At 45.0% G+C, this 113,278-nt stretch overlaps 3 protein-coding genes across 8 annotated transcripts in view; 2 read left to right on the plus strand and 1 right to left on the minus strand.

Moving 5' to 3' along the window:
- PTK2B (protein tyrosine kinase 2 beta) overlaps window positions 1–19,560 on the plus strand; it is a 150,845-nt gene extending 131,285 nt beyond the window's left edge. For 2 of the 3 annotated variants that reach the window (XM_060184852.1, XM_060184857.1), the window contains exons 19-31: window positions 333–433; window positions 620–709; window positions 2,160–2,364; window positions 5,245–5,353; window positions 6,836–6,901; window positions 8,247–8,372; window positions 12,061–12,207; window positions 14,430–14,465; window positions 15,019–15,043; window positions 16,247–16,293; window positions 16,904–17,041; window positions 18,322–18,402; window positions 18,526–19,560. In XM_060184852.1, coding sequence (XP_060040835.1) covers window positions 333–433; window positions 620–709; window positions 2,160–2,364; window positions 5,245–5,353; window positions 6,836–6,901; window positions 8,247–8,372; window positions 12,061–12,207; window positions 14,430–14,465; window positions 15,019–15,043; window positions 16,247–16,293; window positions 16,904–17,041; window positions 18,322–18,402; window positions 18,526–18,741 — 1,387 coding nt within the window. In that variant the 3' untranslated portion in view covers window positions 18,742–19,560. The remainder of the gene's footprint in view (window positions 1–332; window positions 434–619; window positions 710–2,159; window positions 2,365–5,244; window positions 5,354–6,835; window positions 6,902–8,246; window positions 8,373–12,060; window positions 12,208–14,429; window positions 14,466–15,018; window positions 15,044–16,246; window positions 16,294–16,903; window positions 17,042–18,321; window positions 18,403–18,525) is intronic. The other variant, XM_060184858.1, reaches the window with a different exon arrangement.
- A 1,188-nt stretch (window positions 19,561–20,748) lies between these two features.
- On the minus strand, window positions 20,749–25,380 carry CHRNA2 (cholinergic receptor nicotinic alpha 2 subunit). The gene is made up of 3 exons (XM_007517295.3): window positions 25,215–25,380; window positions 22,095–23,115; window positions 20,749–21,569 (listed from the first exon to the last, which is right to left on the minus strand). The coding sequence occupies exons 1-3, from the start codon at window positions 25,247–25,249 to the stop codon at window positions 21,444–21,446; spliced, it is 1,182 nt and encodes a 393-aa protein (XP_007517357.2). The 5' UTR covers window positions 25,250–25,380; the 3' UTR covers window positions 20,749–21,443.
- A 12,410-nt stretch (window positions 25,381–37,790) lies between these two features.
- Window positions 37,791–109,710, plus strand: EPHX2 (epoxide hydrolase 2). 4 transcript variants are annotated; one of them, XR_009548210.1, is made up of 19 exons: window positions 37,791–37,992; window positions 45,803–45,887; window positions 49,710–49,869; window positions 59,516–59,706; window positions 62,118–62,240; window positions 64,699–64,773; window positions 66,034–66,129; window positions 66,579–66,657; window positions 67,180–67,214; window positions 73,437–73,463; window positions 78,782–78,867; window positions 84,543–84,654; window positions 97,725–97,796; window positions 101,292–101,325; window positions 102,890–103,062; window positions 103,876–103,945; window positions 106,887–106,967; window positions 108,709–108,767; window positions 108,893–108,972. XR_009548210.1 is itself a non-coding variant. In XM_007517256.3 (19 exons), exons 1-19 carry the CDS (start codon window positions 37,892–37,894, stop codon window positions 108,969–108,971), a joined length of 1,668 nt encoding a protein of 555 aa, XP_007517318.1. In that variant the 5' UTR covers window positions 37,791–37,891; the 3' UTR covers window positions 108,972–109,710. The 4 variants fall into 4 exon arrangements, 2 of the variants coding, with proteins under 2 accessions (XP_007517318.1, XP_016041120.1); XM_007517256.3 differs by having other exon boundaries at window positions 102,960–103,062; window positions 108,893–109,710; XM_016185634.2 differs by lacking the exon at window positions 45,803–45,887 and having other exon boundaries at window positions 37,864–37,992; window positions 102,960–103,062; window positions 108,893–109,710.
- Window positions 109,711–113,278: the final 3,568 nt, after the last annotated feature.

Consider the following 113,278-nt stretch of genomic DNA (forward strand, 5'->3'; position numbering starts at 1 on the left):
TGACCCAGGGTTGGGGAGGTATGAGAAACAGCAACTCCTGAGACCCCCCCCCCAACCAGCTTGAAAGGTGAACAGGGATGATGGGAGCTATAGCTCTGCAGAGGGTTGGAAGATCAAGTGACCACATGGGTGGTGGGACAGGAGAGTCAGCCCTGGCTTCCACTTGTATTAGATAATAGTAAAGTACTGAGTGGGGCCTGGCTCACAGAAGGTCCCCAGCTCTGCTCTAAGGGCCCAGTTTACAGCCAGAGCTCTCCTAACTCTTTGTTCATCCATCTGTCCCTCTGATACACTCTAAACTGTCTCACCTTTGCCTTTCCTCCTCCATCCAGGGATATCGCTGTCCGCAACATCCTGGTGGCCTCCACTGAGTGTGTGAAACTGGGGGATTTTGGCCTCTCTCGGTACATTGAGGATGAGGAGTATTACAAAGGTGAGAAGGCAAGGTGTCCCCTGTGCTTTTTGTCCCCCTTAAGGGAATCACTGGAGCCAAAATTCCAGGGAGGAATAGTGGAAATACAGGGCCCATTGAGTCTTGGGTTCCCAGAAAAAAAAAAAAGGGCTGTATTTCTGGATCATTCTTCCCTGATTTTCAACTCTAAAACCTCCTCACTCCCAGCCTCTGTGACTCGCCTTCCCATCAAATGGATGTCCCCGGAATCTATTAACTTCCGCCGTTTTACAACAGCCAGTGATGTCTGGATGTTTGGTGAGTGGTGTCCCTGGGATGCATAGGATCTAGTTGTCATCTCTCAGATAACTGGAGTCAGAGACTGGAGAGTCAGTCTGCAGGGTACAAAGGGTTCTGGTTTGTTTCACAAAGAAGTCCAGGAAGTGCTTTGACAGTGGTGGCTAAGGGGTGGTGAGTGACCTTAGCCCTGAGCCAAGGGCCTGCCTGACCAGTGTTAGATATTCCTGGAAAAGGTTCTTGAAATGAGCCTTCCACCTGCCAGCCCCAAGGACAATGTGGGGACCCTCAAAAGTCAGGCACCAAGACTAATTCTGAGAAGCTATCCCCACTCTAATGGAGGCTGAGCAAAACAGGGTGAGACACAGACAGAGCCTCACATGGCCATAGTGGTGATGCCTCTCAGTGCCCCAGCAGCTAGCCCGACGAAATTTCATTATTGGTATAGTAATTCCTGTTTTCCAGAGAAGGAAACTGAAGCACAAGTGAGTCAGAAACTTGCCTGTGAACACATAAGGCAGCAAGTATACAAAGTCGGAGCCAAACAACCGCCTCCTGCTTTCCCTTTTTCTCTCTTTTTAAAGACTTATTTATTTTATACGAGAGAATTTAACATGAGAGAAAAAGAGAGAAGCCAGAGCATCACTCTAGGACATGCACTGCCAGGATCCTCAGGCATGCCAGTCTAATACCCTGCCAGTCGAGCTACTCCCTGGCCACTCCTTTTTTCTTTTTTCTTTTTTTTTTTTAATTAATTTATTTTCCCTTTTGTTGCCCTTACTGTCTTTTTATTGTTGTTGTAGTTATTATTGTTGTTGTTATTGATATTGTTGTGGTTATTATTGTTGTTGTCGTTGTTGGATAGGACAGAGAGAAATGGAGAGAGGAGGGGAAGACAGAGAGGGGGAGAGAAAGATAGACACCTGCAGACCTGCTTCACCGCCTGTGAAGCGACTCCCCTGCAGGTGGGGAGCCGGAGGCTGGAACCGGAATCCTTACGCCGGTCCCTGCACTTTGTGCCACATGCGCTTAACCTGCTGCACTACCGCCCGACTCCCCTCCTGTTTTCTTTTAAAGATGTATTTTGTTTATCTATAGAGAGAGCCAAAGCATCACTCTGACATATGCAGTGCTGGAAATTAAACTCAGGATCTCATGCATGCAGGTCCTGCACTCTACCACTGTGCTATCTCCCTAACCCCCCAGCTACCCTGCCTCCTAGGAGGTCACCAGTGGTCCCATCATCTAGTTCTCATCAATGCATAGAAGCTAGCTAGTTCCATGTGAGAGACATCCATGGGTAAATGGGCCACAAGAGTATAAGGCTCCAGTGATGCCAGATTTAGGAGGCTCCCCCACCCCAGTGGAGACCAAGTGCTGATTATCCTTGAGTGGGTGGCTTCTCTAGATGGGAACTCCCAGTGCATCGTGACTGTCCCCCCCCATGCCCGCCACCCCGCCTTGCCCTCAGCTGTGTGCATGTGGGAGATCCTGAGCTTCGGGAAGCAGCCCTTCTTCTGGCTGGAGAACAAAGATGTCATCGGGGTGCTGGAGAAGGGGGACCGGCTGCCCAAGCCCGACCTCTGCCCGCCTGTGCTCTACACCCTCATGACCCGTTGCTGGGACTACGACCCCAGCGAGCGGCCCCGCTTCACAGAGCTCGTTTGCAGCCTCAGGTGAGAGGGGGCTGTGGGCACAGATCCCGGCTCAGCAGGGAGGGCTTTGGGCATAGAGTCCCCCAAGACCAAGGCACCAGCTTAGCAGGAGGTTTAGGGGGACTGCTAGCACAGAACACCCAGAGAGCCAGGCTCCATCTCTGCAGGTTTATAATGAACTTCATAAACAAGATACAGCAGTGACCTTGTTCTCACTCTGTGGTTGAGAAGATTTGGCTTCAGAACTGGGGATTCCCCCAAGGTGTCGCTGTGACACTGTGAGGACACATGGCCACCCAGAATCATGTATTCAAGTGAATTCTGCTCTCAGCAGAAGCAGCCCCCACACTAAACTGCGCTGACAGTCTCCACAGGAGCTTGACACCAAGTTCACTATCACAATGGACCTCAAAGACCAGGATGAGCCTCGCCAACTCAGCCACTGAACACAACACCATCTGGACCACATCCCTCCCATGTGCCCCAGTGGGTCCTCCCTGATAGCAGGGAAGGGAATGACTTCTGACTGCTGAAACCCAGGGCTACCCACTTGTCCTTTCTCAGTAGAATACTGGGGACCTGAAAGTCTCATCTTTCTGTGGTGCTCAGAGCTATTCTTCCCTAGGTACCAGGTAGTCCCCAGAAAAGTATGTTGTCACAGCATGTTCTAGAGGCTCGCCATCTTGGTCACCTGTGTCCTTTCAGATACGAGTCAGCAGGTGGTGAATATTTGCCACTCTGCCCGCATCTGCTGGGATACCTCTGTGCTCACTCAGAAGTAGCTGCATAAACAACAAGGGCAACAAAAGGGGGAAAAATAGCCTCCAGGAGCTGTGGATTCATAGTGCGGGCACTGAGCCCCAGAAATAACCCTGGAGGCAAAAAAAGAAGTAGCTGCAGACAAAGCAGAAATGAACAGTATGAAACTGGGTTTCATAACACTCTGCTTGTGGGCACAGATTTGATTTTTACATACTTTTCAAATGTCAGGACAATTTTTTTCCTATCACTTTTTTTCTCACTTCTTAAGAAAATGCAGAAAACGAGGTTGGGTAGTGGTACACCCAGTAGAGTGCATATATTACCATGCTCCAGGACCCAGGTTCAAGTCCCTACTCCTCATCTTCAGGGAGAGGAGGCTTCATGAGTGATGAAGCATTAATGGAGGTCTCTCTCTCTTCTCTTTCTTCCTTTCTCCCTCTCTCCTTCTCTCCCTCTCTCCTCCTCATTCCCTCTCAGTTTCTGTCTGTCAACAAACAAAAAAGAAAAAAATGCCCACCAGGAACAGTGGATTCACCACACAGGCACTGAGCCAGCGATAACCTTGGTAGCAATAAAAATAGTTTTAAGATGAAAAAAAATGGAAACCATTCTGAGATTTTAGGGGGTATACAAAAGTTGGAGGACAGTTGGATTTGATTTGGAGGCCATATTTTATAGACCCCCTGCTTCTGGGAATCTCAAGACACTGACATTTTTTAAAAGATTTATTTATATTATGAGATACAGAGAACAAAGCACTACTCTGCCATGGCACATGTATTTGGTATGTGTAGGATCAAACCCAGGGCCATGTGCATATTAATCTTATGCTCCACCCCGGAGCAAGAAAAGAGCTCCCCAGAAATTGCTTTGGTGGGTAGCCCCCAGGTGTTTCTGTGAGTGCGTAGGCCCAATGGGAATGAATCAAACTCAGTTGTTGGGGCCACGAACTCCAACTCCACCTGCTAGTCCTTCAGCTGAAAAAAAAAAAAACTCTCTGCTTCTTGAAGATTCTAGTTCATTCTAGACCCACATGGTGGTCGCCATCAGAGAGATTTGAGAAGCCACAGGGTTCCTGGAGAAAGTATTTAGAGGACATAACTTGAGAGGGCAGGAGTTAGGGGGAGTATCTTTAGTTCAACCTGGGGGCTTGACAGCCAGTGGGGAGTCATGATAGAACACTTAGCTCCAGGCTGAGTCTATGCCTCCATCCAAGGCTTGAAGCCAGTCTCTATACACACAGACCTAGATGACCCCTAGGGTGCATCTCTCAGACCACACCCAGGTCCTCATACTTGGTAAAATATGCACTTTACCTGAGGAACTGTCTCCAAGCCCAGAGAGGTCCTCTTAGTGTCCAATTTTGAGAATTTTTCCATATGACAATAGTGATACTTGATTTATTTTTTTTAAGATTTTATTCTTTTTTATTATTAATGAGAAAGGAGGAGAGAGAGAGAGGGAGAGAAAGAGAGGAAGAACCAGATATCACTCTGGTACATGTGCTGCCAGGAATTGAACTCAGGACCTCATGCTTGAGAGTTCAATGCTTTATCCACTGCACCACCTCCTGGACCACAATAGTGATACTTCATAATCCACTGATTGATAAAAGTGATAACCCATGTAAAGAATTTTTATTACACACAGCGTAATGCATATACATTTGAAGGCACAATACATAGTACATTAAATCCTCACTTAGCATTATCAATAGATTGTGGAAATTGCTACTACCTTTCAAACCACTTATAACAAAACTGGGTCTTCATCCTAGATATATGTTTCATTCAACATTAATGGGGTTTATTATTTTTTTCCCTTGTCAGTGTTAAAGGTGAAACATTGATCTGATTGGACTGGGACTGACTTTCCAAGGATTTTTCTTTCCTTGAATCCATTCCTGTAACCCCTCCAAGCTCAATAAGAGGGCAGCCTCTAGGTTCTTATCCCAGCCTGTCTCAGAGGGGTCTCTGCAGACCACTTCCAGACCACTCTGCAGAGGAAATGGAAATGGGACTGGGGGGGGGTAGTCCTCCTCCAGTTCCTTCTGAGATTCCATGGAATGCAGAGAAGAGGACTCCCTGGAGATTTTCATTGACCTTGTTTCTCTCACTATCTGACCTGACTCCCCGGCAGTGACATTTACCAGATGGAGAAAGACATCACCATAGAGCAGGAAAGGAACATACGCTACCGACCTCCCAAAATCCTGGAACCTACCGCCTTCCAGGAACCACCACCCAAGGTAAGCTCTTATCCAGTCATACCCATAGATCACAGCACATCAGAGCTGGATCCTATCTGTCCCCCTCATGTCCTTCTTGATGATGTAACTACCCATCACTACATAGACACCTTGTGCTCCCTAAACCCTCTCAGACCTTCAACCCAGTGGTACCCCAGCACAGAACTCAGTTTCATCACACTACACACCCTGGCAGGTGGAAACTGTCAACAAGCTAATAGAAGCCTTGTGAGATGGCCCCTGCCTTGAGGTTCACCCTGGAAACATATGCCTTAAGAGGCTGGAAGAGCACTTGTATGGGGGGGTGTCGTGACCCCAACAGGAGTTTGGGACTACTAGCACACAAATGACCTCACCCTGAGGTGGGACACACAGAGAAGGGAAGGTATAAAGCAAGGGACTTAGAGCAGGTCGGGCTCTTTGGCTGTTGCTGCTTCTCCTGATCAGGAGCATCTTGGAGGAGGTGCGCTAGGTATCCGCCAGGGCTACTTCTCCTGGGAACTGAACATGTGTGACTCTGCTAGCTGGTAAACTTTTAGATCCCCCCTACAGCCATGAGCAACCTTTACCAGAGCTGATAATTGTTTATCTTATGGACTGAACTTTTGATAACTATACTCAGATTTTATGGAACTAGTGCACTCTTAACCCTTGATGATAAGTGCTTATTTTGCCTTTTACCTGCTTCATCCTAATAAACCTTGTATTCTTTAAACCAGTTCCCAGCTCCCAGCTGTGAATCCTTTTATTTGCAGCAGCCCCCAACCAACCCCTTTTTAAATGACAACAGGGGGGTATATGTGTGTGAGAGAGAGGGAGAAAGAGAGGGTAGCAGGTTTATTCATGTGCTAGCAGTCTGAAATGGGGCAGAGTCACATCTGCTTTTTAAATTTTTAATTTTCTAGGAGAGAATAGAAGAGACCAAGGCATCACTCCACCATCCATAGATTTTCACTGGTTTTCTTTGAGTCATTCCCTTGTGGGACCAGGGACCCATCCCAGGACATCACACATGTAGGGTAGGGGCCAGGCCTAGACCTGGGTTGTGCACATGACAGTGCAGACATGCTCCCAGGTGAACTAGCCTGCCAGCCTTTTGATACCAAGCCCCACTATGGGCTCACTACCCTTACGATCTCATCAAATCCTAATCACCTCTCAAGGGCCCACCCTATGTCATCACATGGGAGTCAGGGCTTCAACATGCAATTTAAGGGAGGGGGCCAAAGACATTTTCTTAGTCATCTTTTCCTGGTGTTCATTGCCTCTGACCTCAGTCAGAGTCCAGATCAATTTTCATCTTTTCCATGAAGCTCCCATGAGTGCCTGAGCCCTCCGTGACCTCCTGCCTCTGAATATCTGTGGCTTTCAACTGCTGATGTGTCTGCAGTTTGTTCCTCCTGAACAAACCTAACCTATCTTCCTCCTGACATTCCCCAGGGGCAGAGCCAGGACTAACTCCCCTCTGTGTTCTCTCCTCAGCCCAGCCGGCCCAAGTACAGACCCCCTCCACAAACCAACCTTCTGGCTCCCAAACTGCAGTTCCAGGTAGGTGTGTGATTGAGAGACTTGGAAAGTTCAGGGCCTCTCCCCCTCCTTTCCATCCACCCATTCTCATGCCTTTGAGGAACGGCCATCACCTGCTGTAGTGGTAGAGATGCTCTGCTGGCTCTTTGGTACCCAGAAAAGAATCTGAACTCAAAGTGCCAAGAGAGCAAAAGACTCAGGGTGCAATTCTGTCAGACTGTCTGCACAAACATGCCTCCGACCAGCCAGCCCGCCTGTCCTTGTGTGTGTGTATGTGTGTCTGTCTCCGCCTGTCCAGGTGTGTGTGTCTGTGTGTGTGTCCGTCCCCACCCTTCCAGGTGTGTGTGTGTGTGTGTGTGTGTGTGTGTGTGTGTGTCCACGGGTGTGTGCGGTGTGTGTGTGTGTCTACAATTGCCTGTCCATGCTTAGGGCCTCCCTAATCTCCTGCCCTGAACAGAGAAGGAGTCTCAGGAGATTGGTGACCATTAATGCTTCCAAGGAAAAGGACCCCTCCCTAGGCCTCCCCACAGCCATCCTGGCAGAAGCTGGGTGAACAGGGAAGAAGGATCAGAGTTTTATCTGAGGCTTCCACTCTCCTCCATCCTCCCTGAACACAAGGGCTTCCCTGGATGAGGGTTCCTGTCTCTCTCTTGTATCTTAGTCATACAGGGCCCTCCATGCAGAGTTACTGCCCAATAAAGAGACATCTCAACCATTAGATATTATGTCTGGTGATTTTGGTGTTCCCTACAGAAAAATACTATCCTATGATCACACACTTTTCCTCCAGGCAAAGCCTCAATGTCAGAATAAGTATAACCCAGAATTGACAGACAGATCATCTTTATGTGAAGGGGATGATGGGAATCTTGATGGGGTTGGTGGGGATCTTGATGCAGAAGATAGACTCTCTCAGAAGAAGCAACCCAATTTGTGACGTTTAAAATAGTTAACAGATTTATGAAGGCAGATGGAGACATAGATATAGCTGAGGACTAATCACAGCTGTCTGTTTATAATATGACAGTGAAATATAGCTCTTCTCTGAAGAGAGCTGAGGGGGGATGTGTCCTCAGTAGCCAGGAGCACTGTGGGGACCCCCATGTGTGGAGTGTCACATTGGGTGAGGGGGGCCCATGAGAGCTGTGCTTCTAGCCCAGAGTTGTGTGTGTTTGTCCTCCATGTTCCCAAGAAGGGCCAATATATGGCCCACTCTGTGTTCTCCATTAGCTCCTGGACAGCCAATCCTGTGCCTCCCGTGGTGTTCACCTGTCGTTTCTCTATACTTGTTTGTTTTTTGCAGCAGCTGACTGTTCATTGTCTCGTCTTGTCCCCGTGCCTTGTGCTTCCTTGCTTCCCTGAATAGGTTCCTGAGGGTCTGTGTGCCAGCTCCCCGACGCTTACCAGTCCCATGGAGTATCCATCTCCTGTAAACTCGCTGCACACCCCACCTCTCCAGCGGCACAATGTGTTCAAGCGACACAGCATGCGGGTAAGAGGGTTCTGCATGCTGGCTCCCGCTCGCCTGAAATGAGGCAGCTGCTGGAGGGAGGTGGCCTGAAATGTCAGGAACCCCACCATGTCCTCGAGGCAAGGAGGTGTGCTCTGTCTGTGCATCTCTGCACACTGGTCAGGTGACTTCAGGGGTTCATTGACTCCCTTTCCTGGACAAAGACACCAGAAACTGGAGACCACATTAGGCACTGCCTCTGAAGACTCTGGCTGGACTTGGGACTGCCCTTTGGCCCATACTCTGCTGCAGTGGCTAATGATGTAACCCCCCCAACCTGAGTCCCCTGCAGACAGAGGGCATTCATGCCTGATGATGCCAAGATGTCCACCTTGCCCTGCCCTCCAGTCTCATTGCTTTAGTCTCTAAATCTCTCCTTTGTCCAATGGAAGGCTTTCTGAAGCTGCTGCTTTTGCTGCTTTTGTCAAAACTGCTGCAATATTGAAGAGATCTTGGGGTCCAGTGGGGGTACAGAGCCACCCTCCCTTAGTCACCTGTTCTTTGCGGTCAGCTACCAGTGAGACCTTGACCACTTGGTGAACTAGCTTCCAGTTTGTGAAGTCCTGTTTGTAACCAGATTTCACTCACCCCCAACCATCATCTCTTTCAATGCAAAACAAAACAAAACAAAACACAAAACCCTGTTCTCAGTTGCCATGAACACTTGATATTTTTATTGAACTGCCTTTTCTTCTTTATAAAAATACCTGTTTGTTTACTTTAAAAAAAACTTATTACTGATTTAATATTGATTTACAAAATTACATGTCAACAGGGGTATAATTCCACACCATTCCCAACCTGAACTAAGTCTTTTTTTTTTTTTTTTGCCACCAGGATTATCACTAGGGCTCAGTGCCTACACTACGAATCCACTGCTACTGCGGCCATTTTTTTTTTTTGATAGGACGAAGAGAAATTGAGAGAGGAGGGGGAGATAGAGAAGGAGAAAGACAGAGAGACACCTACAGGACTGCAGACACTTGTGAAGTAACCCTCCTGTAGGTAGGAAGCCAGCAACTCAAACCGGGATGCTTGATGCAGGTCCTTGTGCTTCATACTATATGTGCTTAACCCAGTGCACCACCGCCCAGCCCCCCTGAACTAAGTCTTTATGTAAGACAAAACAGAACTAACACCCTTGTTGTTTTACCACTACATTGATACATGCATTAGACTTAAAACCCACCCAGTATATAGGGCTCAACATATTTTGGAAAAATAAATGTATGATTATTACAATAGATTCAGAGAATGTAGGAATGGATAGAACTATAGTCTGTGCCATAAGATTTGAAAATGAGTATGATAACTTTGAATTCTCAGCAGCAAGATGTTTTGTAGGGGGTAAGTTTCCCCCTGATCTCACTTATTTTTTGCATTTACATTAATTTAACCAATTTATGTCTTAGTATGTGCTGAACAACAGTGAAACAAGACATTTATGCAGGCACTATAATTTAGGCAAGCCAAAGTCCTCTAGCCTCCTACCCTTGGCTTTTTGTTCAAAATTAATTGGGTTTTGGTGAGTTTTCCTTTAATGGTGTCCTTTTATAAAGAAGCTATTTTTCACAATTGGGGGGTGGCATTGCCTTTGTCTGAGCCCTGCTTCTCCTGAAGGGCTTTGTTCTGTTCCATAAAGAGAAACTATGCAGAAAGGAAGGAAAGCTTTTTGTGTCCAGAATTTTGTAAAAGTATTTTCTATGAGAAAGGCCTGCCTAAAAGAATCTAATGAACATTTCTTTAACAAAACAAAACAAACAGGCTAAAAATATAAACTCTGTTTTATGGGATGCATCAGAAACATGCAGAAAGCCTCTTCCGGGTATAATGCTGAAAAGGTATAATAGGCTCCCTGTCATGCATTTGAAAGCCTTTTTAACAAAACTGAGAGATGGTTTTCCCACTAGAATAGTTTTTCTACTGACTAACTCCATTGCCTAGCTCACCTGGGAATGTGTGGGAGGCCATCCCAGAGGCAGGATGAGTGCAGTCCCCCTGTTACAGTCTGCACAACTGAGATTTAAAAGTAAACCGATAATGCAATCAACAGCAGTTGTCTGTAGGGATGCTTGGTGGGCACTGTCCAAGGTGCTGAAGGCAGAACAGGCAGTTCTGCTGTGAGTAAAGCTTCTGGTCTGACAGAGGGGAAACACCAAGAACACACTTACCTGTATGGCAAACCACAAAGCATGAGTGGGACATAGAGATACTTATTAATAATGTAGTGGGGGTTAATAATTGCTAAATTAATGGAACTCCCGGCCATTAATGTTTATGGTTTATGCAAGTGACTTGCAGGTAAAGCGGCCACTTACATTATTGCTAATAATTGATAATATAGCGAGAAGTAAGAGAAGAAAACAGCACTTTGCAGCCTTTTCTTTCTCCCTTCCTTCCTTCCTTTCTTTTTTAAATCTGTGCATTAAGGGTTGAAGAAGTTTTGGACAGGAAGAAACTGAGTTTCCAGGGGGAGGGTGGGTGAGAAAGGCAGAAACATCAGTAAGAGCCAGATGGAGTGATGAACAAGTGCTGAAGCTGTCTGACTGGAACAAGTAAGGGAACATGAGGAGCACACTCGGTTTATGAAGTGATTGCAACCATGGGAAATGCCAGCTCAGAAATTAGTGCCAGGGCAATAGCCTGATATTAAAATGGGACTAACAGATGATGTAGTCATCTGAATACAGTACCTCATAAGCAGTTTATTCTCATGTTCGGTATCTTAATACAACAGAGGCAGATGCTTGGGTCAAATGGAGCAATTAGAACCCTTTGCCTATAGGGCTACAAATTTATTTTATTGCCACCAGGGTTATCAGTGAAGCTCAGTGCCTACACCATGAAACCACCACTCCCAGTGGCCATTTCTTTCCCTTTTTGCAAGGGTGGGGAGGTAGAGAAAGAGAGAAATCTAGAGAGAAGGGAGAAAGAGGGAGAAAAAGGAGACACATGCAGCACTGCTTCACTATTTGTGACGCTTCCCTCCTACAGATGGGAAGCAAGAGACTTGAACCTAGGCCCTTGTGCATGGTAACATGCACTCTACCAGGTGTGTCACTGCTCAGCACCCCCCCCCAAGGCTACAGTTAAGGACAAATTGACAAGTGCCAGGACATAGTTCACCTGGTAGGGAGCATGCCTTACCATGCATGGAACCACGGGCTCAAGGCTCCATACCTCATGGGAACACCATAGCACAGAAGGAAGGTCCTTGGATAGTGGAGCAGTGCTGTGGTATCTCTCCCTCTCTCCTCTCATCTATTTAGATTAGAAAGAATAAAAATGTTGGCCCAGGAGCAGTGACATTATGCATGCCAAGTCCCAGATCCCCCTCCCCTGCCCCACCCTCCACACACCCAATGAAAAGAACAAATTTATGGGATCAGGGAGGGAGTTGTGTGGCAAAACATAAGACTTGCATATGTGTGTGGGCCCCTAGTTTGCCCCCCCAGCACTACATATGATATAGTAATGTCCTGGCATCTCTCTCTCCCCTTCCTAACCTCCCCCATTGAAATAAACACATCTATTGATCTTAGAAAACAAATATATTTACAAGAACAAAGCATCCAGCATTCCCAAGGCTCTGAAAGACTGCCCCTCTTCAGAGCCTCAGGGCTTGGAGAGAGGGCTCACTGGGTTCTCCCTTTGTCGCACTGTCCATCAGGAGGAGGATTTCGTTCGACCCAGCAGCCGAGAGGAGGCCCAGCAGCTGTGGGAGGCTGAGAGGGTGAAGATGCGACAGATCCTGGATAGACAGCAGAAGCAGATGGTGGAGGACTACCAGTGGCTAAGGCAGGAGGAGAAATCCTTGGTGAGCAGTCATGGAGCTGTGGGAGGAAGGGGAACACGGCAAGGGTCAGTGTTTGCCGCTGGAAAGCACCAACATTTGGGCCAGTGACATCACTCATTTGGATAGTGTGCTGCCTTACCATGTACATGAGTCAGGAGTCAGGTTTGAGCCCAACCCCCATAGCACTGAAGAAAGCTTTGGAACTGTGAGGGGTCTCATTCTCCCTCTCTCTCTTCACCTGTCTACCTCTGTCTCCTCCCCTCCTTTTCCCTCTCCCTTCTCCCCCTTCCCTCTTACTTTCTATGCCTCTCTATTTTAAAAATAGAAATAGCCAGGCGGTAGCGCAGCGGGTTAAGCGCAGGTGGTGCAAAGCACAAGGATTGGTGGAAAGATCCCAGTTCAAGTTCCCGGCTACCTACATGCAGGGGAGTCGCGTCACAGGCGGTGAAGCAGGTCTGCAGGTGTCCATCTTTCTCTCCCCCTCTCTGTCTTCCCTCCTCTCTCCATTTCTCTCTGTCCTATCCAACAACGACAATAATAACTACAACAATAAAAAAACAACAAAGGCAACAAAAGGGAATAAATAAATAAATAAATATTTTTTAAAAATTGAAATAGAAAGCACCAAAATTCAAGAAGATTTGGATTAGTAAGAGGGTGATTTGGGTGCTAGAAACCTTGAGAGGATGAAAAACTCATTGCTTCCACACACCATATCAACATCTCAGGCAGTGAACAAGACTTTTAAAGCTAAAGAGTTAGGAAGTTGGGGTTGGAGAAGGGTTGCATATTGGCAGAAGCACATGTCAGGCCATATAGTGGTCTGAATGGCACTGAGAAGCCTGAGAATTCTAAACCTTCAGGGGCCAGGTGATGATGCATATGGTTAAGAGCACAAATTGGAGGTTAAGCACACATGGGTTAAGCACGGTGCAAGGACTGGCATAAGGATACTGGTTCAAGCCCCTGGCTCCCCACCTGCAGGGGGGGTCACCTCACGAGCAGTGAAGCAGGTCTGCAGGTGTCTGTCTTTCTCTCCCCCTCTCTGTCTTCCCCTCCTCTCTCCGTTTCTCTCTGTCCTATCCAACAACAACAAGGGCAATGAAATGGGAACAATGGCCTCCAGGAGCAGTGGATTCATAGTGCAGGCACCGATTCCCAGTGATAACCTTGGAGGCAAAAAAAAAAAAAAAAAGTGCAAATTACCGTGTGCAAAGACCCGAGTTTGAGTCCCCACTCCCCATTTGCAGAGGGGTGCTTCACAAGCAGTAAAGCAGGTCTGCAGGTGTCTCTCTCTCTCCCTCTCTATCTCATCCTCCTCTCTCACTTTCTCTCTGTCCTATTAAATAAAGGGGGGGAGGAAAAAATGGCTGCTGGGAGTGTTGGATTTGCCATTCAGACACCAAGCCACATCTATAACCTTGGTGGCAGTAAAAATAAATAAATAAATAAACAAACAAACAAGTAAAATCTTTTTCTTCCCTTTATTGGGGGAATTAATGTTTTACAGTCGACAGTAAATACAATAGTTTGTACATGCATAACATTTCTCAGTTTTCCACATAACAATACAACCCCACTAGGTTCTCTGTCATCCTTTTCCAGGACCTGTACTCTCCCCCCACCCCCACCGCCACCCCCACCCCCACCCAAAATCTTTTACTTTGGTGCAATACACCAACTCCAGTTTAGGTTCTACTTGTGTTTTCTCTTCTGATCTTGTTTTCCAACTTCTGCCTGTGAGTGAGATCATCCCATATTCATCCTTCTGTTTCTGACTTATTTCACTTAGCATGATTTCTTCAGGGGAGCCTAAGAAGGAGTTGCCTCTAACATGTGGGAGATCTATGTTGCTCTAGTTCACATAGCTGCAGGGATTGCTTAGCCTTTAAGAAACCGGCCAGTTCCTGGAATTCTTGATTAGTTTTCCTTGTAAGTTAAACATTATCTAGTCCTAGATTGCCAGCAGTATAGGCAGCCTTAAGTGACAAAGTTTTAAGTGTTTGCTACACAGAATGGAATCTCCTCTTCAGTTATATCTCTGATGCCAGCTGACCACATTTGGATAAGAATGTTGGTTGCCACAGGTGGGATGATGGGAAGATGGTATGCCATCATGCCAGTGTGTGCCCCTCTCTCCCCACTGACTTCTGCAGATGCTTCCCCCTGCATTCTGGAGTGGGGGTGGGGTGGGGGTTCAGTCTAGAATCCTAAGTCCTCTGCTTTGGCTTCTTCCTCTGTAGGACCCCATGGTTTACTTGAATGATAAGTCGCCTTTGGTAAGTCATGGCAAAGGGGGTGCCTCTGCCTTGGAGTCAGACCCTGGACAGACCTTGCAGATGGGAACCCCAGCTCCACTCCTGGACCTGCCCATCTAAACACTCCTTCCTGCCTCTATTCCAGGGACTGACACTCTCCTATTTACTTGAATCTCAGGCCATTCCTTTCCTGAGGTCTCATGTCATCCCCTTACCCCCTTTTGCCTGCTTAGGGACCTTCAACATCTTAGAAGGGTCATTCCAACCCCCACCCCCACCCCCTTGCTCTGATCACTTTTATTTATGTTTTTGCAAGTCATTTTATTGGGAGGAATAATGGGTTATGATACAGTTGTTGGCACATGGGTACAATTTCTCCTTTCCTCATGATGTGTGTCTGCAAAACTCTCACCCCCAACTTAGGTCCTTTCCTACTTGTCACATTTTGACAGGGACCCACTTCAGTGGCCATGGCCTCAGAATACATAGCTGAGGGTCGAGGAGTAGGTCAGCAGGGAGTTGGATTATTCCCAGAGCCATACCAGTAACCCTTTCTTCCCTTCCTTCCTTCCAGACCCCAGAGAAAGAGGCTGGCTACAGTAAGTGTTCCATCAGTTCCAGGTGTCCTTGAGTGCTGTCCACTGCAGAAAGCAGTAGCTGTCTATCAGCCCTGTTCTGTTTAGAGTGCACAGAGGCACGCCTTGAGAGCTGATAGACACCTCAGTTCACCCATCTCCCATTCTCCCTCCCTGGTGCTCCCTCCTCTCTCTGCCCTAAGGGAAGGGCCTCAGTCCCTTCTCAGCTTGTTTCCTCCTCGGGTTTGCTGGAAGGAGAAGGTCGTGGTGCCTTCGTGCTTCCCACATGTATTGGTAGAGGCTCTTTCTGGTGAATAGTTCAGTAGCTCCGTTTTCCAGAGGACGGGCAGGGGTCTCTCCAGAAGCTTCAGGTGCCAGCAGGTGGGGAGGGAGGAACCAGGGTCCCACCAAAACCCTGCAGAGGCAGGAGGGACTGGCAAGTGAAGGCCACTAACTGATGATGACAGTCACACAGAACTTACTCCAAGCTGAGCATGGACCCATGTTACACATTAACTCCATTAAGCCACAGCAACTCTGTGAGAGATGCACATTTTCTTATCAGGACCCATTGTTGTGCACATTTTCTTATCAGAGGATCCAGTGAGTGGAGCTCAGGCTAGAGTCCAGGCACTTCAGCTCTGAGGTCCCCTTCTGAGCTTACCCTCCTGTTTGACAGATGAAAGTTAAGCTCAGAGAAGTCTAGGAATCTGCCCCAGCTCTTTGCTGAGGATAGGAGTATGCCTTGGCAATCCACACTGCCAGGAGTCCCAGAGCACATGACAGGACTTAGCTCCTTCACTTCCTACCCCTAGATGCTCAGAGCAGGCACCCAGGGAGGCCTTCTGCTCCCCAAGCCTTTATTGCCTTCACAGAGTCACTTTCTTCCACCTGGCTGCTAGGACTTTCTGTCTCTCAGGGCAAGCACACCCCAGGAGGGGACGGAGGGGACTGGGACCTCTGAGGTCACTCCCTTTCTCCCTGATGTAACTTTTTCTATCAAATAGATCCCAGTGCTGGTACCTGAGTTGAGGTGGGAGAATGGGGGAGGAAGGAACAGGGAGCCAGAAGTGACTTGTTTCCTGTCACCTTCCTGCAATTTGGGGGCACAGGCAATCTGGGAGCAGAGGAGAGGGGGGTTGGCTTGGTTAGTAGTAGCAGCAGGTGGGAAGGGGAAGGGTGGGCTGGGGCTGCTGAGCACCCCCTCACTCTGCCTCCCCTTTGCAGCGGAGTTTACAGGGCCCCCCCAGAAGCCACCTCGACTGGGCGCACAGGTATGTGTTGGCTTTACCAAAGCTGGTGGTGATTAATGTGATCTACTCCAGCGTCATAGAGCTAAGGCCCAGAGAGGGCAAGCGCTTTGTCTGAGGGCACATAGATAATCCAGCTGAGCACAGCAAAGACCAGTCTTCTCTCTCCAGTGCTCCCACTCACCCAGGAAGAACATTCATAGATACAGCCTGTCGGATGGATAGGGATATGGAGGACCTTCTTTCTGTCTCACATCTGCCCCTGTTGACTTCCTGTGCCGACTGTCCTTAGAATAGCTTGGAACAGGAAGTGCTGATTCTCAGTTCCCAAGGCCTATTAGAATCACCTCAGAGGGCTTAATCATACCCAGGCCCCATCCCCAGGTGATGACTGGGATCTGGTGTGTGACTGGCCACCTGAATTGTCTAAGACTCCCTGGTAGATTGTGATGTGAAAACCAACACCCTGGAAACAGGAGAGAGAGATGCAGCCCCCGACAGGATGCTGTCATTCCCAGGGAGGGCCCCTACGTTGGGCTGGAACCTGAGTTGGCGCTGGAGGAGTCTGCCCAAGATCATGCCTCTGACTCCCCTGTGCCCCTGGACACCTACTCCTCTTTTGCTCCCTCCCCAGTCCATCCAGCCCACAGCCCACCTGGACCGGACAGACGACCAGGTGTACCTCAACGTTATGGAGCTGGTGCGAGCAGTGCTGGAACTCAAGAACAAGCTCACACAGCTGCCACCCGAGGGCTACGTGGTAGTGGTAAAGGTGAGTACTGGCCAGGGTGAAGCAGAGACCTAGGAGCTCAGGCTTCCCCTGGGAAATGCCCTTTGCCCACAGTGCAGAGTGAGCAAAGGGGATTCAGTCCTAAGTCACCACTATCCCATGCAGCTACTTTCTAGGAAGACACCTTCTGAGGGAAACATGATGTCTGCTTTTTATTATTATTATTATTACTTAATTTAGATAGACCTTATGTTTTTATCTATTTATTTTGGAAAGGAACAGAGAAGCTTAGGAGGAGGGAAGAAATGAGAGAGAGAGAAAGAGAGAGAGAGAGAAAGAGACCCACAATACCTCTTCACCACTCATGAAGATTCCCCCTTGCAAGTGGGGCCTGGGGCCTTAAGCCTGGGGCCTTGCGCATTGTAATATGTGTGCTTGACCAGGTGTGCCACCACTCAGCCCAACTTGTTTATTCAAAAAAAATTTTTTTTAAGATTTACTTTGGGACTGGGATGTAGTTCAGGTGTTAGAATACAAACTTGCTGTGCAGGGAGTCCTGTGTTCTACTCCTGCACCACATAGAAACATCATGGAGGGGGTAGATAGCATAATGGTTATTCAAAGAGACTCTCATGCCCGAGGTTCCAACGCCCTAGGTTCAGTCCCCTGAACCACCATAAATCAGAGCTGAACAGTGCTCTGGTAATGAATAAAGAAATAATAAATTTAAAAAAAAAAACATCATGGACTCCCCCCGGGACAGCTCCTGTGGTGTGATGGTATCTTCCCTTTCTTCTATCTCTAAGGATAGAGAGTGATAAAAACGGGTTGGGGAGGTTGCTCAGTGGTGTCATGTATGTTTAAGGCCTTAAGTTCACTTCCCAGACCATAATTTAAAACAAATATTTATGACAGAGACTGAGAGAAGGATAGAGAACCAAAGCGTCACTCTGGCACATGCAGGGCTGGGGATAGAACTCGGGGACCTCATATCTAAGAATCCAATGTTTCATGCAGTATAACAAGGGCTATAGTTAAAAAAAAAAAAAAAAAGATTTTTTTTTTTGTTTGACTGATGGAGAGAGATCTAGCTGAGCATTGCTACCCAGCTTCTGCAAGTGGTGCTGGGATTGTTCCTAGGTCCCCAACCGTGTAAGTCCAGTGCTCTACTGCTGAGAGAGAGAAGCAATAGGATGGAACAGTTTTGTCATTTAACTCCTGCCCAGGATTGGACCAGGGGTCTCATGCATACAAACCCCAAGTTCCACTGCTGGGCCAGAAGTGATGGTCACTCGAGCATACCCCCTCTTCCTTCTCCCCAGAACGTGGGTCTGACCCTCCGGAAGCTCATCGGGAGTGTGGATGACATCCTGCCCTCCTTGCCGTCATCCTCACGGACAGAGGTGAGTGTCCCAGTCCCAGATGTGCCACCGCTGTCCCCTCCAAGCAGTCCCCTTTCCACCCCGAGCTTGGACTGTGCCAACTCCAGCCTCGGGTGGGGTGGGGGGGGGGTGCTCTCCCTACAGATTGAGGGGACCCAGAAGCTGCTTAACAAGGACCTGGCAGAGCTTATCAACAAGATGAGACTGGCCCAGCAGAATGCCATTACCTCCCTGAGCGAGGAATGCAAGCGGCAGATGCTGGCCGCCTCCCACACCCTGGCTGTGGATGCCAAGAACCTGCTGGACGCAGTGGACCAGGCCAGGGTTCTGGCTGACCTTGCACGCCCACCTCCTGAGTGAAAGGGTGGGAGCTCCCACTGCGTCCTCCACCCCACCTGTCACCTGTCGTGTCCTGCCCACACCCCCTAGCCCCTGGCTTGCCTTTGGTCATTTGGGTCTCTTGGGGGGGGATGGCAGAGGGGATTCCTTCCCTTGTCACTTTGCACGACCCCTTGTCCCTACCCTGACCCCAGATTGTACTGCTCAGGCTGCAGCTGGACAGAGGGGACTCAGGGCTGACAGAGGGCTCTGAGGTGGCCTCCCCACCAGGCAATCCTGCCTTCATTGTGCCTGATCCCTTGGGGGGGAGGGGTGTCCTTAGGAGCCCAGAATGGCTTCATGCATGGACATAGCCAGCCAGTTAGGGGATTATGCTATTCCTCCTCCTTTGTCTTCTTGGGTCCTCAGAGCCCCCCCTCCGCACCCAGAGGACTTTATTGGGGGAAGGTAAGCTGGGGGATGGGACTGGCTTTCTTGTACAGTGTACATTGGGGTTTATTTAATGTGAGTTTGGTCTGGGCTGACAGCCATGTGCCCCTAAAGTAGAGGGGACCAAGGAACAGTTCCAGAACAAATGACCGGAGCCCAGGCCCCGGACACCGGACACCACCGTGGTCAGCTCACCAAGTGTTCAAGGAGGGGAGAGGGGAGGGGAGGCCAAAGCAGCAGGGAAGGCAACCTGTACCTCCTTGACCTGCCTTCTTTCTCTTTTCTTACTCCCCTTATTCTCCCTCCAGCCCCTTGGCTCATCCACTTTGTCTCTCTGTGTTTGTGGAGAACTCTTTTATCTTCTTTCTATCAGACTTGTGGATGAATTAAAACTGGACTATTTGCTTTGTGGTTTGCTTTGTCTGACCTCCTCTTTTAGAGGGTGAGGGAAGGGGCAGAGACCTAGATCTGTTGCCCTGGGAGACAGCAGTTGTGCTCATGTTGGTGCACAAAGCCAGGGTACACTCCCCTCTTGTAGAGTCTACCTGAAGGTGGGATCCATTTGTCCCTGAGCCTGACTTAAGGCAACTTTCCAGAAAGGACCCAGAACATGGTCCCAGCTGGTATCAAATCAGCCAGGGTTCTTGAGGGACTTGGCGTGCAGAGAAAGGGTGTGTGCCAGCTGAGTGAACAGTAGTTTCTGCTTTACTTATTCTCTTGATTTACATGCAAGATGGGTGGGAGATCAGAATAACATGAGCAAACATCACTACACCAGAAGTCAAGGGTAGGGGGGCAGCAGAGGGAGGAGGCAGGAGGCTGGGCTATGTTCAGAGCAGCTGAAAGGGTGGGGGGGGGGGTTCTTGCTGATTGAGAAGGGAGAGGGTGTCAGTAGCAGATGAGTGAGGATTTGGAAAGAGGAAACCCCAGAGTCCAAAGGGGAGCCCAACTCAGCTACCTGTGGGGTCTCTACATTGCATGAGAGCCCCAGATGTCCAGGGTCCCCACCATTTACACCTGTAAGCTATTGAGGGGCTGAGTGAGCCTGGGGCAAATCCAGATACCCAGGAGCAGCTCCTCCTGGCTGCCAGGATTGCTGGATCCAAGGTGCAGGGACAGGCTGCATAGAAGGGTTTGAGGCAGGTGGATGGGGAGGGCTGAGGCCTTGCAGCTTTTGCATTTCCACCAGGGTCTTAGGCCCAAAGCCCAAGCTTGCTACTGCAGACACTCAATGTCCTCAAATGCACCCACCACTGGCCATCACCAGTTGGTGCCCAGGGGGAGGGTAGAAAGATACAAGGCATGTGTAGATGCATGGTAAAGCTCTAGCAAAGATCCTTAAGACCCAGGGGAGGCTGGCTTTGGAGACACTCTAGGACCAGGCCCTAGAGACAAGAACTGTAAACCATGATCCGGGAGGTGGCACAGTGGCTAATGCACTAGACTCTCAGGCATGAAGTCCTGAGTTCAATCCCTGGCAGCACATCCACCAGAGTGATGTCTGGTTCTTTCGTTGTCTCCTATGTTTCTCATAAATAAATAAATAAATAAATAAATAAATAAATAAAATATTTTTTTTAAAAAAACCTCTTTAAAAAATCTGTAAGCCAGAGCTGGGGCCAAGGGCTCAGCCTGTCCTGTTTGCCCCTGGGTATTCAAGGATTGATAGTGTCCCCATGTCAATACTTCCTGGGTGCTGGACCAATTCACAGCCAGGAAGAGCTAAGTGGAAGAGGAAGATATCTTGAGGTGTGTGTGTGGGGGGAGTGTGTCCCAAGTATTTCCCCTGTGGAGGCAAAGTAGCTCAGCACCCTTACTCAGCCAGCCAGACCCGCCCCATCCACCTTTCCAATTGCCTTTGCCACCTGTGACTCAGACCCTGAATTTCTGTCCAAACCCGGGTAAGAGATAGTCCGACCTACCTTCTCAACTTCCTCCCACAGGCCTACATCCTGGCTATTTCCAACCAGCACCTCGGAATTATTCATGAAGCCCAAACCTTGTTCGCACCTTTCTGGCCCCAATTCTCTTGACACCCCCTCCCTTCCTCTTCAACTGGCCTCAACCCTTCTTCCCCAGTCTAAGCCTCCTCTCACTCAATGTCTATATCCCTCCTCCTGGGGAATCTTAGGTGACAGCAGATTCACAGCACGAAACACAGTCAGGCCAAGGGAATGGCCCCAGGAAGTCTTCGTTGGTGAGGGACACTGGTGAGGGATGCTGCGGTCAGAGGACCTTGACCCAGAGGCTTGCTCTGGAGATGCAGCAAGGAAAGGCAGCAATGGGATATAGGATCAGATCATTCCAGCCAGGAAGGGAGGAAGGAAGAGCCCAATGGTCCCCAGGAAGCAGACAACGACAAACAGCCAGAGGAAGATCCTGTCGATGACCATGGCGACATACTTCCAGTCTTCTTTCACCTGCACATGGAAAAGGGCTCTCAGTGACAGAGGCCAGGCCTGGCAAAGACCATGCTTCCCGTCATGCCAGCCCCTTTAAGGATGGCCCTGGAAGCAGCAGTGGTCCTGCTGAGAACTAGGAAGCGACAGTCGAGGTCAAAGCTGGTGGGGAGCAGAGGGACAGGCCTGATAGTTCAGCATTAGAGCATAGGGGTTGCATGCCTTGAGCCTCCAGAGGCCCCAGCTTCATTCCTCAGTACCAGTAGGGTAAAGCTGAGCTGATTCCCACCCTTTTTCCCAGGAATGGCCCTAACTTCATTGCCTAATGTCTTCTTTAAATAATATAAATAACTGCCACCAATTAGATGTTCCCTGTGTCAACTTATTTCTGAGTCCCAAGGGCCATGACTGAGGTAGATGAGCTCATTTCCTCCTCCTCCTTGGAGGAGGCTGGTTTGGCTGGAGCTAAACCCCTGGGGTAAGATGGTTGCCTCTGGATTGCTGTAACCACCCTGGTGGGGAGGCCCTCACCCTGCCACAACTCACAGAAGAGTCTGCATCCTCTGCCCGCAGGTGGTCAGCTATGTAATGCACTCCTTTCAGAGCCTTCTGTATGTGAGGTGACAGCAGGAACCCACTGTCCTGCATCCGGGTCTCTTCCAGCTCGGAACCTGAGGTCCCTGGGCACAGACCCCCATGGCTATAGTGGCCACCCACGCAAGGGGGCAAGTGTCCCGCACACTCCCATCTTTCCCGCTCTTCCTCCTCTTCCCTCCCCTCCCCTGCATCCTCATGGGCCTCCAGCCAGTGATAGGATGGGCTGAGCTTCAGGTCCAGGGGTGACAGCGGCGGTGGCGGTGGTGGCAGCGGCCGGCTCATCAGAAGCCAGCGGGGCACCCAAGCCAGAAAGACCACCCGCACCCAGCGGGGCAGATTATGGGTGCTGGGTGAGCGGTGGTGGACGTTGAGGACAAAGACAGTGATGATGATGGAGAGGGTGACGAAGATCATGGTGAAGAGCAGATACTCGCCGATGAGCGGGATGACCAGGGAGGTGGACGGGATGATCTCGGTGATGAGCAGCAGGAAGACGGTGAGCGAGAGGAGCACGGAGATGCAGAGCGTGATCTTCTCTCCACAGTCGGAGGGCAGGTAGAAGACCAGCACGGTGAGGCAGGAGATGAGCAGGCAGGGGATGATGAGGTTGATGGTGTAGAAGAGCGGCAGGCGGCGGATGACGAAGTAGTAGGTGACGTCGGGGTAGATCTCGGCGCAGCAGTCGTACTTCTTGGAGTTGTAGGTGCCCGTGGCGTCGATGATGGCCCACTCGCCGCTCTCCCAGTAGTCCTTCAGGTCCACTGTCCGCTCCATCTGCTCCAGGTCAATCTTGGCTTTGTCGTAGGTCCAGGAGCCGAACTTCATCTTGCAGTTCTGCTGGTCGAAGGGGAAGAAGGTGACGTCGATGCTGCAGGAGCTCTTGTAGATGGCGGGGGGCGTCCAGTGCACAGTGCCCGAGGAAAAGAGATGGGCCTTGGTCATGTGGGTCACAGCAAACTCCCCGTCCGCACTGCAGGAGGGAGAGGAGTCGGGGTGTCAGGGCCTGTGCCCCCCACCCCACCCCACCCCTCGGCCTGTCCATGTTGATGCTGGGGATGGCGGGGAGGCGATGTCTCAATTGCAAAGGCAAAGGATTTCTGATTCTTCTGTCAACAAAACCTCCAACTTTGGGGATGCCCACTGGGGGCTCTCTTTAAACTCCCCTGTCTTTTATCAGCTTCTTGTCAATGTGCTCAAAGGCTGGTCCTTTTTGGTCTTAATTACAGTGCAACATGTGACCAGGTTTAGGCACAATCACATGACTCTCCCAGCACACAAACGCTTATAATTACCCAAACTGTCAAGCACCATCTTCACAGGACATCACCTCTCATGCCTCAGCTCCGTAAAATGCCAAGTAAAATGCCGAGTGGAAGAGCAACGGATCAGGGCAAGTTGGTACATATTTTTTTCTCTTTAATCAAAAGGATATTTTTTGTTATCACAAATTACCACTAGATGGCGATGTGCACCCCCATTTGGAGGAAGGAGAAGCGCCATTTTCCTGATCTTTCCTAGTAACCCGGATTGGGGGTATCTAAGTGGAGAGCCGACTTAATAAAGATGATTTAGGGGGCAGGTGATGGCACACCTGGCTAAACGCTCACATGACAGTGAGCAAGGACACAGGCTCACACCCCTGGTCTCTGCCTACAGGGGGAAAGCTTTGTGAGTGGTGACGTAGGGCTGCAGGTGTCTCTCTGTCTCTCTCTGTCTCCCCCTCCCATCTCAATTTATCTGTCTTTATCCAATAATTAATAAAGAAAAAATATATCTTTTAAATATTATTTTTTAATTATTTGTGTTAATGAGAGATACCAGAGCACCATTCTGCTCTGCATGTGCAGAGCCAGGGGGCCTCATGCATGCAAGTCCTTTGCTCTACTGCTGAGTATCTTCCCAACCTTTTTTAAAAAAACATTTTTAGGATGGGGGAGATATCTTAGTGGTTATACTTTTGTGACTGAGGCTCTGAGGTCCCAGGTTCAGTCCCTTACACCACTATGTCAGAACGGAGCAGTACACTGATTAAAAAATATGCATATATTTTAATAATTTTTCTTGGAGCCTGGGAGCTCATAGAAAAATTATAAAACTCATATGCTCATATTAGGAAAAAACAGAATTATCCCATAAAAAAACATTTTTACATGTGGCTTGAGAAGGAACAGAGCAAGTAGCATAACAGATTTGCATGCCTGAGGTTCAGAAGATCTTAGGTTCAATCCTTGGCACTACCATAAGGCAGAGATAAACAGGGATCTTCTCTGGCTCTTATTTAAAATAAATAAATCATCTTTAAAAAAAAACATGGGCATAATATTAAACATTTTTATTTTAATTTTTGTTTTCTAAGTGAAGAATGACACGATACTAAACATATAAATGGAATTGTAGATTTCTGATCCTTCTGTCAACAAAACCTCCAGCTTTGGGGAGGCCCACTCGGGGCTCTCTTTAAACTCCCCTGCCTTCTATCAGCTTGTCATGTCCTCAAAGGCTGGTCCTTTTTGGTCTTAATTACAGTGCAACTATGAAAAATACGATTTTTGATTGCTCATATGCCCAGAACATATGCTCCTCAAAGACAGGACTACTGTATACTGCTCGCCTGTTCTAACAGCACACCGCATCCTGCAAAACTATCTCTACTTGGACATTATTTCCAGGGCCTGCCCCAACCACATTTCCAAATAACACTGAGCTTTGGAAAACCTGTGTCCCACGTGCATGCCACCAGGTACTGACACATTTTGACAAATGTGTGGGAGAACAGAATGAAAGAAATAAGGAAATAAGAGAAAAAGTGGTGGAGGTGGGGACACAAAACTTTGGTAGTGGATGTGGTATACAACTATGTCCTGTAATCTTACAATCCTGTAAAGCCACTATGAATCACAAATAAAATGAGCTTGCCTAAAATAAAAGGGAGGAAAGAGAAAGAGAGGAGGCCTTGGGGAGGATGAGCAAAATGAGAATTTTGAGGTAGGTGACTGACAAGTATGAACCACTAGGGGGCGCTTCTCCCCAGGCACACCCAGCCCTCCCAGGCTCCCAGCCACTGCCTACTTGTTGTAGAGGACAATGTCAGGGATCCAGATCATCTCTGAGGGGACCCGGAGGGATGTGATGTTGCCAAAATCGGCCGGATTCCAGCGCAGCTTGTAGTCATTCCACTCCTAAGTGGGTGTGGGCAGCAAAGTCATGTCATTGGTCCTGTCAGGGGAGGGGTCCTCCAAGCCCACCTGGCGCAGACTGGGATCACCCCAGCAACCAGATTGCAGAACACACACACACACACACACACACACACACACACACACACACACACACGAGACCCACTTCCTCTTCCAGCCATCTCCCCTCACAAAAAAATTTAAAAAGGCCTGTGATACAGGGACCCAGAAGCCATCAGCCAGTGTGACACAACCAGTCACTCTGGTACCCAAAGCATCTAGGCCAGAGGTCACCCCAGTTCTGTCTCTGACCTTAAGTCTACTGCCCCTCCCCAGGCTGAACAAACCCTAGCACCAACTTACTCCTTTGTAGTAACATTTTTTCAGGGCTTCACGGTTCCCAAAGGTGTTTTACACCCCCAAGGGGCAGCTGGGCACATAAACACATTTCCCCCTTGTGCAAATAGGCAAATCAAGGACTAGAGAGGTAAAACTCCAGAGTAATTCCCTGGGGATGGAATTACTTATTGACTGTGTTCCTCTGCTCAGGGGGTGTTAGAAGGGGACAGCTAAAAAGAGACTCTTACCTGCTTTAACCAGACATTGGTGGTCATCATTTGATTCTTCTCATCCTGCAGTAGAGACAGTAGTAAAAACCCCAGAAAACAGGGTGCAGTGGTATGAGATGGATCAGTGCCCCCTCCCCAAGTATAACTGCTTATGTTATACTTACGTAACCCCCAAGGGTAGCCCACCCACCACCACATCCTAACATGTTTCAGGACCGCACAGGCCCCTTGTGTGGAGGGGACAATTATCTAGAAAGCCACAGATGCCCACCAAAGCCTTCCCTCCCAGGAGAGGGCCCAGAGATGCAGCAGCCAGACTCTACAAGCCCATGGCATAATAGTCAGACTGCAGTGGACAGGGCAGGCTGGAGTTTGGAAAAGGCCTGGAAGCAGGCATGCATGGAAAATGCCTAGGAGAGGGGCCCTTGGTCTGAGAACTAAATCCCCAAGCACCCAGGAGGACTGGCCAGTCTTACCACATCAATGAGCTGGGCAATGGACAGACCGAAACGCACAATCACCACGTCTGAGGTGTTGGGCACCGGCCGTGCCCAGCGGTTATAGCCCCTGAACAAGTGTCTGAAGAGCCGATCCTCCGCCTGGGTATGGGGGACCCACGGTGCAGGTGCTGTGGAGCAGGAGGAAAAAATGCAGGGTCCCCAGTAGTCTGAGAGGTGCCCGAGGGCTCCCTCTGTCATCAGATGAACTTACTGAGCTTCAGTCTTCTCATCTATAAGATGAGACCACTTCAGGACACTACAGAGGATTCAAACTAATGTGGAGTTGAGAGCTTAACAAGCAACCAGCACAGAGTCAGAGCTCCAGAGACATCAGCAATTCTGTGACTACTGCAGGAGTGAAAATGAGCACTAGAGAAGGGGGCAGAGACAGAGGAGTAGGGACACCAGAAGGCCTAGGGACCAGCAAGCCACCAGGGGGACAACAATTTACAGGGAGACACCTAGTCCTTAGGGGTGCACTGGAGGGAGAAGAGCTTCATGCATTTCAGGGAACCTCATGGAGGAGAGCAGCAGATGACTCTCAACCAGTTGGTAATGAAGCTCTAAAGAAATCTGCCACTGGGGTGGGAGTAGATAGCATAATGGTTATACAAACAGACTCTCAAGCCTGAGGCTCCCAAGTCCCAGGTTCAATCCCCCACACCACCATAAGCCAGAGCTGAGAAGTTCTCTGATGAAAAACTGAAAGAGAGAAAGAAAGAAAGAAAGAAGGAAAAGAAGGAAGAAAGGGAGGGAAGAAGGAAGGAAGAAAGAGAAAGAAGAAATAGAAAGAAAAATTTAAAAAAAGAAAGAAGAAATAGAAGAAAGAGAAAGAAAGAAAAAGGAAGGAAGGGAGGGAGGAAGGAAGAGAAAGAAGAAATAGAAAGAAAGAAAATTTTAAAAAGATTAAAAAAGAAGAAACAGAAGAAAGAGAAAGAAAAAAAATAAAGAGAAAGAAAGAAAAGAAAGAAAGAAAGAAAGAAAGAAAGAAAGAAAGAAAGAAAGAAAGAAAGAAAGAAAGAGAAAGAAATCTGCCACTGTGGTCTGGGAGGTGGTGCAGTGGATAAAGCACTGGACTCTCAAACGTGAGGTCCTCTGTTTGATCGTCACCAGCACATGTACCAGAGTGATGTATGGTTCTTTCCCCCTCTCCTCCCATCTTTCTTGTTAATAAATAATAAAATATATTTAAAAAAATAAACAAAAAGAGGTCTGCTGCCACTCCCAGAATCTAGGGTTTTTTTTCCCCCCTCCAAATTATTGGTGTTTGTGCCTTCATATTTGCTAGGCAAAGTGTCCCAGTCTGATGGAGTCACTGGTATCTGTTTCACCTTGTCCAGCAAAGAGCTTCACTTTCTACAGGGCTTGGGAACTACTCATCTAAACAATCCCAAGATATGCATCCATAGTGAGAGTTGTCACATGCTGAGTGGCTGCTCTGTCCCTGGGGCGAGTCACAAACATTCCATCATGTGTCATACTCGCAGGAGCCATGGGAGTATTTCCAGTATTTGGTGGCATGTGGCAGATGAGGAATACTAAACCTGGGAAGGTTCAAGGTGACCCCAGAACTGTGAGTGTCACCAGCCAGCCACCTTCAATAGGGTGAGCTACTCAGAGATCCCCTATGGCTTTGGCAGTGACCATGAATCCACCTACAGGAGCTTCCTACATATGACCTGTGAGTTTATAGGTGTGACATGATATCCTAAAGTGACACTCACCTGCAGGAATTAGAAAGAGCCACCATAGGCCAAGCTTGATCACAGACATAAGTGCAGGGTGGGAGGGACTCATGACTTCAGAGGGAGGGTCTGGACATCAGAAGGGCAGGCTGGGGCTCTTCTGTGGGTTGAACCTCAAGAGCTGCCTCCCAGTAGAGTCTCCGGGGACTGGCAAACTGTTAGGTCTGAGTGACTCCCTCTCACCGCAGAACCTGAGCAAATCCAGGGTAGAGTCTGAGCATCCCAGGGTCTGCTTGGATGGGCCTTCATACCCACACTGCACAAAGGCATGAAAAGTGAGCAAAAGGCAACTCAAATTTGAAGGTTCTTCAGCACTCCCTAGCTTGATTCTTCTTCTAGTGTTTGCCCCCTAGCTTGATTAGGGAGCCAGAATCTTCCTATCTATTTCCATGGCTAACCAGCTACACCGCCCCAAAGTAAGAAGAGCAGGTAAAGTTCTTTTCTCTGCTTTCTACACTCATTCATAACCTGATGACCTGAGTCAGCATTCTCTGGTCCCTTTTCTCTCACTCATCCTCTCCCCTGGAGAACTTGGGATTCCTTAGTGCTTTATGCCCTCCTAAATTTATCCAAGCTTGGATCATATTTGAGCCTCCCATCACCCTCAAGATGATATGGCAATTTTTTTATAGATTAACAGTTAATTAATTTATTTATTCCTTTTTGTTGCCCTTGATGTAGTTATTATTTTTGTCATTGTTGGATAGGACAGAGAGAATGGAGAGAGGAGGAGGAGAAGACAGAGAGGGGGAGAGAAAGATAGATACCTGCAGACCTGCTTCATCGCCTGTGAAGCAACTACCCTACAGATGGGGAGCCGGGGGCTGGAACCAGGATCCTTATACAGGTCCTTGTGCTTTGTGCCACCTGCACTTAACCTGCTGTACTAATGCCCGACTCTCAGGATATGGCAAATTTTAAAAAATACTGATGTTCAGAAAAGTCAGTTGGTTTATCCAAGGAAAGTAGTTAGTGTAGTTAACTTAGAATTCAACCTCAGAATTTACAATTCTAAACTATGATGTGTGATTAAATGCTACCCAGTGACCCCCAACTAGGAGACCTCTAGCTTATGGTAGTGTAAGGGATTGAATCTGGGACCCTGGGATCTCAGACATGAAGATCTTTTTTCATAACCACTAGGCTATCTTCTCCATTCTAGGAGAGCAATATTGTCTGGGCAACTAGGCCAATATTTGTACATGCTCTTTAGAACTCTCTAGCACCGTGCTGTTATTGCTAAGTCACCATAAAAACTGAATTCTGTGGTGGATGGCAAGAAAGGAAAGATGACCCACCCTAAAACCAGGTTCCCCTGGATCAAAGGTCCTAGGAGTCTCTTCCATTTGCAGATTCGTTCACTACTTCCAATTGATAGCATGACTGCAAATCCTGAGACTATATGATCTATGTCACATTTCAACCACCTGCACTAAATAAACAGCAACAACAAGTTTCCCATTAGTAAGAGTAGGGGAAAAGAGGTAAGAGATTCAGGTATGCCAATATTGCATCAAATAAAGATACAATGAGACATAACTCTTTGGGAAGTTGCCAGTTAACTCTGAGGAACTTATCCCTTCAAAATGACTCAAATGTACTTCCCTTGTTATTAGACCACTATGATAAATCCACTTGTTTATAACTGGAAACCAAAGAAGAAACCATTCAAGCTAATCGACAGTAATTAGAGTAACCATCCACCACTTACTTATTGGAAAGACATTTAAAAAGGAGACATGCACCCTTTGATCCTAAGTGGCTGGATTAACAGGTTTGGGGGAAGAGGATGGCTATTGGGTGGTGTCTGGGTGAATGGAAAGCAAAAGGAAAACTATACCCCAAAAAAGCGTATTACAAAGGCAGTTAAGGCAATTTGGTCTTACCACTTTGTCTATTTTCTGAGTGCAGCTGGCTCTCTACTTCTCATGAATCATACCACATTCTATTTTGCTTCACAAGCATCACCTTCTCCAGGAAGCCTGCCCAGATGCCACCTCTCTACCATCTACCACCCCGAAACACAGGAGACCCAGCTTTCTCATAACTATCAATACCCCCAAGAAAGCCTACCCACTGGAGCTTCTTCCCAATAGTTACATTATAATTGATAAAAGGAGAAAGGGAGAGAGAGAGAGAGCAGATTTACAGATTTTATTTCTTCTCTGCTCAATAGATTGTAATTATAGGAGCTTAATAAATAGCTCAAGATTTGGTGGCATCTTAAAGGACATCTGGAATACCTGTCAACCCTCTTGGCAAACTCCAGCCTGGGGAAAAAACAGTAATGAGCAACTTGCTCCCTTCCAAGTCAGTAAAAACTATCATGCTGCTAATCTTTATTAAGGCATGTATTTTCTGAATAAATACATAAATACATAACAAAGAAGTTATTTTCTCTGCTGTAGTAATAAAAACACAGAAACAGACTTCATCTTATCAACTCCTGAGTCAACTATCAGCAGGAAGGAATGACTGTCACCTGTCTCTGAACAGCCCTATTAGGGACAATGTTTCTAGAAGCAGGCAGCTTCCTGCATCTGGACATACTCCCTCCTAAATACCCAGAAGTTACTGATCTACTGATGTGCCAGTATCTCTTTGACCCAGCCCCACAAGTCCCCATACCCACAGCATCCCTGAACAAGGTAGGAACAGGGTGCTTTTCTTACCTGCAGTCACGGATAAGACGAACCATTCAAAGGACTCAGAGGAGCAAGCAGCCTGGCTTGGAAATCCTGGACTGCTGACCAAAGACCCCTCACAACTGAGCAGCAGGAGCAGAATAGAACTCATTTACTTCTTTTCATGGTGCGAAGAGGCTGGGGCAGAGCACACCCTGGAGGATTTAAGGAAACCGGAACTCTGGAAGTCTGGCTGGCTTCTGGGAGAGGGCTGGAAAGTTCTGCAGACAGGGAGCTTGCCTGGAGCTGCTCAGCTTGAACAGCCAGAAAGGCTTCATGCAGGTGCCATAGAGGAAGGGGCAATGGGGAGTCTGGCGGCAAGGTCCTGCAGGTCAAAGCCAAGGCTATCCACTGCATGGACTGCTGGCTTACAAACAGATCACACTCTCATTCTCCACCCCACCCCCCTACACAGAGAGAGAGAGAGAGAGAGAGAGAGAGAGAGAGAATATGGAGGGGAGGAGGAGGAGTCTGGGACTCTCCAGTCGGCTGTGTCCAGTAGGGACAGATATCATCTGCGTCCCCTCTGTCCAGTTACTAAGATAGTTTCCTTTGTTCTGAAGGACCCCTTGCTCTAGGATCACAGCCTGGGCCCCTAAATTCATCCACAGAAAGGAAACCTTTGCATCCTGAGATCACATAAAATAGGACCAAGCACAGAGCTTCTCTTTCCCTCACGCTTCCTCCGTTCACCCCTCAAAGTAAAAACTCTTCTACCACCACCACCACCACCACCACCACCACCACCACCACCAGCAGCCAGCCAGCCAGCCAGCCAGCCAGCCAGCCTCCTGCAGGACCCATGGTTATAGCTATTCCTGCTGCTATCTGGTTTGGCTGCAGCTTGCCTGTCAGTCTCCATGCCCATGACCTTGCTTTTAATTTCCTTTAGTTTCTCAGAGAAGTAAGGTGGTTACCCACCAAACTAGAAACTGACTCCTTCTAGTCCCTAGTCAAAGGTCCCATTTTTCTCCCTCCTCTCACCAACTCCTTTCCTGATGGCCCCCCTAGTCTGGAGAAAGTCACCATCTACTGACAAACCAGTTTCCCATGTCTTGCACCAGCCCTTCCCCAGTCATAGAGATAGACTCATTATCCTCCCATAGAACCCCCCTCACACACACCCCTAAATATGGCTCTCTGGGGCTGCCTCCCCTTCAAGCTACTTGTCATCTCATCCCTGGTTTTGTTATAAAGCAAAAAGCCCACATTTGATTTCTGGCTCTGCTCCTTGAAAGCTGTGTGATTTTGTATACATGCTGCTGAAGCGAGCACAAAAGCTGTGTGATTTTGCCTTTAAGTTTGTTGCCGTAACTGGAGGGCCACTTCCTAGGCTGCACTAAAAGCTCTGTCATTTTGCACAGGTTTTTAGAGTTTCCTGTGCCTCAGTTCCCTCGCCTGGAAAAGGCTATAAAAAAGTTTGCTTTGATTAAAGTATTTAATATTTTGTGAAGTTCACTTGTGACCATTAAGAACAGGGAGAAAGGGGCCCTAGGTGGGGGCCAATTAACCTTATACATTACCATGCACAAGGACCTAGGTTCAAGGCCCCAGTCCCCACCTAAAGCAGGGAAGCTTCACAAGTAGTGAAGCTGTCCTGCAGGCATCTGTCTCTCTCTCTTCCTATCTCTCTCTTTCCTCTTAATTTCTCTCTGTCTCTATAATAAATGAATGAATGAATGTCTAAAAAGAAACTGGAAGGAAATATTGCTTATTTTAAGTGCATCATTTAAATTTTTTATTTTTAATATATATATTTAGTTTTTATTTATAAAAAGGAAACACTGAAAAAAAAACACTATAGGATAAGAGAGGTACACAATTCCCACCACCAGAACTCCAGATCCCTTCCCCTCCCCTGATAGCTTTCCTATTCTTTATCCCTCTGAGAGTATGGACCCAGGGTTATTATGGGGTACAGAAGGTGGAAGGTCTGGATTCTGTAATTGCTTCCCCATTGAACAAGGGCATTGACAGGTTGATCCATAATCCCAACCTGTCTCTCTCTTTCCCTAGTGGGGCGGGGTTCTGGGGAAGCAGGGCTCCAGGACACATTGGTGGGGTTGTCTGCCCAGGGAGGTCCAGTTGGCATCATGTTAGCATCTGGAACCTGGTGGAGTTGCATTTGGTGAGTCTTAGAGGAGTCCTCTCCTCCCTTCAGCAGTCTTTTTGTTGGTTAAACAGACTGGAGGTGGTGCCTCAACTGGTAAACTGCCAGACTGTTACCAGCCACTTAATCTCTCCCTAGGCTCCTCTCTGTTCATGAGCCACAGATATTTGCACTCACCAGTGATTTGGTGGGTTCCTGAAGTCCCAGTAATAAGCCTGGAGGCACAAAAAGAAAGAAAGAAAGAAATGAGAGAGAGAGGGAGAGAGAGAGAGAGAGAGAGAGAGAGAGAGAGAGAGAGAGAGAAGGAGAGGTTGGAGTTCAGGAGGAAGGAATGGAATAGAGTGAAAAAGAAAAGAAAGACAGAAGGGCGGGAGGAAGGAAAGAAAATAGAATGCATTAATCAAGGTTCTTGGATACAAGCAAGAAATGAAGCAGAAAACAATTTTATTAAAGGTCATCAAGAGTTCACAGCATTGCTAAGAAAAGTGGGGGATTTCTATGGGGTACAGGTGAGGACAATGGAAGACTGGAGCCAAGATATCACAGGCCATTACCTATAGGGAGCACTCTGCTGTTGTAGAACTGGATGCAAAACCTTGTCTGATCTGTCGCTGGTATTGCTATTCCTAGAAACAAAGCCATTTCAGCGGCTGTTGCTGCTGCTGTCAGTACTGCCAGGATTAATTCTTTATCCTTACATCTTTATATCCCTAGCTTCCAATACAAAGGTCAGGACACATGCATCTGATTACCATGTGTCAATATACTAGTGGCATGAAAGGCTGAGGAAGTAGGAATCTGGTGTCCTTAGCTTTGATGTGGAAGGTGGACTCTGCCATCTTCAAGGTAGAGACATTCCCAAAATATCTTAAATTTTAAATGTTGTTAAACTTTCCCAAATCCAGTAACTGTGGATCTTAGCATCAAAGCCCACCCAACTTTCCAAAATTGTAGTTTGAAGAGAAAAAAAAATTGCTTACATCTATGTATTCTTTTTTTAAAAATATTTTTATTTATTAATGAGAAAGATAGGAGAGAGAGAGAAAGAACCAGACATCACTCTGGCACATGTGCTGCCGGGGATCGAACTCAGGACCTCATGCCTGAGGGTCTAGTGCCTTGGCCACTGCGCCACCTCATGGACCACACATCTATGTATTCTAAATGTCAGAATGAGTTTTCAGTCTGATATGGAAAGACCCTCACACACAGGGATGATTGTTACCAAGAAAGAAGCTTATACTCAAAGATCCCTGGAAACAGGAGTTCTGGAATCCACAGGGGAGCTACCTGGGGAAGCAGCAGAGCCACCAGGAGGCAGAAAGGGCAAAGGAGTGTGCCTTGTTTTCTAGCCAATCACCTCCGAACTTTTTCCCATAAAAGCCCTTCTTCTTCTGCCCCTGCTCTCTTAGCCCCTTCACCTGGGGATGCGGAGGAGGGTTGCTGCGCAACTAGCATTTTTGCTAGTTCCACGTGGCCCTAACTACTCTCTCCACCCAACTATGAGGTGCCCGCAGGAATAAAGAATTGTGTTCCCTCTCTGCTCAGGATCTCCTCTCTCTCTCTCCTCAGGCATCGTAGCTGGACACCTGGTGGTGGTGAACCGAGTTGAGTGCACATGCTACAATGCACAAGGACTCAGGTTCTGGACTCCACCTGCAGGGGGAAAGCTTTGCTAGTGGCAAAGCAGCATTGCAGGTGTCTCTCTATATCTCTAGATTTCTGGCTTTCTCTATCCAATATACAAAGATAATTTTAAAAAACCAAGTTTGCTGAACTAGAGAAAAGCAAAAATTTGGGGACCAAGTGGTGATACATGTGGTAGAGCACACATATCAGTGTGCAAGGACCTGGGTTCAAGCCCTCAGTCCCTACCTGCAAGAGGAAAGCTTCATGAGTAGTGAAGCAGTGCTGCAGGTATCCTTCTCTCTCCCTATTTTCCCTTCCCTCTGAATTTCTCTTTCTCTTCAGCAAAATTTAAAAAATTGAAGAAGAAAGAAAGAAGGAAAGAAAAGGGAAAAAGAAGACTTTGGGTGGAATGAATGTGGGTTTAGAAAATTCTAGTGACAGTTCAACAACAGGAAAAGCCACTAGGCAAATGCCTCACTCAGCCATGAGGTGTTAATGGAAAATCAAGGTCTAGTAGGAGGATAGAAAGGGGTGATCATAGGTGGCAGGAAACTCAAAAGAAAACCTAATGAGTTCATTGTAAGTTCATTATAAATTCAGTGATTGACACCAGGTATAATTTGTGAATTTTCACTACCACATTAGTGATCTTTTATGATTTCATGCTATCATCAAAAACACATTTTATAAGTATTAAAATTAGCAGATACAAGGGTTAGGATTTACATTTCAAAAACACATCTCGTTTCCACATTCTAACTGTGTGAGAGCTGATTATTTTGGCTCCTCTGGTGACAGAAAACACAGAAGAATATAGTCACAATTGCTTGTCAATCAGAAAGTCAGCAAGCTAATCAGAAAGTTCTGCTACTCACAGTGTTAGAAAATTCTCCAATCCAGACAGGTCATTCTTCTAGTGTATGGCCCGAGTAAGCAAAAGCTCATGTGAAACCATCATTGTGTCTTCCTTTTCCTTTCTTTTTCTTCTCTCTCTCTCTCTCTCTCTCTCTTTTTCTCTCCCTTCCTCCCTCCCTCCTTCCAGTTTATGGTAGTGTGGAGGATTGAAGCTGGGTCTTTGGAGTTTTAGGCATGAGAGTCTCTTTACATATTCATTATGCTATCTACCTCCACAGCATCATTGTTTTTTTCTTATTTAATTTCTGTCCCCACCAGAACTTCACAGCTCTAAACTGATATTAATTAATTAATTAATTAATTAATTTAATTTTTAGAGACTGAGACAGAGAGGAAAAGACATCGCAACACTGAAACTGCTTCTATGTGAGAGGGGATAGGCTCCCAACTGGGTGGTGTATATGATAAAGCAGGTGTATAAGCCAAGTGAACTATCTTGCCAGCCTCATTGTTTTTTTCTTAACCAAAGATGATTCCTTTTACTGGGCTGCGTAGTGGCACACCTGGTTGAGTGCACACATTACAGTGCAAAAGGATCCAGGTTCGAGTCCCCAGTCACCACCTGCTGGGGGAAATATTCACGAGTAGTGAAACAGGGCTGGAGGTGTCTCTCTGTCTCTCCCCTTCTCTATCTCCCCCTTACCTCCTGATTTCTGTCTGTCTCTAACCAAAAATAAAGACAATTTTTAAAAAAACAAAGATGATTCCTTTTTTCAAGTGAACTCTCTTATTCTAAGTTTATTTTCCTACTCTAAACAGAGATTTATAAAATTGAATTCTGTAGGTGTATCTTTCACTAATATATATAATATTAAGGACGGTCCCATCCAGTTTTTTTTCTTTATTGGGGGAATTAATGTTTTACAGTCAATAGTAAAATACAGTAATTTGTACATGCATAACATTTCTCAGTTTTCCACATAATAAAACAACCCCCACTAGGTCCTCTGTCATCATGTTCCAGGACCTGAACCCTTCCTCTTCATACCTCAGAGTCTTTTACTTTGGTGCAGTACACCAAACCCAGTCCAAGATCTACCTTGTGTTTTCTTATTTTTCAACTTCTTCTTATTATTATTATTAGTGATTGAATAATGATTGACAAGATTGTGAGATAAGAGAGGGACAAGTCCCACCACCAGAGTGCCATATTCCATCTCCTCCATTGGAAGTTCCCCTATTTTTTATCCATCTGGAAGTTTGGACCAAAGATCCCTATGGGATATAGAAGGTAGAGGTATGACTTCTGTAATTGCTTCTCCAACAAAATTATTTATTTATATATGTATGTATATTTTTATATATTGATTATAATAAATAATATATTTTATTTATCAAATGATAAATTAAAATTATTGAACTATTTATATAATAACTATATTATTTAAACTATTGTAATAGTAATATATAACATTATTCATCTTAAGTTATATCAATAATATTTATTAATAAATAATTGTTAGATCAAATATTACTGCATTTGTTTACATATCTGTCACCATAAGCATATCAATAAATTGCTTTTTTGTTAGTTATAATATGCACAAGTCAGTCAAAAGAAACACCTCTAGTTGCTTTATAGAGAAAGATTTAATGTAGGAAATTAGGAGCCTAATATGTCTTTAAAAGGAATTGAAAAGCTTCCAGACTGGGCCTTTAGCTGTTACCTCTGTCCCAGTCAGCTAGTCACCACCGGGACAAAGATCAAGAACACACATTTTCTATGACTCAGGGATCTGGCAGAAGCTCCAAATTCTTTGAACTGGGCCATGGAGAGAATGGGATATCATTTAGTAAAACAGAATCAGGAGGTGGAATGCAGAGTTTTGTTTCAGTCTTGCCAAGTTCAGAACACCTGCTAGACATTCAGGAGATGTAAGAACATAAATGTATGAGATTGGGGACTAAAGGAAAATCTGAAAAGGAGATTTAAATGTTGGAGGCCTCACATTGCATAAGCCAAATTGTAATTAGCTTTTTAAAAAAAATTTTTTTTACTCAGTTTTTACTTTTGAGATCACTCACTTTTTGTTGTTGTTGTTTTCACTGGGGCTTCACCACCTCAAACTGACTTCAAAAATACTAAGAGAGACAGAAATAGAGATAGAGGTGCGGACTGACAGAAATCATGGTGGGCATTGGCTGGAGGTGGGAAGGTCGGGGGGGCGGCAGAGCTAGGGGCGGAGCGAATCTTGGGGTGGGGCGAAGACCTGGTAATGATTGGCTGGGGAGGGGTTGTGAGGAGATTGGGAGAGGGGCGTGGTTATAAAGGGGCGTGGTGGAGGGCGGAGAGTGGGCGGGACCAACACAGCTCGGGGGCGTGGCTAGCATAGGGGCTGACCGCGCTGCTACAGTCCCTCTCTCATGCAGACTCTGCATCTGTTTTGCTTCCCTGGTGGTCACTGAAGCACCGCCGCCATGGCACTGCGAGCGGCCATATTCGACCTGGATGGGGTCCTGGCACTGCCCTCGATCGCCGGCGCTCTTCGTCGCACCGAAGAGACGCTGGCGCTGCCCAGGTAGGCAACACAGTGGCCAGTACAGTGGGTTGGCGCCAAAAGGGGCAGGACGTTGCCTTTGCACTCCCAGCCTTAGTTTCAGTTTGCTGCAGGGCAACAGCCTTGAGAAAGGTTGAGATTAACAGGTCCCAAAATACCAGTGTGTGAGACTGGATTCATTGTCTTCATAAATACGAAGTAATTAAACCCCACTAAGGAGTCCAAATTCACCCTCTGTATTGAAAGTTTTTTTCCTAAAAGTGAGAGAAAAATGTGTGCTGAGCTAATTCTCTGCCACCTACTTAACGTTATTCTATAAAAGTGTTGTTAAAAAGACATGCCCTGAGATTTAGAAGAGAAGGAAGTTCTGTGAGTTGCAATTTTATTTATTAGATTCAACAGTAGAGGAACAACACCAAACACCAACAACAGTGGACATTGGGAACTAGGCAGCATCAGCACTAAAGGTGATGCTTAGGGTAAGATTTTTATATTATCAGAATATTGCTGTTACAATAAGTGGGGAAAAAAGAAAACATCCCATCCCATATGTACAACCTAGGTTCCAGTCTGGCCCTTGTGGCACTGAAGTAAGCTTAGATGCTGTGATCTCTCTCTACCTCTCTGTCTCTAAAATTACATAAATAAATCTTTTAAAAGAAAAGAAAACACCCACCAAAGTGTAAAGCTACACTCAGCTTGGCTTCTGTACACAACATGTGGAAAACTGCCTGGAAGAAGTATATCCAAATTTCCCTGGAACTATTATCTTTTCTAATTTCCTCTCTCTCTCTCTCCATATATATATATATATATATATATATATATATATATATATATATATATATATATTTCCACCAGGGTTATGACTGGGGCTCAATGCCTGCGCTATGAACCCACTGCTCCTGATGGCCATTTTTTCCCATTTTATTGGATAGGACAGAGAGAAGTTGAGAGAGGAGGGGAGATAAAGAAGGAGAGAGAAAGATAGACACCTGCAGACCTGCTTCACTGTTTGTGAAGCGACCCCCTGTAGGCGGAGAGCACCAGGGCTCAAACCCAGATCCTTGCACAGGTCCTTGTACTTCGTACTATGTGCCCATCCCAATTTTTCTGCTCATGAATTCCTTTAGTCATTCAGAAAGAAAGAGTATTTATTTTTGTTTCTTTTTAAATATTTATTATGTATTCCCTTTTGTTGCCCTTGTTTTATTGTTGTATTATGATTGATGTCGTTGTTGTTGGATAGGACAGACAGAAATGGAGAGAGGAGGGGAAGACAGAGGGGGAGAGAAAGACAGACACCTGCAGACCTGCTTCACGGCTTGTGAAGTGACGCCCCTGCAGGTGGGGAGCCGGGGGATCGAACGGGGATCCTTATGCTAGTCTTTGCGCTTTGAGCCACGTGCGCTTAACTGGCTGCGCTACCGCCCGACTCCCAGAACATTTATTTTTTCTTTAAGTTTGAAAAGGAAAAGCACTGGGGGTCGGGCAGTAAAGCAGCGGTTTAAGCACACGTGGCATGAAGCACAGGACCAGCTTAGGAATCCTGGTTCGAGCCCCTGGCTCCCCATCTGCGGGGGGGGGGGGGGGGGGGGGAGGGTCGCTTCAGAAGCGGTGAAGCAGGTCTGACGGTGTCTGTCTTTCTCTCTCCCTCTCTGTCAAGAAAGAAAGAAAGAGAGAGAGAGAGAGAGAGAGAGAGAGAGAGAGAGAGAGAAAGAAAGAAAGAAAGAAAGAAAGAAAGAAAGAAAGAAAAGAGGAAGGAAGGGAAGAGAGAAAGAAAGAAGGAAAAGGACCATTTTAACTCCTCAGGAAGAGTCAGTTCTAATTACTGGCAGGAATAAGGAGCAGGGTATATGCTTAAGAGTTCCATGGGACACAGCAAGCCATTCTACAATCCTTAGCATGCCAAAGATCAACAGGTCTTTTCAACCTCTTAAAATGTAGATATTTTATAAAACACAGCAATGCTCAAAATTTAGAGCAACACTCACTTAGGTAAGCTTAACTTAGCAAGAGATTTAACTTGTTCCAGATCACACAGCATAAGCAGTCATGAAGATCATATGGTAATTATCTTTCTCATTTTGGTTTATCTTGCTTAACATGATTCCTTCAGTCTCTACCCAAGATAAGGTGAAGGAAATGAGTTCAGCATCTTTAATAGTAAGTAATATTCCAGTCAGTCAGACAACATGCCAGATAGATGGACAGCTACTTTTGTTTGTAGGAGAATTTGTATGCAACGTATGTATTGGTACGGTCTGTTTATCTGATGTTGCAATGACTTGGCACACTCTGTGACCAGGCTTAGCCATAAGACAGGTAACACAAAAGCTAACTAACAAGCAAAGCTAACTGACTCCTGGAAGTGACAGTTTATGACATTGACCTTATTAGCCTCTCAAGTCTGGGGTCCATCGATTCAGGTCTTAACTGAGAAGGTGCACCTGAAAAGTGATCTTGCAATGGGCATTCTCAACATGCTGGCATCTGGTTAAAAAAGATCAGATTTCTACAGGAAACCAAGAATCAAGATGAAAGCAGTGCCACGGCAGATACGAAGGTCTTAGGTGCTTCAGTAGGAAAGATAAAGAAAGTTTGTTAGGAAGAATCAAGAAAGTCTTAATGGAGGAGATTCTGGAAGTGTTGGTAAATGACTGACATACAGAAAGAACTTTCCATGTGAGGGGAATAGCATGTACAAAGGCTGAGAGGTGAAATGCATGAAATTAGCCAAAAGGAGAACACTTATTATCCTAGCCTAACTAAATAGGATAGGAGTATGAGAGAGAAGTGGGGCCTGCATTGCAGAGGGATAGGAATGTCAAGTTGAGTGTATCTTGATGACCCTCCAGTGACTCAGAGTTTTGACTCTGGTTTTAAGATGGGGTGGAGAGGGAGTGGAAGAATTGATGCTCTTATGCATTCAACTGGGCCCTTTGAATTGACACTTTTTTGACCAAGGAGATGGTGCAGTAGATAAAGCGTAAGTTAAGTTCAAGTCCCTGGTATTGCATATATCAGAGTGATATGGCTTTTTTTTTTCATTATTATTATTAGTGAATTTAATATTGAATTTCAAAATTACAAAATAACGGGTATAATTCCTACCACCAGAGTTGTGTCCCCATTCCCTCCATTGGAAACTACAGTAGTTCTCCCAAGGTCACAGATATGGTATAATAGTTAAAAAATAAAAGACTTCCACTGGCTTTGAGCTGGGGCTGCAGCTGTCTCTTGGTTTCTTTCCCTTTCTATCTCTCCCTCCCTTCTCAATTTCTTGCTGCCTCTATTTAATAATAAATTAAAAAATATTAAAAAAAAAAAACCTGTCAGAGTTGCAGGTATAAAAATAAATAAAATAGTGAGTTGGATGGTAGTGTAGCCGGTTAAGCACAGGTAGCGCAAAGCACAAGGACCGGCATAAGGATCCTGGTTTGAGCCCCCAGCTCCCCACCTGCAGGGGCGTCACTTCACAATCGATGAAGCAGGACTGCAGGTGTCTATCTTTCTCTCTTTTTCTCTGTCTTCCCTCCTCTCTCCATTTCTCTCTGTCCTATTCAACAATGACAACATCAATAACAACAACAATAATAACTACAATAAAACAACAAGGGCAACAAAAGGGAATAAAAAAATAAATAATAAAAATAAATAAGGGAGTCGGGCGGTAGCGCAGCGGGTTAAGCGCATGTGGCGCAAAGTGCAAGGACCAGAGTAAGGATCCCAGTTTGAGCCCCTGGCTCCCCACCTGCAAGGGAGTTGCTCCATAGGCGGTGAAGCAGGTCTGAAGGTGTCTATCTTTCTCTCCCCCTCTGTCTTCCCCTCCTCTCTCCATTTCTCTCTGTCCTATCTAACAACGACGACATCAATAACAACAATAATAACTACAACAACAATAAGACAACAAGGGCAACAAAAAGGGAAATAAATAAAATTTAAAAAATAAATAAGTAAATAAAATACCTGCTCTAATCCTAACTAGAGAAATTTTGGGGTATCACTAAAGGAGTATGACTGATTGAAGTCACTAGATTTGTGGATCATGATTTGTGTAAAAATAATTATTGAAATGCTATCTTTCCTATTTCAAGTTTATCTCTTTTTAATTTTTTTTCAATTTATTTATTTAATTTCATAGAACAACAAGAAATTGAGAGGGAAAGAGGAGATAGAGAGGGAGAGAGAAAGAAAGACACCTATAGCTCTGCTCCACTGTTTGTGAGGCTTCCTCCCTGCAGATGAGCACTGGGGATTTTGACCTGGGTCCTTACACATGGTAACATATAATATACTCAACCAGATACACCACCACCTAGCCTGAGGGTTTTTTTTTTTTTCCTGTCACTAGTTTGCTTTTATTCCTTCATAGTAGATTATAAGCTCCTGAAGACAGATTTTCTTTTTTTTTTAAATTTTTTAATTATCTTTATTTATTGGATAAAGACAGTCAGAAATGGAAAGGGAAAGGGGAGATAGAGAGGGAGGGAGGAAGAGAGAGGGAGGGAGGGAAGAAGAGAGAGAGAGAGAGAGAGAGAGAGAGACCTGCAGCTCTGCTTTACCACTCCTGAAGTTTTCCCCCTGTGGGTGAGGACTGGGGTTTTGAATCCGGGTCCTTGTGCATTGTAACATGTGTGTTCAACCAGGTGCCCCACCATCCGGCCCCCATGAAGCAGATTTTTCTGTGTTTCATTCACTTCCTTTCCCAGATTGCTTATCGCAGTGTCTGGCATACAAATAGTATTCAATAAATATTTGTTGAATGAACATATAGAAAGAAGGGAAATCAGCACCACTTTTCCAAACAGAGTTCCTTATTTCTTCATCCAAAAGTCTACAAGTTTAACTTCTACTTAGGTCATTTATTTGCAGTGACTTTGAACATTCTGGGGTGGTTTGTGGGGGAATAGCAGTGAACTTTATTACATGTTTGGGCTCTAGTTTTCTTCTTTAAGAAAAAAAGTCAGTATATTCCCACCTATCTTCTATCTTCCAAGACTTCCTTTTAAAAAATATTATTTATTTATTAGATAGAGACATAGAAATTGAAAAGGGAGGGAGAAATAGAGGGAGAGAGAGAGAGACCTGCACTGTTTCACACTTGTGAAGTCTTTCACCCTGCAGATGGGGTCTAGGGACTTGAACCTGGGTCCCTGTGCTTTGTAATGTGTGCTCAACCAGGTGCACCACTATCTGGTCCCCAAGATTTTCCTAGTTTTTCTTTTTTTCTGAATTACAGAAATTGTTTTTGAAATTTATTTCCCTTTTTTTGCCACCGGGGTTATTCCCGGGGCCCAGTGCCTGTATATTATTAACCCACCACATCCAGTGGCCATTTTTTTTTAGTTTATTTTTTATTAGATAGGACAGAGAGAAATTAAGAGGAGGAAGATAGGAAGGGAGAGAGAAAGAGTGACACCTACAGACCTACTTCACTCATGAAGCTTCCCCCCTGCAGTTGGGAGTGGGGGCTTGAACTCAGGTCCTTGTGTGCATTACTGTCTGGCCCCTATTATTGAAGTCTTATTAAAAAACATTTTAAAGATCTCTTTTGAATAACCTCAAAGGGTTATTCAGTGTACTGTCTTGATTTACTCTCCTCACCCTTTAGTTTGGTGTATTTTGAAGCCATTGAGTGGTACATAAAGATTTGTGCATAGTTTTATTGTGATTGTGCCCCTTGTCAATATAAAATAACTTAGTTTGGACTGTCATTTTCTAAAGTGGTAGTATCTGGTTATACTCCTACCAGGTAAACAAGAGGCTTAATTAGAACTATAAATCTGTTGACCTAGAAACCAGAGTCTGGCTAAGTTATAGCAATTAAAAAAAAATTTATACATGTAATCTATACAAAAATTCTTAATACTGTATTTTGCTTTTTTAATTCCAAAATCATTCAAATTATTATATGTATTCTATATTATATGTTTCCCAACTTAGATATTAAATTTTCATTGGAAATAAAAAAATATTTATAAAAAGGAAACACTGACAAAAACCCTAGGATAAGAGGGGTATAACTCCACCACCACCAGAACTCTGTATCCCATCCCCTCCCCTGATAGCTTTCCTATTCTTTATCCCTCTGGGAGGATGGACCCAGGGTCATTATGGGGTGCAGAAGGTTGAAGGTCTAGCTTCTGTAATTGCTTCCCCACTGAACATGAGCATTGGCAGGTCGATCCATACTCCCAGCCTCTCTTTCCATAGTGGGTCAGAGCTCTGAGGAAGCGGGCCTCCAGGACATACTGGTCGGGTCATCTGCCCAGGGAGGTCCAGTTGGCATCATGGTAGCATCTGGAACCAGGTGGCTAAAAAGAGAGTTAACATATAAAGCCAGACAAATTGTTGACTAATCATGAACCTAAAGGCTGGAATATTGCAGATTAAGATTTGGGGGTCTCCATTTTGAAGATAGTTAATAGGCCTATTTTAGTTATATTCCAAAGGGCCTATGGCTATACTAGTTTTTTTTTCCCCCCTGAGCCTGAAATCTGAAATGCAGGTGAATCCAAGTTATTGTCTGGAGAAATGATGTCATGGCTGCATAAAGGACCAGAAAGCTGGATCAGGGAAGAGAGTAGCTCCCAAATATGGGAAAGGTGTATAAATATTGCCGACTGTAGACCCCATCGATTTGATCTGGGGCCCATATTCAGTTTAGGAGCCTATGTAATCTCTGCATCCTTGTAGGTCTGAGCTCACATTCTTTGTTCATGAGTAGGAACATTCTAATGGGCAGAAAGCCTGTCATTCTGTAATTGGTGCAATCCTACTCTTGGGTGCTCTTGGACCAACCAGACTTCTGATTTATAAATGTACACAAGAAAGGTGGTGTCTTTAGGCTGGTTTCTTTGATAATTTTCCGTCCCTTAAACAGCAGAGCTGGGAAGACCTCTAGTTGCAATTTCTGCCCATGAAGTGGCTTCTCATTAACCATTTCCCATAGGCCTGTTTATCATCTAGTTTATGGTCTAGTTTATGGTCTAATCCCATCTGGATTGCTCCTTGTGGGCAAAGATCCCAACTTGAACTTTTTTTATGGTTTATTTTATTCTTTTTTAATTCTTATTATCTTTATTTATTATTGGATAGAGATGGCCAGAAATTGAGAGGAAGGGGAAGACAGAGAGGAAGAAAGACACCTCCAGCACTAATTTACCACTTGTGAAGTTTTCTCCCTGTAGGTGGGGACAAGGGGCTTGAACCTGCGTCCTTGCACATTGTGATATGTATGCCACAACCTGGCCCCTCTAACTTGAACTTTTTATTTCCTTGTCCATGCCAGAAGGCCATCATATATTTTCTTTTCCTTCTTTCCTTCCTTCCTTCCTTCCTTCCTTCCTTTTTTCTTTCTTTCTTTGGAGAGGGAGATATAGTGAGAAAGACACAGAGGGAAAACCAGAGTACTGCTCAACTCTGCCTTAGGGATTGAGTCTGGGACCTTAGAGCCTCACGCATGAAAGTCTTTCTGCATAACTATTATGCTGTCTCCCCAGCCCTAGAAGGCCATTCTAAGTGCACTCTGTCCTTGACTATAAATACTATCAGTGCCAGGGGTTGAGCACTGGCATACCCAATAGAGTATACACATTACCATGTGCAAATACCTAGGTTCAAGACCTAGTTCCCCACCTGCCCGAGGGACTCTTCACAGTGAAGCAGAGCTGCAGGTGTGTCTCTTTCTCTCTACCTCTTTATCTTCCCTTTCCCTCTCAATTTCTCTCTGTCCTAACAAATAAAAAGAAAGGAAAAGATAAGTGTGAGTGCCACTGATGAAATCACTAGGATGCACATACTGATGTCATGTCTTTGTGTCTTCTAGAGGCTTTCTGGGTGATGCTTTCATGAGAGGAGGCCTGACTGGTTCCAGTGACCGCCTTATGAGGGGAGAGATCACATTTTCCCAGGTGACATAACCTTGCAAATACACCCTGGAACAGATGTTGAGCCAGTGTTTCCCATCTCTGTACTGACTGAAACCTCTCTGAGGACAAGAATGTGTCTGCTTCACTTTGTGCATGCATGCTATCACTGAGCAGCCCCTGGGTTCAATTTTTTTTTTTTTTAATTTAAAGAGAGGAGAGATGCCACAGCATCACTCCAGAATTTACACCTCTCCACCCCTGCCCTGTACTGTCCATGGCACTATCATGTGGTACTTGGGCTTGAGCATGATAATGTGCATTCTTTATCAGGTGAGCTGTCTGTCAGTCCACTATTTTTTCTTAAATTTGATAAAAGTAAATGTAACATAGATTTTCATTTGGGGGCCTGACAGTGGTACATTCAGTAAAGCACACATGTTGCTATGCATGAGGACCTGGGTTGGGTTTAAGACTGTGGGTTCAAGTCTCTGGTCCCAACATTCCAGGGGCGGGGAAGCTTCACAACTAATGGAGTACTGCTGCAGTTTTTTTCTCTCTGTCTCTCCTTCATTCTCTCTTACATTCTCAAAAAAAATGAAAGTAAGAGAGAGAAAGAAAGAGAGAAAGGAGGAAGGAAGGAAGGAAGGGAGGAAGGAAGGAAGGAAGGAAGGAAGGAAGGAAGGAAGGGGGCAGGCAGTGGTACACCTGGTTAAGTGTACATACTACCATGTACAATGACCTGGGTTTGAGCATCTGTTCCCCACCTACAAGGCGAACACTTAATGAGTGGTGCAGCAGGTCTGCAGGTGTCTCTCTGTCTCTTTCCCTCTCTATCTCCCCGTCCCTTCTGAAAAAATGGGAGTAGGAGGAATTGTCCTGCCTGGAGCAATGGATTCATAGTACAGGCACTGAGCCCCACCTATAAACCTAGTAGCGAAAGAAAGAAAGAAAGAAAGAAAGAAAGAAAGAAAGAAAGAAAGAAAGAAAGAAAGAAAGGGAGAGAGACAGAGAGAGAGAGAGAGAGAGAGAGAGAGAGAGAGAGAGAGAAAGGGAGAAAGGAAAAAAATCTAGACCACTTTCAAGTGTACACTTGACTGGTGTTCAGGATATTACACATTATGCAACCATCAACACTGTCTCCAGAATTCTACTCATCTTGCCAGACTGGAATTGTCTACTTTTGATAATCGCCCTGGCAGCCACTGTGAAACTTTTCATCCATATATATGAATTTGGTTACTATTAGAACTTAAAGTATAAGGACTGGATAGTGGTACATCAGGTTAAGCACACAGAGTAGAAATTAAAGTAAATAGAATCATGCAGTATTTGTCTTTTTATAACTGCCTTTTTTTTTTTGCCTCCAGGGTTATTGCTGAGGCTCGGTGCCAGCACCATGAATCCACTGCTCCTGGAGGCTATTTTTTTTTCCCTTTTGTTGCCCTTGCTGTTTTATCATTTTTTGTGGTTATTATTATTGTTGTTGATGTCACTGTTGTTGGATAGGACAGAGAGAAATGGAGAGAGGAGGGGAAGACAGAGAGGGGGAGAGAAGATAGACTCCTGCCAACCTGCTTCACCACTTGTGAAGCAACTCCTCTGCAGGTGGGGAGCCGGGGGCTCAAACCGGGATCCTTACACTGGTCCTTGCACTTTGCGCCACGTGTGCTCAACCTGCTGCTCTACTGCCTGACCCCCCGTAACTGCCTTTTTCATATGGTATAATGGCTCAAGGTTGCAACAAGTGACAGGATATCTGAAGTCCAAGATAATATCTTATTTTATGGTTGAAACACATTTGGTTTACCCATTGCTTTCTCAATAGAGATTTGTATGGCTTTCAGCTTTTGGTAACTGAGAATAATGCTCCACTTGGTAACTGAGAATACAAACATTGGTCTGAAAACATCTGTTCCAGATCAGGGAGTTAGCAGAGTAGTTTGTGCAACATACTTTCATGCCTGAGACTATGAGGTCTGAGGTTCAGTCTCCAGTACTACCATAAGCCATAGCTGAGCAGAGCTCTGGCAAAAGTAAGAGAGAGAGAAAGGAAGAAAGAAAGAAAGAAAGAAAGAAAGAAAGAAAGAAAGAAAGAAAGAAAGAAAGAAAGAAAGAAAGAAAGAAGGAAAGAATATCAGTCTGAGACCATTCTTCCAATTTTAGGGCAGTATGTAGCCAAAAGCAGACTTGTTAGATCATATGGCAATTCTATTTTCCTTTTTTTTTTTTTCCTTGAGGAAATTTCGTGCCATTTGCATTGTGACTACATACACCAATTTACATTTCCACCAACAGTGTATGGGAATCATGATTATTTTTTTAAGAAACTAATCAAGATTTAAGACCATGTCAGATCTCAATTAGTGCCTCTTTGAAAAGGAAGCCTACTAGCAATCTATAAGCACACAGTGTTATAGTCTATATTTTAAGTAATTTTATGATTTACAGCTACCTATAAATCTGTCAAAGAACTTGAAGTTCATTATAATAGAGAGCTAGCCCCCCCTTCCTGTAAAGCCCAGTATAGCCTTAGTTTGGAGAGTATAGTAAATTATCATTTTGAAATGTTTTTTTTCTCTCTCTCAGTCTGCCTGTCTCTCAGCACTGCACCCCCATTCTTTCCCTTCTAGGGGATTCCAAAAGGGCCATTCTGACTTCTTACTTTAAAGATCATCTGTGCTTGTTTCATAGTTTTGTAAATGGAATCATACAAATGAACTCTTGGGCATCTGACATTTTATTCTACTGGTAGGAACACAGTGTTATGGTGTGCAGTTGTAAATTTTGTGAAAGATTTATTTATTTATGATAGAAAGAGAGGAGAGATAGAGAGAGAGATGGGGAGGACAGGCAGTGGTGCACCCGGTTAAGCGCATATAGTATGAAGTGCAAGAACTCATGCAAAGGCCCGGGTTTGAGCCCCTGCTCCCCCTCTGCAGGGAGGTGGAGGGGGATGCTTCTTGAGCCACAAAGCAAAATCTGCAGGTGTCTCTTTTTCTTTCTCCCTCCATATCTCCCCTCCTCTCTCAATTTCTCTCTGTCCTATCAAATAAAAAGAAAAGAAAAGAAAAGAAAAGAAAAGAAAAGAAAAGAAAAAGTGGCTACCAGGAGCAGTGGATTCACAGTGCCGGCATCAAGCCCCAGTGATACATTTTTAGGCAAAAATAAGTGGGGGGGGGGGGAGAGAAAGAGAGGAAGAGAGAGAGAGAGAGACTTACCATTATTCTGGCAAATGAGATGCTAGAGATTGAACTTGGAACTTAATGCTTAAAGCTTAAGCACTCAAGTCATTGTGGTGCCACCCGGACCATCCTTGGCGACCTCTTTAAAGGTCCTATCTCTGGGACCAGGTGATGGAACATCCTGTAGAGTACACACATTATAGTGCACAAGGACCCAGCCCCCACCTGCAGGGAGGAAGCTTCATGAGCTGTGAAGCAGTACTACAGATCTCTCTCTTTCTCTCTCCCTCCCTCCTCCCTCCTTTCCTCCTCCCTCCTGCCCCTCCCCTCTCAATTTCTGTCTCTATTCTAAATAAATAAAATGTTAAAAAAAATTTTTTTTTTAAAAGACCTTACCTCCAAATATACCCATGTCCTAAGGTCTTAGAGTTTAGGACTTCAACATATGAATTTGAAGAAAACACAATTCACCCTAAAATAAAACAGAGGACTTTGAATTTGGGGTTCTTAGGAATAATGCTACTCTGGATACTTTTATTCATGTCTTTGGTGAATGAAACCTAGGTAGACGTTTCCATTGAATTCACATCAGGACTAGAATTGCAGGGTCACGGGATTTAACAAATACTGCTGAAACTTTTGGTTGCACCAATTGACAATCCCTGTCACTTCTGTTTTTCAGTGGCTGCCGTTGATGGAAGAAAACTGTAGGAAATGCTCCCGGGACTTGGGAATCAACCTCCCTGAGACCTTTTCTGTCAGTCAGATCTTTGGCAAGTTGATTTCAGCAAGAAAGGTTAATTATCCTATGCTTCAAGCAGCTCTGGCTCTCAGAAAGATGGGTAAGGATTCAGGACCCGTTCATTTTTTGACCCAACCACAATAGAACGCTGGGGCAGATTGGGTCAGAATCTATCTAAATTTGTCTGTGGTCACAGAGCTACAGGGACTTGATAAGAAGACAGTCTTAAAACATAATCCAAAGTAAGAGTATTTTTTTTTTTTAGTCAGAGTAAATTTTATCAGCACTATCAGAATTATAACAGTGGTAGGAAGATCAGGGAGATGTCTCAACAGCTAGAGGGCACAGGTTACCATGTGTAAGGCCTTTCATGTGACTCCTGGTACCAGATGGGAGCACCAAGGCAACTCCATGAATGGTAAGGTGGTACTTACTAAATTGCCTCTTAGACAATACATCCCTCATTTTCCTTTCTCACCTCTCCTCTCCTCTCCTCTCCTCTCCCCTCCCCTCCCCTCCCCTCCCCTCCCCTCCCTTCCCCTCCCTTCTCCTCTCCCCTCCCCTCCCCTCCCCTCCCCTCCCCTCCCCTCCCCTCCCCTCCCCTCCCCTCCCTTCCCCTCCCTTCTCCTCTCCTCTCCTCTCCTCTCCTCTCCTCTCCTCTCCTCTCCTCTCCTCTCCTCTCCTCTTCTCTCCTCTCCTCAGCTCAGCAGGATTATACATGTGTGAGGCCCTGGGTTCATTCCCAAAACTGCAAAGAAGAATTACTTGGAAAGTGAAATAATTTCATTTAATTGTTCTATGCCAGACTTTCATAGAAGCAAATTCTCTCAATCTCATGAGAATAATGGTCACTAATAATGGCTGAATGATCTGGTAGTGGACGAAGTAGCAATGGTCACCAAGAACAAGCAAAATGGAGCCAGGAAATGGTCACCTGGTAGAGCACACAGAGCGATTCAAGCTCTCGGCCACCACTTGAAATCCACAGAAGAAATGTCATAATCAGGGGAACAGTGCTGTGGTATTTCTCCTCTCTCTCTTTTTTTCTCTCTCTGTTTCACACCTTCTATCAAAAATATAAAAATAAAGTAAAATAAACCTGCCAGGAATGGTGAAAATAGTGCAGGCATAGAACCCCAACAATAACCCTGGTGACAAAATATAATCAAATAAATCACTCAAAAGGCTTCCAGCTCACATGATGGAAAATCAAAATCTCAACACCAGGGAAATTTCTCAGCTGCCATTTCTAAGGACTCATATGCCTGAGGCTCCCAGTACATCCTAACACAGTGTGTGCTAGGCTGGTGCTCTCTCTCAGCCTCTTTTACATGAAGCTCTCTCATATGATTTAAATAATACAATATATCTGTAAAAAAAGAAAGAAAGAAAGAAAGAAAGAAAGAAAGAAAGAAAGAAAGAAAGAAAGGGGGCCAAGTGGTGACACTTTTGATTAAGCACTCACATTACAATGCTTACGGTCCCAGGTTTAAGCCCCTGATCCCCACTTGCAGGGGAAAAGCTTCACAAATGGTGAATCAGGGCTGTAAGTGTCTCTCTGTTTCTCTCCCTCTCTATCTCCTCCTCCCCTTTCAATTTCTCTCTGTCTATATCCAATAATAAAAATAAAAAATAGAAGAAATAAAAAGAAAGGAAGGGAAAGTTTTTACTTTTTTCTTTTTTTAAATTTTATTATTTAATAATGATCAATAAGACTGTAGGATAAGAGAAGTACAGTTCCACACAATTCCCACCACTAGAACTCCATATTCCATCCCCTCCATAGGAAGCTTTCCTGTTCTTTATCCCTCTGGTAGTATGGACCCAGGATCATTATGAGGTGCAGAAGGTGGAAGGTCTGGTTTCTGTAATTGCTTCCCCACTGAACATGGGCATTGACAGGTCGATCCATACTCCCAGCCTATTTCTATCTCGGGAAAGATAGAGAAAGTTTTTTAAGCAAATATGATTTTTGTTTGGCCTTGCTGAACTGTGAGCTGTGGGCTCGCTCTTGATCCCCCAACCCCTGGCCAGCAGAATTGAGGGTCAGAGTTGTCCCCTGGGAGTCCTGGGGTGGCTCCACGTGGCAGGGGCAAAGTGCTCAGTGAGACAAGCAGTCAGCTCTGAGAGAGCCTCAGTGGAACAACTTGTTTATTGGGGGAAAAGGCAGTCAAATATACCCATTGCTGGGGAGGGGAAGGTTGAGGTAATTATTAACCCAAACACAGAGCAACACAATGTATAGTCACATTTTGACCTACAGACTATTTGATCACAAGTAAAAGGTTACCATACAAGGTTTGATCATAAGCTTCACAATGTATATTTTTCTGGAGGTGGACTACAGGCACTTTAGGGCGGGGTGTGGAAGAAGGGAGGCAGCTGAGCAATCAGGATGTTTGCTGGTGGTTTTCAAGTTAGTCATACACAGTAATTTATGGGTTTTGTTTAAAAAAGGAGGAAGGGTGGCATGTGTATAGAGGCATCCATGTCCGGGGGTCCAAGTCATAAATTCCAGAGATCAGGAGGGATCTGCCATATCTCAACCTGCAGGGGGGAGGGTCTGCGGTTGACCTGTTCAGACTTTCATGGAAATAATGGCCTGGACTTCCTGAGCAGTGGGCCCAGCCCCCAACAATGAGCTGCCTGATGTGGTTTCAGAGGGAGTCAGATAGTCTACGATGTGAGCTCACACTCATTCTCAGAGTACTTGCTAGGCATCAGAGTCCCGCTCTTCTTGAGGGTGCATGCGAAGTGACTTGACCCACTTTACCAGAAGACTCACATGAGGTAGCTGAGCCAACCTCCCTCCATACTTCTTAGCCCTGTTACATGGAAAGCATCTCACCAGCAAAACCATCCATGTCTCACTTCCAGCACCACCAAGCTCCTGCCCTTGCTGCTTATTCAGAGACAGCAGGTGATGTTTGCTTATTTGCTTGTTTTGTCACCAGGGTTATCACTGAGGTTTCATACCTGCATGATTCTACTACTCTCAGCTGCCGGGCTAGCTTCGTGGGCAGGAGAGAGACGACCAGGGACTCATGGCTGAGCTGGGAACGCAGTTCAATCTTTATTAACGATCGGGGATGAGTTCAACAATCTAATCTAATCTCTCTTCATTTGAAAGCCCTGTCTTTATATCTCCTGAAGCGGAAGTGTCAGGAAGAGGAAGTATGTAGGATAGGGGGTGGGGCGAAGGAAAAAACCACAGGAACCAGTGGGGATTAAACCAATGAAAACAATGATTATGTAAATAGACCACAGCCTTAAGCAATACAAGCGAACCTAATGTGATGATCAAAACAGAAGGTCTTATAAGCAGAATTTAGAAGCATACCAACACTCAGCACACTTTTTTTTTTCCAGGTAGAAAGTGAGAAATAATATGGAGTTCTGGTGGTAGGAATTGTGTGAAGTTGTACCCCTCTTATCCTATGGTTTTATCAATGTTTCCTTTTTATAAATAAAAATTTTTTTTTAAAAGTAAGAAATATCTAAGAGGTGGCACAGTGAATAAGGCAGTGGACTCTCAAGTATGAGGTCCTAAGTTCGATCCCCGGCAGCACGTGTACCAGAGTGATGTCTGGTTCTTTCTCTCTCTCTCTCTCTCCTATCTCTCTCATGAATAAATAAATACAATATTTAAAAAAGAAAGTGAGAACTATCAAGGTAGAGGGAGAGATAGACAAAGGAGAAACACCACATCACTGCTCCACCACTTGTGAACCTTCCTAAATGCTCCCATACGATGGCTGAGTGTAGTAATTAAAATAATTAAGACTTTTGGCAGGCTTTTGTTGGGGGTTTAAGAAATTCAGGTTTATCACAAAACAGGTTTATTTAGGTATGTAAGAGATGTGGCAGCAAAATAAGCAAAGAGGGAAAGATGGGATAGCTATGTGGTGTAGGCCACAATACTTGAGCATTGTTTACCAGCATTCTGCTACAGGTCTCAGGGGGAAGCAGCAGTGCAGCTCTAGGGATAAGGCCAAACTGATCAGGTAAAAAGCAAGCAGGAAAGGAGAGATTTCTGCCAGACACTCATTTAAGTAACTTCCTATACCCACAATCTCTTGTGAGTTTGTGTATGTCTGTCATATGCTCTTGACATCAACTTGATGTGAATATAATATGCTAATTATTTTCACATCCCATAATTCCTTTTGCTTACCATGAGTACACAGTGTTCCTAACAGCTGGGGGTTCAAGACTTGTTCTTCAAACAAGTAAGGTGTGCATTCTAACTGGTAAACTACTGTCTGATCCTGGATGATACCTTGGAAACAGAATTTATCTCTGATGGCCAGGGATGGCTATTCTAACATGAGAGTGCTTTGCAGTAGACTCAAGAGTTAGTAGTAGTGTAGAGCAGAAAAATTACTGGAGTGGTGATCCCCAGGCTGGGTCAGGCCTGACATGGTGCTGCATGTACTGTATGGCTTTGGTCTGTCTGAGTTTGTTTGCACATCTGTAAATGTGAGAAAGTCACAACACCTTGCCAGCCCTAGAGGTGGGGAGGATTAACTGGGCTGGTGAGAAATGAATGCATGTGGACTTAAAAAACAAACTATAGTTATGTCAGCAGAATAGCTGACTTGAATAGTTTGCTTTCTTTGGCATGTGCAACAGCCAGGTTCAAGTCTAGCCTGCAGCATAATGGAGGAATTCAGAGCTGTGGTCTCTCTCATGTTCTTTCTCTCTATATCTGAAAAAGTCAACATTGATCAGTGAATCCCCAGCAATGTCAGGAAAGAAGGAAGGGGGGGAGGAGAGAAAGTCATAAAGACAGAAAACAGATTGGCAGTCATCCAGATGGTGGAAGACTGGGATATAGGTGAGGTGGGTAAAAGGGTACAAGAACTACAATCTTCCAGTTGCCAAATGATTAAGTCATGATGATGTAGTGTATACTATGGGGATTGTTATCAATAGAACGGGATTAGAAGGGCTGGGGAGGTCGTTCAGCAATAGAACACACAACTGACATTGATTCGTGACACTATATGAGAATAATAAAAGCAAAACAAGGGAAGCTTTATGAGTAGTAGAGCAGAGCTTTGGTTTCTGTACACACACACACACCCCTCAAAATATAAAATAAAAATTGTACTATGCTGGGCTAGCGTGGGGGTGCTTCTTTCCGGGCATGTGCTCTCTGGATTGGAGAGAACTCAGTTGGAACCAGCCTGGGCTGCTACTCTCTCAGTGACACAAGGGAGATGACTCAGGAACCAAACACATGGCGTGAGGCAATGCAATATCTTTATTGATCAGAGAGCCAAAGCTTTTAAAGGTCCGACCCAGAAGTGGCAAGTTGGAAACGGAAATGGCTAGGAAAGAGGTGGAGAAAGGCAAAATGGGGCTGGAAAGGTACGAACTCCCTTAGCAACTGTTGCAAGGGTTTTAACTAGTAGGATTAATAATACTACCCTGCAGGCAGGGAGGGTCTTGAGGGTAGAAAGAAGATAGATCAAAGGAATGGAATGGGTGGGGATCTTTTAGGCAAAACAATGATTATGTAGATAGGCCATAGTATCAGGAATGCAGGGTGCTTTGTGAGCCCTGCCAAGGTCAACTACATCCTCACAACTTCCCAACATTACTAGAGAGGTGATTGGGGTGTGGGCTGTGTGGTAGCACTATGGGTCAAGTGCACATGGCACGAAGCACAAGGACTGGTGTAAGGATCCTGTTTCAAGCTCCAGACTCCCCACCTGCAGGAGTTGCTTCATAAGCAGTGAAGAAGGTCTGCAGGTGTCTGTCTTTCTCTTCCTCTCTGTCTGTCATTTCTCTCCATTCTATTCAACAGCAATGACAGCAGTAACAACAACAAGGGCAACAAAATGGATAAAATGGCTTCCAGGAGCAGTGGATTTGTAGTGCAGGCACAAAGCCCCAGTGATAACCCTGGAGGCAGAAAAAAAAATAATACAGAGAGAGAAAGGTGACTCAGTGGTACAGTGCTTGTCTTACATACTTGAGACCCAGGGTTCAATCTTTAGCACCACTGACAGCAACACAGACAAACCAAGCAAAACTCCATCGATGGTGGAGTAGTACTTTGCTCTCGCTCTCTCTTAAAAAAAAAAAAGTGGGGAGTTGGATGGTAATGCAGCGGGTTAAGAGCAGGTGGCGCAAAGCACAAGGACCGACATAAGGATCCCGGTTCAAGCTCCTGGCTCCCCAACTGCAGGGAATCCCTTCATAGGCAGTGAAGCAGGTTGGCAGGTATCTTTCTCTGACCCTCTCTCTTCCCCTCCTCTCTCCATGTCTCTATCCTATCCAACAACAACTACATCAATAACAACAACAATAATAACTACAATAAAAAACAAGGGCAACTAAATGAATAAATAAATAACTAAATATTAAATAATAATTAAATAAAAAATATTAAATAAATATTAAATAATGAATAAATAAATAACTAAATATTAAACAAAAAAAACTTGAAACAAACAAAAAGTCTTGGGCTAGGGAGGTGGCTCAATGGTAGAGTGCATATCACACATGTGGGAAGCCTTGAGTTTGATCCATAGCATGGCACAAAAATAAATAAATAATAATAATACTATACTGGAAATATGACAGTTTATAAAGAAAAAAAGACTCATGGTGAAGATTACTTTGCAAACTACAGCATGTGGAATCTTTGTGGCATATCTGAAATTACAATTATGTAGTATAGATGCTAGACTTCAAGTTTTAAAAAAGGTGGTAATGGAAGCTGGGTGGTAGCACAGCGGGTTAAACACATGTGGTGTGAAGTGCAAGGACCAGCGTAAGGATCATGGTTCGAGCCCTGGCTCCCCACCTGCAAGAGAGTCTCTTCACAGGCGGTGAAGCAGGTCTGCAGGTGTCTATCTTTCTCTCCTCCTCTCTGTCTCCCCTCCTCTCTCCATTTCTCTCTAACAACGACGTCCTATCTAACAACGACGGAGTCAATAACAACAATAATAACTACAACAATAATAAAAAAACAAGGGCATAAAAAGATAAAACAAACAAATAAATAAAGGAGGTGATTAGTGTCCAGTAACTTGGGTTGTATGAACTGAGTCATGTCACATGACCTAAAGCTCCCGATGCTTTTGTTTGGGTTTCTGAAAGCTCAAAATGTATACTCCATTTCTTCTGTGTCTATGTCAGAGGTGAGGATGGGTAAAGATTATTTATTTCCCAACTTGCTAATCTGTGAGCTCCAGGAAATGAATCAAGCACCTGATACATGTGTAATGTTGCCGAAAGGCCTCGTTGGCCTTTTTTTTGTTTTTTGTTTTTTAATTTTACTCAATTATATTCACCAATGAGAGAGAGAGAGAGAATGAGAATGATATCAGAGCACACTCCACCACCCATGGAGTTCCCTTTGTTCCATCCATGGTGTTTCCATGTGGTGAACCCAGGACCTCATGCACAATAAGGTCTGCACTCTACCCAGTGAGATATCACCTGGATTCTAACTTGCTGATTTAGAAACTGGACATTAAGAAATTGATGTAAGTTAAGTGAGGCTCCTCACATCACACTAAGATCAAGTTCTGGGGCATCACACTTAGATCAAGTTTCTCAGAGCAGGCTCTGTAGCTGGCCCATTTACTGTAGGCTTTCTTCCTTCCTTCCTTCCTTCCTTCCTTCCTTCCTTCCTTCCTCCCTCCCTCCCTCCCTCCCTCCCTCCCTCCCTTCTTTCCTTCCTTCCTTCCTTCCTTCCTTCCTTCCTTCCTTCTTTCCTTCCTTCCTTCTTTCTTTCTTTCTTTCTCTCTCTCCCTTTCTTTCTTTCTTTCTTTCTTTCTCTCTTTTTTTAAAATAAAATTCCTACTGTGATTTAATAGTGATTTACAAGTTTATAAAATAGTAGGGTATAATATCACACCACTCCCTCCACCAAAGTTCTGTGTCTTCTCCCTTTGCCCGCAATAGTAACCACCATAATCCTCTGCCAGGCTAGCGTGGGCATGCCTTCTTCCCAGGCGCATACTCTCTGGGTTGGAGAGAACTCAGCCTGGGCTGCTGCTTACTCAGGGATGCGGGGAGAGACCAGGTACTCGTGGCGGAGTGGGAACGCAATGTGTCTTTATTGATTAGAGACAACGCTTTTATAGGATAGAACTGGAAGTGGCAAGTGGAAAAGGAAATGACTAGGAAAGGGGGTGGAGAAAAGGAAAAAGTGGGCTAAGGTAGAAACTTCCTTAGCAATTGTTGCGAAGGTTTTAACCAGTGGGATTAACGTTACCCTGCAGGCAGGGCAGGTCTCGAGGTAGAAAGAAGATAGATCAAAGGTATGGAATTGGATGGGCATTTTTCAGGCAAAACAATGATTATGTAAATAGGCCATAGTATCAGGAATTCAGGGGAGCTGGCTTAATGCCCGACAGTCCTCCAAAGATCATAGTTATGGAATGACTATATATTTTTCCAAGTTTATGTGTTTCAGTTGTCTAATATTCATTTCACTTATGAGTGAAGTCATACCATAACTGTCCTTCTTTTCTTCGTCTTCCCTCTCAGAAAAGCAAAACAACACCTGTTTTTTTCAGGTGTTCTCTAGAATCTCTTCCCTTTCAGTGATGGTGCAAAAATAGATTCCATTTCATAAAATTCTTGGGACCTGGTGGAACTGGGCTTCAGAGGCCTCAGGTCATCTTCCTCTAATATTTTCCCATCCAAAAGTATGGACTAAAATTCTTTTTGGGGTGTAGAAGGAAGGAGTTCTGACTTCTATAATTGCTTCTCTTCTGGATATTGGTTGTTGGATCCACACCCCCAGCCTGCCTCTATCTTTCCCTACTCATGTAGGACTCTGGAGAGGTGAGGTTCTGGACATGTTGGCAAGGTCATCTACCCAGGGAGGTCAGAGGGTCAAAGAATGGGAAAATTGGGAGTCGGGCAGTGGCGCAGCAGGTTAGTGCATGTAACACAAAGCACAAGGACCCGCAGAAGGATCCCAGTTTGAGCCCCCGACTCCCCACCTGCAGGAGAGTCGCTTCACAAGCAGTGAAGCAAGCAGGTCTGCAGGTGTCTTTCTCTCCCTCTCTCTGTCTTCACCTCCTCTCTCCATTTCTCTCTGTCCTATCCAACAATGACATCAATAACCACAACAATGTTAAACAACAAGGGCAACAAAATGGAAAATAAATAAATATAAAAAAATTTTAAAAATGGGAAAACTTTCAGGGGAGGGGATGGGATACAGAGTTCTGGTGATGGGAATTGTTTGGAATTGTACCCCTCTTGTTGTTAAAATTCGTAAGCTCTTGCTGGCCAGGCTGGCTTCACGGTGGTGAACAGAGACGCGGAGACAACGGCTGGGCAGGGAAGCTGTATTTCTTTATTCAGGAACAACGATTCATAAACTAAGACAAACTAATCACCAAACAGAACTCTGCTGTCTCTTTGCGGCGGCACAAGCACTCTCTCTTACTCTGGAACTCAGGAACTCTCCAACTCTAGAACTCTGGAACTCTCTTACTGGGGAACCCTCTGAAACTCTGGCACTCTCGAACTCAGGAACCCTCTCTCTCGGGGTTCCTTGGGGCGGGGCCAAGCGGGCCCGCGAAAATTAACTGGACTGATCCAATTCTCTTGGCGGGGGAGGGCTAGAACAAACCAATGTAAAGCATACGACACCCTCTTATCCTATGGTTTTGTTAGTGTTCCTTTTTTATATATATAAAAAAGAAGATTAAGCCGTATTTACTATCTCTTGTGTACTTAGCTGAATAAATTGCTGATTTCTCACTTAGGATTTACCACCTGCATCCTCACCAACAACTGGCTAGACGACAGAACCCAGAGGGGTAGCCTAGCCCAGCTCATGTGTGAACTGAGGCCACACTTTGACCTACTGATTGAGTCCTGTCATGTTGGAATGGCCAAGCCTGATCTTCAGATCTACAAGTTTGTGCTGGACAACTTGAAGGCCAGCCCCAGTGAGGTATGCAGATGGTTCTTCTCATGGGAGGACAATGTTTTAGAGAGGTTGCACTCAGGAGAAGCTGAATGATTAGGTGGGAGACAGGTGGGATCTGGCAGGATGACTCAAGGTGGGAGTTCCACTTCTCCAAGGCCAGGCCTTCTCCTAGAGAATTTTCACTCATCTCATTACTCTAAAATATCCTCCTAGAATGGGCATCTGGCCCCTCTCTGTGGCTTTTACAGAACTTTAGTCAAAAAAGGTCAAGAAAACTGCTAGATCTGATGCTTTGTTTTACCTATAAAGAAACAGACTGTGGTAGATTTCCCCCAAACTAGGCTAGGCCACCCCACCAAAACATGAGCTGGAAGGGGCTTTCGTATAGCAGTAAGCTACTTCTTGGTGCCTTACTACCCATTCAATTCCATATCCATACTGTGTCCATGTGATCTATTCTAAAACACTGGCTTCATTGTGTTCTACACACAAAAGTGATGGGACCAAGACTAACTTCCTTTTCCTGTGGTTTCTGGTATGCTCTTCCTCTCTCTCCAATATGCTGGGTAGAAAGAACTCTGAACTTGATCATCATCAAGACCCCTTGCTTGCTTTCATCTTGGCCGACTCACTTAAACTTGTGCCTGCTCTTCTCAGCCTCTGCTTCCCTAAGTATTATCGTGGCTCCAAATCTAAATCATCATTTCAATACTTGCCTTTTCAAGTACATTTTTCACATGCTTGAGTTGCTTGGAATTCTGAGCTTGCCCTAATCCACAATGATAGATAAATGTACCTCCATAGTCTTTTCTAGAACGTTAAAGATCTGTTTTTTTTCCTCCTTTCTTATTTTAAAGTTTAGATCTTTCACTCATTAAGAATTTATGTGGAGATAAGAGATGAAGTAAGAATTCATATGGGTTTCTCCCAAATAGTTAACTAGTTATACCAACACCATTAAGTAATCTTTTTTTCTCTCTAGCTGGTTGCATTATTATTAAAAATCAAATTGCCACTTGTATTTGGGTCTCTTCCTCAATTCAGTTCTATTTAATTGATGTGTCTATTTCTTTTCTGTGAAGTCTTTTTAAAAATTTTTTTTAATCTTTATTTATTGTATAGAGACAGCCAGAATTCAAGTGGGAAGGGGGTGATAGAGAGGGAGAGACACAGAGAGACACCTGCAGCCCTGCTTCACCACTTGTGAAGCTTTCCCCCTGCAAGTGGGGACGGGAGGCTCAAACCCGGGTCCTTATGCATTGTAACACATGCGCTCAACCAGGTGTGCCACCACCCAGCCCCCCCCTTTTTTTTTTGCCTTTGGTTGCTTCATACTTTGCTATGTTCTCTACCCAATTACAGTTGTTCTCCAGAAGTTTTGAATCTACTCAGTGTCAATTTTCCTAGGTGGTTTAATATCATCCTGATAAATTTATAACATTCCTTAATCAGAATCCAGGCTGAAACCAATAGGTATAGGTGGGAACATGTAGATCTGTGTGTGTGTGTTTCTATGTATATGTAATTAAATATTCATGTTAACAGTAGACAGTCCTGGGCACATAAATTACCATGCTCACGTTCCTGAATTCAAAGCCCCAGTTCACACCTGCATGGAAGCTTCATGAGCATTGGAGCAGTGTTCCACCACCAGTAGTACTCCACTGTCTCCACCCCTCACCCCTAGCTCTATCACAAAAGAAAGAAAAATAATAGTGACCACTGGGAGTGGGCAGGCATCAAGCTACATTGGTAATGCTAGTGGCAGAAAGAAAGAAAGAAAGAAAGAAAGAAAGAAAGAAAGAGAGGAAGGAAGGAAGGAAGGAAGGAAAAAAGATAGATCTCATGGAGAAAAAAATTAATTTCATCATCATAAAATAGCCACTGTTGGTTTTGTTTTTTAATTTTTTAAATTTTATTTATTTTCCCTTTTGTTGCCCTTTTTTATTGTTGTTGTTGTTATGGTGTCATCGTTGTTAGATAGGACAGAGAGAAATGGAGAGAGGAGGGGAAGACGGGGAGAGAGAGAGAGACATCTACAGACCTGCTTTACCGCCTGTGAATTGATTCCCCTGCATGTGGGGGCCACTGTTGGTTTTTTTTGTTTGTTTGTTTCTTTTTTTTTTTGCTTCCAGGGCAGCCATTTTTTTTTTTCAATAGGACAAAGAGGAATTGAAAAGGGAAGAGAAGATAGAGAGGGAGAGAGAAAGATACCTGCAAACCTGCTTCACAACTTGTGAAGTGACCCCCTTGCAGGTGGGGAACCGGGGGCTCCAACCAGGATCCTTGCACATCCTACTATATGTGTTTAACCCAGTGTGCCACTGCCCAGCCCCAATACAGTTGGTATTTTAATGCGTTTCTTTATGGTGTCACCCTCACACATGACTTTGGTTGAAAGGATGCTAGTATGTGTATATATCATTTTGGTTCAGGTTGTTTTTCTGGATGACATTGGGACTAATCTGAAGCCTGCCCGTGACATGGGAATGTTCACCATCCTGGTCCGAGACACCAAATTGGCCCTGAGGGAGCTGGAGAAAGTAACCAAGATGCAGGTACCTCTTTGTCACTGCTGATTGCCTATTGTTTGCCTGAATTTCGTGATTTAGAGACAAACTGGAGGAGAGGAGAAACCAGCATGGCATTTGCTTTAGTTGTGGTTCTCATGCATTTCTTACTGGGAGCCCGTCACTCAGGCCAACAACTCAAAGGGTACCGTTGAAGAATTTCCAGTTTCTTTCCCTGCAGTCAGAGAACAGGGAATGCCCTAGACAGACCTTGAGTAGAATCAGGGAACTGCGACCGGTGGTCCGGGAGATGGCACAGTGGGTAAGGGAACTAAGACCAGAGCAGGCCTTTCCAAGTTACTCCAACTTTTCTTTTTCTGTATTTCTTTTACATTTAATTTTTTTCTGTAGCACCAGGAAATGAGCCTAGGGCTTCTACATGCACAACGATCTCCCAGGAGCAATTTTCCCATCTTTATTTTCTTGAGAGAGCGGAAGAAAAGAGAGTAAGAGACTGAGAGCAGATCCCACTATCACACTGCTCCACTATCCATGAAACTCTTCTCCAGGGTGCTCCTGTATGGCACTAGGACTTAAACCTGGAGTTTCACTCACTGTAGAGCATATGGTCTATTAGATGAGCTATTTCCTCCCCTCCCTCCCCTTTTAAATATTTTGTTTGTTTGTTTTGCCTTCAGGGTTATTGCTGGGGTTGGGTGCCTGCACTACAAATCCACTGCTCTTAGAGGCCATTTTTCCCATTTTGTTGCCCTTGTTGTTACCCTTGTTGTCATTATTATTGTTGTCATTGCTGTTGTTATTGCTGGATAGGACAGAGCGAAATCGAGAGAAGAGGGGAGACAGAGAGGGAGAGAGAAAGACAGACATCTACAGTCCTGCTTCACCACCTATGAAGCGACCACCCTGCAAGTGGGGAGCCAGGGGCTCAAACCAGGATCCTTATACCGGTCCTTGAGTTTTATCCCATGTGCATTTAATCTGCTGTGCTACTGCCCGGCCCTTAAATATTTTTATGAAAGGAAAAGAGACATTTGGCCACAGGTAGTGCCAGAAATTGAACTGGAGCCTCAGACATCCAAGACATTTGTTGTGCCTGCTAAACCACACCCTGGTCCTCACTTTATTTATTTATTTATTTATTTACTTATTTATTTATTTTAGAATCAACGTTAAAATTGTAGCTAGGAAGACCTAAATGGAGGGTTGGAATGTTATGTGGAACACTGAGAAATGTTATACACTGTGGGTCGTCCCGGAGCCTCCGCCTCCCTGGCCACTGGCAGCAGAGACTGGACCAGCCCCTGAGAGTCCTAGGGGGGCCCTGATGACAAGGGTGACTGATGACGAGGGTGAAGTGTGCGAAGAGGAAGGAAGCACACAAACAGCTCTGGGAGAAGCCTCATGGACATCTCTTGTATTGGAGGACACAAGCAGTTAGATATACCCAAGGTTCAGAGAGAAGGTTGAGGTGATCATTAAGCCATACACACAATGCAGAGTTACATCTTGCTGTGTCAAGTGTTTGATCTTAGCTGGGAAGTTATCATACAAGATCCGGTCATGAGCTCACAATGCATAGGTAGGCCTTTTTCTCTAAGGGTGGATTACAAGCATCTCTAGGCAGTGAGGAAGGGGGCAGCTAAACAAAGCCAGGATATTTGCAGTAGGTTACAGGTTGGCCGTGCATAGTAATTCATGGCTCTTGTTCAAAGGGAATAGAGGAGCATGTACAGACAGGAAGGTAACCCATCTGGAAAAGCCCATCCATTATAAGCTCATGAGGTCAGGGGGACCTGCCTAATGCTCCTCCCTAAGAAGGGGGGGGGGGGGACTCGGGGTCAACTTACTCAGACTCTCATGGAAATAATGGCTTGGACTTCCCAGACAGTGGGCCCTTTCCCCACAACACATGTGCCAACTACTATATTTTACACTTGATTGTAAACCACTAATCCCCCCGATAAAGAAAAAGAAACAAAAAGCTGTAGCTAGGGGTTCCCCATTGAGGAGAAGGCACAGTCCCCTTTTCGCTCCTGGTCATGCTGTAAACCACTAATCCCCCCGATAAAGAAAAAGAAACAAAAAGCTGTAGCTAGGGGTTCCCCATTGAGGAGAAGGCACAGTTCCCTTTTCGCTCCTGGTCATGCTGACAGTGCTCTGGCATGGTGACTGACTCATACCTGGCTCACTGCTCATGTCAGTCAAGTCAGACTCTGTCCCTCATGTCTTCCAACCATATTCCCAGGAGGAGAGGGAAGAAGAGAGTCTTTGGTCCTGGAGAGAACTCAGTAAACCTTCACACGTGGTCTCTGAGTACTCCTCTGGAGTTGGCCCTCAGGAGTTTTTTTTTTTTTTTTTTCCTTTATTGGGGTATTAATGGTTTACATTTGACAGTGAATAGCCCTCAGGAGTTTTATGAAATCACACTGTGAACTTTTGGAAGGAGGCTTTGTCTTCCCATTCACAGAACCTTTCCTACTTTCAGCTTCTCGAGACTGCATCCCCTCTGCCTATTCCATGCAGCTCAAGTGAGGTGGCCCATGGATATGTGCCCATAAAGGTAAGAACAAACCCCACCTTCCCAACCAGATCACCTTAAATGATCTATAAAAAAACTTCATTAAATATAAAGAGTAGCTGAACAGCCTACGTTCACAAGGAAATTCTGCTTTCCACGTTAGGCTGTGCCTCTTGAGACATGAAAGCAGTGTGAGAAATGTGGTCAGGGGCTGGGGAGACAGCATAATGGTTATGCAAAGACTCATGCCTGAGATTCCAAGGTTCAATCCCTAGCCCCACCAAAAGTCAGAGCTGAGCAGTGCTCTGGTCTCTCTCCCCTTTCTCTGCATAAATAAGTAAATTACATATATATATGAAATGTGGTCAGGTCTCTGGAACAATGGGCTACTGATGCCATGGCAGCCTCAGATGCTAATGTGTGTCTGCTGTTTATTCTCAGAGAACACTATTTTCATCTAGGGTGTGCTTATTGAGTTCTTCCGTGGTGTCTATCTCAGGAGAGGTATAATCATACAGTAAGAAACTAGACAGCCCCATTCTCAATGAGTCTTCACTGTGGATAACAAATGAAAAAAATGGTCATTCAAAGGCTGGGTTGGTGGTTGATGCTCTGGTCAAGGTCATGCATGGCCAAGCACTTAGGCAGGAGCTCTAACCCAGGCAGGGCATTAAAATAACTTTTCCAGATGCACTTTGAGGATCTTTTTCTGTTTGTCTTTGACTCTATTTCAAGGGAAAGGAACCTAAAGCTATGGGTTAGCTTCTAAGCCCAACAAGGCCAAACCAGGAGCAGATTCACCACCCCTGTCCTCGTGTCTCACAACGAGATTACTCCCTGGGGCAGTATCCTGCACAGGTGGAACTGGGTGGGCTCCATGTGGGTGATGGGACTCTGTAGACATGGTCAGGTATTATAAATAAAAAATAATAGACTTTTGGGGGCCGGGCACACCATAGCTCTACCCCACCATCCATGGAGCACTGGGGGATGCTATCCATTATGCTCCGTAATGTCAGGATTTGAACTCAGCGCTTCATGCATAATAAAATGCCTGCCCTACTGGATGAAATTATCTCCTAGTTTCCTTAACTGATAATGAAGGCTGCCTGCTTTTATTGTAGTTTGCATAGTTTTCTTTCTTCAGAGATCTAATATTAGAGTGTTCTGGTGCAGAAGCTGGGTCACTTCAGATTGGTTGATGTGATGGATTGGCTAACAGTGCTATAGAGAATTGGGGCTTCCTTCTTCCCCCAGCCTAGTCACATCTGGCTCACTTCTGATAACCTCTCTCTTCCACAGCCTGGAGTGCGTTTGCATTTTGTGGAGCAGGGTTCTGGCCCTGTTGTGTGCCTCTGCCATGGGTTTCCTGAGAGTTGGTTCTCTTGGAGGTACCAGGTAAGTGAGGGGCAGTAAGTAAGCCAGTCCAGGTAAGGGAAGAAACAGTCTAGGTGGTATGACCTAGCCTGCACTGTCACTGGGAAATTGAGACCTTCCACTGGAGCTTCTTCTCCATAGTGTCACCAGGCTTCCTCACCATTGTTGGGGTTGAGCATGACTCCAAACCTCAGGACTACACTAGTCCATGTGCTCCCTGTGCAGATTAGAAGAAGGCAGTCTTCTTCAAGATGCTCTGTACCATCTGCTGGGAAATCTTTGCCATGAACATGGAAGTCTGCAAAGTCTTGGCTAGCAACAGCACTCTATTAAATGCAAGGATACCTGACATTACCTGTGGCTCTTTGAATAGAGCCATTTCATAGAGCAGGGGGATAGAGGAGCCCATGAAAGTGTGTTGACAATACTAGAGACCTCATCTGAGCATTCCTGGTTTGTTTATTTTCTAGATCCCTGCTCTGGCCCAAGCTGGATTCCGAGTGCTGGCTATGGACATGAAAGGCTTTGGAGAGTCCTCTTCTCCACCTGGTGGGTTCTGACTGTCTGAACTCTGCAACACACAGGGCATTGTCTTCCCCTGGTTTCAGCTCAGAGCAGGTAGCCCTTTGAAGGGACCCTACATGGCTTCTCCCCACCTCTGTAGTGTCCTGTTTCTTTTCACTTGGAGACCCGCATGTCTCTGCTCCCCACGTTCCGATTGTCATCAAACCTGGGTCCCTGGGGAGCCTCCCACTGGCATACAAGATTTACCATTCATCTCAAGAATTTTCCCCCTGTCACAGACTGAAACTCTTCCCTGTTAGTCATCAACTCCTTTGGCAACCCTTCTGCTTTCAGTCTCTATGAATCGAATGACTCTGAGGGCCAGGTATAAGTGGAAACATACTGTATTCGCCTTTTTATTTCACTGAGCACCACATCTTAGCAATGATTTTATGGATATGACCCCAAATTCAGACAGAAAATAGAAAAATAGATTAGTGGTTGCAGTTTATTTTGGTGCATTTTGATCATGTGAATTCAATAGAATGCTTTTGTTTTTAACTGCAGAGATAGAAGAGTATTCCTTGGAGGTGATGTGTAAGGTAAGAAAGATCCCTGGGTGACCTCTGTGACATCCCTTTCATCTTGGTATCTTAAGTGATAATAAACCAGAAGTTGTCCATTGAAATTCTAGGAAAGCAGTTTTTCATGGCATTTGGGTATGTGTAGATGACTGAAAATTGAGATGATATTTCAGGATGTTAGCCAATGTTTAACTCATGTTAAAGAGTATTCTAAGTACTTGGCAGAAAAAGAACCTGAGTCAAGCGAAAATAGGATCAACAGCAAGCAACGCTAAGCTTAACCCTCACAGGGAGTTGGGAGGTAATGCAGTGGGTTAAGCGCAGGTGGTACAAAGCACAAGGACCGGCATAAGGATCCCGGTTCCAGCCCCCAGCTCCCCACCTGCAGGGGAGTCACTTCACAGGTGGTGAAATATGTCTGCAGGTGTCTATCTTTCTTTCCCCCTGTCTTCCCCTCCCCTCTCCATTTCTTTCTGTCCTACCCAACAATGATAACAACAACAATAATAATTATAGCAATAAAACTAGGGCGACAAAAGTGAATACATAAATATTTTTTTAAAAAGATTAACCCTCATAGTAAGACCGTATGTTACTTTCTTCTAGCTATTTGTTGGCTAGACCTACGGAGTTTGTATGTGGATTGTTACTAGTGTGGATAAGAATGGTGCTGCTAGTTGATGACAGGAATAAGTACCATTGAAGAGGGAGGACCCTCATTTCAGAGTTTGGAGTAGGGGAGGCTGAGACCAAGGTGAAGAAACACTGTGACCGAAACCTCCATTCAGCCTCAGGACAAAAATGAGTATTTTGGGAGGAGGGTTCAAATATCAACCACAGAGCTATGGATTTCACTATTTATAGGATTTCATTTCATTCTTCTCATTTTCTGAAAAGAAAGATTAGTTAGCACACTCCATCTAGGTCATAAGGCTAGAAGCTCTGTGTTTCTCAAGGATAATCAGTGAACTATAGCTATTAAAATGTAGTTACTGGAATGCCAGGTCTACAGAAAATTAGATTCTATCACCCTGGAGCTAACTTGTCCAAACATGGTAATGTATACCTCTGATGGAGTTCACAGTGTATACATATGACTCTGCCAGAACAAACACCTAAGGGGGTGTGTGTGGGTAGATAGCATGAAGGTTACATAAAGAATCTCTCATGCCTGGGCTTTCAAAGTCCCAGGTTCAACCCCCTGCACTACCATAAGCCAGAGCTGAATAGTGCTCTGGTAAAAAAAAAAAAGAAAGAAAAAAAAAAAAAAAGACACAGGTGGGGTTAAATAACACACATTTACTTTATCCCAGCTCAGGAGACCAGAAATCTGAGATCTGGAGTAATGGGAGTAATCAGATTCTGGCTATTTGTCCATCTACCTTCTGGTAGTCTGCTTGTGGTAGGGTGTCACTTTCATTTGTTTTGTAATGTGGCTCCAGGAAATGAAGTTGGGTCCCTGCACATGCTTGATGCCACTGAGAAATCTCCATGACTCCATTTTCTAATCTTTATTTTTTCAAGAAAGAGAGGAAAGATATCACAGCACCACTTCGCCATCCAGGCAGCTCCCTGAGTACCATCCTTGACACTCCTGTGCGGTGCTAAGGTTTGAGCCCAGGAACTCATGTTTAGTAAGGCGCATGCTCTATCTCCTGAAGTACTCTAGTGTCTGTTCAAAGACTGCTAATCCCTTTGGATCAGATCACACCCTTATGACCTCCATTTAACCTTCATTCTATAATGACCCCACTTCAAATATATCCACATTGGGACTTGGGCTTCAACATGGGAATTTCAACAGGACACAAATACAACAGAGGGTTAAACAAGACTTCCTGACACCATCTCATAATTGCTTCCTTTGGGAGAAATGATGAAAATAATTAATAATTATACCACCCATTTTTGCATTTAAAAATTAAAGTGGACTGTGTGTATTTTAACCAATGAAACCTGTCATCCAGTATCACTTTCAGTATTGTTGTTGAGAGGTGAGGTAGACAGTGAGGGGCTTGTCCATTGATCCTCTCAAAGTGAAGTGTCAGTCCTGGGTTTTTACTGGAGTCTGAGGACAGAATCAAAACACCCTTCTGGGAGTCGGGCGGTAGCATAGCGGTTAAGCGCATGTGGCGCAAAACGCAGGGACTGGAGTAAGGATCACGGTTCGAGCCCCTGGCTCCCCACCTGCAGGGGAGTTGCTTTACAGGTGGTGAAGCAGGTCTGCGGGTGTCTCTCTTTCCCCCTCACTGTCTTCCCCCCCCCCCGTCTCCATTTCTCTCTGTCCTATCCAACAACAACAATAAAAAACAAGGGCAACAAAAGGGAAAATAAATAAATATAATAAAAAAATTTTTTTAAAACACCCTTACTTTCCCCATGAAACAGATTGTGGGCAAAACTCTGTTTTCCTAAAGGGATGTCTGTGTGGGTAGGTTCCTTTGGCAGAGCAGAGAACAGAATGCAGGATATCTGAGCATGTTTTAAATGCTCTTGGGACAAAGAAACTTTGTCTTGTCCTTGTCTCCTGCTGTGTTGAAATTCCCATCTCATGAAACTGGTGATGATTATGCTTAGCAAAATAAATAAAGAGATAAAAGACTAGTGCATTGTGCTAAAGTAAAGGACTTTGGAGTGCAGGGGGGGTGTTCAGGAGCATGATGGAGGAGGAGGAGGACCTAAGGGGGAGGTGGGTTACAGTGTTATATGGAAAAATGAGAAATATTACACATGTACCAACTACTGTATTTTACTGTCAACTGTAAACCACTAATTCTCCCAATAAAGAAAAAGAGAGAGATATGAAAGACAACTACTGATGGTTTCACTCATATATGGAACCTAGAAAACTGATACACATGAATTTGCAAAAACAAGCAAATGAATACCTCCCCCCAAAAAAAACAAGAAAAAAGCAGAAGCAAACAAACTGTTTAGAAGACTTTGTGAGAACTATAGCAGCTATGTTTGGGAGATGGGAGATTGGGGACATAGAATTTAGTTGTGTGTGTGGTGTGGAACTATACACTATAATCTTACAATCTTTTTAAAAAATATATTTATTTATTCCCTTTTGTTGCCCTTGTTTTTTTATTGTTATTGTTACTGATGTTGTTGTTGTTGGATAGGACAGAAGAAATGGAGAGAGAGGAGGGGAAGACAGAGGGGGAGAGAAAGACAGACACCTGCAGACCTGCTTCACCACTTGTGAAGTGACTCCCCTACAGGTGGGGAGCCGGGGGCTTGAACTGGAGTCCTTACGCCGGTCCTTGCGCTTTTGCGCCACCTGCGCTTAACCCGCTGCACTACTGCCCAACTTCCTAATCTTACAATCTTATGACCCACTGTTAATCACAAATAAAAATGAGAAAGAAAGAGAGAAAGAATGAAAAAAGGAAGGAAGGAAGGAAGGAAGGAAGGGATGAAGGGAGGAAGGGAGGGAGGAAGGAAGGGAGGGAGGAAGGCACATCTCCTTGCTTCACTAAATAGAAGGTAGAAAATACCATAATGTTAGTACACCAGACTTGCAAGTCTATGACCCCAGAGGTCCCAGGTTCAATGGGTGGCACCATCATATGCCAGAACTGAACAGTGCTCCCTGATCTTTCTTGAAAGTAAATAAATATTTTAAGAAGAAAAAGAACTAAAGAAAAAGGTCTGACCCAGATTCTCCTTTATTCTGGAAGCATCATAAACAGATAATAGAAATAGAATCAATTGTATTTTCTGAGTCTTTCACTTCTTACCTGTGCAGCCTTCCCAGCCCCCACTAAAGCCATTTATGGAGAGAATCAAAAACAAATTTGGGTAACTTCTCAACTGGAAGAGAGAGGAATATTCAGTCAACTGGAAATATTAAAACTATTTTCCTACATGATTAAATAAACAAACAAACAAATGAATGGCATTGCATATTTCAGTTGCCCATGTTTAAAACTAGATCTGGGAGCTAAGCAGTGACACACCCTGTTGAATGTACATGTTACAGTGTGCAAGGACCCAGCGTCAAGCCTCTAGTTTCTGCCTGCAAGCTAGAATTTTTGTTAGTAGTAAAGCAGTGCTGCAAGTCTCTCTCTCTCTCTCTCTCATTCTTTTTTACCTTTTATATATATATATATATACCAGAGCACTGCTCCACTCTGGTTTATGGTGGTGCAGGGAATTGAACCTGGGACTTTGGATCCTCAGGCATGAGTCTCTTTTCATAACCATTATGCTGTCTACCCTTGCCCCAGGTGTGTCTTTATCACTTTTTTTCCTTTTTAAAATTATGTTTATCTATCTGTCTATCTACTTTTTAACCAAAGCACTGTTCCAGCTCTGGCTTCTGGTGGTGCGGGGATTGAACCTGGCACTTTGAAACCTCAGGCATGAAAGTTTTTTTGCATAACCATTATGCTATCTCCCCCACACACAATTTTTTTAATTGTGTTTATTTATTTATTGAATAGAGGCAGCCAGAAATTGAGAGGGAAGGGGGTGAGAGAGAGGGAGAGAGACAGAGAGACATTTGCAACACTGCTTCACCACTCGCAAAGCTTTCCCCCTGCAGGTGGGAACTAAGGGTTCTCTCTATCCCTTTCTATCTCCCCCTTCTCGCTCAAGTTCTCTCTTGTCTCTATCCAATAAATAAATAAAATATTTAAAAATAAAAAGTTGCCTTACAAATAATAAATAAAACCAGACGTGACCTCAGTATCGATTCTGCCACTGCTAAGCTGTGTGATCTTGGTTGTGCCATTTAGCCAATCTGAGACTCGGTGTCCTCATCTCTGCAGTGGGGACACCACTCCCTTCTGGAAGATGGAATGAGGTCAGAGGAGCTGAAAGTGAAAGTTTACACACCATCTGTTTCTAGGTCAATCCCTTGGATTTAGCTTTACAGATGTGTATTCTAACCAGCAGAAGCCCCTCAAGAGTGCAGACCTACAGGGGGCAGGTTAACTGATGTTACCTGGAGTCTTGTAGGAGGAGAGGGCTGGAAAATAGGGAGCTGGTGTACTCTGCAGGGGCTGAATAGCTTTTCAGGTCTCTCTTTCACTCCCTGTGCCCCCCCATCCCAGCAGGACACCCTATTTCTTGTTTTGGTTTTGGGGGATTGTTTGTTTGTTTGTTTGGTTGGTTGGTCGGTTGGTTCTACATCACTTGATACATGCACCTCAGTCCTTCTCCAAAGCCTCTGCACAGCTAAAAGGCCTCCACATGCCATGGTGCATGGTGGCCGGCAGGCTAAGGTATATGTGTCTTGAGGACAGGGAACAGAACTTGCTATCTTGGGGTGAAGCAAGCAGCCAAACCTCTCAAGGGCAGTGTTCTTTCCCTTTCTCCCTCCTAGGAAGAAGCCATGATTCCTGCCAGGTAATGTGGCCCATGAGGGAGGCATGCTAACACCAACTGAACAATCCACTAAGCATTTTTGGAATCGGGTTACAGAGCTGATGCTGGAAAGAGTAGAGAGAGAACTCAAAAGTTAGTGAGAGGTCAGGGATATAGCATAGTGATTATGCAAAAAGGCCTGAAGCACTAAAGGTCCCAAATTCAATCTACAGCACCACCATAAATCAGAGCTGAACAGTATTCTGGAAAAAAAAAAGTTAGGTGATTGAATATTCCATTAGTTTCTTCAGCTACCATGACAAAGTACGACTGACTAAATGACTTAAAACAACAATCCTCTTACCATTCTGGAGGCTGGGAATACAGGTTCAAGGTGTCAACACAGTTTCATGTGATGTTTGCAGATGACTTTTTTTCTTGTGTTTTCATCTGGACTATCCTATGTCTGTGTCTCACACCATTCTTATAAGGACTGGTATAAAGTAGGGTCCCATTTTTAACTTAATCACCTCCTCATTTACCCCATCTCCAAACACAGTCACACTCTGTGGTGCTAGGCCTTCCACTAGAACTGGAGTAGTATTAACCAAATCCCAGCCATGACAAGGACACAGATGGGCCAGGCTATGGTGCATCTGGTTAAGTGCACACATTATAGTATGCAAGGACCTGGGTTCAAGCCCCTGGTCCCCACCTGCAGAGGAAAATCCTCACAAATGGTGAAGCAGGACTGAAGGTGTCTCTCTGTCTCTTTCCCTCTCTATCTCCCCCTCCTTTTTCAGTTTCTCTCTGTCTCAATCAAATAAATAAATAAAACCACGGACACAAACACTATGATCTTGAAGCAGCAGGGGCTATTGAATACAATTTCTGATTTGCTGTGTGCTTTTTTTTTTTCCTTAGGAAATGGTAACCTTTCTGGATAAACTGGTAAGTAATTATTTGGATCTCTTTGGGGAATCTGTTCCAGTCTGGGTAATCAAAAGCAAGCTGTAATCCTTTAAAAGTAACTATGGGAGCCCAGAGGAGAGTGGTGAGGACAGGCAGAGCACAGGAGGGTGGCCTCAGTGAAGTCACAGCAGTCTGGAGAGCACCCTGCCACAGAACCAAAGAGCATTTCAACGGAGGCACCTGACATTGCAGAACTAGGAGCAGGTGAGACTGGAGAAGGAAAGAAACTGTTCCTGGTGATTAATGATTAGTGATCCTCCTTTGAGAGGGAAGTTTCAGTAGATGCAGTGGTAGTAGGAAAGAAGCTGGACAAGGTCAAGCTCCAGTTGGAAACTGGTGATCATTGTATGAAGTTGACAACACAAAGGAGACAGTAGTGTGGCAGGGAGCAGAGTCCATGAAGTGCTTTTCGTGACACTGGTGGTGTTGGGAGACTCTAAAGGCCCTGGTGTAGCTGGACAGAGCAGCAAAGTGAGCAAGAGGAGGTAACCTGCTTTTAGGATAGGGAGACCTGAGTCTAAATTGTGAATCCACCACTTACCAGTCAAGAAGTGCTAAGGGCCCTCCCCACTGTGTGCCTATCTTCCCATGTGCAAAAAGTGTTGATGACTTTGTCGAATAATCCCACCTTATGGGTATAATGACTTGGTGGCATGATGCCCAAGACACAGTAGATGCTCAATGAATGGGAGCTGCCATGATCTCATTAGTCATATAGCAAGAGCAGGAGAAAGAAAGGTACAGGTAGAAAGGGAGACACCAGAGATGTCAGACATTCACAATGTTTTTCCCCCTGCGGGGGTGGGGGGAGCAGGGACTCAAACCTAGGTCTTTGCACACTGTAATGTGAGCACTTAACCAGCTGTGCCACAACCCAGCCCCCCAGCACTTTCAATAGCCAGAGAGGAGAGGTGGAAAAAAAGGCTTTTGATGTTTTTTTTTTTTTTTTGGGGGGGAGGGTGGTGGTGGTGGTGGTGGTGGTGGTTAGATAAGGGTCAGTGAAGACCCCAAAAGAGTGAACCAGAATCATCATAGCTCAGTAAAAGAGGAACTTGGCTCTCAGGAAGGGAAGTCACAACCTCCTTTAAAACAAAATGTTGCATTTACTCCATCTCCAAACACAGTCACACTCTGTAGTGCTAGGCCTTCCACTAGAACTGGAGTAGTATTAACCAGTATTAGTCGGGCAGTAGTGCAATGGGTTAAGCACAGGTGGTGCAAAGAACAGGAAGTGGCATAAGGATCCCAGTTTGAGCCCCTGACTCCCCACCTGCAGGGGAGTTGCTTCACAAGCAGTGAAGCAGGTGTGCAGGTGTCTATCTTTCTCTCCCCCGTCTCTCTTCCCCTCTGGTCTCCATTTCTCTCTGTCCTACCCAACAACAATGACATCAATAACAATAGTAACTACAACAATAAAAAACAAGGACAACAAAAGGGAATAAATAAATAAATATTTAAAATATAAAATAAAAATAAAACAAAGTGTTGCATTTAGTTCAAAGACAGAAGAATTTAAACGAAAGAAATTTGCTCTGTTGACCAAGGAAAAGGAAGAGCTTATGCTCAAAATACTTTTCCCTCCTCCTCCTCCTCAGGTAGCAGAAGAAAGAATTTATAGTGATCCTATAGCAGTGGGATGGAATCATCCTTTCTTTCTTTCTTTTTTTCTTTCTTTCTCTCAAGGATCAGTGAGAAGGATATTCTATTTTTTTTATTTTTATTTATGAAAAGGAAACACTGACAAAAACCCTAGGATAAGAGGGGTATAACTCCACACAGTTCCCAACACCAGAACTCCATACCCCACCCCCTCCTCTGATAGCTTTCCTATTCTTTATCCCTCTGGGAGTATGGACCCAGGGTCATTAAGAGGTGCAGAAGGTGGAAGGTCTGGCTTCTGTAATTGCTTCCCTGCTGAACATGAGCTTTGGCAGGTCGATTCATACTCCCAGCCTCTCTCTCTTTCCCTAGTGGGGTGGGGTTCTGGGGAAGCGGGGCTCCAGGACACATTGGTGGGGTCATCTGCCCAGGGAAGTCCACTTAGTATCATGTTAACATCTGCAACCTGGTGGCTGAAAAGAGAGTTAACATACAAAGCCAAACAAATTGTTGACTAATCATGAACATAAAGGCTGGAATAGTTCATGTGAAGAACTGGGGGGGGGGGGGGTCTCCGTTTTGTAGATAGATAGTAGTTCTATTTTAGTTATATTCCAAAAAGCCCATGACTATAGTAGGTTTTTTTTTTTCCTGATCCTGACATCTGATATGCAGGTGGATCCAAGTTATTATCTGGGGAGATGATGTCATGGGTGGAAAAAGGACCCATTTTAGGTGGTTCACTTTATTATTTTTTTAAATATTTATTTATTTATTCCCTTTTGTCACCCTTGTTGTTTTGTTGCTGTTGTAGTTATTATTGCCGTTGATGTCGTTGTTGGATAGGACAGAGAGAAATGGAGAGAGGAGGGGAAGACAGAGAGGGGGAGAGAAAGACAGACACCTGCAGACCTGCTTCACCACCTGTGAAGCGACTCTCCTGCAGGTGGGGAACCAGGGGCTCGAACCCAGGTCCTTGCGCCAGTCCTTGCACTTTGTGCCACCTGCGCTTAACTCACTACGCTACCGCCTGACTCCCGGTGGTTCACTTTCTAACAAAGTCCCAAAACCTAGATATAGACCAGGTCCCATTGAGATACGACATATGTTCACATGTATCCATAAATTAGGGCAAAATATATACCTGAAAGCAAAAGTGCACAATAGTCTGCAGTGAGTTAGTATATGCAGCAAGCAAGTACAAAGACCTAAAAAGACACCATAAAGTTCCTAATGAAATAGTTTCTGCTTAGACTCAGATACACTCCTCACCTACTTGCTATTATACTTCCCTCAGTCACTCCAAAGCTAACCTTATCAAAGTAAGGACTACAAAAGCTGAATAAGGGCAAGAGACTGGCATACTTTAATGATGACTCTTTAGTCACTATCAGGCCACCCCATCAGCTGGGGCCCTAGTCGGGAAGTCCTGAGATTCCCAAACAAGCATGATGGGCCTAGACCTCAAATAGATGCCTCTCTCCATTGTTACTGGTCATCTCTATCAGGAACAATACAATAGACGCCTTTGTGGGCCCCCATAGGACCCTGCCTTCAACTGTAGAGAATGTTCCATCCTCTGAAGGGAGGCTGGACAACGTATACTATGTTCCACCTCAGGAAGATGAGTCCTGAAATTGGGGCAGCTTGGAACATTCCTACTCATGACCACAGAATGTGAGCTCAGATCTATAGGGATGCAGAGGTCATACAGGCTCCTAAGCTGAATATGGGCCCCAGATCAAGTCAAATCAGTGGGGTTTACAGTCAACAATATTTATATACCTTTCCCATATTTGGGAGCTACTCTCTTCCCTGATCCAGCTTTCTGGTCCTCTTTCCAGCCATGACATCATCTTTTTTTTTCTCTTTTATTTAAGAAAGGATTAATTAACAAAACCATAGGGTAGGAGGGGTACACTTCCACACAATTCCCACCACCCAATCTCCATATCCCACCCCCTCCCCTGATAGCTTTCCCATTCTCTATCCCTCTGGGAGCATGGACCCAGGGTCATTGTGGGTTGCAGAAGGTAGAAGGTCTGGCTTCTGTAATTGCTTTCCCGCTGAACATGGGCGTTGATTGGTCGGTCCATACTCCCAGTATGCCTCTCTCTTTCTCTAGTAGGATGGGTCTCTGGGGAAGCGGAGCTCCAGGACACATTGGTGGGGTATTCAGTCTAGGGAAGCCTGGCCGGCATCCTGATGACATCTGGAACCTGGTGACTGAAAAGAGAGTTAACATATATATATATTTTTTAACCAGAGCACTACACAGCTGTGGCTAATGGTGGGGTGTGGGAGATCGAACCTGGGACTTTGGAGCCTCAGGCATGAGAGTCTCTTTGCATAACCATTATGCTATCTGCCCCCACCCTCATCCTTGTTTCTTTGGGTCAGGAAAAAACACTCGGGGAACGCAATACCACCCTTATGCCCAGAAATGGTCTGGCCTAGGAGTATCACAGCACGAGTGGGTTAAATTTTAACCATCTAACTGAGGGTCACTGCTGCCCACTCTATCATAGTTCCAGACTCCTTTCCCAGTTCTCCAGTTCAGTGCTCCTTCATCAGTCTTAGAACAATAGGGGAAGGAGTGTGATGTACAAGCTACCTTCTGTCCAGATTGCTTACTAGGATTAGAGAATAAGAAAATGAGGTAATGTATTTGCTACTGTTTACTACATGTAAACAGGGGGGTAAGGTGGTTTGAGGTATATGCCTATGTGTGCACCTTGCCCTGGTATATTTTACTCAAAAGTGTTTTGGAGGTTGGCAAAATAGCCCACTCTGTGCTGTTTTGCCATGTGCACAACCCAGGTTAAAGCCCAGTCCCAATCACATTGAAGGAAGCTTCAATACTGTAGCATCTCTATCTATTTATCTTTCTGTCTGTCTGTCTGTCTATCTATCTATCTATCTATCTACCTACCTACCTATCTATCTATCTATCTATCTACCTATCTTTTTTAAAAAAAAGTATTTTGAAAGTTGCAGAAAGAATTGCCAAGGAAATAGCTTAGTTGGTAGAATGCAGGATTTGCATGCTGAGCCTGCTGGTTCCCCCCAGCTGGGGTGCTCTTTCTCCCTCTCTTTCCCTCTCTCTCTCTCCCATATATTATTTAATTAATAAAATAGGGTCTGGGGAGACAGCATAATGGTTATGCAAAAGACTTTCATACCGGAGGGACTCTGAGGCCATAGGTTCAGTCCCCAGCAATCACCATAAGCGAGAGCTGAGCAGTGCTCTGTTTATCTATCTGTCTATCTATCTGTCTATTATCCATCTATTCTAGTCTATCTCTATTTCATTAAAAGTAAACAGATAAAATACTTAATGATAGCATTTAAAAAGAAGAAAGTTTCAGAGAAAATCAGAATTTGATACTTGAGGCCCAGGTAACCAAAGAAGAGAAAGATGTGACACAAATTGATTTGTGGGAGAGGAGATTTCTGGTCATTGGCCTTAGTCTTTTAAGAAAACGCAGGCCAACCATCCATGCAAAGGCCAGGTAGGGTCAGGATATGGGGATAGGTGCCATTTTGGAATGGCTCCTGGGAAACTAAGGAGTCCCAAGGAAGTGAATGGAAAGGTTACCAATCTGGAGTTGGATCTTGAAGGAGCATGAACCCCAGGGCTCTCAGCAACCCCTCCCAGAAAGGTGCCCACATCCATCCCCTTCTCTTTCCTTTGCCAGGGCATCTCTCAAGCAGTGTTCATTGGCCATGACTGGGGTGGTATGCTGGTCTGGTCCATGGCTCTCTTCTACCCTGAGAGAGTGAGGTAAGTGCAGCTCCAAAGGCTTGGTAGACTGGGACTGAATTCCTGCCAGAGTCACTTCTCAAGTCTGGAGCCACAGCACATTGTCTGGGACCATGATGTCTGCACTTTTTAGGGCCCACTGACTCATGAGCATGGCAGGCTTCATGAACTCATGCCCTAGTTTATTGATGATGCAGTTCATTCTGGACCTGCGTACACAGTGTGGATGCAGGAGTCCAGGAGACTGGTGGGAAAAACTGAGGGGCAGAGGGGGAGGCAGCAGGAGAGTCAGACTAATAGAACTGAGAAAAAGGGAAAATGTCAACCTTGGACAAGGAGTCTGAAAATACAGTTTTCAGTTTTGCCTGGATCTTGCTGCTTACCAAGTGATATCACCCACTAGGCCTTGATTTCTTCAACCATAAAATAGCAATAGTAACTTCTACCTAACTATATACTCCACAACCTTATGGAAAGAAAGAGACACCAAGACACACTCTGACTCAGCAGGTAGACTGCATGTTCCATACAGGAAACCTGGATTTGAGTCCCAGTTCCAAATGAGAGCACAATGAACAGCATCAAGAGGACTCCAAGGATCATGCAGTGGTGCTTTGGTGTTTCTCTTCTCTGAGTGTCTGTCTCTCCCACTCTTCTCTTTCTCTCCCTCTAAGGATATAGAATTAAAAAGAAATGGTCCAGGGGGTGGTGCACCTGGTTAAGTGCACATAGTACTAAGTGCAAGGATCCATGCAAGAGTCCAGGTTCGAGCCCTTGACTCCCCACCTGCAAGAGAGTCGCTTCATAGATGGTGAAGCAGGTCTGCAGGGGTCTATCTTTCTCTCCCCCTCCTCTCTCCATTTCTCCTTGTCCTATCCAGCAGCAACAACAACAAGGGCAACAAAATGGGGAAAATGGCATCCAAGAGCAGTGGATTTGTGGTGTAGGTACTGAGCCCCAACGATAAACCAGGAGGCAAAAAAAAAAAAAAAAAAGAATTAAAAAGAAAATTATACCGGGGTGGGGTGGTCCTCAGTGTGCTGCTCATTCAATGTAAAGCCTCAGATTATTCTCTAATGCCACATAAAATAAAATAAAATAAAAATGACCCTAAGCCCTGTATAAAAGTCATGTACAAAAGCCAGGAAAGACTTCCATGTCAGAATAGAAAGAAGCTCAGGGCAGAAAGTGGCAGACATGCACAAAATCTCACTAGAGCTGTGTTTAGGGGTGGGAGGAATCTAGCAATATCTACTCCTGGCCCAGGGTTTTTCCCACTAAATCACAATACTTCTCACTTACTTGCCTTAGACATAGATACACACATTCATGCACAAAGATGATGCCATCACTGTTTCTTTTTCTTTATTTTATTTTATTGGGGAGATTAATAGTTTACAGTAGATACAGTTGTTGGTACATGTGTAAAATTTCTCAGTTTTTTGTAAAATACTCACACCCCCACCTAGGCCCTCCTCCACCATCATGCACTAGGACCTAAAGGTCCCCACCCCTATTCCCACACCACCAGAATTCTTTACTTTGGTGCAGTACACCAAACCCCAGTTCTACTTTGTGTTTCTCCTTTCTGTTATTATTTCTCAACTTCTGTCCATGAGTGAGATCATCCCATTATTCATCTTTCTCTTTCTGGCTTATCTCACTTAGCATCATTCCTTCAAGCTCCATTCAAGATGAAGTGAAGAAGGTGAATTCATCATTCTTAATAGCCGAATAATATATATAATAACTTTCTCAACCACTCATCTATTGTTGGACACCTAGGTTGCTCCCAGGTTTTGGCTATTACAAATTGTACTGCTATGAACATAGATATACACCATAGAATATGGACGGGAATATTCTTGTGTCTTCAATATTTTGAAAGAGTTTAAAAAGTACAGGTATTAACTCTTCCTTGAAGACTTTGTAGAATTAATTTGTAAAACCATCTGGGCTTGGACTTTCATTATTGGTAAGGTTGTTAATAACTGCTGAAATTTTTTTTTTTTTGCCTGTGATGGCCCTTTTGGTTCAATTTTGGAAGGTTATATGTTCTCTCAGAACTTTTCCATTACTTGCAGATTCTCTAGCTTGGTGGCATGTAGTTGTTCATAGAATCCTTGCATGATACTTTGGATTTCTATATTGTCTATTATGATATCTCCTCTTTTTTGGATGGGTGTTTTGGTTCTTTAGGATATATCCCCAGGAGAGGAGTTGCTAGATAGTCTTCTGAGAGTTCTTCAGACTTTCATTTACAATTTTATTTATTTGAGTCTTCTTCTTTTTTTTTTAATGAGTCTGGCCAAAGGCTTGTCAATTTTGTTTACTCTTTAAAGAACCAACACATGGGAGTCAGGCAGTAGCGCAGCGGGTTAAGCACACATGGCACAAAGCTCAAGGACTGTCATAAGGATCCCGGCTCGAGCCCCCACTCTCCACCTGCAAGGGAGGTGAAGCAGGTCTGCAGGTGTCTGTCTTTCTCTCCCCCTCTGTCTTCCCTTCCTCTCTCCATTTCTCTCTGTCCTATCCAGCAATGACAACATCAACAATAATAACTACAACAACAATAAAAACAAGGGCAACAAAAAAGGAAATAAATAAATATTTAAAAAATAAAGAACCAACACTTTATTAATTTTTGTACAGTTCTTTTATTTTTGATGTTATTTATTTCTGCCCTAATTTTAATTATTTCAGTCTTTCTGTTTGCTTTAGGGTTCCTTTGTTGGTGGTGGTCTTCTCCTCCTCCTCTTCCTCCTCTTATTCTCCCTCCTCCTCCTCCTTCTCCTTCTTCTTCTTTTTCTTCTTCTTCTTCCTTAAGGAGTGTGGTCAGGTTTAAATTTTTTCTTGTTTTCGAATGTGTGCCTTTATGGCTATAAATTTCCCTCTTAGTACTGCCTTAACTATGTCCCAAATATTTAGTAGCTCATGCTTTTCTTCATTTTCATTTGATTCTACTGCTTGTGAAGCCTTACTTCTGCAGGCGGCAGCTGGGGTGGGGGGGTGGCTTGAACCTAGGTTCTTGCACATTGTGATGTGTACTCAGAATCAGCTACACCACCACCCAGCCCCTGTTTTCATCATTCTTATTTACTTCTAGATTATTGATTTTTTTTTTTTTGGGGGGGGGACATCTCTCTTGGTTCATTGCTGCAGAAGTTCTTTTTTTTGTCTGACCATTATATCTGGTGCTTTTTGAAATTTGTGTCCTGGTTGTTTACCTATGTAGGTTTGCACAGATGTTCTCTTCAATGTGTTCACCTCTGTGCACGATGTGTGGAAGGAGGATGTCCTGTTTCTTATGCAGATACATGAGTGCCAGGAAATAGTCCTGTAGGAACCCCACAGAGATATAGCTTAGCTTTACTTGAGATGAAGATGGGGTACACCAGAGTCCCTCTACAGAGGTAGGTCAGTCCAGCCAAACAACTCCCAAGTAACAGAACAATACTCCCCGGCCCACAGGTTTCTCTGGTAACAATGTTCCAGTCAGGTGGAGTTTGCCACTGATGCCTGAGTCATGTTAGTTGTGGTGTTGCTTCAGTAGTTGATGAGGTTCCATTGTAACTGTTGATCATTCTAGGGTGTAGATACTAGTTGTGGCTGAAATTTCTGGCAAGAAGCCTTTGTAGTTCAGTGACTGACAACCTGAAATTCCAGGAGAAGTCAGGAAAGGGGCACTGTGATTTCAGCAGCCCTTTGAGTCTATGTTGCTGTGCAAATATGATGCAAGATGGCCTCTTGTCTGTTGGTTCCAAGACTCCTGAAGCTAGCCACCTTGTAATATGTCTCAGGAATGGGTGGATTGATGTTCTAATGGTGGTACCACTGCCTATGCACTCACTACACTTCGTGGTGGTAGTGGTTTTAGTGTGTAGAGGTCTTGTCATAGATGAATGTCAAACTAGTCCCCTTACTACCATTGGGATGAATGTTGGTCTGATGAAGTTTCTCCAGTTTCCCAAAGAATTCTCTCTCTCTGTCTCTCTCTCTCTGTCTCTCTCTCTGTCTCTCTCTCTTTTTTTATTTTTTGCAAGTGTCTGCTACACTGATGAGTGGGTGGGGCTACAGATCTAGGTGAACAGGGTGGCCACATGGTTGTTTCAGGGAGTAATTTTGACAAAAGATGCTCTCTCTTAGAGATTCAATGTCCTGGCTTCAGGCTGCTGCAAATAGTTCACTGTACTCCACTCCTCAGACCTTCCCACAGTTCATCTCCCCAGGAGTCCTCCAGGGACAGAAAGCTGTTGGCTAATTAGACCTCACTTGCTAGATAGTTCATGTCACAAAAAGGGTGCCCAGTACCTCTCTGTTTGTGTATTGAAGTGTCTAGTTATCCTAGTTTCTCTAGGATAACTCTAGAATATGGTCAGGCAACTCCTGGAAGGGGATCCTTCCAAGGTGTAGAAGTCTTCCTGAGTCAGCAGGCTACTGGGCTTGGGGGTATGTAGTATGTATTAGGGATGTGACCACTTGCCTTTGTCCTTTTAGTACTTTTTGCTGTTTATATACATGTCAGAAGTTTCTTTCATGATTTCTTTATTCCACTCCTCTGCTGTCTCTCTCCTGCTGGCTTGGAAATGTTGTTTCCATTCAGGAATGTCAGGATCTGAAGAGTGCCATCACTATTTCTGATGCTGAGGAATTATTCTGATGCAGTCCCGGCCCCAGGTTTTACCACGCCCCACGAAATCTTAGCAGTGCCCCTTTTAACCAATCCTGTCCCCACATGTCACCCCTGGTTGTTGCCCAATAAAAGCTCTCTCACTCCCCCCCCCCCCGGGCTCTCTCTCTCTCAGTGCCCTCTCGTTCTCTCTCTCTCTCCCAGGTGGTGAGGTATCGGGGACGGCCATTTTCGGCTGACTCCACATGGCCTGGGCCACCCCCTCCTGATCCAATAATAAAGATTTATGTACCCCACTTGCTCCGGACCTCCTCTCTCTCTCTTCTCTGCCGCTCAGCCCGACATATTTCAACACAGATTAGAATATGTGGACAGTATAAGTTCTCCTCCATTTTGTTGTTGTTGTTGTTTGTTTGTTTGTTTTGGTTTTTTTGTAGAGCCTGGTTCTTGCATATACATGATTTCACCATTTCTGAGCCATCTTTTTATTTTCAGTCCTTCCCCCCCACCCAATAGATAGAGAGAATAAAGCAACCACAATCCCAAAGCATCTCTTGTACTGTGGAACTCCCACATGGTACCAGAACTCAAACTTAGGTCACATGCATGGCAAAGCATATGCCTTACCCAAATGAACTATCTTCCAAGCCCCCACCCTCTCCCTTTCTTGCTCACCTTGTCTACTCTGAACTGGTTGTTATTCCATGTTATATACTAGAAGAAAGAAATAATACTCAAAGAGCATCTTATAATTTAATAGAGAACACTATTAATCCATGTTACTACTATGAGAAAAATTATCACACGAGTCACAGAAGGGGCCAGGGATGCAGCATACATCACATGCTCTGCATGCCTTTGAGCTGTGGTTTGATCCCCAGCACCACCCAAAAAATATATATATATATGGCATGAGATACCTGAGAAGGTCAAGATGAACAACTTCTGCAATGGAACGTCATGGAAGATTCTGTGGAGAGGAGAGCATTTGAACTTGGCTTTTCAGGACTGGGAAGGACAAGCAATACCTGTCAGGGAAACATCTTGGTGCTTTTTCTCTCCACAGGGCAGTGGCCAGTTTGAATACTCCCTTAATACTAGGGAATCCTAATGTGCACCCAATGGAGGCCATGAAAGCCAATCCTCTCTTTGATTACCAGTTCTACTTCCAAAAACCGGTAAGTGTGGAATATTGAATAACATGGTCCCATCAGGGAGCCTGTTTTCTGCTCCCTTTTATCTGTCTTTTCCTTCTCCAGTTTGATGTTGGTTCCCTGTAATATTCTCTGACATTAATCAGAAATTACAGGACCTGGTGGTGGTGCACCTGGTTGAGCACACATGTGACAATGCGCAAGGACCTGGGTTCGAGCCCCTAGTCCCCCCACCTGCAGGGGGAAAGATTTGTGAGTGGTGAAACAATGTTGCAGGTGTCTCTCTGTCTTGCCCTTTCTATTACACCCTTCCCTCTAGGTTTCTGGCTGTCTCTATCCAATAAATAAAATAAAGATAAATTTTAAAAAAGGAATTATGAATGAGTTTGAGTGAAGTCAGTGCAGTGCTCAGCTGGACTTTTCATGGTGGTGGCACACCAGTAATGTATATATGGAGATAGAGTGGGGAAGGGAATACATAGAAGGAGAGAGAAAGATAATTGCAGCCCTGCTTCACTCCTTCCAAAGCCTCCCCCTTGCAGGTGGAGACCTGGGGCTTGAACCCAGGTCCTTACACACTATAATGTGTATGCTCTACCACATGCACCATTGCCAGCCTTCATCCCTCAAATGATATCTCAATGACCTCTTTACAGTCATCTCTAGATACACTCACCTTCTGAGTGAACTGGAAGTTAGAATTTCAACATGGGGGGAAAGGGATAAAAAGAAAAAAAAAGAATTTCAACATAGGAATTTAGAGATACTTTTCAGCCCAGTGTTTGGGCCAAAGGAAAAGGAACTGTCCTCCTGATAAGAGAACAGCTGGGCACAGTGAAGATTAGAGGTGGCAAAAGTGAGAAACTCATCAATGTGGAGTGAGACCTTGCACAAGCCTGGAAAGTAAGCCCTGAGTTGCAGTTGGCATCAAAAGGAGTAGAGGATCACTGTAAACTCATCCTCTTGTTGTGATGGTATCATGAAAATCCTGTCAGCTGAGCTAGAAGTTGGATTCCCGTCTAAGGTGTGATGGCTATCCACAATCCTTTCCTTTCTTACACTAGAAAAGAAACTGGTGATGGAAAAGCAAACAAACAAACAAACAAAAAAAACAACAGGTTCTTGGGCTGGGGTAGATAACGTAATGGTTATGCAAAGTGACTCTCATGCCTGAGGCTCTGAAGTCCTAGGTTCAATCCCCTGCATCACCATAAGCCAAAGCTGAGCAGTGATCTGGTGTTTCTCTCTCTCTCTCTCTCTCTCTCTCTCTCAGCATCTCTCTAAATAATAAATAAAATAAAATAAAATAAAATAAAAACAGGTTCTTGAGAAGCAGTCAGTGTCATGGCTCAAAGCCAAGGGAGAAAACAAGTCTTATAAAATTCTTTGATCCCAAGAAGGGGTCAGGAATGTTCCTTTTGAAAGAGTTAAACACTCATAGAGGCAGAAAGGAAATTATTATTATTATTACTATTATTATTATTATTATTATTATTAATGAAAGGTATGGCTAGGGCCCTCTGGCCTTTCTTATGTCTCAGATGAGCAAATAGATATGCTAAGACTCCCTAGCAGACAGCTACAGGGCTGGGTCAGGAGGCCGAACTGGCTTCAAAATGAGAGCGAAGTCCCCTAAGCTGTGCTGGGAGGGAGCCTTGACTGCTCTGTGCAGCTGAACCTCCCTGCCTGCTGAAAGAGGCGGGTTGCAGACCAGGATCAACCTAAAGCCTAATTGAAGAAGTGACCTTCTGGAACCAAGGCAGAGTAATTGCATCCCCAGTGAAGATGAGGTGCTTTCAGGGGTGGTTACAGTCATTATGGAGGAAATCAGCAGCTCCTTTGTTCTGTCTAGGTAGCAGCTGGGTAGAAGATCAGCGAGAAGAGTTTAAGAAATGGTTTTATTCTTAAAAACAAAGGGCCTTGGCAGAGAGATGGTAGCCATTCAGATTGGCACTGCAGGGCACCTAGAGACTGGGGCTGGAGAGAATCCAGCAACTGGGCCTTATCAAGACAGACACAGGGGGCCTATTTGGGGTCCCAGCAAGTCTGTCACCCACTCAATAATGAAACAAAGGATCTAGTCACTTCCTATCTTTAGTCCTCATTTCTACCCTGCTGAAAATGGATTGTCTATGTGGGAGATTTCTTAGCTGAATTCAGTAGCAGATACATAAAAGATAGCATGGGACCTGAAGATAGCACACCCAGTTAAATGTGTGCCTTGTCGTCCTGGGTTTGAACTGACCTGGCATCACATGGGAACACCATGGGCAGCACCAGAAAGTTCCATGCATAATAGAGCTCCTTTCCAGTGCTCTGGTGTCTCTCCTCCTTCTCCTCCTCTTCCTCCTCCTCCTCTCCTTCTCCTCCTCCCCTCCCCTCTCCTTTCTTCTGCCTACCTACACCCCACACCCCACCCTCAGGTTACAACTGTTTTATTTGGTGTGTTTTTTTTAATGGCATGTATGGCTAGGGCCTTCTGGCCTCTCTTATGTCTCAGATGAGCAAACAGATATTCTAAGGCTCCTGGCAGACACAGGGCTGGGTCAGGAGGCTCAGAGAGGCTGTTCAGCAATATTGCACACACATAAGGCCTTCAGTGTATTCCCCAGCATCTCATTTTATTAATAATGGAAATAATAGTAAGTGGACCCAGGAGATAGCATAGTGGGTATGCAAAAGACTTTCGTGCTGTGGTCCGGGAGGTGGCACAGTGAATAAAGCACTGGACTCTTAAGCATGAGGTCCTGAGTTCAATCCCAGGCAGCACATGTACCAGAGTGATGTCTGGTTCTTTCTTTTCTCCTACTCTCATTAACAAATAAATAAGATCTTAAAAAAAGACTTTCATGCCTGAGGCTCCAAGGTCTCAGGTTCAATCCCCAGCACCACCATAAGCCAGAGCTGAGCAGTGCTCTGGCTGAAAACAAACAAAAAAAACTTGACGCGGTCTGGGAGTTAGCTCATCAAGTAGAATATCTGACCTGTGAGCATGAAGTCCTGAGTCTGATCCCCAGCAGTGTGTTGGAGTAATGCTCTGATTTCCTTTCTTTCTCTTTCAGTCAATAATAAATTTTTTAAAAATTAAATAAGAACAGCTCTTTCATCCAGAGTTGCCTGTTGGAAGCCCCTTCTGCTTGCCTTCTCTCCCAACCTAGTTCCCTACCTTCTCTCTCATAAGCCATCCACAAGCACAAAGTCACCCCTGTGCTCCAGATCATTCCAGACTACTGAAATGCAGAGGAAGCTCCAGGATTTTTGGTCAGCACTCCCCACCCCAACACCCACCCTCCCCCCCACACACACACATGCACGCACACACATAGATTGTATTTGTTGAGCACTCCAGGGTACAACTGCTATCAACTCCAGGTTCAGATCCAGTCCTCCCGGCTCTTTGAACCCACAGCCAGTGTGTTTACTCTCTCCTGCAAAGTTGCCAAGTCCAGTAGAAACTGAAATTGGAAAGATATGTTGTTCTTTCCAACACAAAGAAGGGACTCTAGACTTTGCATTTATTTAATAAGGAAGGGAGGCAGAGGTGGCAGCTGTAGGAGCCAAGGTAAATGGGATCAGCTGGGCTGCTTCAGCCTAGTCTGTTCTGTTTTAATCTCAGAATTCCAGGGTCGTGAGATAGCTCTTCTATTATACCTTGCATCTTTCCATGTTCAAGGGCCTGAGCCACAGTACTACCTGGGAGCTCTGTGGACCCTACGGGGGGTGGGGGGGGGGGCTCTATGTATGGTGGAGTGTCACTTTTGTTTGTGCCTTCCCTCCTCTGTGTCTGTTAACCCTCCTCAAGAAAAAAAAATGGGTACCCAATGGTGGTACACTCAACTGAGTGCACATGTTGCAATGAGCAGGGACCTGGGTTCAAGCCCCTTGTCCTCACCTGTGCAGGGGAAAACTTCACAAGTAGTGAAGCAGTGCTTTAGGTCTCCGTCTCTCTCTCTTTCCCTCTCCCTCCCTCCCTCCTTCCTTCTAAGTTTCTTTCTGTCTTTATCCAATAAATAATTAATAAATTATATATTTTTAAAAAGTGAAGAGTTGGACCAGGCACTGGTGGGGGCAGGGAGCATACCTGAGGCCCTGAATTCACTCCTAGGGTCACATACAAATATTAATGAGTTAAGGGGGATATTCTGTGGTGCATCTGATTGTGAGCACATGCTACAATGTGCAAGGATCCAGGTTCAAGCCCCTGGTGTCCACCTGCAGGGGGAAAGCTTCACAAATGGTAAAGTAGGTCTGCAGATATCTCTCTTTCTCTCTCCCTATCTCTCCCACTCCTCTCAATTTCTCTCTGTCTTGTTGATTGAAAAGAAAAAAGTTGCTGGCACAATGACAACCCTGGTGGCCATTTAAAAGAGAGAGAGAGTGAGAGTGAGAAAGAGCTATTGAGTCAAATCTTGGGGTTCTGAGCATCTTTGCAGGACCTAGGTATTCTCTCAGCTTCTTGATCCCCCAGACCAGGGCAGATGTTGTCCACCAGCCAACACTGCTCATTTTTATTACCTCTTAGCAGAATAGATCTTTTGTTTAAGAACAACATGTTCAGTCAGTGATTCTTGAATCTGGCCACATTCCATCTGGCAAAGAAGTAGCTCTGAGGAGCTGTACAAAATGAATGACTTTTATAGGCAGAAAGAGGGATAGGGTGAGTAATTTTTTGACAAAGTCACCTTCCTTTAGGGACACAAGGTTCTATCGGGTAGATGGCCTCAGGAGCACTGACAAGTGATACAGACTGGCAGGTTTCTGATTCCATAACTGAAACAGTGATCGGATTAGGCATTGAGTCCCAGTGTGGTGGTTGACATTTAGCTCAGGTGATTCCATTTGAGGCCTATTCTCTCTCTCTTTTAATTTCTTTATTGGGGGATTAATGGTTTACATTTGACAGTAAGATACAGTAGTTTGTACATGCATAACATTTTTCAGTTCGACTCCCACTAGGTCCTCCTCTACCATCATGTTTCAGGACCTAAACCCTCCCCAAACCCAGAGTCTTTTACTTTGGTGCAACACACCAACTCCAGTTCAAGTTCTGCTTTGTGTTTTCTCTTCTGTTCTTGTTTTTCTACTTCTGCCTATGAGTGAGATCACCTTATATTCATCCTTCTGTTTCTGACATATCTCACTTGATGTGATTCCTTCAAGCTCCATCTTCCGTCAAGCTCCAACTAAAATGAGGTGAAAAAGGCGAAGTCACCATTTTTAATAGCTGAGTAATATTCCACTGTATATATATATATACCACAGCTTGCTCAGCCACTCATCTGTTTTTGGACACCTGGGTTGCTTCCAGATTTTGGCTTTTACAAATCATACTGCTATGAGCATAGGTATACACAAATCTTTTTGGATGGGTATGTTTGTTGTCACTTTTTGGTCAATACTTTTCTTTTTCTTTCTTTCATTTTTTTTCTTGCCTCCGGGGTTATTGCTGGGACTCGGTGCCTGCACTATGACTCCACTGCTCCTGAAGCTATATTTTTCCCTTTTGTCGCTCTTGTTGTTTATTGTTGTTATTATTATTGTTGTTGTTATTGCTGTCATTGTTGCTGGATAGGACAGAGAAAAATCAAGAGAGGAGGGGAAGACAGAGAGCGGGAGAGAAAGATAGACACCTGCAGACCTGCTTCCCTGCCTGTATAGTGACCCCTCTGCAGGTGGGGAGCTAGGTGCTCGGAACTAGTAACTGGGATCCCTATGCTGGTCCTTGCGCTTCTGCCATGTGCACTTGACCCACTGCGCTACTGCCTGACCCCCTTGATCAATACTTTTCTTTGGGGAAAAAATGGGGGCCAGGTGGTGGCGCACCTGACTTAGTGTACATGTTACACAAGGACAAAGGTTCAAGCCCCTGGTCCCCTTCTGCAAGGGGAAAGTTTCACGAGTGGTGAAGCAGTACTGCAGGTATCTGCCTCTCTCCCCCTCTTTCTTCCCCCTCCCCTCTTAATTCCTCTCTGTCTCTAGCTAGTAAATAAATTAAAAATATTTAAATTTTTTTTCATTGGCATGTACACGTGTGTATCTGGAATATTATATAAAGGGAGTGCTAGGCAGATTTCAAGCACCCAAACTCACTTTTAAGTATTTAGCCAACTAGTAAGGTAGGAAAAATAGAAAAGGAAATTAAAGTTAGGAGAAACCATTTCACCTGGCAAAAGGGTACCCCCAACTTCCACTGAGACTTTTTTCTCCCTAGGTATTGACCCCCTATAGCACTGTGACTCCTTCAAGCTACAGGGGTAGCTGGAAATTTGTCGCATGGCTTACTTTATAAGTAATTTATGCTTGCTCCTTAAAAAATTGCAGTGTTAGAGTAAAATGTTAAATCCCACTTTACTCATCACAAAATAGCTACTATTCATAGTTTAGTGACTTTTCCTTCCAGGCAATCTTTAAAAATACACTTTTTTAAGTAAGTGTTCAGGCACAGATATAATTTCTATAATAAATGGACTCATCCAGCTTTTCCATTTAAGAGATCTTAGATCGATTTTCCTGTCAGTAGATAAAGATTTGCCTCATGTTTTTTAATGGCTGCTTCATGCTTCGAGATAATAGATGGGCCATGATTTATTTAGCCAATCCTCTGAGGGGAGACATTGCTGCAATTGTTTTTCACAGCTGAGCAATACATTTTAAAAGAGAGTGCCTTCATCAGTGGTGTGGCTGGATGGTAGAACACAGGGCTCAAGAAAATAAGGTTCTAAATTCAATCTCTGAGTGGTGCTGGCCTCACATAGAAGAGTGGTGTTCTAGTTCTCTCTCTCTCTCTCTCTCTTTCTCTCAGTAAATAAATAAATAAATATGGAAGAACTTTACCTTTCTGAGTATATTTTTATAAGCCACTGTCTTATTTTATTTTTTTAAATTTTTATTGTCATTATTATTCTTTTACCAGAACACTGGTGAGCTCTGGTTTATGGTAGTGCAGAGGACTGAACCTGGGATTTGGTGACCTCAGGCTTGAGAGTCTCTTTACATAACCATTATGCTATCTCCACCCCCCCAAATACATAAATAAATCTTTAAAAGTACCATTGTGCCCTGCTTTCTTCCCCAGGGTTTCTTCAACTTTCATAGTTTTCCTTTTGTCCCTTCCATGGGAATAAATTCTTGGTTTTTTTATTGTTGTTTTTGTTGATGAGGTGTAAAAACCAAAGGGAGGGGTCTGAAGTCTGGAACTTGGTCAGCATAGTTATCTATAAGCCACTTGACTTAGGGTGAGGTCCCACCTCAGCCTGGGTGGCTACATCTGTCACATAGCCTTTCTGATATAAGGAAGGGAACAGAGAAGTGACACCAGTGCTGTCTTTGGAGTGTCTGATCTACTTCTGTCCCCTCTGAGGTGGCGCTCTGCACCTCTCTCTGCAGAGAGTAATAAACTGCTTTCCATTTCTGCCCAGGTTTCTGATGTTTATGTAAATCAGCATCTTGGAGCCTGGGGACAACCACCCTGGCAGTGTGTGTGGCATCACCTTCTCCATGTGTGTGTGTGTGTGGCATCAGATCTCAAGCATTCATGATTTCACCAAGCTTCTTTTCTTGTTTGTTTGTTTTGTTTACTTCAGATAGAAGAAAACAAAAAGGAGAGAGATGCCACAGCACCATAGCCTCCCTCAGTGCTATGGAAATACCTTGTGGTGCTGGGGCTTGAAATTGGACTGTGCAACTGGCAAGGCAGACATGCTACTGAGTGAGCTACTCCTCAGACCCTGCACCTAGTTTTCTGAGGAATCTTGATATTTTGAAAGTGGAACAGTGTTTCACAAAGACAGGCTTTCTGATATGGCTGTAGGGAGAGGGATGATGTGACCTGAGCTGGTCACAGTAATTTTTCTCTTTTTTTTTATCTTTATTTATTTGATAAGACAGTCAGAAATTGAGAGGGAAGGGGGAGATAGAAAGGGAGAGAGACACTTGCAGCACTGCTTTACCATTTTTTTAAAAATATTCCCTTTTGTTGCCCTCACTTTTTTATTGTTGTAGTTATTATTATTGTCATTGTTGTTGAATAAGATAAAGAGAAATGGAGAGAGGAGGGGAAGAAAGAGAGGGGGAGAGAAAGATAAACACCTGCAGACCTGATTCACCACCTGTGAAGTGACTCCCCTGCAGGTGGAGAGCCGAGGGCTCGAACCGGGGTCCTTGGGCTTTGTGCCACATGCATTTAACCGGCTGTGCTACCACCTGACTCCCTGCTTTACCATTTTCAAAACTTTCCCCCTGCAGGTGGGGACCAGGGGGCTCAAGCACAGGTCCTTGTGCATTGTAGCATGTGTGTTCAACCAGGTGTGCCACCACCTGGTCCCTAAACAGAGTTTTCTTTTCTTTTTTCTTTCCTTTATTTTTTAAAATATTTTATTTATTTGTCAATGAGAGGGATGGGAAGAGAGAGAGAAAGAACCAGACATCACTCTGGTACCTGTGCTGCTGGGGATTGAACTCAGGACCTCATGCTTGAGAGTCCAATGCTTTATCCACTGTGCCACCTCCTAGACCACTCTTTCCTTTCTTTCTTTCTTTCTTTCTTTCTTTCTTTCTTTCTTTCTTTCTTTCTTTCTTTCTTTCTTCCTTCCTTCCTTCCTTCCTTCCTTCCTTTCTTTTATTTTTTACAGGAAGTCTTTTCTAGAACAGCAGTTACTACATTCACAGTGAATCTGGAAAGAACAGATTCAGCATCAGAATTTCACACACTACACTTTTCCTGCTAGCTTTGCTCTACTGAAATAATGAATAGTTACAACCCCAAATAGGCTTTCTTTTAGAAGGAAGTTTGAGAAGCTGTGGTGATAGGAAGATCTGGGGCCTCTCTCTACTTTCCCAGCTTGCCCCCAAATCCAGTTCCTGGCTTCCCTGCCCTCCTCCAATTCCACCTGGATGAAAGACAGACAGTCCTTCAAGGGCAGGAGATTGACTTGAGTAAATTACTCCAGAGCACTGATTGCAGATCCAAACAGCAATAAAGCATTTTCCTTCATGCAAAAGCTGGTGTGACCAACTTCAGCTTTCTGTAGTAGTGGGCACTCATTTAGCTTCAACAGCTTAAAAGAAATTCACATGATCCTTATCCTGGTGAGCAGACTGTGAAGCAGAGTCCTGGCCCCAGCCCTTTGATGAGAGCCAGATAGCATGTGGGAGTGGGAGTGAGTCTGAGAGGGTCAGAAGTACATGCTGGGAACTGCCTTCTGACTGAAGTGGCTTCTCCCATCTCAGTGGTAAAACATTAGTTCAATCCATCACAACTTCTGAGGTCCATCTATCTCACCTGTTGGGATGGACAAAAAGGCAGGTTAAAGGGAAGGAGGTTTAATATTGGGCCAACCAGGGAAGATAGCATAGTAGTTATACAGAAAGACTTTTATGCCTAAAGCATTGAAGGTTCCAGGTTCAATTCCCAGCACCACCAGAAGTTGGAGGTTAGTAGAATTCTGGTATATTAAATAAATAAATGATTGGGCCAGCCAAGATAACCCTAAAGGAGGTGAGAGGATCCCCCAAATTTCCCCTACGGCATCCACTCTACCCTCTTAGTTTACACCTTTGTTTGTATATTCAACTCACTGTCAGAGGCACTACTCACAACCCCCCCCCCAAAAAAAAAAAAAGCAGGATACCATGAGGAAGACTAAGTTTCATCTAACCCTTTCACCTGACAGCTGCGGGCTGGAGATGGAATTCTTCCATCCGTCAGGGAGGTTGCTACAATGAGGAGACCACAGCAAATGCTTTCTTCCAGCCAGACTTCCCTACCTTCTGTTTTTTTTTAATATTTATTTATTTATTTATTCCATTTTGTTATCCTTGCTTTATTGTTGTAGTTATTGTTGTTGTTATTGATGTCGTTGTTGTTGGATAGGACAGAGAAATCGAGAGAGGAGGGGAAGACAGAGAGGGGGGAGAGAAAGATAGACACCTGCAGACCTGCTTCACCACCTGTGAAGCGACTCCCCTGCAGGTGGGGAGCCGGGGGCTCAAACCAGGATCCTTGTGCTTTATGCCACCTTCGCTTAACCTGCTGTGCTACCGCCTGACTTCCCTTCCCTCTGTTCTGTCCCAGCATGCAACAGAGGACTAAGGGTATCTTCTCTGTTGCCTGACCGTCACCTTTGTCCTCATTCTCACTGATGAGAATGAGACCTGATGCCCTTTGATGTGGCCGAGCAGACTTATTTGCTTCTGTGCCCTCTCTGATTTTGTTAGATTAACCTCTTTGGCAACCATTTGTTCTTGAAAGGGCCCTGTAAACACCAAAGCCTTGTCCAGACCTCTGGACCTTTGGAGGCTCCCTGCCCACCCCCACTCTCATATACAGCCCCGAGCTCTCCAAACAGCTACTGTTCCTGGAATGGAAACTGCTCTCCATAAAGAAGAGTAATGAGCCCTGGTGACATGCAGGGCTGGCCAGGCCTCTCATCAGTCATGTCACACATTCCTCTGCCTTTTTCCAATCAGGGAGCAGAAGGCCACAATTGATCCCCCAATATAATAAAAATTTACAGATATCAGCAGACTGTAATGAACACACCAACTTCACTTTCATTGGCAATTCGAAACTGCTGACCCAGCACTGTACGATGGCAAATGTTTCTTTCTCTCCCTGCAGTGCCACATGGCTTAGGCCCTGGACTATCAGGATACATGAGGTGAAGATGAATAAAATGTGGTATAGCAAGATGGTCACAGGTCAGGAAGTAGGAATAAAGGGGAGAAAGCAAGTCCAACCTCTGCTCTGACTCTGAACCAGTCACAAGTTGGAAGCTAAGACTGATTGAAGCATCCAGTTCCAGGATGACCCAAAGGAAGTAAAAGGTGGCTCCAGTGGGGACCCCCAAGACCCCAAGTAAAGGTCTTCTATCTGTGATGGAAGAAGGCAGACTTCCTGGGAAAGCAGTGCTTGGGTGGAAAGGGCATAGATTTCCTGAAGGTCAAACAGGGAAGAAGCTGTCCTTGGTGGAAGGTATAATGGATGAAGAGGTGGGACAATTGTTCAAAACCCATCCTCAAGTTCAGTTTGGCTGGTGCTTTGGGGAGCAGTTGGAAAGGAGAACGAAATTGATTGGCAGCACTGACTGTTTTTGTCTCTCCATAGTGAAGGTTCTAGGGCTGTGGAGAGAGCTCAGTGTCAGACATAGGACATGCATGCCTGAGGCCCCAGATGCCCCAGGTCTATCCTCTGACACTGCTTTGTGTCAGAGCTGAGTGGTGTTCTTGTCTCTCTTTTTCTCTCTTCTATAAGTAAATTAGTCTTTCCAAAGTGATGGCTTTAGGAAGGGATGTCTCTCAGAGGTGGTTGGGTCACAAGGGTGGATTAGTGTGATGAATGGAATGAATGGCCTTATAAAATAAACCCCTGAGGACAGGAGTAAATGGCATAATGGTTATGCAAAGAGACTCTCATGCCTGAGGCTCTAAAGTCCCAGGTTCAATCCCTCCCACCATAAACCAGAACTGAATAGTGCTCTGGTTAAAAAATTAGATTAAATTAACCCCTGAGAGGACCCCTCTGTCATGTCAGAACACAGTGAGACAAGACCCTCACCTTATTCTTAAACTTCTTACCTCCAGACGGCGAAGCCTGTGATTCTCCCCCCCCCCAAATATGTACTTATTTTCAATAAACAGAGAGACCAGAGCACTGCTCAGTTCTAGCATATGGGCTTGAGTCAGTGATTGAAGCTAGGATCTCTGAGGCATCAAGGATGTACATGTGGTGCACAAACCACTCTCCCAGCTCCCCAGCCCTTATGGTCTGTATGGCTAAACTACCAACCTAAGGTTGTATTCAGCAGCCCAAACGACCTAAGACACACTGATACACTTGCTCACTTTCATCCAGCCCTGCTGGCCCCCTTGGGGGCTCTGTCCCTGAAAATTCCTTATCATCTCCAGGCACTTCTGAGACATCCCTGCCTCAAGGACAGCTGACTTTCTTTACACTTTTTCTGTAACAGCAGCCAGGTCAAAGGACCTTAATTTCTGGGAAAGATGAATTAAATTAAACCTTTTTTTTTTGTACCCGAAAACATCACAGATCCAGAAGACCCCAGCCTGCAGATTTAGGATCCTCTGGTTGATGTGAAGCCCAAATTAGCTGCCCCATTTGACAAGGCTTGGATTGGAGCAGGGGGGGGAGGTATTTGGGCAAGGATAGAGTGTGAGGAGACGGACTTTGGGCTTCTAGAAATTCCTTCTGGGATAGAGAGATAGCATAATGGTTATGCAAAGAGCCATCCATACCAGAGGATCTGAGATTTCCAGTTCAGTCCCCAGCAATCTGGCTAGAGTTAAGCAGTGCTCTGGTGGAAGGAAGGAAGGAAAGGAGGAAGGGAGGAAGGAAGGAAGGAAGGAAGGAAGGAAGGAAGGAAGGAAGGAAGGAAGAAGGAAGGAAGGAAGGAAAAAAGGTCCCTTCCTGGCTTCTAGGACACTTCCTTCCAAGCCCTACCCTGTCTACAATGAACTTTGGTTCTCAGGCCTTAGGAAAGTAGACTGTTGGTTTGTAATCACTGTGAGAATGGGAATAGCTTTGGGCTTTACCACATAACTTCTTAGAATCCTTGGGACTCTTCTTTCTGCTCCCCCTCAGTCCTCATACTATCCCTACACAGCTCTCCCACACAACCCTAGAGGGATCCTTACAGGTAATACACTATCTTTGGAAGAATACATTTCTAGGAGGAAAAATGTTCTGATTTATGGTGTGGGGGATTGAACTGAGGACTTTGGGACCTCAGGTACAAGTCTTTTGTGCATAACCATTATGCTGTCTCCCCCACCTGAAAAATAAAAAATATATAAGTATCAAAATATCAAAAATAAATAAATAAATAAGAAAATAAAATAAATAAAACTGACTCCTTTAAGGTGTAGAGGATTCTGTTAGTATCTTGCACTTTACTAGGGCCTGCTTTTTTCATGTACATTTCTATATGAGCATTCTAGTCATCACACTTCTATTGACACTTGGGCTAGGTGAGACAGAAATTGAGGGCTGCTTGCTTTCAGTCTGATCTGGGTAAAGGGATGGTCTCCAAGATTTCTATAGACTCCTTAACTTGACCTTTTGACCTTGATTATTTCAGGGCATAGCAGAGGCAGAACTGGAACAGAACCTGAGTCGGACTTTTAAAAGTTTCTTCAGAACAAGTGATGAGGTGAGAGACATGGGGGCAAGTGGGGACCTGGGGTGTTGGTCCCTGGGTGGGGTTTGTGCCTGGGAGAGCAGACTTGGGGAACTGGTATGGCAGGGCCTGGGAATGAGTGACCTGACATTTCTTGAATTCTGTAATCAGAATGATCTGTCTGTCTGGTTATTAGTGAAGGGAGATGATCTGTCTGTCGGGTTATTGGACCACATGTTCACAGTCACAGTGACAATTCTTAGCAAGTTCTTTTAGTTGATATTTTATTGTTTGCTATGCTGTCACTTGCTATGGCACCTAGTGTGTGTGTGTGTGTGTGTGTATGTGTGTTTGTGTGTGTGTGTGTGTAAGAGAGAGGAGAGGGAGGGAGATGTATGATTTTGGTTGGTGAACTCACCTTCAGCAGCACCTAATCAGTGCAGACGTACTCCAGCTGGGGTTGAAGTGCCATCAGAAGGTCATAGGAACCATTGACTACAAAAGGGGTTCACCACTAGGGAAAGGTAGAGACAGGCTGGAGGTATGGATAGACTTGTTGATGCCCATTTCCAGCAGAGATGCAATTCCAGAAGGCAGACCTCTGACCTTCTGCACCCCATAGAGATCTTTGGTCCATACTTCCAGAAGGAAAAAGAATGAGGAAGCTTCCAGTGGAGGGAATGATGGGATGTAGCACTCTGGTGGTGGGAGTTGTATGAATTGTGTTCCTCTTATCCCACAATGTTCTCTATCAGTATTAAATTACTAATAGGGGAGAGGGAGAGAGAGGGAGAGAGAGAGGAGAGGGGAGGGAGGGAGAGAAAGCTGAAAAATAAGAAAACAAAGCAGAATTTGGACTGGAGTTGGTGTATTGCAACAAAGTAAAAGATTCTGGGGTGGGGGAGAGGGTTCAGGTCCCTGAACATGAAGGCAGAGGAGGACCTAGAAGAGGTTGAATTGTTATGTGGAAAACTAAGAAGTATTACACATGTATAAACTACTGTATTTTACTGTTGACTGTAAGCCACTAATCCCCCCCCCCCCCCCAGTAAGGAAAGGAAAAGAAAAAAAAAAAGAGGGAATCGGGTGGTAGCACAGCGGGTTAAGCACAGGTGGCGCCAAGCACAAGGACCAGCGTAACGATCCCAGTTCGAGCCCCTGGCTCCCCACCTGCAAGGGAGTCACTTCACAGGTGGTGAAGCAGCTGTGCAGGTGTCTATCTTTCTCTCACCTCTCTGTCTTCCCCTCCTCTCTCCATTTCTCTCTGTCCTATCCAATAACGATGACATCAATAACAACAACAATAACTACAACATTAAAACAACAAAGGCAACAAAAGGGAATAAATAAATATTTAAAAAAAAGAAAAGGAAAGGAAAAAAGAAAAGAGAAGAGGAGAAGAGAAGAGAAAAAAGAAGAGAAAAGAAAAGAAAGAAAAGAAAAGGGGTTCACTGGCTTGAAAACAACTAGAGTTGAAAAGTATGGATTTAACATGGACTGCAAGCAAGCTTCAAAAAATAAAAGATAGGCATCTGGTTTTATATTGAGTACACACAGGGTGACATGAGACCTATCTTTCCAGGAAAAATCATGTGTATTTCTTGAGGGGCGGGGTTGGAGTGTGGAGGCAAGATGGGCCTGCCCAGCAGAGGAGTGTGCTATAATCAAACAGTGCATACACAGAACATGATGGAGTAATCTCATCCAGGGTGAGTGCCGGAGGCCCTAGAAGACTCCACTGCAGAACCCCCCCCCCCCCCCCATTGACCAGTTCTGCTCAGCACCAGATCTGGGGTGCTTATCGGTAAAACCTTGTCCTGGTCCACTGAAATCGAAGAATGTGCTGGTGGTGTGGCTGCTTCCAAAGAGAGACTGTCATACTCTCCAAGCTACAAGCCTGAGACCAGTTTGATTTTGCTTTTCTTAACCTCAGGAAGTCCATCTCAGTTTTACCAAGGAAAAGAAGAAGCACAAAGTTGAAAAACATTTATTTTTTTATTTTTATTTTAATTTAATTTTTTTATTCATTTTCCCTTTTGTTGCCCTTGTTGTTGTTGTTGATGATGTTGTTGTTGTTGGATAGGACAGAGAGAAATGGAGAGAGGAGGGGAAGACAGAGGGGGGAGAGAAAGATAGACACCTGCAGACCTGCTTCACTGCTTATGAAGCGACTCCCCTACAGGTGGGGAGCCAGAGCTCGAACTGGGATCCTTATGCTGGTCCTTGTGCTTCGCGCCACGTGCACTTAACCTGCTGCTCTATTGCCCGGCCCCCCTATTTTGTTTTATTTTTTTAAAGACCAGAGTACTTCTCAGCTCTAGCTTATGGTGGCACTGGGGGTTGAACCTGAGACCTTTAAGCATCAGGCATGAGAGTCTTTTGCAGAATCATTATGCTGTCTTCCCAGCCCTTTATTTATTTTGAAGCCAGGGTTATTATGGACTCTGTGCCCACACAACTCCCAGTGGCCACCAATACTACCTCCTCCTTCTCCTTTTTTCTTTCCTTTCCATTTATTTATTTATGTATTTATTCACATATTCATTCATTGATTTTTGGGGGGAAATAAATAAATGGGGAAAGAATGGGGAAAGAGAGCAGCATTGCTCCATCACTCATGACGTTTCCTCCATGCAGGGGAGGGCGAAGCATTAAACCTAGATCCTTGCACATGGTAACTTGTGCACTCTACCAAGTGTACCACTACCCCCCAAAAAATGTTGATTGTTTGAATACTAATGACCTGACTCACTTGGTGGTTTGACCTTTGCCTCTGCCAGTTCTCCTGGTGTCTGTACCAGCCCAGGCTCATGTGCTGCTGCTGTTCTTAACTTCTTATCCTGGGGGCTACCTGGTCATGCAGAATTCCTTTAGAGCCAGACACTTATGAAAGTAACCCTTTTTTTGGAGGGGGGGCACTTTCCTCAGCACCAAATGGATTGAGCCAATCCCTTGGACATCTGTCTGCCATAATAAGTGAATAATTTCTAGTCCAACCTTTAACTGGGGACCCTACATTTTACTGGGTTTGTAATGGAGAAGTACAGAACACCTTATTGTTAACTTCCTGCCTACCATAAACAGAAGGCCTCACACCCTGTTCCTGCCAGGTGATATATAATGGTGCTTATATAACCTGCATGTCACCAGGCACCCTAACCCAGAACTTGTGTTCTTAGCTTGGTTCTCATAGGTCTTTTCTTTTTTTCTTTTTTTTTTATTTTGACTTTTTTTTTTAGCATTGAAACAGATTAATAGAAAATAGTCTCAACACAGTAATGCTTAAATTATTTGGAAATAGGACAACTGGAATTTCTTTAAATACATATTAAAGGTTTGATTGGATTCATAAATCTACTGACCATATTAAAAAAACAAACAAACAAACAAAAAACAAAAGAAAGAGCAGTTAAGGGAATGGCTCAACTGGTAAAGCTTACGATGGGGTTTTCAGTTGACCTGAAATGTGCTTCAGTGATACTTCTGTTACTTCCCCCATGGCATCTTCTCTGACTTTTCTCCCTACAGGTGATTATCTCTACGGCCAAAGTCCAAGAAAGGGGTAAGAGATATCTGGAGGCGGTGGCGGTGGGGAAGACAAGTGGATCACAGAAGAGCTAGTTGAACGTTAAATCAGTATTTCTCTACCCAGATGCCCTGGGTGGACCCAGACAGCCCCTGCCAGCACTGAACTTGACTTCCCTCTCATGAGCAAATGACCCTCACTTACCCACACTCTAGGCTGCTCACACAGAACTTGGAGATTTATTTTTCCTCCAGGGAGCTTTTGAGTCAGGCTTTTAAACAAGAATAGCTGGGAGGGTTCCTAGAGCTCTGAGAAACCCCACACACTGCTGGGCAGGACCCATACCCCAGAAGGAGCTGACCTCCGCATGGTCTCCTGGTGCTCTTGAGGCAGGGGGCAGGCGAGCCCCCTGAGCCCCATGTCATAGTCCCCTGGTGTTCCCTCCATCCCAGCACTGTGTCCAGTCACATTCAGTCCCCTGCTGGGGTGGACAGAAGTACAGGAGTCCAAGCCCCAGCAGATCAGGGCACATTCCTCCAACTCTTGGACTAGCATCTGTACTAAATCTACACTTTACCCCAACCCTGTGGTCTTGACTTTATTCACTTACATCTTTTCTTTTGGAGGTAAAATAAATATTTTGTTTTTGAGATATATATTCTTTCTGTGAGGGAGATAGTATAGTGGTTATTCAAACAGATTCTCATGCTTGAAGCTCCAAGGTCCCAGGTACAATATATATGGAGAGAGAGAGAGAGAGAGAGAAGAACATTAGTCATTGAACCTAGAGCCTCATGCCCATAAGTTCTTTGTCCTAACTAACCACTGAGCTGTCTCCCTGGTACATCTTTCTTAATAATCATTGCTGCCACTTAAGGATTGGCTGTATACACAGTTGCCTACTCCCCTGTTGGATGTATCAGCTAACAATCATCATTGTATCCTTAAAAAAAAAAAAAAAAAAGGCGGGGCCGGGTGGTGGTGCACCTGGTTGAGCACACATATTACAATGCACAAGGACCCAGGTTCGAGCCCCCGGCCCCCACCTGCAGGGGGAAAGCTTCATGAGTGGTGAAGTAGGGCTGCAGGTGTCTCTCTGTCTCTCTCCCTCTCTAACACCCCCTTCCCTCTTGAGTTCTGGCTGTTTCTATCCAATAAATAAAGATAACTAAAAAAAGTTAATAACCCCCCCCCCAAAAAAAAAAAAGCAAAAAAACCCCTTTATTCCTTCTCCACTCCCATGGAGGAAAGCACATCCTTGAAAAGCTAAGGAATTTGTCTGAAGTGGCTGTTCTGGGGACAGACTCCTTGGAGCCTAGAGAGCCATAATAACAAGTAGAGAGAGCACAGTCTTAGGACTTGAGAGATTGGCTCATTGTGGAAACGGAAGAACTAGTGAAGGAACAAAGACAGTCCATTCAGATGCACAAGAGAAATAGCTCTGTGCCTGGCCTGGGTGCCTGGTCCTAGGGCTGGAGAGGAAATTAGCAATTTCTTGCAGGAGGACTCTTTTTTTTTTTTTTTTAAATATTTTATTTACTAATGAGAAAGATAGGAGGAGAGAAAGAGTCAGACATCACTCTGGTACATGTGCTGCCAGGGATTAAACTCAGGACCTCATGCTTGAGAGTCCAGCACTTTATCCACTGTGCCATCTCCCGGACCACCAGGAGGACTCTTCACAAGAACCCCAGAAGACCCCAGCCTCAGCAGGATCACCTCGGAGGAGGACATTCAATTCTATGTGCAGCAGTTCAAGAAGACTGGTTTCAGGTAAAGAGGATGGGGCCCTGGGCCCCAAAAAGAGAAGCTGGGGGCGGGGGAGGGCTTTTAGACTGTCAGACTACAGGGTCAGGCTCAGTGTCCCTCTACCCACAGCCTGGCCTCTGTTTGGCCTCTGAATACCTCCAATGCTGGGAGGCTCATTACCTGAAAATGCTTAACCTGTGCTGCCTTCGGTTAACTCAGTTTGTCCTCTCTTATGTGCAGGGTAGATATCTGTAACCTTTTGTTTTCATTCACAACCTCTGTGAGAATCAAAATTTTGGCTCTGAGTGCTTCAGAAAAACATAACCCACATAAGCACAATAATTGTATATGGTAAGGCCAAGATCAAGCCCATACCTTTAATATAGTAAAGCCTTGGGTTTGAGCTCAGTGAGAGCACTATAGACAGCACCAAGGAGCTCCATGAATGGAGAGCAGTGCTGTAGTATCTCTTCTCTCTCTGTTTCTCCCTCTTTCTCGCTAAAGAGAAGAAATTAGGCCCCAATGCCCACTCAATGGCATTGCACATGCAAGAGGCCCTGAGTTCATTCTCTGGAGCTACATTTTTTTTAAATTTATGATTAATAGTGGGGTACAAAATTGTATAAAAATTTTTTCTTGTCTCTTTCTGAGGCTATACTCATTAAATCTTGCGATATATGTGGAACCACAGGGCATGAACCCAGGGCAGTGTCCCATTCCCCCTGCAGAAACCTCTGTTCTTCCTGAGAAGTCTGTGGGAGCTGGTCCCTGTGGGTTTATAGGGTCACCATCTGCTAAAAGTTTGCCTATTTTTATTCCCTGACCTGTCTCCCTCAGAGGCCCCTTAAACTGGTATCGGAACATGGAAGCGAACTGGAAATGGAGCTGCAAAGCCTTGGCACGGAAGGTGGGTGCCAGTTTAGGAGTTTCTCTCCCACATGAGCTGCCATCAAGTCTTCCCATCCACCCATTGAATACGGCCTTGGCTCAGAGTTGAAATGACCTTGAGTCAGTGGCTTCTTCCATAGGTCCTGTCCCTCTAGGACTTTGGAGCCCCCTCCATCTGAATGTTTCTCAGGACCTATCTTGTGGCTGTATCTCTTAGATGGAAGAGGTTGGCACTGGGGAGCAGAGCAGGGAGTCTGTCCAGGTCACTGTAGCCTCATCCAGAATTTCCAGATCTCCAACAGTGTCCCCACTTTAGGTCAGTTGGCCCATGTCATTCCCAAAGACAAGAAAGGTCCCTTGGTCAGAGAAGGAGGTCAGCTGCTCTCAACCTCTAGCTGGGTCACCTTCGTCAAGTCATCCTGAGCCTCAGCCTCCCTCCATTTGTCTGGTAAGAGACAGGCTTCCTATCCCTGGACCTGCCAAGGGAGCAAAGAGGTCTCTGGCTTACATTTAGAACATGACAGACCTTTGGCAGATTGCACTGGCATGTTCCTTCACTCACTCAGTTCCCTGCTTATATCTCAACAATTGACTTCAAATGAACATACTCTAGGCATCATGGGTGCCGGCCTTAACAACAACACCACCAGCAAAATGGACAACCTGGCTTCATAGAATTCAGTCTTATAGCTGCAGAGCATAGAATGTGGTGATGAAGAGTGGGGAGGGCAAGTGGCCTGGGGAATGATCCCTGTGTGACCTTGGGCAGTGCACTTACCCCTGTTACCCTCCACTGCCACTTCTGTAGCATGAAAGTGACAGTAACACCCACTCTGCTAAACTGCGTGAGAATGGCATGGTTAATGCCCCATGAATGCAGTGCCCGACACCTCATTGCAGTTCAGTTCAGTCCTTGTCATTCTAATCCGTGATTGACAGAAGTCACAAAGCTGCAAGTCAAGACGAATAAGCTCAGTGTGTCCTTCCCAGAGCATGCAGGGACACGATGACAAGGACTTTGGGAAGAGGACCCCATGGTGCTCTGCTCGGTCATTCCTTTCTCCTGTTGTGATCTTCTGTATCTTGATCCTTCCCCTTCTACCTCTTCCTATACTCCAGCACTTGTTCCATTTTGAGTTGGAACATTCTGGAATTGGCACAAACCCACAGCAGCCTCAGAATCCATTTCAGCTTCAGGTCACTTTTGAATGTCCCCAGATGGCTGCCCCTGGGAGGGATCAGAGCAGTGAAAACTACGTGGTCTGGATATACGGTGAAATTATGAAATCATCATCCCCTGACCCAAGGACAAATAGAAGCTATTTGCAAATTGTGGTGTTGGCATGAGGACAAAGAGGATGACTAGGGACCGGCCCGATAGAGGAGAATGAAGTAATTTCTCACATCACTTTGATAAGGGTGGGCTGGCCCATGGCTCCAGGACCTTGGCTGTCCTTTATGAACATCTCCTTAATTCACAGAAAAGGGACGTTGGTTTCCAAGGGCATCTTTCATCCTTTCTGCTGCTAACTTCAAGACCACAAATATTAGTCACAGAAAGCAGGGCAGCATACCTGCTCTTACACACAGATACACAGTCATATAAATCTGTATACACTTGCACATATGTACATATGCACATGTATTCATATGCATGAAACATGCATAGATGTACATACAAGTGTATACTCAGACATGCATATGCCTGACCACATGTGTACACAAAACCTGTGTTGTCACTACACTGTTCAGCCTATGGGATAAACTCCATCTTTTCCTCTTCTGTGTCTATGTTTGTTCTCACACACATGGAATAATCCACTTCTTTGGTTTTTTTTTTAATTTCTTTTTTGGGGAACTAATGTCTTACATTCAACAATGTAATAGTTTGTACATGCATAACATTTCCCAGTTTTCCATATAGCAATACAGCCCCCACTAGGTCCTCTGTCATCCTTTTTGGACCTGTATTCCCCACCACCACCCAGAATAATCCACTTCTAACATTTTTGGTCATTACAAGCATTGGGATGGGTAAGGGTTTCCCCACCAAGCAGTTCTCTGAGACTCTCTAGAGATCCAGTTGAGTCCCACAGGTGAAGGGCTCAATCCTTCCTTAGAGACCAGTCTCCAGTACAGTGTGTCACCAGGACCCTCTTCCTCAGGTTCCATGGATTAGTCAGTGCAGTTCAAGGCAAGGGCATGTGCTTGCAGTTTATTAGAGGAGATGGTAAAGGATACAGGACATCCTGGTGAACAGAGACACAGAGCAGGGTCTGGCAGGATCCGAAGCTCCTCTTCCCCAGGGGTTGGAAGTCAGGGAACTTCTGTCCCTTTAGGGTTGATTCATGCCACTCTGTCCTCATACATCAATGTGTTCATCACCCCTGGAGCTCTTTGAACCCCATACTGTTGAAATTTTTGTGGAAGCTTCTTCTTTATGTAGGCAAGGTTGATCATCAACTTCATATCTAACCCCTTTTGTTTTGAAGAAGGGGGTTGGGTGGAATATCCCCAGCTTTAGATCCACATTTGGTCTTTTTTGGGGACCCCTCTAAGAGGCCACCCAAAGTCACCACAGTTGAATAAAGGGCACTCCTATTGCTCTTACCACTTAGGACATTGAAAGGGTTTCAGGAATTTGGTGGCCAGAACTGGGGACAGAGCAATTTATCTGCTTCCCATTTTCCTACACCATCACTGTATAACTCCAGCCTCCTATGTGCAAGTCTGGCAGAAGCAAGGCCAGGGCCTCAGTGGTACAGCTAGGGTCTCTTTGTGTATGTGTGTGGGAGGGGTGGATAGTAGTGAAAGAAGCCCCTCCTCTTCCCTCAGGCAAATCAGAGAAGGAAGGCCCTGGATGAAGGTGGGGTGTGGGAAGAGACTACCACCATCACCCCCCACACACCCCATGCCTCACTTTCCTGGCCACTTTGATTTTCTGCACTTCTGCCTCCCAGATTCTGATCCCAGCTCTGATGGTCACCGCAGAGAAGGACATGGTGCTCAGCCCTGAGATGTCCAAGCACATGGAGAACTGGGTAAGGGCACAGTTTGCACTGTGGTCATGGGACTTCCTGGGAGAGGCCAGATCCCCAAGGAGAGATGGCTGTGAGAACATACAAGGGCGTTGGGCTGAACCTTCTGCTTGACCTGGGGCTTCAGAGAGTATGATTATGTTCATGCCTTGGCAGCAGCAACTCAGACTGATGTTTCTCACTCAATCACTAACACACTCACTCATTCATTTATTTACGTATTCACTCATTCATTCCTTCATTCACTTGTTCATTCATTCCTTCATTTCACAGACTTTTACTTCTTATGCCTTCTCCTCAGATCCTTATCTAGCTGTGTGAGTTGAAAAGCACTCCACAAGCACTGGGCAGATAAAGATGAATAGTACACAGACCCTGCTCTCTGAGAGATCTCTCTGCCCAGCCGCTCACCCACATACAGGAGAGGGTGGATAAGAGAGAGAGACACAGCTGAGCACAATTGCTTCAAAGAAAGTGGTGTTGACTGTGGCCTCTGGCCTTGCTGGATGGCTTCACTCCGCAGGCAGAGAGAGAAGGGGGAGGAGATAGTGCTGAAAGGCAAGACATCTGCAGAGCAGACTTGGAGCTGGGGGACTGGGGACCCTAGGGGTGGGGCTGAGTGGGACCTGTGGGCAGGAAGGCTGTGGAAGGATGGTGCCAGACGTTAAACCTGTGGGTCAGAAGTGCACTCTGCACAAAGTGTGGATGGTGGTAGGCATTGGGGGAGCTGGTTCAACTGTCCTGGCTAGTGTGGTTGGTCAATTGTACTTGACCATGGCTGTGGCCACATCACTGGCTCTAGTGGGCCCAGTTCACTGGGGCAAGATGCTGCCAAGAATGTGCTAGTGGTATTGGGGACCACCTGAGAAAGGTTTCTGAGGTTGTGGGAGCCCCTCGGGACCTGCCTTTCTGGTCTAAATCCTGGATAATTTCTGTGGTGACTCAGCTTCTGAAACTGCCCTTAAGCTAGTCTTCCAGCCTTTTCAAGGCTCATTCTGTCAGTAGGGGCTGCTCCTGCCTCTGTGAAGAAAGCTGTCTTTGCCAACATTTTCTGCAGCCTGACTCACCTTCTCCTTCATCAAAGCCAATGTCAGGAGGGAAATCCCTGTGCTTGTTCTGCCCTCGGTGCTCTGTGCTCGGTGCTCTGCCCCACTGTGGGAATTCGGGTTCCAAAAGGAAAGTCAAATAGCCCTGCACACAGACCACCAGGATTGAGGGGGGAGACCTGACAATGGGATGTGGCCAGGTGTTCTTCAGTCAGTGAACAGGCAGCCTCCCGGTGATTCTGGCAGGATACAGAGTAAGGTGATGAGTCATCCCAGAACCCAACTCCTAGTTTAGCCACTAGCTGCGTGGCCTTGGGCGAGTTACCTGACCTCTCTGGGCCTTGATGTGACCCCACAGGATTCTAGTCAAGGTTGTATAAAGCAGTGCAGAGAGAGTCCCGAGCTCATAGGAGGAGCTCAGTAAATGACATGCTTGTCCGAAAGAGCAGGGTTTGGGGATCCAGGATGTGACCTAGTGGGAGAGATTGTGCTTTGTTTCCATTTTAGAATGAGGACCTGGGTTCTTTAGACAGCTTTGCAGGTTTGTTGGGATGAACCTTTGCAGGTTTATTGAGTGTGGCTGTGGGGAGCAGAGAGGAAGGGACTCCCTTCCTAGAGTCTCCACTGATCAGCACTAACCTGAACCATGGAGCTTCTGTACAGGGCCACTCACTCTCCTGGGTGGATTTTTCTTCCAGATCCCCCACCTGAAACGGGGACATATTAAGGATAGTGGACACTGGACACAGGTGGAGAAGTAAGGAGATGGGGGTCCTGGGTGGGGGAGATCAACGCCTTGCCATTCACCTCCATAAGGGCTCTGCTGCCTAACACCAGTGAGTGGGTGCTGACAGGTTAACCTGCCTTTGCTTTTCTTTCCAGACCCACCGAGGTGAATCAGATCCTCATTGAATGGCTGGAGGCTGAGGCCAGAGACCCGCCGGTGACCTCAAAGCTTTAGCGTGTGCCTGCACCAACAGCCTCTTTCTCTGCTGGGGCACAACTCATGCTACCCAACTGGGAATTCATCTCTCTCTCTCTCTCTGTCTGTCTCTGTCTCTGTCTATCTCTCTTAGCAGCATTGTTCTGTAGGGCCTTGCAGAACTAAGGGGGGGGGGGGGTTCTTACAATGACATGAGTCCACATTGGTCTCATCGTTGACCTAGGAATGATCATGTGTGATGAAGTCTCAGGGTATAAATTCATCACTTTAGTTCTAAGAATAACTAAATAACTGGGTGGGGGAATTGGGCAGTAGCGCAGCGGGTTAAGCACACATGGCGCAAAGTGCAAGGAACAGCGGAAGGATCCGGGGTCGAGCCCCCGGCTCCCCACCTGCAGGGGAGTCGCTTCACAGGCGGTGAAGCAGGTCTGCAGGTGTCTATCTTTCGCTCCCCCTCTATGTCTTCCCCTCCTCTCTCCATTTCTCTCTGTCCTATCTAACAACGACAACATCAATAACAACAACAATAATAACTACAATAACAATAAAAAATAAGGGCAACAAAAAGGAAAATAAATAAATACACATTAAAAAAAAGAATAAACGGTGGGTATTCTGTGGGGAAGCAGATTTGTTCAGCCAGCAAGTGATTTCATTTTGACTAAATCAATGACTAGTTTTGCTGCAGACTTGAAAGTTTATATTGTATTTCAACAGAGACTGGGAGTCTAACTCAATAAAGCCAAGACAATGGTGATGCTGTCATTTTGCTTTTTTTTTTCCTTTTTTTAAAATTTTATGTATTTTATTTTTGAGAGAGATGCAGAGAGAGACACGTGCAGAGAGAAACACCAGAGCACTGCTCAGCTCTGGCTTATGGTGTTGGAGAGAAGTGAACCTGGGATTTAGGAGTCTCAGGCATGAGAGTCTGTTTGCATAACCATTATGCTGTCTCCCCTGCCCACTTGTTTGTTTTTAATATGGTGTCAGGGACTGAACCCAGGTACTCCTGCATCCTTGATAGCACTGAGCAGTTTCCCAATCTAAGTTTTATTCCTTTTTTTTTTTTTTTGAGATGATGGGTAGAGCGAGAGAGACCACAGCACTACTGCAGCATCTAGGAGTTCCGTTAGTGCTGTCCGCAGTGCTCTCATAGGGCCTCCTGCCTGAATACATAATAGTTTGTCAGTCTCCCAGCCCAATTACCCAAGTATGTGTGTGTTTAAGAGAGAGAGGGTGGGGGGGAGGAGAGAAACCACAGCACTACTCTAGCATCTTAGTGTTCCTTTGATGTTGTCCATGTGGTGCCAGAGATCAAACCCAGGGCCTCAGGCATGATAACACAAGCACTTTACCCACTCAGCCACATCTGGCCCCTGATGATGTCATATATGTTTTCAGGAAGAAGAAGACAGAGTCATTGTCCTCAGGACTTACTGTGTTTAAAGAGACACATTGCTCTCCGCTCTAGAGTCTTGCTGTGGTGCATGCTCTAGACCACTGACGGAGGTGGTCTGTCCTACGATGTGGGATAGAAGAGCCATTAGCCGGCCACCCAGGACCTCACTGCCAATTCACACACATGCACACACCTCCACTGTTAGCACTATCTGCATGTGAAAGAAGTGTTTTCCAATTGGATTGTGTATTAGGAAGACTGCAGATAAATGAACTAGGCAAAAAGAACATGTGTCTCCAAAATCAGAAATATTAGCTGCTCTCATTAAGTTTCCCTGTACATCTGGAGGCTTAACCTTTGTTCTTTCTTATCCTCCTTGAGTAGCAGCTAGAGAAGCTCAGATAAGGTACTTTCCCCAGGTCTCTTGGCTAGATGGGGGTAGAACCTAGATTCAGATGCATACTACTTGGCTTCAAAGTTGGAGGGTTTTTTTTTTTTGTGTGTGTGTGTGTGTGTGTGTGTGTGTGTGTGGTGCTTAGACAGTTGACTCAAGGCATAGCACATGTGTGATTCCTCTGAGCTTCTTCCCTAACCTAATTTCTGGGGCGGGGGGGGAGCGGGACTCCAAAACACTGCTTCCTCGTCCATAGAATTCCACATTTTGTCCACATTGCTTCTGTGTGATGCTTGAAATGAACCCAGAGTCTCATACAGGGAAGTCATGTAGAACAACTTGCATGTATTAGTCTTAAGAGTCTAACCCAGCCTGCTATGGTTGGTCTCTCTCTCTGTCTCTCCCCCTCTCTTTCTCTTCTTTTCTCTCTCCTCTCTCAAGATTAAAAATAAGTTAATAAATGTAAAAAGTTAGGAGTTGGGCAGTAGAACAGCAGGTTAAGCGCACATGGCTTAACCTGTTGCGCTAGTTCAAGCCCCCAGCTCCCCACCTGCAGGAGAGTCGCTTCACAAGTGGTGAAGCAGGTCTGCAGGTGTCTATCTTTCTCTCCCCCTCTCTGTCTTCCCCTCCTCTCTCCATTTCTCTCTGTCCTATCTAACAAGGATGACATCAATAATATCTACAACAAGAATAAAAAAGACAAGGGCAACAAAAGGGAAAATAAATAAATAAATAAATATTTTTTAAAAAATAAATAAATGTAAAAAGTTAAATGGGAAACATGGATGTTTCAAAGAAATGTGTTAACTGGGACTGGGAATATAGTATAATGAGAATGCAAAAAGACTTTCATGCCTGAGACTCCAAGCTCCCTGGTTCATTCCCCAGGATCACCATAAGCCAAAGCTGAGCAGTGCTCTGGAGGAAGAAAGAGAGAAGAAAGGAAGGAAGGAAGAAAGGAAGGGAGAGGAAGAAGAAAGGGAGAAAGACAGGGAGGAAGGAAGGAAGAAGATGGGAAAGAGAGAAAAGAAATGGGTCACATCCCTTGAAAAATTCATGTTAAGTGAAGTAAGTCAGAAACAGAAGGATGAATATGGGATGATCTCACTTTCAGGCAGAAGCTGAAAAACAAGATCGGAAGAGAAAACACAAGTAGAACCTCAACTGGAATTGGCATGTTGCACCAAAGTAAAAGACTCTGAGTTGGGTGGGGGAGGAGAATACAGGTCCAAAAAGGATGACCGAGGACCTAGTGGGGGTTGTATTGTTATGTGGAAAACTGGGAAATGTTATGCATGTTCAAACTATTGTATTTACTGTTGAATGTAAAACATTAATTCACCAATAAATTAAAAAAGAAAAAAATGGGTCACATCATAGGTCTGAATGGTTTGCAGAGGAGTTTATTCTCATTCTCACTAGAGAACAAGGAAGAAAAGGCCCCAAAGCAAGCTTTCACAACTGTTGGAACCATAAAACACAAATTTCCCCAGCCAATAAATGTCAGCAAAAGCGAAAGTCTCAGCACTTAGACAATGAACTGTGTCCTTACGACTCCAAAGGGAAAAACCAAAAAACAATAAAACATCATTGACTTCAACCTTAGGATAGTGGCCACACAGACAGAATGAACAAGCCATGTCTGCTGATTTTTCTGCTTCTCTTCAAGTATATTGATTGATTATTTTTTTTCTTTCTTTCTTTGAGAAAGGCCATTTGTAAAAATGGATGTGACTGGCTCAGGGTTGGCAGGAAGCAGCACATTCAAGAACAAGGATACAGGGGGGAGAAAGCAAGCCTGACCTGGACTCCAGGCTTTGGAAAATCTGAATAGAAAGAAGGGACATCCTTAAGTAGTTCTGGTGCTTGGCCCAGGACCACTTACCCCAGCCATATCAGGCTTTTGGAATACTCCAGCCCAAAGAATATTTGCCAGAAGGAGAAAACTTGGACCCTACTATACTTGAAAGTGCCATTTGGGGGCCCAGTGGTGGCACACCTAGTTGGGGGCACATGTTATAATGAGCAAGAACACGGTTTCAAGCCCCCACTACCCAACTGCAGGGGAGCAAGCTTCACGAGTGGTCAAGCAGTGCTTCAGGCGCCTCTCTGTCTCCCTCCCTCTCAATCTCCCGTTTCCTCTCAATTTCTCATAGTCTCTATTCAATAAATAAATATGAATGATAAAAAAATTTAAGAAAAAGAAAAAAGAAAGTGGTATTTGTGGGCAAAGAGTGGGACAGGTTGTGGGGTCAGGACTGGAAGTGAGTAGGAACCAAGTCTTTTTTCTTGGGTGGGGGGCTAGTTAACACCAGGATGAACCTCTGCCCTCCCCTCCCTGCCATGGGCATGTTTTGCCCTCACCCTTCACCACAGTCCCCCCCAGCCCAACCCTCCTACCCAGACCTGGAACTTAAAAGACATTAGCTCTCAGCTTGCAAAGACCTGATAAGCCGAGATGCTCAATGACATTAATTTGTGGGTTGCACAAACATGCACCAGGTACCAGCTCACTGTCACACACTTGAGAGC

Source organism: Erinaceus europaeus, chromosome 2, assembly GCF_950295315.1.
Source record: "Erinaceus europaeus chromosome 2, mEriEur2.1, whole genome shotgun sequence".
NCBI classification, from domain to species: domain Eukaryota; kingdom Metazoa; phylum Chordata; class Mammalia; order Eulipotyphla; family Erinaceidae; genus Erinaceus; species Erinaceus europaeus.

Excerpts from the sequence above, each read along its gene's own strand:
- CHRNA2 (XM_007517295.3), bottom strand. The coding sequence starts at position 25,249 with ATGATCTGGATCCCTGACATTGTCCTCTACAACAA. Across the intron at positions 23,116-25,214 it reads GACATTGTCCTCTACAACAA|TGCGGACGGGGAGTTTGCTG; the intron begins GTAGGCAGTGGC and ends TCCCTCCTGCAG. Across the intron at positions 21,570-22,094 it reads CAGAGGATGCAGACTCTTCT|GTGAAAGAAGACTGGAAGTA; the intron begins GTGAGTTGTGGC and ends TTCCATGTGCAG.
- EPHX2 (XM_007517256.3), top strand. The coding sequence starts at position 37,892 with ATGGCACTGCGAGCGGCCATATTCGACCTGGATGGGGTCCTGGCACTG. Across the intron at positions 66,130-66,578 it reads GGTTCTCTTGGAGGTACCAG|ATCCCTGCTCTGGCCCAAGC; the intron begins GTAAGTGAGGGG and ends TTTATTTTCTAG. Across the intron at positions 103,946-106,886 it reads GCAAAGCCTTGGCACGGAAG|ATTCTGATCCCAGCTCTGAT; the intron begins GTGGGTGCCAGT and ends TCTGCCTCCCAG.